This window comes from Enoplosus armatus, chromosome 1, assembly GCF_043641665.1.
Source record: "Enoplosus armatus isolate fEnoArm2 chromosome 1, fEnoArm2.hap1, whole genome shotgun sequence".
In the NCBI taxonomy this organism is placed as follows: Eukaryota; Metazoa; Chordata; class Actinopteri; order Centrarchiformes; family Enoplosidae; genus Enoplosus; species Enoplosus armatus.
Genome location: NC_092180.1, coordinates 5,635,897 through 5,780,075, shown reverse-complemented (window position 1 = coordinate 5,780,075; position 144,179 = coordinate 5,635,897). Strand labels below are relative to the sequence as shown.

Below are 144,179 nucleotides of genomic sequence, written 5' to 3'. Positions count from 1 at the left end.
ACTAATGTACTTAAACACAACATTCCTGCAATAAATCCTCCGTTCATGCAGCTTATAACGTTCTGTGTTAAAGAGGTGTTGATTCACTTTTTATGGTCAGCGTTTCTAATATTTTGTCCACCATGTTTATGTCAATAAGTATAGAATAATAGAAACACCTGTCAGTATAATGCATTATACTTCATCAGCACCATAAACTACATCCTCCTAAATGACCATAAAATCAATATCTCTCTAACAAGTGTACCCAATAAACTGGCATCTGAGTGTATATGTAGCATTTTCAAACTGACCTTATCGCCTCTGCCTAAAGGTACAGTGAGTTTCATGGATATCAAAGTGAAACCCGAGTTACTGACTTTCACCGACTCCAGACTCCCACACAGAGTTTTGATTTTGAGTTCTTAGAAAAAGAAAAAAAGAAGACACAAGATTTGTGGTTCTTCAAAGAGATTAAAGTGTTTCTGAAATCTGAAGAATATACAGAAAGTGCAGAAAGTCATAATTAACCCGGCAGGGTAGCCATCGCGGTGCCAAAATGTCCATGTGAGCACACAAGGCTGTCATGAAACAAAAAAGGGAAAGCTGGTCTGTTGACAGGGGCGAGTTTTCATGTGTGGAGGCCTCATCTGGTGACACTGACAACAAGAGCTGAGTGCTTTATTTTCTGAAGGTAGAATTACGCTGCTGGCTAGAAGTGGGTGTTCACATCACACATTGCTGCACATAATGTTGGCCTGTAGGCCCATCTCTCCAATGATTGAGCTTTTTTACTCCGAGGCCTAAAGTTTGAAATGACAGGCGGAGGAAAACCAACGATGAAGGCAGATCCTAAAACTGTGATAAGACTGTCATGGACAGGGCAGATGTATTAATGGAAGCATATCAGGAGAAAAATAGCTTGTGGCCATTAGAGAGATGATTTGGAGTTCAGGACAGTGAGTGGCAGGATGGGGAGAAATTACCTTGAAACTTGAAATTGCACTAATTTTTATTCTTATTTCACACGAGGTCTCATTATGCCCTGCTGCAAAAACATTTTCCCCTGAAGTACGTATTATCTTTGCCTTGTCCAATTGTGACTTGCAGCTACCACCTTTATTTATTTTCCATTCAGCGGCAGCACAAAAATGCTCATTCAAAAGCAACTCATTTGAACAACAAATATGGGCCTGATTTGCTACTTGCTAAAGCATATTTCATCCCCCCTCTGTGTGGGAAAATGCAACCCTAGAGAGGCTCCTTTGGAGAGAGAAACTTTCGTTCTTGTTATTTCTAGTCATGTGTAGTTCAATATTCCAATCATTACACATTATGCTACTCTGCTGTGCCGAGCCAGGACTGCACACAAAGCAGGAAGCGCCTAAACCTGCTGTGGGATTAAAAGCAAGCTTTGCATAGCTAAACAGTGAGATCCCTTGAAGCTGCCAGTCTTTTCAGTGTGCCATCCTCATAAATCAATACTGACATCAAATGTGACAGCTATAGATTTAACAACTTCGCCTGGATCTCAAAGAAGAAAGTTGACTTCAATGTAGTTGCCTTACTTTCCTCTTTAGTGCCTCACCCCAGTGAGGAGCTATTGACTGTGTCGACTCAGTGTGAACTGGAATTGCTATTCTTTCCTTAATCTTTGCTCTCTCTTGCTTTTTGAAATCATCAGCACTTCTGGCACCTGCAGCTCCTCATCTTAGGCTACGGGGCTCTTCGTTAATATTATAAACACGTTATCTATTGGAAATATCTTTCACACGCTCTTTCTCTCACTCCCCCTTTCCCCAAACTTGAATCATCCTGTAATAAATATGGTGTGAGGGAACAGAGTCCAGCGGGAGGAGAGGGAGGAGAGTGGGAAGAGATTACTAGAGCTGCTTGTAGAATTTTAAAGATCCATTATCTCAAACTGACCTGATTTAATAAGCACTAGGAGACATTGGAGCATTGAATCTATCTGTGCTTTAATGAAAAATTCACCTAAATTATGTCGTTTTCAACTGAAAGTCTTCTCTGGTTCCACAGGATACAGCCTGAATAACTTGTAGTTAATCAGGCTACAGGAGGCACAGAGACATGAGAAATTTCCACTTCTGAGAAAAATGACGGATTTTCTTTGCTGATTCAGCCGAGTTGATGCAGAGATGATTCTATAAGGATGTGTTTTCCATGTGCCTGTGTCAGCAAAGGTGGGGACCATAAAATAATTGTTCCAATCTTTTATGGTCGTCTGTGTGGAAACTTTAATTTTCTTGCATCATTGACAAATCGTACATCTTTTCGACTGTGAAACATTTAAATCATACACTAGTCAAACAAGCACTTCCTTGCTGGCTCGTGTGCTGTCACATCTTTTTCTTGCCTATTCTTCCTCGGCCTTCAAATCCACAATATTGCTGCAGAGGAGTGGACTGTATGCCCACACTCCTTTACATAAATGAAATGGTCCTGTCTTCAAGCCCTGTAGCTGACAAGCCATCAGCTCATGAATTTACATTGCCAAGCTGCAAGTAAAGAGGGTAGCCTGCCATTTGAGCAGTTACTTAAATGTCGCCGTTTAAAGTTGTAATAAAAAATAATTTATCATGAAAACAGATTTAATGCAAAGGAGTTCACTACTTCTGTCCCTTGCAACATAAATTGAAATGTAACAAGATACCTTCACTATTAATATCAGTGGGGTATGGAAGTCTAGGGGTGCCAATATTCAAATGGCATCATGTAATCAAAATGAAATAAAACATTTTCTGTTTGTGTGTGTGTGAGCTTTGACCTTTTGGACTGGATGTGATACGGACCTGTGGAAACGTTTTTTCTGAAGTAATTATGCATTTTTAACTTGCAAACGCACAACAGCGAGGTCTAAACCAGTGTGAGCTTCACTGAAGGTGAATCAAAATTAAAGCACATTGCATAACTATGATCTATGACTACATATGGACATTTCATCTTTGTATGTCTTTCTGTGCATGTTCATGATGTGTAAATAGTCCACCCTCTTTTTTTCTTTTCCTTTCATTTAGTTTTCTTTTTTTTTTCTTGCAGGTGTCATTGCCTTGAGCTTTGAGGAGGGAACTGGTCCATTGCAGGTCATTCCAAGTTTCTCACATTGGGCTGCCCCCAGACCCTCTGGGAGGGAGCCAGTACATTGGGAGTGAGTTATTATATTGCTGTTATTTTTCTTTTCTTTCTAGTTGTTCTATCATTTGAGTGGGTCCAGCCTTCACCCATGTCGCCCCATGCCAGTCTGCCCCAAAAAAGTAAAAATGAAATAAAATATAACAGAAAAGTACATTAGAAGACACTAAGACGAGTAAAATTTTGACAATAAATAATAAAAAACGACCGAAAAGGATTTGTGCATGTGTGTGGATATGGTTTGTGTAAAGTCACAGTAATACTGATATTTATGTTGTAGAAAGGCAGTTGATCTAATGAATATAAATGAATAACTGAATAGTCGATGGCAACAAATCAACAAATCTCACTATGATTGATCCAGATAGATATTACAATATTAAGTGGTGTCTGTAACAGAAGGACGTAACGAAACAAGTGTGAAAAAGTATGCTTATGTGCAGGAACCAAAAAATACCCATTCAAATCATACTCTTTATATACTTGGTAACATCTACTTTGTCCCGTGAGAACAGTATGTTCAGTGTCATTTGTATTTCAGTGTAACTTTACATTTTGTTCTGATACATTCAGAGTTCTGCGTCTCTTCCTCACAGAGCTAAAATAAGATGTGATTTTCTATTTATTATCTTCAAACCTGCTGTGGGCTCTCTGTCTCCTTTACCTGCCAGTAAAGTGAGTCTGTTTGTGAGTGTGTTTCAGCCTGTAATGGCTTCAGAGAACATCCTAACAGTGTATCCTATAGCTGCATCACACACTTTCGAACATCTAATAAAAAACATCCAGTAGTCTTTAACCTTGAGACCTGCTTCTCTGGAGTGAGCTAGCTCTGTCTCTTAATGTGCAGGGTTACATACAATGCACAACAAAGGAGAAATGTATCACATCTATTTTTTGTCCTGAGTGGGTTTTTTCGTCCTAAAACTTCCTGAATCATCCTGTATTTTCCTGTTTTTCTCTGTTGGACGGAGTCTTAACCATTCCTGAGACATTCAAAGTATGTTTCACTCTGCCAGTTGAATACTGATGCTTCATCTGCCCAATAAGCTGTGAATGAAACGAAAGTGACACTCCATCCTCCAGCACATGTACTCCCTCTATTCTTTTTATCTGTTCATGATTCCACATGCAGTCCTTTTATGATGGTAATGGAGGACTGTACAGCTGAGCTCCCTTCACCTCAATTCATCTCTCAACTAGACAAAATTACCACAACACATTTTATCAGGTTGGTGTCAGTTATTCACATGCTCTGATAGTGTATGCTAAGCCGAATAGCCAGGGGTTTTAGCACCACAACTACATTTAATTCAACAGCTGTAATGTTATTCGTCTGCTGTGATTGCTGACGTGCCCTCAAACCACCAAATTAAACTCTTGATACGGATAAGTCAAAACAGCAAAAAAAGAACTCAAGTACAAGACAATATTCTGCACTTGTTGTCTGTTCTTTGGGTGCAATTTTTTATCTGTGTGATTATCACATGTATGCACGCACTTTATTATAAAGCTAATTCAAGTTGGATAATGTTCCAGATAATTCAAATGTTAATAGAAAACTTTTAGTGAGGAATAGACCAACTGTAAGATGCATAAATTGACAAGGGAAATAAAAATGTATTTAAAAAAAAAAAAGGTCCTACGGTGTGGGGTGGTATTTGAGTGAGAGAACGAGAAAGATACACAGACTATGTGCAAACACTGTGACAAGGAGGGAAAGCGAGATGTGCCATGATGAGTTACTTACTCTAATACTCACATACCGCTTTGGTTGAATAGTTGGATCTCAAGTCCGTAATTTAAAACGATTAAAACATCTCAGAGGACATGAAGGGCAGCGAGTAAAATTTTGAAAGTTGCATAACTAAAATAAAACCGCTATGCTAGAGGCTCTTGGATTCTTACTACTGGTGGTGAACAAAGTGAACTGTAGCCAGAGGAAAGGCCACAAACGCCCTCCGCAAATCTTGTCTTTGTTGACCTCTAGTGGTTTAACTTCAGGTGCACACACAGGTGCAAAAGAACAAATTTCTGACCACACCCAACCACACCCATCAGTGAAGGATCCTGCTGGGAGAACTAATCACCCCTAACGTATTCTGGTACACGATCAGCACACACGTGAACATTAGATCTTAGCAAGTCACCAATATCAAGCCTCACACGGGGGGTGGTGTGGTGGAGGGAGACGCAGCAGTAAACAGTGTTGGCATTAGGAGTAAGAGAAATAGTGAGAGCTGACAGGCCGTCAAGTACTGTACACTCTTTAGTCAGCTGGGGGCTGAACAAATGATGCAACAATGAGGCAATGCTTCTTTCGCTTTTTAATTTTGATTTGTTGAGCTATGTTGGTCTTGTCACTGCTAACCCTCCTGTTGGCCTGGGGAGGTTGTACACAGTCATGTGCTACCTCCGTGTAGCTTCAGAGCATCACCGGGGGGGCAATCATCATGAATCAATCATAATCAATCATAGAGTGACCTTGCGGAACAATCTCCACTCACGGCCCACTTCCTTGTTTGCTCTGGAGCTTTTGATTGTATCGCGCAGTCTTTGTCAGCTGGGGAAGTTTGCTCGGTTGTAATGGAACTGTAAATGTTCAAACTTTCCATTATTCTGAGCACCTTCAGGAAGGCTTGTTTCAGTACAATAGGCCTTTATTGCAGCTTGACCAGTGTTACTAAAACAGTGGTTCTATTTTATCTAGGAGTACCAGTAAGCCATGGCAGTGTGACGGTGAGCCAGCATGCACATTACCAGGACCATGAAACTGAAGCAGCTAAATGTAATTCAGCCATCATTAATTGTATTATTCTCACCTGTGATTTTCCTACCTTGAAATGTTAAAATTCCTTTCATGAAAAAGGTCTATGTTTCTTTGAATAGTTTTAATTTCCTAAACCTTTGGAGAGATAACAAACAACTTTAAAACAGTGGTCAATGGAATAATGTATTTATGTTTTGATTAGCAATGGCAAAGAGCTCAGCTTACACTGCGCCTTCACGCGCCGATGAAAATATATTCACCTCTCATCGTGTCAGACAAGCTGTTTGTGACGTGGCTTATGCTCAACATGCTGAAGTCATAAGCTCAGTTTAAGGCTGATGGAAATGTATATTCATTTATCAAGTGGTTCCATTCGAGCAACATGATCGGCTGAGAGGCTTTCCACTGAGTGACAAAAACCTCACGACAATGGCGCTTGTAGCCTAGCAACGCCTCGCTGCAAAAATATGAGTCTACTTTGTGTATATTGTCAGAGATATCAGACACCCGTAACCTAGCAACATGTCAAAATCACTTGAATGTCACAGGAACGTCTGAAAGAAACGGAGGGATCCGAGAGCAAAACTTTTGATATTTTCCACGTGATGACCTTTGAAGAAAAGATAAAGATACAGGGCCTGACCCTGATCTCGCTGTGATGGAAGAGAGAAATGAAACACAGACAGTGAAACAAGCGGCCAGGGTAGCATGTAGGAGGAGAACTGCTGAAAAATACTGTAAAACAATTTCTGCATCACTTTAATGGCTGATGAGGATTGGACAGGAGAACTATTAGCATCTTGGGCTGGTTTGTACTCAGAAGGAATCAGAGATCAATGCTACCTGCCATGTTTTCATACTGTAGGTGTGTTGAAGAAAATAAAAACATGACAAGACCTCCGCGGGGTCACCAGAGGAGGTGAGCAGACTCAATATCAGCCCGAGTCACCAAATGTTATGAATCCACAAGTGCTTCTGACTGAATTTCCAGCTGGGCATTACTATCAGTTCAACTTTACACAATCTCTCCTTGACTTTTCTCCTCCCCTGTCATGTATGTCAATAGGCAGTGAACAATTTCATGATAATAAAACTCAGAGGTCATGGCCGAATCAGGGTTGCACAGAAAATGCAGTTTCCTACAGCAAGTGACAAAGTCTATATGAAAATACTGTTTATTTACCACAGCTAAAGCGGTTTTCATGATATGATATTATAGGTACAAACTGCTGATTGAAAATATGTAAATAGACATTTTTACATTCAAAGTCTAAATTTCATGACAGCAGATGAAACATCTCTGGAATGAATTTGCTCTTTTGTAATTGTTGTATTTTTTATGTGATGTTTGTAATCAATTTAGATAGATCTTTTTATAGAGTATGTTTTCACCTTGACATTGAATTGTTTTTTTCTGTTGATCGACGTCAATAAAGCCACATCAAATCTACTTTGATTCAATGTTGTAAAACAATAAAACATGAAACCGGGGGGAGGGGGATTGAATACTTTTTCACTGTATCTATTGTTAGTGTGAGTGTTTTATAGGGTCTTTGTATACCTTTGTAAAATTTACTCTACTTAACTACACATAGTTTTGTTATGTTTGAGGCAGGAACTGTTGTTGTGTGTTGGTGGAGAGAGATAAGTGGCTTTCATATTGAAGACTGGAGAAACACTTTTTATTTTTATTATTCTATTTTTATTCCTCCTCCTTATAATTTCCTAATAATTCCAGATACCTGAGAAGAAGAAAAGCTCCATTTAAGCACAAATAAATATTATTTCATCATTGATTTATTTCTGAAACTTTATTCCACACATACTGCAAATTGATAATAAGCTTGATTGTTGACAAATTCAATATTTTTGCATGTTCAAGTGTTTTGGCCTGCGACCCTTTTAAAACAAGGCAATGTCTACTTGTGACGCCCTGTCATCAGCTGCATATGCGTCATGGGTTGCATTATGCTGCAAAGGATCCAGAAACTCCCAAGAAAAAAAGATTAATGTTGGAAAAAATGGACATAATTTTGTGTAGCAGAAATGGCTTCTTGGAAATTAATTGAAAATTGCAGACCTTTAAAAGCATTGCCTAGACTGATTGTTCAGTGGTAAAAACCATCTATAACTATTAGGTAGGGTTTTTGTGCTGATTGTGCTGCTGACATTCAATGAAACACGGAGGAAGTTGTTGACCAAAGTGTTGCAATAATGCAGCAAAGGTCGAGGATGTGACGGCGGCACACCGGTGTCAGCACCTCGTTGTAAAGCACTCTCTCAGGTATTATTGTATAATTAGTTTGGGAGTTAATTGAGTGTATCTGCTGTAGATTCTGCTGTTACTAGCAGGTACTCTGGTATAATGGCATGTGGGAGAAATGATTCAGATGCACTTTGAAAATGCCTTGAAGGACATTTTCTGCTTCCTGCTCTTGACAAGGACACAAATGTGTATCAGGATTAAAATAAGAATGTTAAAATGTTTTTTTTTTTCAGGAGAGGCTGAACATTTGTCATTTTGAAATAGGCCGAAACTCAATTAGGGAGAGTTATTCACAACAAGGATGTAGCCAGGACCTGTCCCCACAATGTCTTTGAGGAGTTTGGTAGGAGGGATATCTGGGGGATTGGAAATCAGCTTTGTATATAAAACAGGATCCTCCAGGGAAAATGGTGAGGACTGGAGAAAGGGGCAGTCCTTGGCCCAGACCCTCGTCATTAATACTCAAAATGGGCAATCCATAAAGTGAGGAGTAAAAGATGATACAATGACGGATCTGGTTTTTATCAAAGTCAAGGGCAGAAAAGCAATAACATCAGTTTATGCAGGGTGCATCTTAGATTGTTTTCCAACTTAAGCCCATTGTCCTGGTTGGATTTAAGTCAGATATTTCTGTTCCACAGCACAATATGACCATAATACACCTGCTGGAGATCAGTGACTCAACTGATACTAAAACAGTTGCTGTCATTTTCAACATTTTCATTCTCCAGCCAAAAACCAGATGACAAAGGATTATGTTTTAGCATCATATTATGTATACAGTGTTTTGATAATTGGCCTCTTCACAAGATGTTTCTAATGAAGTCTCTTATTAGCTAAATTACTGTCGCTCTGTCAGTTCAGGCCTGTCACAGTGCCAGACATCCGTGAATGTTGGTGCAATTTGATGCCAACCAAAGCTTTGACTTAAAGGGGCAACAGATAACATACATGCACATATCAGGTTTAGCAACAGCAATATACAAAGTTTTAGGAATAAGAATATTAAAAGTAGAAAATACTTTTTAATAAACCTGAAAGAGCTGAGAACTCATAGACACAAGTACAGTCAAGTACAAAGTTGAGCAATACGAGGGAATTGTAATATTACAATTTACAGCATGACCTACTGAGAAACAATCTGGGTTTTGGGAGGAACTTACACTGTAAGAATTATTAACTACTGGGTACCCATTCTAATATGAGCATGACCACCCTTGAGAGCTGCACACAGGTCAAGTGATTTGTTGTTGCGGCTGTTGTTAAGGGAGGCTTTAGAGATGTTTTGTATTGCCTGTGGTTTGCTCGGTCTTGGATGCAAGTTGAAATTGTCTGAAGTGAATTTACCATTAGAGGAGACGGAAAGTCACATTCTATATATTTAGATTTTGATATTGTGCGATGACTCTCCATTAAGTTTCTCACTGACTGTGGTGTTTGTGTCCTTTACTGTTCACGACACTGTGACAGGACATAAAATCGATTATCGTCTACAACTGCCTCATCATAATAAAGCTTTTCTACTTACTGTACTCCACTGAACTCTGTGTAACAACAGTGTCAATCCATATAAACCTGTACCACCTCAGGCTGCTGGAGTCCCCTGTAAGTCGATGTTGTACCCCTATACTGTAGGGAGGCCTACTTTACATCATACAGGTTATCGGACGACAGTCTGTTCCTGACAATACTCTTTTCCATGGACCTCTGTTTGTTCCTACGCAGAAACACAAATGTACCCCAAAGTTATTCAAGAACTATTTAGCCTATTCTCACTTTGTTATTTAAACATTTATAGATTTAAAAATGCTATGTAAGACTCATTACCCCCCCCCCAAAAACCTCCAGCTTTGTTGCTCAGTAATGGTCGTACTGTACCCTGTAATAACTGAATAGATACCGGCTAGTTTAAAAAAACCTACAGTTTTAATTATTTTTAAGTTCCCACATTGTTCACCATAACTTCCCCCTTATTCCCTTATTCCACACCTTCGTCCCTTGTACCTACATGTATGTAGTGCTATGTACTGTCATGGTACACCTTCAGTACAAAAAAATACACAGCAAATTGGGAAGAATTACCCTGTACATTGTGGGCCGCAATCTCCAGCTTTACCAACACCTGTCCCAATATTGAAAATACAACTCTTAAATAAACAACTCTGAAATAAACCCTTTGGGTGTTTCCCTGCTTCCAGGCTTTGTGAATACACTGTTTTAAGTCACGAAAAGATGAAGTTAAAAAGAACTGTCAGTAAAAAGTAAGATTATCTGCTTACAGTAGTCACCATATTAAAGTAATGTAGTTAAGAGATATATTGTTTAGGGACGTCCATGGTGCCTGAGAAAGATGCACTAACTTTACTGTTGAATCATGGAAGTTGAAAAATGATGTAAGCAACATAAAACGTGTCTTGAGAGAGCAGAGTTTGGTACTGATTGGTTCCCAAGGTTGACATTTTTCACTGAGTCCAGCAGTTTGAGTGAAAGATGCAGTGAATCCATATGATGAAAATGAATGCAACAGTAACTCTCAACTTTAGATGCACCCGAGACAAGGATAAACCATCAAAGAGACTTTAAAAATAGGTGTACTGTCCTTTTCTGTATCCTCTTCTTGCTGGAGAAGTGTTTGAAGCTACTGTAGTAATTCTTCAACTGCAGATGATAAAGTATGAGCATCATCGTGCCCCACTCTGTTTTAATCACTTTGGTTTAAACACTTCTTCACTGTCTTTGAGTGTGTAAACTGTCTCTACCGATCCTCTCTTTGCATGCAGAACAGTCTGAAACTCAACCCGTTCATAGCACAACTCAGTGGCAGAGGTTCACACTGACAGTTTGACATCAGCTGGTTTGGATCCCCAGAGACGTCCCACTGTGCAGTGCATGGGCACGTCATTGTCACTTCAATAGTGATAGCTGCACCTTTACAGATGTGTCCCGATGAGACGCACAGAGCTGCACCTGTGGAAATAAAGAGCTGGCTGTGTTTTCAAAAGGGCACTGATACCAAACCAAATTAATTAAAAACTAAATGAAATAATTAATGTGAATTACACACAAGCTAACTAGCAAATAAACAGAGCTAGTTAGTTAGTGGGCTAAGCTAGCTAGTTAGCTTGTGTCACATTGAGTGGCTGAAGCTCGAGATAGCTTTAGCTGCTCAATGTGAGACTCTCTTCCTGTTATGTGTGGTACTTGACATCAGTAAATTGTTGCAGTCTTTGTTGATAAACAGCAGATCATTATCAGGTAACAATCTTTGCCCTATTGTATGAGATACACCAGGGTTTGCCGACTCTCCAGCTTTCAGGCATTATCTCACGCTACCCAAACAAACACCACACAATGAAGCTGTGAAGAAAAAGATAGCTCACTATAACTGCACTGGCCAGCTCTGAACACTGATGTTTGTTATTGTGCCATGAGCATTTCCACCTGCTCAGACCACCTCCTCTTGCCACTGCAAGTGTTATATTGACGAGCATGTAGCATGGACAAATGCCACAGCAGTATTTATAGCCTCAGATAGTTTGCAATGCTTCATGTGAGTACACAAGTCAACAAGAGAACACAAACAACAAAACAGAACAAAACATCAATATAACATGGGATAGTTCCTCTGACACCTTGGCCTTTTTCCTCCTGGTATATTCAATCTGTCTCCTGCTTTTAAAGGGGATACGAGGAGCCATTATTGAAGCTTGCCCCCAACTCCACCTGCTGATGCTGTATTCCTTTTCCTAATAAGGTTTTCAGCCTCTTTTCCACATTACGCTGTGCTGTGCCAGGGTAGCGTTATACCGCCAGCTGTCACCAAAATTGCAAAAATGTGAACAGTTGTGTACTTACATTTGCAGAAATAGGGCTCTACAACAATTTCTGCAGTGTAGATGATGTGGATGGAGTAAACCTTGGATATGTACAGTACAGTGCCGGATTTCCAGCAGCATTTTAGAGCAGAGGAACTACTGTACACCCTGCTTGATATATCTCCCCAAAACCATCATCAAAATCTCACTGTAGCTAGCTGCCCAAACACACTTCACACTGTCATTTTGTTCTCCGTGCAGCTCACACTGACAGTCCACTCCAGAGGACTCCTAAAAAGGACACTGACTAATTTCCTTAACACGCTGAAGGAAACTCACTAACTGTTGTGGTATTTTCAAAAGGCCTCTCTCCATTTTAAATACATCCTCCAGCATCAGTAGCAAATGTTCAATTACGAGACAGACATATTAATGGTCCTCTGGTGTGACCTTTACGACTAAAGACACTTCTGAGCCCGATCATTCTGTTTGCCCTTACAAACTTTTAATACTTAGTAGTAGTTAAGAAACACGCTGGTGGGTGGAACATAATTAAATATCTTGCTGACACTAAAGCTAAACGCTGACTGAAACAACGTGACACTAATATTCACTGATGCAAGGAACAGCTTCTGCTTTTCACATAGAGCGCATTAATGGACTTTTAGGGTGATTTGGTGATTGCCTGTGACAAAGTCGACCACTGAAAATAATCAGCCACTCCACCTCCAGTTCTGAAATAGTCAACATGTATAAAGCCTCAGTCTTAAGGAGGAGATTAGAGATGAGAGCGGCTCCAAAAAACTGCATAAACTATAAAAGTGCTGATGCTCAAAACATTATTTGGATATCCCTAGTCTTTTTTTCCCTTCCAATAAAAAATATTTTGCCTTTTCTTATTTAAACTGTGAACAGGATGTGTAAGAAGAACATTCATAAAGGCCTTAGATGTGTCATCCTTGATATAAAAGTAACTTTAGAAAGGAAACTTAAGGTAAGTGACTTCCAAGTTCTCGTATCTCGGAGAATATTAATCATGCATGAGCAACATCAAATTGCAGTTTGGGATCTTCTGTTATCCATGTTTAAATGTCAAAAAGACGGAACAAACTGTAGTTTATGAATGAATAATGTTTAAAAAAAGTGATATTTTGCCCACAGCACTGCAGGAAACAAGACTTAAACAAACTACTACCACTAAAATGTCAGTATGGCTCATGTACCAACAGAAAGGAAAGCACACAATTCTCATTTTTGGCTTTTTAATTTCTGTCTTTCTGTGCTCCTCTACAAGACTTTGCTTATTTTGCCTCCAAGGTCAGTTAAGTGAACAATTTTTTTAAGTGTAACTCTTGGTTACATACATTTTTAAAACCATGAAACATGTAAAAGCGGGAGTGTTCAGAGTGTTCACTGAGTTCAATGTAACAATGGATTCTGGTATTTTAGTTTAATGATACTGAACTTTAAGTGGAACATGTTGAAATATGTGCGATCTTGAATTTGTAGAAGTAAACTGCCTGAAAACAATGATTGATTGATGCTGTGTCTTGCTGCTGCTTGTAGAAACTGAAATAAGGGTTGAGGAGAACAGTTTCTGAAAATATCAGAAAATCAGATCAATTTTCACATCTAGAGGAAAACAAGAGTATTTCTTATCCTTCATGCAAAAGATACATTTTGGTGCCAGTTTTAACATTTTTTGGCAGAAAAGCAGAGTTATATAAAAGTAGTAGTAGTAGTATCTCCTACGCCACAAGTTCCCAACCTTGTCCACCTGTGACCCCTTAAAACGAAGCAATGTCCTCTCGCGACCCCTAAACTCTGGTGGCAAATGTGTACCAGAGATGACAAATTCAACCAGAGACAAAAACCACTCCATTGAATGGGCATTATCAGTGGTTATCAGCCTCATAGATGTGGGTTAGCCGACCCCTCCTGCCACAACGTAGGTTACCCTTATCGGGGCCTGCTACACCTACTAGTAGGTCCAGAAGGCTTATTAGGCAACCAAACTACTTGGTTAAGGTTAGAAAAAGATCACGTGACTTACGTAACTCACGTATGTAACATTATTTCACTTTTGGTTTCACACGGGACATGAACCCCCGCCTCCTGAATAAATACAGGACAGTATGTACTGCTGCATGGGTTCTGTATTTCTAGACGCTAGCATGTTGCAAACTGGTGAGAAACACCATTCCCTCACTGAACGTTCACGCCCATTAAGAGAATTGTTAATGATTGACCAGTGGATTGTTAAATTTTTCAACATTTACTGTGTTTTTTGCAATAGAGCATTCACTTTCATTAATTTAAAATAAGATGTTACTCAGTAACAGTGGCCATTGCATTGTGAAAGGTGAATGAATAATTGATTTCCTTGCGTGGCAGAGAGCTTTGGCTGTGTCTTTTTTCATCTTACAGTGTGCTGCCCCCCCCCCCCCCCCAGCAGCTTGGGGACTTATCTTTTGAGACTGTACATACATCTATAGGATGAGTTATGGCCCCTGCTCCTGTGATCAAAACCTCAATTCCCTGTTAAGCCTCCTTGATTTGCTGTTTGCTCTGACCTCAGCTACAGTAATCAAGTGACAGAATCGCATTTCTAAACATTTCTTCCATCAAATCTAATGGCAATCAGGCTGCAAAGAAACGTTTAATTTCAGAAAAGCATTTGAATTCTTCTATGTGCACATTCAGATGGGCTTTCTTCGGCTCTGTGACTTCCAGATCAATAAAAGTCAGCTGCTCTGGGAATCCACAGTCACTATCAAAGACTGTTTGGATTTTTTCAGTCTTGCTATTAATACTTAAAAAGAGATATCACATATTAAAAGTTTGACAAAGAGAAGGAGCTGAGTAAAACAAAGAGAGCGGGATTAGCATACAATAGGAAGACACCGAGCATCTTGAAGAAGGCTGTTTTTCCTTAACCAAGAGGAATATCCTTGTTGTCACTGTGATGACAAAGCGTATTTGAATTTATCCGATGAGTTTTGACAGGATTCAAGACGGCAAAAAGGCTGGTGAGTCATCACTGAGGAACTTATTTGATGTTTGAAATGAAGTGAAAACATGAAAATCATTCAAAAGTGTAGTCTGGAGGTTTTCACACAGCAAAGGCAACCCACCTTGCACATATCATGAAAATGGATTCCAGACTCTTTAATATCATATTTCATTTTTCATTTAATTTCCAAAATGAAAGCAAGCAATTGACTTTAAGCCTGGAAGCTGATTGTTGATAAAACATTAAAGGCGAGGTGTGAGCTGGAGAGAAGAAGGGAGGTTGTGCTTTAAAACAGCCAGAGACACTATTTTTATTTTATGGATTCACAATTTTCAAGCCATCATACCTGAATGGTTCATCATAAGGAAACATAATTGGATGGAACAGACTGTAAACCTGCTGTGGATGTGAGAGTAAACAGAGAAATGTTTTTGTTGTCTGTCTCTCTTCTTTCATCTGACCAGCGAATTCTGAAAGAGAGGCTGACTTTTGCTAATTATTTCATCCAAAACACACTTCAAACCACTCTGCGTGCATGTTCAAGCCACTTGGGAATGTATAGCATATTTATTATTGTAGTGTGCAGCAAAATCAATAAAGTCATGTTTTCCCCTCCACACATTTTACTGTCCAATCAATTTAGGGCTGAAGCGCCTGTGTAGGTGCTTTCATCAAAGCAGAGATGGTCACAGAGCTTCTGTTTTGAACTGCAATTTGCTGCTGTGGTAAAGAGCTGAGACACGATGCTTTTAGAGCAAAAAGAAAACAAACAACAGAAGCAGAAATACATTCAGAAAACTAAAAATCAGATTAGTGTTTTTGATGAGAATTGAGGTTTCTGCTGTGCTCTCGATAAAAACAACACTACACACGATTATGAAGAGACAAAACAACAATAATTGAAGGAAGAATTAGCTGAACAGGGAATGAGATAACATGCTAGGGCTGCCACTAATGACTTTTTTCATTATTGATCTATTTTCCAATTAATCAACTCAAAAGAAAATACAGAAAATTGTCCACCACAGAGTCCAAAACCCAAATATATATAATCTCTATCTCAGTTACAATGATATAAAATCATTATTATGATAATACTTTCAATGAGTTTTTATATGATTGTCTTTTTTCTGTTGGTTTTCTGTGTAGAGCACTTTGAGCTGCATTCATTGTGTAAAATTATTAAACTGGGAAAATCTGCAAGTGAAACTGGAACAAACATTTTCTTGACAATTTGCATCAGCAGTTAATAAAAATGTCGGTGATTCATTCTAATTGTTTCAGCACCACAGCGCTCCTTAACTACATGTGAAGGAGGCAGCTGGCAGAGAATGGTCAGAAGCCTGAATAAGGTGCCACAATATCCCGTTTTTTTAGTTTTTAGAGTACTCAGCTAGGTGCCAGGATAAGTGCTTATCCAGGTTTTAAAAGCAAGATATCATGTTCCCGTGAATAATACAAAACCAGGATAACAACACACACTCACTGGTGTCTGTGAATTATATACAATAAAACCAAGACTTTGTCTGATTTTTGTATTCTGGCCGTGACATTCTCCGTTTATGTCATTTCTTACCCATGAGATGTAAATTAATTTTCATTCATATTGCAGTAATGTTATCACTATTTGTCACTGATGACTTTAGTTTCAGGACATGATTATGATTCTATTAACACATCAGTGCAGACAAATACTGTATATCTGTATTTCTGTGGAGTCAAGTAGGCAGGCAGAACCTGCTCATCACTTATTCTGTTTCATAGTTCATGTGTATGCCGATCTCTCTCTCTCTCTCTCTCTCTCTCACACACACACACACCAACACACACTCTTCACTCCTCCATGGCAGTCATCAAACATGCTCTTTCTCACTTTCTCAGCCATCTTTTCTTCTCTATATTCACTGTCAAGCTACCATGACATTGTCTAGTACAATGCACTTTAAATATGCATTACGCTGGCGTCAAATTGAGTTCATCGTGTGTTTGTGATTTGAGAGCTGCAGTCGAGAGTTTGGGGCTTGAACGGGCACAGTGTGTATGCAGCTACGAACTGACCAACAACCCTCAGCTTTAATGGATGTTGAGGATTCAAAGGAGTGAAGGGACGTGTGTCGCACAGCATTGGTTCCTGTTCACTTTTATTCTGGGATCAACAAGAGACTCTCTTTTTGTGTGAGTCTAGGCTTTGTGTGTCTTTTTGATCAGAGTGCAGGTTCTCATATAATCTGCGGCACCTCTGTGGCTGGGAATAGCAATGGAGCAGGTGTCATGCTCGCCTGACAGCAGGTTAACTCATCTCATCTCTAAAATCCATTCAGCCCTTTTGTGTTTGACATCTAATAAGCCCAGACTTAAATTAAAAGCCCTTTAATGCCACCTAACCGGGCTTTGCCGTGCTGCCTGCACCAATACCCCCATCAAACTTCCTTCATGAGGAATTACACAGGGCTGTAAGGGTGTACCTTACCTCATTGCACAGTTCTGCAGTTCACTCCATTAAAAAAGTTTCAGGACAGGATGGAAGAAAGATAAGACAGTGTTGTAATGGACAGCCACAAAGGGGGAAAGGCAGACTACTCTTTTGCAGCATAATTACTTTCTACTGTATCTTATAATAAAAGACACATGGTCTTTTTGTTGATAATTCTGGCATTATTACCAGATTCACACCTGGTATGAACTCTGTGTCTGGATGTAAAAACACACAGAACGCAATGTGATCAGAATGCAATCGGATTGGCCAGACTAAATACTCCCATCATGTTGAAACTCTGCCTCCTCCCTTCATCTCAAGCAAGCTCGGCAAAAAGCTGCAGGCGACCACTTCTTCAGCAAAGGAAAAATAAGTAGAGCTTATACAGCAGTATCGCTTCAGGAGACTCTTGAGGGACCGCTAAGACATGCAAGAAGAGGTTTGCTGAGCTACAGTAGGACTAGGACTAGCAAGCTTCTCCACTGGCACTGATCTCTAGCACTTCTTATAGAATGAGTAACGTTAGCCTGGTTAGCAAGCTACAAAAAAAGCAGCCTATGGATGACTTTGGCTGTCTCCATATGTCTTGTGTCCCTCGCCTTGCACAGTCAGCCTGAGAGCAGAATGTCGATGTCAGGTGATTCTACAAAACGATGGATAACGTTCAATTACATTTTTTTACGTCCAGTGCAGACACACTATCACACTATCATAGGGCAGTTGCACATGGCAACTAAAGAGTAGGGTTATTGCAACTGTCCAGTGGTTTCTTTCAACCATTACCTTGTCTTGAATGAGAAGTTTTAGCTGCCTAAACTTAAGACAGAGGTGGCAGATCGGAAAACACAGAAAACAAAACTCTTCTCTATTTTCTAGAGGGCATTTAGGTGTGAGTAATTCTTGTATTTGTCACATCTGAGCATCTGAACCCCAAGGACAACAGAAGTCACAAATCTACAGCGACTGATCCTGATATAATGTTCCAAGGATATGCGCTGTATCTCCCATTAAATCATCCTTTAAATTCTTTTTTTTGTATCACAAGTTAAGAGAGGCAGAACTGGTTGAGGACACATCGACTGTTTGTTTTAAGCTGCTTTGATTAAGTAATCTAAAAAGCTAAGGTGAATTTTTTCCCCTGATTATTTACTTCTCTGACTGAGGATGCAAAAATCGAGTGCACCTCAGGACCGTGATTCAGCTTACTCTCCATCAAGTTAGGAGTCTTACTGAGGACATATTTTCCCATGAGTTTCTCTTGGTGCAAGACAGCGATGACAAAGTGCCTCTGAATCTATTGCTTTGAAACACATCAGAGAAAAATAATGCTTTGTGGCACATCTAATTCATCAATGCACCACTACACCCCCTATTTGCCAGCTTCAATGGTGAGTTGCCTCTGCAAGAATCAATCTGCAGAGGAGCAGAGACTCTCAATGTGGTCTGTGACCCAGTTGATTATCTTTCAGCTCAACTTATTAGCAACACTTAAAGGGTAATTCCAGTATTTCTAAACCTGGGCCCTATTTTTTTTTTTACATATTTTGGGGTCTAAATGACTCAATATAAAGATTTGGAATTGGTCCAGTGGACCGCCTCAGCCAGCATCTGCAAACAGGCTGCAATGGCTGCAACGTAATCGTCGGGGGCAACTGCTCGTGTCAAAAGAACGTCCACTAAAAGTGTTTGTTTTTGCCAGCGACAGGCTCAGATTGTTATTCTGAGTGTCTGATAACATTACGGAAAAAATCCCTACATAGATAGACCTTTTTGTTAAAGCTTAAGATCCTTTTGGTTTAACCAGAAACAGATGCCTCACTCTGAAGTCTCGCAAGAGGTGAGCTGTTGCAGGAAGACGACGGCGGAAATGTGAGTCAGCAAGTAATTTCACTCTTTAACAAAAAGGTCTCTGTCCTCTACATTACCTTTTAAACAGACTCCATGCCAGTAACACAGCAGAGAAGTTTACAGAGAGTCTGCAACTTTTTTCATGCCAATTGCCACATCAGCTCACCATTTCACACACCTCTAGCCAGGTGACAGCAACCCATCATTAAAATCAGTCGCTGTACAAAGTTTTTGAAATTAAAGTTGCAGCCAGGGGAGCCACTAGAAATCCTGCAGCCCTGAAAACACCTTGGCACAACAAATATCCTAGAAATACCTTGCTTGTCCGCCTCTCTGCACCTCAAATCATTTAGGGTTTCCACCCTCTCGATGCCCTCAAGCCTGTAATCATTTGACCCTTTATGCCACTTAAATTCAAATCCATCCAATTCAAGTTTTCCATGTTTTATACTGTAAGGGCCAACGTTCTGTGCCAACGCTGAAAGTATATGTCTGACAATAGGGTCGTGTCTGTACAAAAGTGAATAAGTGAATTTAAAAAACATCTAGTAAGTGTGTGTCTAATAGTGTTTTGACAGAAAATACTTTACTTTATAATAATACTTTTCAATCATCTTTGCTGTAAGGCTTTAATGTACTGGGTTACATTATATAGTGCAGGTTTGACTTGTTTTTTTTTATGTCTATCTAAATCAAGTAGTAAGAGTTAGCTAATTCAAACACAAACTCAACATAAATATCAAGTAAAGATGCAAAATATACTCTCACAAAACTTCATTGTTTCTAAAATGAATAAAGGTTGTTGTTCACTGCAGCACTGTCTCCACTGCAGCTGAAATTGAGAGTGGAAGACCGGGAGTGTTGCAGTTAATGTGTTTTTGTTCCAAAGCAGCGTTCAGGCCGGCAAGTGAGTTAGAAAGCCAGAAATACAGGATCTGGCAAAGGAATTGTTTAGTCACTGGTATTGATCAACATGCCTTTCAAACCCTGCCGATGCAATATATTAATGTGCTTTTGTCCGAAGTGGCAGTAAAAACATTATGTCCCATCTGCTAGATGTCAGTATATATTTAGCTGCAGCGTTCAAGAATGTTTCATTTATCAAGGATGTGCTGTAAGTATGTGTGAGAGAGATTTTAATGCCTATATTTGATATATGAAGTTATGAAGATAAATGTGTTTAAGTGAGTATTTACAGCTATAAAGGCTTTAAAGGCTACACGTACATATTGTTTAAAACATGCAATGAATAATTTTAAGAGGCATTAACTGGTGACATATTGAGACAGTTTGGGGCTTTTTTCTTAATTCATCAAGGTATTCATTGGGTTTGGAAGACCTCCTGAGACAACATCAGGGGAGAACGAGCACTTACATACCTGATCTAAGCTTAAAGTACAGTATAACTGAATGGTAATCCAATAAAAAAGCTCAAAGCTGTCAACTATAGAAAATAATTACAACAGCTTTTGTAGTAAAATGATTTATCTCACAAAAGTAAACATTTTGAATAATTCACTGTGAAGAATAACTCCTCTCTTCCGCTCTTTTTTGCACATACTGTACTGTCCATGTTAACAGCAAATCATGTCCTACGTCATCGCAGCTTAAACCGGTCAGAAGTGTTAAAATGTTGTATCTAACCTACCTGCTCCCAATGTGTCACATTTTTGGATATTTTCCCTCTAAAATTTTGTGACACATTACAAGTATAAAGTCTCCAAAAGTAGAAATACCCCAGAACAGTGCACACACTTCATAATGGTAATTTAGTGCAGCACTTGGTTACTTTACATCCCAATATCTCTATGTGCTTCAAATGTAAACATATATATCAGTAAATGAACAGTAAGCTATATATGCTCTTTGTTCTTGAGCAAGTTGATAGCCGGGTTTCTGTTAAAACACCCAAGAGGAGGACGTGTTAGACCCCCCCCTCGCCTTGTGTACTCTTTGAAGCTCTGAGTAGATTGAGTCAACATACATGTGAGTTTCAGGGTTATTTTAAATTATAAGGCTCTCGTGAGTATCAACAGACACATCTCGTCTCCCGTGGCACCGCAGTGCAAGCGCGCTTTACTGCATGGAAACAGCTCTATCTGTTTAATTACCCTCCTCTGAGGCATCAACACATCTCAACTGCCACCCCCACCACTCATGAATTAATGATGCACATCTCTGGTTGTTATTAGTAAGCTGCATTGGGAAACACACTGGTCGAAGTTAATTTGAGATTCAGCTCTAAAAAAACCTGAGGTGGTTGTTGTTTTCCACTGTAGTTACTGTTAAAACAACAAATATACTCCTTCATTTGTTTCAACAAGATGTGCAGCTCTTCAGGGACCGCAGTACATGCCTTGGATACAAGGCCAGCTGGCAGTGACAGTGATCTTTAAAGTTGTCATGTTAAACATACATGTAGTATTAATGAAAAGCTGAATTCATCAATAACACGTTGGAAGTATTGTAGTTCAAAAGTGGTCCTGGGTGAATTGAGGCTTGTCTGTATGTCGGTGTGTGTGTGTGTGTGTGTGTGTGTTTGCATAATGATAATTGCTATAATTAACACCAACAAAGTGTTTGATATTATTAGTTTCCTTTTAGTTTGGTTTGTAAATGACAACGATCAAAGCAAATGATGTCAACATGCAGTGCTGTCTGGCCTTAGTTAGTCAAGTCCATACCAAAACACCTTAGTATTTCATGCTAAACTGCCTGACATTAAAGTTAATACTTGTCTTTATTTCAAAATGCACTTTTCATCCCATTGATGACCAGCATCACTGACGGAGTCCGTCTTTCCCATGCTCAAAGGAAAACAAGGCATGCATGCACTGGATGTGATGCAGATGACTAAAGCTGGTGCATTCACACATTTATCGTCCAATGGATCACAACAATCATTAGTATATCAGTGTTGGACAACATTGTTGACTGTCTTCTTTAGTCTTCTTTATTAAAACAGTTGAGTTGGTGAATCATCAAAGCGATTCTGATGTTGTTTGAAAGGTATTACAGAAAATGTATTATTATCTTTGACCTTCTTGTGTTTATTGATGCTTTCAGCTATTTCCACTGTTATGACTTTCCTAGACTTGAACACTGCTCGCTGTCACGCGCCACCCAGTGCATACATTTTATGCCACATGTGCATGTGAAAATCGATCAAGTATAATTCATTGTTTTTATTTATGTATTTGTTTGTTTCAATTTCAGAAAGCTTTATATTGTTCCATCAAGATCAGGTACAAGTGAGACCAACAACAAAAATGATGCAGCACAGCACTTGTGAGAAAAGCCTTTGGCTGATGAGAAGCTGCGGGGCGATACATTTCTCAGGATTACCTGGTAACTCTTAACACAGGCAGATGGTTTTCATTACAAATCCAGCGCACTTTAATAAAGCAGAAATGACTGAGGAACAGACATCCGTGCTAGTGCACAATTTTTCAATTGACACCCAGATCTGTTTTCAGTACTGGGACATGGAGTTCTTTGAAGTGCTCTGTGTCTGCAGGGTTAAACTGCTCTCACTGTAGTTGTTGTGTATCTCTCAGGAGGTGTCTAATGCATCATAATGACTTACAGGAGAGCACTTAGATTCTATGGCAGTCCAGCTTTGTTTAGTACGTGATGGATGTTTTCTGACTGTGAGTCTAATGTGATTAAAATTAGCAGACAGACAGCTTGCTGAACAGGATGTCATAACATCAAAGACATTGAGTGCTTGTTTATTACACCATGTCTGTTGACCCAGAGTCCATTTGCCGAGTACAAAGCAAACCTTTTAGAAAGATCAAGGAGCACTGTTTTTGCTTGTGGAAAGATCACATTGCAGATACAGTATAGATATAGAAGGTTGGCATTATTCTATATTATTCTTACTGTCAACAGATGCTGAAAAGATTTGCTTTTATTCTGTATAATATATTCATAAATCCAATATTTTCAATCCAATCCAATATAGGCTTGGTTATGTACCCTTAACGATTTGAGCCATCTGCCCCTTTACTAAGTATTAAACATTTGGGAGGACTCATTGCACTGTTAAGTTTGTATGCCACTAAAATGAAGTGATATTTGTGCCCACAAAGATATTGGACCAGTCAAATTACCAGTTCCAATATTGCCAGTCGGCCCCAAGAGAATACAAAATGTAGGGGGCATTGTCATTGCAGAAAATTAAATAAAACGTATCTTCTTTTTGCTAAGTACATTTTTGACCAAATAAGTCCAAACAAACACCCAGAAACACTTCATTTCAGATTGACTTTAAAATAGGCTCAGTATTTCTCGAAGCAGCGGGACTCAAACAGGAATTAATAGTGCATTTGTTTGGGACTATTAATACACTTTTAGTGCTGTAGTGAGGAATTATGGCAGCAGGACAATGTATGTGGGATTGACTCAAAATAAACCACAGTGTTTCATTGTGATGGAGGATGTCACCCAGTGCAACAGTGTGGCTTATTTCTGTATTTTTAACAGTGTTTTGGACGACAGTGGAGCTCTATGGCAGAGAGGAATACATTATATCAGGTTTGTATTCCCAGAAAATGAATCCTTTCATTGCTGGTTTTGGTCTTTTCATGAGATTTACATCCTCAAACCCACATTTACACTAACAATGCCACCCATAATCAGTGAAGATAGATCGGCTACACGAACACTGTTACCAATTAAGTACTTATGTGTTATAAAGTAAAAAAATGAAACGTGACCTGCAAAAATTCTGCAAACATTTTGCTGTGACTGTAGTGACTCTGGGGCAGCGAGACACACACAGTTTTAACAAATTGAAATAAGCACGTCTGGTCTGTGGTATCAAATCAGCTTTGAACTCTCCCTGCTCCAGAGCTTCAAGAAAAGCTTGAGTGACTTGGCATTTTTTTCTCTTTCAATGTAGGAGAATTAGCAGGGAGGAAAAAGGCTAAATTCACTCATGCCTATCTATTTTGCTTTGTGCAAAACACATTACAATTCAAGGTTGAATTGGCAGCCTGTACCCTTGATTACTTGTTCTCATTTAAAACCCCCCGAAAAACCTTACAAATTAAAGCACACAAGAAGCACTTTAATATTAAAAATATGGTGACTTTTCACTTTTGTTGGTCATGAAAGGATAGACATCAATGTCTCACCACTCACAGCTTTGTCTTTGTGACTCTGTCTGGGTCACTTTAATATATTCTTACTTACCTTCCTTTAATTCACGAACAATGAACAAAGACAATGTCACGTTCAACTATGTGAGAGTTAACAAACATGACCCTTAGCCCACAAAGTCTCCAGATGCGGATCATCCAGAGACTGTGAAACGATGGGTAGATAAAAGCAAAGGTCAGAGCTAATATCCTTGCTACAGATTTTAAACTACTCTGTTGCTTGTCGTTATAATGAAATTCACCCAAGTTAACTCCCCACAGTGTAGACTTCTAAAGGGGGAAAAAAAATCCTATTGATCGAGAGGGTTGTGGGTATTCTCCCAAGCATTTTCACAGCACATTTCACCGCATCAGCACTGCCTCAGGGCACCATAGTGAAAGCAGCAGACTAGTGTAGCTCTTGAGGAGCAGGGTGGAGGAACTTGATACAGGTGAAGTGAATATAATGACTTAGCTTTTGACATACCAGGAACACTGGAGCACTTTGGGGCTTGGTAACAACATGCCGATGCCTTGATCCCTTGTTATAGACTATTGATCCGATGTGTTAGCTTCTGTATTTTAAGGGCATGGAGTTTAAAAGATGCCAAAGTACATTGTTAGTTTTCTACTGCCTCATTTTCTCACCATTGAAGCACCATAAGTTATGCTTATTTTATAGCTCTGCCATTTCTTCCTTTATTTTATTGCTCTGAAAAATATGTATTAATTAATTCTCGCATCTTGGTGTTTGCAATAACAGTGGCAGAGATAGTCACAGCTGAAGTCAAAGTAGCAGCAATAATGGCAGTAGTAGCACTAGAAAGGTTGGCACCATAGTAACAGTCCCTTATGCAACAGATGTATATTTTCTATATGGAGATCTGTTTTGGCGTCAGCTGCACCATCTGCCTCTTTGGTTTCAGACTTTCTTTCTCTCTCTAGGCTGTATGGGGAGGCCCCCTGTATTTCTTGTGGAACCATGTCATCCCCCACCGGTCCACCAGTTGCCCTCTGAGAGTTTCCAGCCTTTGCCAAAAACCCGACCCTGCTCCTCCCTGCAGGCTAGTCCCTCATGTTCTCATCAAGCCACACCTGTCCAACATTAAGCCCTCAGTGTATAAATACAAGCCACTTCCACACTTACAATTGCCAGATTGTCCATATGCTTTGCTGACATCGTGTTCCAGCTATTCCTGCTTGTCTGTATTCTTGCCTGTTAGCTGTTACTGATGTTTTTGTGACCAGACTTCCTGCCTCTGCCCTGATTCTCTATTATACTATATCAGAGTTAAACATCGTAAACACTGGGGTTCTGTCCTCTTCCATATTAGATTTGAGAATTTGTACTCATCTTCAAATCCTTTTCTCTGGTAAAAGTGAAGTATGTTATCTGGAAATACTAACAATAAAGCTTAAATATAACCCGTCTAACTTGCATCATTGGTGCTGACTTATCATCATATAAGTAACCATCAAAAGCATTTTAAAGACCCTTTTGCAGTTTTCTGACAAAACTTATCAGCTGGAAACCAACCAACTATAACTATCAAGTACTGTTCTGTGGAAATATACCAAATATTTTCAAATATTTATACAGAATATGAACATTAAATTTCAGCATAAGAAAAACAGAAAGTGTGTGGTTATTTTATTTTGTAATACACGTTATTTTTTATTTAGTTTTGTCATAAATGTTTATTTTTCAATCCCTGTGGGTAATAGCTAGTGGTAGCAGCAGTAATAGGCCTATTATAATATTGGTAGTTGTATCCACAGTAGTAGTTATAGCAGTATTATTAAAAGTAAAAGTGATGGTAGTTGTAATAATATCACTAGTGACCACGGCGTGATAGTGGTTACTGGCATTACTAAAGCCAGCTAGTAATAGCAGTATGTTGTTAGTAGTAGTATCTAGTTACAGAAAGACAGCAGTAGAATTGCCGATATAATTGAATATGTAAGCAACATCATAACTTACTGGGTACTGGGTCAGTCACACTGGCTGCATCCCTGCAGAGAAGCTAAAATAAGCTTCTCACTATACCAGATATGATTAGGCTTAACGCACAGTCTGAAGCCATAACACAGTTTGTTAATAGAGACTGTGAAAACAGGGCATTGTAACAGTTGAGGAGAGATGATGTAAAATAGTGCTTAAAAATACATAAGGCTCTCCATGTTATTAAAGACAAAAACCAGAGTAATCAGTGTGCCTAAGACTGTAAATCCATGTCTGAAATAGATTTGCAGCCTCCTGCTCAGGGTTTAAACATTTATTAAAGAATTCTTTAATATCATTTTGATAAATGGATTTAAAGGGTTTTAAAAGACAATTATATTTTTCTAGAAATAACTTTTGAGCAAATAACAAGATTCTCAATTTTGGAACAATTATCTCTTGACATTAGCCAGACAGTCCTTCACTATTGGCACCTTGCAGCTACAAGTTGGCACTGAGTGCTGCTGGCAAAGAAGTTAAAGGAAATGCTTGCTGACAAATACTAAGAGCCAAAGGTTAAATAAAACAGTTTTGGCCCCACAACGGAGCATGAAGATGCATAATCACCAATGGAGACTAAACATTTTCTGTTTGATGGGTAGAACAAGAACCAGCCCATCGTAGCACTATAAATATCAACCTTATTTCTCAGTCTATAAGTTACAACAACATGATTAATCACATCCCAAGGTGGGCTGAGGTCAAGCAGCACTAACACTGAGCCCTTAGTGGAGTATACATTTATCAGATGATAATTAATAACCGAGAGAATGGTGGTTTCAATGCTATGGGGTTTACAAAAGCCTCCACCTTTGATGCTACAACCTCCAAAGTTTGGAGGTGAAGACCATTTCAAATGAAACCAGAGGCCTCATTTACACTTGTCATTTAAAGTGTTATTTAGAAAATCCAGATGAAATTTAAGACACTTTCATTTACACTTAGCCACATATACCAGTCTTGGCTTTTCATGCTAATCAGGGTCAGCTCAACACCAACACAAAGGGTGGTGTGATGACGCACCTAAGGCTGTAGCTTGATAACTACCAAGAACCCCAGAAGAAGAAGCACTTAAGACAGAGAACAACGGCTAATTCAGTATAAATTAATTGTAACTTTAGCTGCTGTTATCACAGGGGACAGAACCTGCAGACACCATTGTGCTTACTGATGAACTTACTCAAGAGGGGTGAAGCTAAGTATGTTTATTGGAGAGACGGATGCGTTTACCTTTTATTTATTTTCAATATCTGGCTAAAATGCATCTTTTGAATGCATTCACACTTCACTTCATTCTGCTCAAGACAGAATAAAGAAGAAAATGTGGCATGAAACCGACAGTACAAAACGGAGAACAGAGCAAGCAACTGCTTACTCCAGAATATCTCATAACCTAATTCCTCCTAATCTGAGGGAGCTGGTGAGAATAATATCTAAAGGAAGAGTGTCTAGGCCACCCCTTGTCTTTCAGTGAAATTGATGGAAACTGTCTTAACAAATCAGCTCGGAAGTAAATCACAAGTGGCAACAGTGAATTGATGCGCTGATGATTGCACAGCTAATAATTTCTCAGAGTTAACGATCGGAGCAGTAGGAACACCTGTCGGGGCACACAAAGTGATCAACAGAAGTGAATAAAACCTGGAGATTTAGAAAAATGTAATCTATGTCCAGATGATCTGATTGTTGATTGTTTCCTGGATGGAGCAATAATATGCACAGCTGGGTGAAATCATTAACAGATCCAGGAGGAGACGGCGCCATTTGCACTTAAACTGACAAAAAAAGAGACAGTTCTGTGGGACGTTCATTAAAGATATGAGAGCACACAGTGTGCTTATGATGTGTAATGGCTGCTATAAAAAAGGGATAAAATAACAATACACCAGTGATCAAAGAGAGACATTTCTGCTCCCCTTAAGAGTGTTTAGACACAGACCAGAAGCAAGAATTGGGCACTGGTTTTAATTTAGACTATAAATGCGATTGAGAAACATACAACTTATACTCAGGTTTAAAGTAGAAAACATTCTGACTGTAGACTGAAGAAGTAGACAGTAGATAAGGGAGGCAAACAGCTGCACGGGTGACAGTAAATGATTATGCCGTTTAAACTAACAGGATATCAGGATTTCATTCTACATTAAGCCGGGCCAAAGGACTGTCAGCTGTTCACAGCAGCCTTCCAGCCACTTTACTGACCAACAAGCTAAAAGCATTGGGCAAAAGCCCAAACAATGAGTTAGCTGAAAAGAAATGGAAAGTCTATGGTTCCAGTCATTAATGTAGTGAAATCAGTAGTAAGTCAGCACTGAAGGGAAAAGGAGTCAGACTGCTATGCTCACTGCAGAAGAAGAACGACAGCATCAGTTGTTTCAGCAAGTGCCCCCCAAAACCACATCTGTTTATGCTCAGGTCCTCTAGCAGCCATATTATATATGATGGGAGCAAAGAAGAAAGTAAGGTGAGGTAATTATAATACAAGTCACATAGGCAGGAGGTCAGTCATCATCATCTATCACCATAGAGGTGTCAGAAAATACTTCCAGTGGGCATTGACAAACAACACATTTTGTCGTTTAATTTGCTTTTTGCTCAGGAGGCCCAATCCCTGAGCTGTCTACAGATAAAAGCACTGCAGGCGGCCTCACACTGGACAGACCAGAGTGAGTGTCATGCTGTGTGTCAAAACCTTAACATTGACAATAGTTCACCTACACCCAGAGTAGATTAACAATATGAGTGTTTATATCTTGGTGTGCCAAACAGATTACATCACCCTTTTCAAAAAAAGGGTGATTCAGAATATGCCGGTTTACTCAGACTGAGGTGTTAACATGAGGAAGTTTTACTTTGATTAGGTTATTAACGAAATAAAATGTTGCACATAAATTCTGCTTGTGTTTGCTGTATGTGAATATTTAATGAGACCACGGAGAGGGAGTTATACCCTGTTGCACCAACTTTACACATTCCCAGATGTCCAGGGGGCCTCGAAAGCCTCACTGAACCTCACACGGTTAATTGTGTTGCAGTGGGTTTGTGGTAATTTGATTAATTGTTATTTTGTTTGGGAATATGTGAATATGTTCTACGAAACATCAACTAATGCGATAAGGTCCTTAAGGTGGGTCCTGCTTTATTACCCTCTCTTGAAGAGTTGCCCTTTATTAAAATCAAGTTTCAAGACCTTGACAGGAGCTAAGGATATTTGGAAATGGCAAAAGCAATTTGAGTAATTAATTTGGAAAATGAGGATTCTTTGGTTTCACTGGGGTAGAAACACTGGTTGCAGTTTTTGTCTTTTTACTACATTTCACAGCACTCTGTCATATTATAAATACAAGGTAAAATAGCACCCATGAGTCGCAAATGAAATTAAAAAAACATTTTAAAGCTGTAAAGTTATTTGCGAGTGTACTTAAAGGTAACCACATCGTCCTCACATGACTAACAAATAAAATTAAGTTGCAGACATACAATACTTATGTACTTATGTTCATTACTGTGCAGTATAAAGGCTGTGAACATGATATCATTCCAACCTCTGCATATTTCCTGTCGTTGATCACGCTGGAGTGCTCACCAATTTTCTCTCTCCATGACACACTAGTTTGTCTCTGCAGTGTTTTGTGTGTTCTGCCCCAAGCAAGAGTTTTGCAATTCAAGAGGAAAATGAAACCGTGTGTTGAATTTCTCTCTTGTTCCCATAAATTTGTCCCTGTAATTTCCCCGGAACTCATCTTTTGTTTAGTGATATTTTTTATGTGCTTCTATTGTGTTGTTTTACAACACTGTTTAATTGACTTTACTTTCAACCCCTGCTGTAGAGGGAATGTCTTCTTAATTTCATATTTCATATTTGTACTGTCACATACAAGGTCACTCCCCATTCTGCAATCTTATTCTGCACATTCATTATCCTCCTTCGAGTTATGTCATTTAAAGTACATATCTTCTCATAGTCCAGGATTCATCACTGAACAAGGCTTGACTCGTTACCTAACCCAGCTTTGTCTTCATGCACCTTGCAGCACATAGTTTGATCATCGCCACTACTCCTTCTCTACCTCACTTCCTTCACCAAAACACATTTTTTCTGTCCTCCAGTAATATTACAACCAGCCCTAAGAATATCATCCCCTTCCCAACAAAGTCAGGAAGTTTCTCATTGCTTTCAAATCCCTCCCCTTAAATAACCCTCAAATAACACTGCAAGGTCCCATCTCAATCTACAGCTCTTTCCTGTCTTTCGTCCCTGGAAAGTTCGCTCTCAGTGCAACAGTGGCCAAAAATACTATCCTCATAAAATCTGATGCCCAGTGTAATCTATGACTGTGTCACTTTCAGTATCAGTCAGATCAGCCCGGTGAAATCATCCGTCATTACAACCCTATCTCCTCAAAATGACGCTTCTATACTACTAATTTTACTTTGCCAAATAAGTTTTGCAGGAAATGCAGGTTTATATTCATTTGCAATGAGGATGCGCGATGTTTTTGTACCACCCTGAGCCCTGCATCTTCTTACGTCTAGGCAACAAAAGCATGCTTCAAGTCACTGTTGTGTTTTTTCATGTTTGACCAAGACCAAGTTCTTTCTCTAACCTTAACCAAGTGCTGTAAGTGCCAAACACAACCATAAAAAAATCTTGATCAGTTGCGACGTCCTGATATTGTATTCCAAGAGTGAATATTGTCTGGGAATAAGTAGTCTATTCATGTAGTACCTTGCTGCAGATTTGGCTTTATTTGCTAAAAGCGTTATTGTTACATTATAGGTCATGTTTCTAGATCCTAACAGATTATTACCAGTGACCTAGAAAACACATACCACCAGTGATAGGGAATTCTTTGGGTGGCCTCTCGGTGACCTGGGGTAATGCAGCTTCTTACATTAGGATTATATTAGAGAATTAGGCAAGTGAGCCAATTAGAGAGAAAACACATCCAATCAGGATGACAGCGAACTGGCCAACTGCCAAAAAACAAGCGCGATTGCTGCAGAAAAGCCGGGAGGGTGCCTGTAGGACAGCAGATCTAATTTCACTACATTCTAGATAATGCTTGTTCATTTAGAGCTGTCCAATTGAGCCAGTTTTGTTTTGTGCCATATTAGAAGGAAAACTCAAAGGCATTCTGTACAGGCTTCCCAAATACTGCTATAAAATCTTGACATTTCTCCAAAATACCCACTTGACCTTGAAGGGGGGGATCACCTGGAGAGGGTGAAGGTGCTCAACTTTTGGTGCCCTCAGAACAGATGACATCAATTAGGTTTTCATCCACCAGGGGAAAGTGGATGTGTCCCAACTGAAAAAATACTGAAGCTGCTCCTGCCTGACATCAGAAGGAAGCCAATTAGCTAAACAACAAAAGTCCAGTGGATCTCTTTATTTGGACTTTGCTTTACATTACCTGGCACACTGAGATCACTCTGTAAAGACGAGACTCTGGAGCATTAACTGAAACTCATTAAAAAGTGGTGCAGTATTTTCCCAGGTGTTTCAAAAGTACGTGCCAAGTAAGGTCTAGGCTTGGCATTGCTATACGTTTCAAATTTATGCATTTTGCCTACAATCAGCTTCCCAAACATTTGAAATACTGGCATGGTCTGTTCAAAGAGAATGCAGGCCAACACCCAGTTCACTCCTATCCTCATTTTCCCCGGCTATTCAGATTTTAAATTTATTTAAAGGAAAGCCTGATGGTGCACTATTTTCTACTCCTCTTTCCTTTCACTAAATCTGTTGGTTGTGCTCAGCATTTTGCCTCTCTCTGTCACTGTCAACAGTAAATCTGGCATCTAAACCATCTTTATTTGTTTTTCCTTAATGTGACACTTTATCAGTTTGACTAAAAAGTTACAGTCAGCAATTCCTTCAAATGAAGTCAGTCAACAACTTAACTGATGACCTCAACTCAATTTTCTAACATCAGAGCCATTGTTCTGCCCCACAGTGTAAAGTATGCCGTTTATTCACATCCTGTGTATAATTGCCTCAGTGAGATTCATCTAATGACTGCTGTGAATATTGCTGCTGACAGCTGTTGAAAGACCATGCAACAACAATAACTGTAGTAATAGCTGATGGGAGGGAAAAGACCCAACTGAGGATGTAATGGGCCTGCAACCCACGAGAGATGGATTCAAGGCTGGTCCAACATGCTGCTTACCTCCGCTAAAAACTATGTAAAAGTTACAAATGAAGGATTTGTGAGAATCTTTGAGTTTGAGGAGGATTTACGAGGTAAAAAATGGCTTGAATATGAAGTTAGAAAACAGTAGTAGAGAGAAAAAACAAGGCTGCCCTTGACTTTGTTAGAAAATAACTTGAAAACTCCTGAAACGCACTAAGTAAAAAGAGGTGCTTGACAAACATAAAACAGGGAACTCACATTGACCAGTACCTCTTCAAAAGTCAAAGATCCAATCCCTTCAAGTCCAGGCAGTGACTCATAGCAAACCAAGCTGTGGACACAAATTCCAGGTCGGGAGGGTCAAGAGTTCAAGCAGCCAAAGAAGGAAAAGACCAGCGGGCAGAAACATCCAGAGTAAAATGGCCTAGGGCTACTGACAAAAGGGAATGGTGAAACCGGCTCGCAAACAGCACTAGACAGGCTAAAAGGAAGCGCTGAGAGCAGAACAGATAAGCCGGAGCATGTCGAAGGATGTCATGCTATATACGACTCAGGAGAAGAAAGGTGTGGAGTTCACAAAAACAAAGAGGCAACATCAGAACCAAAGTGGTGTAAGCGACAGCAAACTGTTGTAGAGTGGAAGAGAGGCAGCTCAGAAACGCCACAGAGAAAGGCATCGGAAAGAAAGATCAGACGGATCAGAATGGAAGTGTCAATATACTCGTGTAAACAAAGAATCATTTGATAGAACTGACTAGAGAGACTCTTCGAGATGAAATGAAAAAAAGAAAGGACAAAGAAGAAAGGAGTTATGACAGTATTTTACAAGCACCCCTTTAAATATGTAGAGCTACTCTTAAAAGCATAGGACTGGTGTCATTTCTGTCTTTTTATTATTAACAACAATTCCCCTGAAGGGACAAAAACCAACAATGAATTTCTCCTTCTAAAACATATTGTCTGTAAAGCCACAGCTGGATTGTTGCTTATGATTCATTGCTGAATACAGAAACTTTTAAAATGCCCCTGCATTTGGGCGACATATTCCTTTATTACAATCCAGGATATTTTTAAAGGAGGTGACACATTTGCAAAGTCGATTTTTTGAAAATTTTGAAACCACCATTGTTTAAATCTACGTATGTTTACTTGCTAGCAGTCTTCTTCTTCACTGCCTTTGGCATCTTTCCACCACCTGAAGATCAGTAGAATAGTGTGAAACCATTGGCAGGAATATGTATTGTGTCATCCATGTGCTCATGCATGCACAAGAACGCACAAAACAGGGGCTCAGTCATAAAGCCATTTCTCCATAGCACTGCTAGCGGCCAAAAGCGCCACGGGGTTCCTTTAAGACATTTTTGAAAGTAGAGAGAGTTATCGTGACATTTCAATGAACTTGCTATATCAGAACCTGTTTCCTGGTAAATGTTTCACTTTTTGATTATCTCTCAGTAACACTGTGTATAAATAAATGAGAAAGTTCCCTGTGGGCTCATGCAATACTGCAAAATCTTGCAAAAATACAGTCAACACAGAGGCACCTTGTTTCAGCACCTTGTTTCAGCTTGGCAGGGGCAACCAGCATGCCACCCTTGAGCTGCCTCTCTGCCACTTTGCTACAGCTTGTCTGCCAAGCCTCCACCACTCTATCACTGCTTCTCTGCCACCCTTTTCTCAGATTCTCTCGTACTTTTCTGCCACTGCTGGACCACCGTGAATCAGTTTCCTGTACCTATTTCTACCCTTCTAAAGTCCAGATGTAAAAAAAGGAAATATTTAATCTGTTCATGATTCTACATTTGACATGTTGACACAACTATCTGCAACGAGGTATGGTTAAGACGACTCCATTATCAGCGGTTATCGCATATTAATTTAAATGATGTGTTCTAAATTTGAATTTGTGTGTTCTTGATTTTTATGTGCATTAGTGAAAATGGTTGTTTATTGAAAATACTGGCTTTTAAAAAGTGCCTTTTCATTCCAATAGAAGACCTGATTCACAATCATTTTGACATTCAAGCACTCCACAATCATAATTTAAAATGGAACCAACATGAAGCTTTCTGTTTTTGGCAACAGTCATGCACTTAGTGATGGCACATACTAGTAATCAAATTGCTTTTCAGCCCATCAGGAAAAAGAGCAATGTGGCCGTAATAGTGATAAAAGACAAATAACAAGAAGCAGAAATGCAACATTCAAGTTTGTCATGTAGTTTTTCTGTAATAACTACAGAGGCAATGCAACACAGCACAGTGTGTGTGTGTGTGTGTGTGTGTGTGTGTGTGTGTGGGTGGTTCTGCGAATGTATGTATTGCAGGTTTGCTTCTGATCACTTTGGTTGTTGATGTCTGCCGCATTATTATCTGCTCATTTTGTTTCATGAAGAAATTTATATCACAGTCACCAACATGTCTGCAAAACAGGTTTATTAGTCATTAAGTAGAATGTGTTCTTGTGCCAATTGCTCGGAGAAGACACAACAATAGCACAGAACGTGACTGTGGCTTGTGCCTTTGTCATTAGTAGGCAGGTGATGAAGTGCGGCACGGTAATGCTTGGTACCAAAAATGTACTGTGTTGTTTGACCGCCATACTGAATCACCTGCCTGTGCCTCTCCTCCCATTTTGGCACGCTTAAGTTCAAGGTGACTTACTAATTCCAAACAGGTGCAGGCAAGATTAAAAAATAAAATTAAAAAGCCCTCAGTGTGATGAATATCCTGTTTTACCGGCACAAATCTCCATCAAGCACCGTGCGTAATCACAAAAACGGAGCCCACTGACTCATGGACACTCACCCACTCACGTAAACTTGGATGGTGACTGCCTTGTATGAAGCTGCCAACGCATGAGAAGTGACAATTGTTTTCCCAAGAGGAGAGATGTGACGCTGAGCTCACCACTGTGCTGTCCTTCCCTCAACCTGTTTGAACTTAGAGCTTGTTTGCAGCTCACCTTTCAAAGTGTGACCATTAAGCTTGTAACATGACATGAGAAGGAGCAGGGAGAAATATAATAGCTCCATGGCAGAAAGTGAGTAAGATCAGGCCTTGTTTAAGAATAAAAACATGATGCTTGGAGCAATGTCACTCTTCACATGGGGCTAACAGGTCCGTAGAGTCAGCTGTAGTTAAAGGTTTTGCTAAAGGTTTAAAGCACGTTTTGGTAATTTCCTGCAGATTTCAAAAACTGTATGAGTTTGTATTTTCTGTATTTTTATATCAACTGCACAATTTATCAGTGGTATTAATATTAAGGACACAGTGAAATAATAATAACAAAAAATCCTGCTATCACATGCCAAATGAAAAAGGTCGATCCGCCGTTAGCTTGTGGATTGCAGTAATTGGCAGAGCAACATCAAGGATTGGAGGTGTGGATTTTAGTTGGTGGTGAAGGAGGTCTGAGTGGAGACCAACAGTCCTCTACAGCTCTGTATCTGATAGTAGGCACACCGCACCAACCAGTCAATCTCTTCACCATCATGACATCATCATTTAATGCTCACCCTGTAACGTGACTACACTATCCCTATAACCTGGCATAGAGGCTGTCAGCACATTGCTGACAAAAATGACAAGATGGTGACAAAGGTCAAACATTGTGGTGGAAGAAAAGACAGAAGTAGCGGGAGCATGATGGAGTGGTAAATGAGACAGTTTTGTGACTTACTGAGAGCAAAAAGGGCAGCAGGGCCACATCTGTCGATTGTTTCTTGTGCTGATTGGCAAAACGCTTCGAAGTCAGATGTCATACAGTTGGTTGCTGCTAGGATACAACTGTGAGTGTGTGCAGTAACTGGTGCACTGTCAGATTAGGGTGGAAAACCTATTATTATGACCGCTGCTATGTTTTTCATAGGGGACTATCAGCTTGCTATTTGCTTTTTAGATGGACTGCTAGGTGCTTGCTATCTGGGACTTTTCCTGGGTGTAGATTACAGTAAAACGTCATGAGCTAAAATTGGTTCCTGGTAAGCATCAGGTCGCTGGTCACTCTGCTGTATCCCTGAAAAAAGATCCATGCCTTAATTTTCCAACTGAATTCCCACTGATGGATATTCTAACATTTCTATTACCTTCCAGTATTCTGGAGGTTAATATTATTTTGCAATTAAAGCATCAATCCTCATTTACAAACTATATTAGGCCATCGGCCTTCGACTTCAGCCTAATGCTGACTCTGCATCTCAGCTAAACACACTGTACTACAGTATGGCTGCTTAACTCTGAACAATGTGCTCTCGTCCATGTGTTTAAACAGACTTTGGGAAAACTTTTGACAGCTTGACTTCTTGGTCAACCACTCATCCATGCTTGGGTACAATTTCTGTTGAAATTTGACATACCTAAGGTCAATTAAAGTGATCAAACCACCACCACACCTGGTACAAACACATACCAAAGATTAATTTTACTCTTTAAATGAAGAAGAATTTCTTGGCAGTACAAATGCAAATGTACAGTAGCTGAACTTTAGCCACTCACAGCAAACAACCATGAAAAAAAAGGAGCGATGAATAAATGTACTCTGACAGTCAAACTAAGTTGAGGTTTCTTGGTTCAGCTGCTTGTCACTTTTAGCTTGCCGAGTACAGGACATTTAACCAAAAAGCCACAGACCAATGAAATACTTACAGTACTGGAGCTAATCGCAGGTTACAGCTTTTCAGTAGAAAATTGCTACTAACTTGGCACATGTGGCACTGTGAATAGTCAGTGGGAAACTCATCTTTTTTCTTCTGGGATGGAGGGTTTCTCAGGAGTTACATTTTTTTTTTTGCAGATCTGCAGCCAAACCTGTATTTAATAATGTCAGAATCTTTGCAGCTTCAAAGACAATTATGTTGCGATTAGAGAGATGATTAAGATTTATTAAAAGATTTAAAACAATGCTGATGTACTTAAAACCTTATGTATGTAAAACCAGTGCAATTCAGTTATAATTAACTTGCACAGATTTATTTAAATGTCAAGCAGATATAATGGATTAACTTAATAATGAACACCACCTTCAAGTTCTCTACTTTAACATCATTTTGTGAAGCATATGAACATCAAAGCTCTGCGCAGGTGTTGGCAGGTACAACAGCTGTAGAAAGAGATGTTGTTCTATTATAGGCCCCTACTTTTTCAGCCCATTTCATTCAATACACACCAACATAAAGACACACAGGTGGTACAATGTTTGAATCGAATTCATTTTGGTTACAGGCAATCTTGGTAAAGAAGTTTCTATGAATGCTTGAAATATTTGTTACTATTGGAATAAGGGGACACCAGCCGCTCTGCTTTCTAAAGCTGTAAACTGCAGACTCTTTACAGCCACCTTTCAAATCTACAGGTGGTGAGTGTTTCAAATAAAATATAGACTTTGAATGGTTTGTCTAACTTGCTATCAAGAAATACATCATACATGTCCTGACATATGAAAATAAAATGGATGAAAATTTGAGGTGATTATAGGTAAGTAGCCATGGTTTAGGCATGGTTATACACTCTGAGGTGTCCTGATACAGAAAGGGAAAAATCAGGCCTTAACCATGGCCACTTAAATATAATCAATTCAAAATTTCATCCATTTTTTCATGGAGTATTTTTGTACACTTATGCACTTTCCTGCCCAGAGTTAGATAGGAAGATTGTTACCACCAACCCAGCAACCCCATCAGCAGCCACGTTACTTAACTTAGCACAAAGATTGGAAACGGGGAAACAGCAAGCCTGGCTCTGTCCAAAGCTAACAAAATCCACCATCTTCAATATTCTCATCTAACGCTAGGTAAGACAGTGAATAAGCGTGTTTCTCAAAATGTCTCTCTTTACCTTTAGAAGTTTGTTTCTAGTAAAGTGAGTGTTTGACCAGTGAGAGTGCTGTGGATAAATGCAGAATGATAGACTCTGCCCACCCATATAGAACAGTGGTTTAACTGTCGACAGGAACTATGTAACACCATTTCGCATGCACATCTGCCAGCAAATAAAACAGACACAGTATAAAGTGTTTTAAAAAGAGGGAAGAATATGACTCTGCTGTTTGCACATCATGGCTGCACACACTGTCAGTACAAAAGTGGCAGAGGACAAATGTGCCAGTGGTAGCCAATTCCTGCCAGATTCTGGATCGCTGCAGGCCCATCTCCACAACACAGACACACACATACACAGTCATGTGTATATCCATCAAAACTTAGACTCTTACAATGGCATTCAATTAGTTTTCAAAGTATGGCACACATGCACTTCGGCCAAATCTCTGTCATGTACCATAGCCTGTCTGGCATCCCCCTAATTTGTCACTTGGCCTTTCAAATAATGGTTCACAGGGACAGAGAGACGAGCAAATCATTTGATTAAAGTTGGGCGTTACAGTGAGTGTGGAAATCAAGCTGACAGGGAAATGTCCCAGATGTTACGTTTTGGACAATGAATATGCAGAGGGGGTGAGAGGGTGGCACAGGTTCATTCCCTGCATTCGGATGGCCTCATTCCTGTCAGAGCCACAGCCACACAATGTCCGTCTGGAGAGCTAAAAATAGAAACAGAGGCAAAGAACAGTGGAGAATTGTGCTCTCTTAAGGCTGCCCTGACCTGAGCACATTCAGCTAAGTTGTACCGTCATACATTGTGATCAGGGCAGAGCATAGAAAACTGTAAAAAAAAAGACCAGACTATACATTGGAAACTACAATATGTCTTCTTCCATAATGACTTTGCTTATTTTACTGTCAAGCCCTCAGCTGTCCCAGATAGAGAAAACACCAGAAATTCCCCTGAGCTCAACTAGTTCGTGTCTGAATCACATGCTTGGTCCACAGATCGCTCCTCCTGATCATTAAAAGGACTCTGCAGCATTTGAGTTTTTGATGGCTCCTCACTTTTGTACTGAAGAAATGACCATCGTGCTGTCAACCATCTGCAGTCAGGACTGCCTGCAGCTCTATTTCTCCAAGTTTTCATAGTTGGCTCGGCTCCCCATTGTTGCCTCCACCATCCCATCTCTCAAGGAACAGCCAGCTCTCAAGTGTGCATATTGCAGACAGCCGTAAAATGTACAGCCTGCCTGAGCATTGTCGCTACAGTGGTTTCTAGGAATTTGTGCTGCTTTCTTAGGTCAACTTAAGATACGCAATTGGTATTCTTGGCTGAGGCAGCAGCTTTCCTTCTGCTTTTCTCCCTCTCTGCAGATGTGTCTGTTTCATCCTTCACTACCCGCTTGAAGAACCTCCTCCAGTCAATGTCAGTTTGTCTTTCATCCAGATAATAAATTGAATAGTTGGGAAGCTGTTAAGTTCTTTCCTCTGCCACTACCTGTCCCAGTTCACCATGGTACAGTTGATCCTGCTGAGCTGCATCCTGTGCCCTTAACTTCCTGTCACTCTTCACTTTTAAGTGAGATTTCCTAAACTTTATCTTTAAAGTTAATCATGGGCAGGAAGGGGTAGCTTGTATTAGCTATAGTCACTCCTGGAAACCTCCTAGCCACCCCTGCTGAGATCAGACAACAATATCACCCTGAGAATGGCACCTTCCGACAGACATGGTGGTGTCGGACAGAAAATGAATGTTGAGTGCGACAACTTTTCCCTGCGTGTCATGGTAGAAGATAATGCATTGATTAGATTTTTTTCTGTCATTAACTCCAATCCAGACTCAATCCAGCACAGGACATGGATTTGCAAGCACAAAAAAATTAAAATCAAATCAAAGCACCTCCAATAAAGCAAACTATAAATAAGGCATAAAAATCAAAGCATGACACAAGATAAAAACACAGACAGAAAGACTGTCTTCTTTGCACGTCATGCAGGGTGTGAAGCGTGGTTGTACTAACACTGGTCAAGGTTTAACATGTAGTCCGATGTGTCTCTGGGCCAAGTCACGCCAGAACCAGGATCTCCTAATCTGACATAGTGGCTATGTGGAAAGATATAAATGTTGTTTAGTCTGATTCTGACATAAGTTAACATTGGAAATCCATTCCAATGAAAGTCAGACCCAGAAGAGAGTCAATACTAAGAAGGCTAAAGTTATTTGATTGGAAATATTCAACTTACGAAACATGAATATTGGCAGAGAATAAAAAACACTAAGCATGTTTTGCATTATTTCCTTTAGATGTGCATATACATAGTCTACTTTATTATAACCAGCTTCTCATTTTCATGGTTTTACAGGGTGTATTTTAATTAGCTGGTTGTATTCACATTAATACTGGATTTATAGGCCTAATTTTCCGTGACGATGGCTTTGCCATTTTGCCACTATTTTATTTGCTTATTTTGTTCTTCTTCAGCCAAGTAGGAGATAATATAACTGACATAAATTTTGATTGTCTTCCGCACTGAGTTACATCTAAGAGGGTGACATTAACCGCTGTTTCCACAGGACTTCTCTAATTAAGGTCGTTCATGAACACAACATGTCATTTCAGGTTTCAGGCTAGTGGAAACAAACAGGTGCCAGAATTGACAAATTAAGAAAATAGTAAGCAAGTTAAGCAACAGAAATATACCACTGAGGAGGATGAGGATGCGAGGCGGTTGAAGAAACGTTGAAGTTACGCAGTTACTGATTCTGGAGCTGATTTTGTTTTGCCGCTAGCTTAACTTAAGTTAGTGCGAACTTCTGTGTGCTCGTTCTGTCTGTCGGGATGTGAGGTTTAAGTAAGAATGAATACCAAGATGAACCTGGTCTTTTATCACATGGAACTTACTATTATGGCGGAAGCTTCTTCACTTTGAAAGGAAAACATTTAACACCTGGTGCACGGTAGGACAACCGGCTCTGTTTCTGCTTGATAATGTTTGTTGGTGGTTTGATGAGCAGCGCAACAGTTTGTTAGACTCTCTGATGAGTGTTTCACTAGTTCAGTGAGTGTGTGCTCCGTGTAAAGTTTCAGTGTGGGACTCGTAGGTGCCAGCTTGGTTGATATAGGTGACAGAGTGATGGATTTGTATGGAGAATAGAGCGTTTTGTTATGATTTATCAGTCAGTTACCAACACCTGCAGTGTGATTTACTGGTGTGCACGTTGCTGTGTTTCCTCTGATGTTCCTCTGCAGCTGGTATCAATTTAATTGATTAAATCCTGTTTTGGCATATAATACAGATGCTAATGGGTGAACCGTATCTACATGCACTGCATAATGCTACAGTATGTGTTTTTGCAGTCTGATATGTGTTCTGTTGGCACACAGCATGAATTTCACAGACCACCAGTATTAGGTTAAGGTTAGGGTGGTGTCTGCTGTGTGTGGGCTCACAGGCCTCTGCCCTAAATCTGTGATTGATGGCAGCCTCATCTTTTATACCTCTGAGAGAAGGACCCTGCAGAGATAAAGCAAACATTAGAGAAGCTGGGGATTGTGTGTGTGTGTGTGCATGTATTCATGGTCTTTACTAATATATATAGCTGTATCTGAAAGTAGACTATTCAGAAGGTTACTTTGCTGCAAAATGAATTCTTATTTTTGGCTAATATATGGTTAAACACTACAGCAATGAATGTTTCCAGCATAGACTATGCATGCAGATGTCTAAGGAGCTTGGGTGGGCTGTCAGTGATTTTATGTAATTTAATTGTTTTTTGGGGGAAAAACTGGAAGATAAAGTAGACCTACTTCTTGTTATGAGTTTAAATTGAGTTACGGCATTTAGTATAAGACTTATGAAGATGATTTAATTTTAATTTGGCTGATTAACAGATACACTGATATTTGTTAAAAGGAGCTTTGTGAACGTTGTGTGTTTTCTGGCAAACTGTAGAATACTTTATCATTTTAATTAATGTGATTTGAGTGTGTGCAAGTCCTCTTTGTCCTGTTTTTGAGGAACATTTGAAATACTAGCTTTTGAGTAAAAATGTTAAATTTGTTAGTTTACACGTTTATTAACTCAGATCTCAGAGTGACTGACTATGTTACAGTGCACTCTCATGCCATTGCCACTGCAGTCAAATAAAATCCTGTATCCACTAGTGACCTAAATTATATCAAAGGTACAGATTTTCTTCATAAAGATTGTGTTCCTCACAGGCTAGAGCCATTCCCATCAAAGCGTAAAACCAATGCTGTCAGAGACAAAACAAAAATTCAGCTGTTATTAAACCTTCTCAAATTAAACACGTGTAGTCTTGCTGCGGTAAGGACTCAGCCTTTACGGTGTGCTTTACGAGGTGAGCTACCGGGGCGCAGTAGTCTTGTACTTCACAATGAATATGTGGATTGTGGTTTTAAAAACGAGGAATTAAGCCTAAAATGGTTTAAGTGTAAGGTTTTGCTTTTTTTTGTTTATCACTAATTACTCTGACTTCATGCATCACTCTGCTGAACTAGAACTGGTTGCAGGTATGACCTCAATAATGTCTCTATCAGTTGTCTGTCTCCCAACGGGGGTACGTTGTTTGCCTCTGTGCCACACTGAGGCACTTGCAGGTTAATATCTGTCCTCAAAATCTCCTTTGTGGCCGCGTTTTTGGCAAAGGACATGTATTTTTGTGGAACATTGTATTCAAAAGAGGGGAAATTGCAACTTCTTTAGTTGAGTCAAAGGAAATGCACTGAATAAGTCAACAGGTACCAACTGGAATGAATAGATAACATCATTAAAGGAATAATTTAACCACAAACCAAAGATATGCAGGTTAGGTTAATTGACAACTATGTGAACGGTTGTCTGTCTGTATGTGTCAGCCAGTCCAGCATTGCTTATTTGTTTTTCTTTTATAAGAATAAGATGACAAGATTGATGTCAATCTCATGTCTTTGTGTCTAGCCTAGCTTAGCATAACGACTGGAGACAGGGTGAAACGGCTTGACTAATTAAACATATTTGTTTAACAGAAGTAGAAATGTAAATGTGGTTTTGGGGGATCACTTGTTGGAGCTTTGTCTTGACAAACAACAGAGCACAGCTTGCTCAAGTTTAACCATCACAGTCAGGTTGCCAGGTTTGGTAACATCGTACCTGTACGGAGATCAAAAGTTTCCTTATTTTTAAATTGTTGTTCAGATCAAATTGCTCAGAGCAGACAAAACCTTCATGTGTAAGTTTGTATCCATGCTCAGAGCATGTAGTCAGTTTCAGTTGGCCCAGCTTCTTGAATGGAAATCTATGAAACACTAATGTAACACCATTTTCTTACATCACATTTACAAACCATGTTGCTAACTGTATGATTAATATATATATATATATATATAGTTTCTAGCCTGAGCTAATAGTTGTATTAGTCCTGTGTTGAGGCCACTGAAAGTTAACAGGAGAAAGACAGTTGATATTTCTGTACATTGCAAATTGTTGGAAATGCAACAATGAACACAGTTGCTGTAAATTCTCAGTGTTTTCCCCCAATGTTTTATTTTGAGTTGAACAAGCAATGAACTATTCCTAACTTATAGTTAAAAGACAGCACAGTATGTGCGATGTTTGTTCTGTAAGTGGGTTCACTCAGACTGCTATCAGTGAGTGAACCTTCATGATTTTATACAAGGCAACTGAATGAACATGAAAGCAAGTCGGAAGCGAAGGGAAACAAATGAACCAGTCCCGGTACATTTGATAACACACGGTAAAGTAAACACAACTCCCAATACCTGATTTCCTCATTCACAACAGATGCAAAGTAGAGACAGAAGCTTTCCACTATACATGAAACCATTCTGTAGCATTAGTATGAATTATTACTCCCTGTGGTAATAACATGCATAAAGCAAATTCTGATGGTCTGATATAAATCTAACTGGGCTTTTAAATAAACATCAAAGGCATCAAAATCTTGCATCTATTTCTCATCCATACACACACACTCAACATGCACACACACAATTCATGACACCCTGAGCCACAGTGGGCCTCACACAGGAAAAGCTTTGGGAAGGGCCTAAATATGAGGTGATGCAATCTATCTGACACATCCTTCAATAGGTGTGATTGGAGAAGCCAGCTATTCACTTGCTTGAAACCCTGTGGTTGTGCCTCTTCCCTCTCTCCCACTGCCTGGGTGATGAGGGTACAGCGAGCATTAAAGGGCTGCTTTGAACAAAAAGATTCAATATGAAAAGGAATGGGATATTAGGCACCATGAAGGGATCGTGGAGCCGCGGCTCTCCCTCCCTTGAAGCTGTCATATAATTAGATAAAGGCAGACGCTCTGCTGCGAGTCCATCCCCGTTGAGAATTTCCTGCGACCCACAGGTCAGAACACAGATAGAACGGCAGGGGGAATGCAAGATATTTCTACCTTCATGTCAAGGTGACATCACCTCACAACAATGAGGAAAAGAAAAGACACTCTAAGAATATTGTATGAGGATAATTTGATGGTAAAAGAAAAAAGACGATACAAGGACACACCTGTAAGGTAAAAGCAGACACATTGAAGTTGTCTCACTCTTTTCCCCCATGCAGACAGCCTGCTGTCACAGGGCACACTTTAAAAAGAAATCCAGGGGTTATGCTAACCTCTATGGCATGTATTTTTTTTATCAACCTCTCCTAACAATAAAGTGAGAATTTATTCATAAAAGCCATGTGGTGAGGCAATGTGAATGAGGAATATTTGGTTAAATGTTTTTTTGCCATCTGCAATCTCTCACATCTCGGCAACTGCTGTTCTCTGAGAGCAATCGATGTAATGCTCACTGAAATATCTTTATCTAAAAATCTCAAAACATAAATGTTCTTTGCCTCAAGTTAGACACCCCGTGTAGTTCAATCAATCCGGGAGCCTGACATGCTTTAATAAGCATAGGTGCACATTTTCCACTTTCAAATCTTTTTCCTCATTCTGACCCAGTTTTCACAAATCGTGTGTGATATACTGACAGGCAAGCCCCTCTGCTGCACACAAAAATGCTCTGAAACTTGTAGAATTGCAGGCAATGCAGGCCTTTGGGCGATTATTTTCTTTGGGTAAGTGATATAAAGTCCTGGATATTCAGTACGGCAAACCTTGGAAATAAATTACAATCTAAAAGGCAGTCTTTCATATCACTTTTATGAGTGAGTTGATATGTGAACAAAACCCGAAACAGACAGAAAATTAACTCTAATAACTCTAAACTCTAATCTAATCCATGATGATGTGAGGGTGCTTTGGGTCACTGTGTAGGAGGCTGAATCTGTGAAATGGAGCATTTATTTAAAAGTTTACCCTTGAATGAGCTTAATTTCCACTTTCATTTCTATCCACTTCCCCAGTGCCCAAAAAATGATCTCTTATTTAGTGGTTTTCTCCAAAAAGTTTTACTTAATGATATTGTGATGTAGGTTTTAGTTTTTGTTTTCTTGTTTTTACGATTGAGAGTGCATTAATTAAAAATCATCCCTCCAAAATCATAAGAATATCTGGATTATGAAACGATTCTTGTATTAATTTACTTCATAATTAAGTTTGAGGGAAATCTTTATCACAAGTCAAAATAATATGAATGAAATATAACACACAGTATGTGGTAAATGATCTGAAATGATCAGAATTTGTGAAAATGAAATGAGTGTGTTGACTAAACAAATACACATTTGGTCAGAAACATCAAAAGTTAAACTACAGGTGTAGATGATGAAAAATGTGTTGTATCTGTTTTACTAATTTAGTGAAGCATATGGCCTGAAATATTGTATTGATCCCCAAATGTGACTGATCAATGTGCCAACTACCAAATTGACCCGTAGGGTTTATAGACCATTATATCAGACAAAGCACAGGTGAAACTAATAACACTAGCAATGGCTCCGTTGCATTTATTTGCCCCATTAAGCTATGCCAGTTAGCAAACATGCATCATAGCAGGGCACTGGAACTGCACCACCACCTAAATTGAATGCAGTCCTCATTCATTTTAATAATTGCATCCAAGACATGCCAGAATGTCTTCTGTGAAGAGTGTGGTGTGGTGTTAGACATAAATATGCACAAGAAGCAACCAAAAGACTTCTGTGGGTCGTGTTTTCACACAGCCCTGCAAAAGTGGATCTGCTGCCTCTATGTTAAGTTGTGGTTTAGTTTAGGACACTAAAGTTACTTGGTTAAGATTAAGGAAAGTTTGTGGTCGAGGTTAAAACCCTTACACACCCAAAGCTGTTTTCACTTAATTTGCCTGATTAGACTCCTGCTTTGTGGGCCTGAAGAGACTTTCACTTTCCTGTGCACTGTTTAACCTTTATCACAGGCTATGCTCCATCCAGCTGTCCTGGTGTACGATGGTTGGCTGAACCAGTTTTGAATATAGTGGAAAATCTGCCTTAAATTGGCACAGACCAGTATTGTGCTGGTTGTGTTTTGTGAGCGCACCCATTGAAATTAGTACATGGTGGTGACATAATCCCCAGCATGCATCGCTCCAACCGACCTCAATCTGAGCACAGGTCAAATCAGCCAGAATAACAGGAGATATGTGTGTTCTTTGGCAATGTATATAACTTCAACCTAGATAATAATGCAATCACATAAAACAGTTGTATGGGCTGTACCTCTTTTGACAGAATGTTAAAGATAAATTAGCACAGAACAGTTTTCAATGTAGACCTTTCAGCCTGCACTGAATTAGATGGGACAAAGACAAGCTTAGTACTGTCTTCTGAAAAACAACTTTATTGAAAAACGTAATTAAGTTAATCCGTTTGTTCAAGGAGTTAAAAATGTGTTTATAATGTTTGTAAAACAATTACTAAGAATGATTTAAATATGCAATGATAGTAAACAAAGAATATTCTATTACAGTTTATTCTGATAATGATATCTCAGAATGGTTAAAGAAGTGTAATTAAGTGAATACATAAAAGAATACACCAGTAATGAGTAAAAACTGGTCCTCTGTGTCAGGAACCATATTAATCAATGCGAACTCGTCTTATGAGGCAGGTTTCACCTCATTTACTCTGCAGCTTTGTTCTCCCTCACTTATATTGTATTGTCTCAGAATTGAGCTCTGCTTACCGAGCTCCCCTAATGGGAAATGTATGTGTGTATGTAAGCTAAGATACACTATATCAGCAGCCGAGGCTCAACTGCAACTCTGGAATGCTGGCAGATCCCTGGTGGATATTTGGTGCTGTGTATCCCCACCCACTAACAGTGTGCTCAGTAAGTCAGACAATCGGAGGGGGGGGGGGGGGGGGGGGGGTTATGTCAACCCTCCCTGGTAGTTTCAGAAGTGAAAAAAAAACAGCTGGTGGCTCCGGCTGGAGAAAGTAAGAAAATCTATCTAATAATAACCAAGATAGATGCTTCAATTTATCATTTGAAGGTACTGTTGTAAAAGCTGAATTAGGTAGCCACTCGGTGTCTGCAGGTCCTGGTGTATTTATGTATTTTACATAATTGGAGCTACTGTTTGCCGATACAGCGTGGTTCACTAAATGCTGAATGGGCTGTTTCAAGGCAACAAGTTCAGTTGTTCCATTAGTGTCCGATTGCCAGTACAAAGCCCATTGTTACCAAGATTGATGTTGCACTTGGATGTTATTTTCCATAGATGGGGGCAGGGTGTGAACCTAGGATTAGGTGCAGTGTCAGAATGGTGGTGTGTGTATTAGAGTTCAGGTCACTATTTGGAGAATGTGTATGGATAAACTGTACAGCATGTAACTCTGTGTGATCAAGATCTACACTGGGCCTTAGATTAACAGCAAATGCTGCTATTAAATTCCAAGCTCTTTACAGTGAATATGTGGTCATGAAATGAGTGGGGGCTCTTTCTAGGAGTGTGAACATGGGCGTATCTTTCAGTGCAACGAGAAAGCAAAGCAGTTCTTCCAATAAAGTTGAATAAATAACTCAAAATAGATGATGTGTTTAGTAGAAAAATATATGAATGCCAAAGGGTTTTTGATAGTACTTTTTATGCCATGTCCTCTCCATTCTGTTACTACTGGACACACTAATTTAAGAGGACATGCTTTGGGATTTTTATTTAAAAAAAAAAGGCAACTTTTTGTTCCAAACTTGGCTTCAAATAAAGAAGCGCCTCAACCAGAATAGATTTGTGCTTTGCTGATCGCCTTTCAACTGAACAGACATGAGGAGGAGGAGGAGGACTGCACGCAGGCTTGACTCTTTCTATATTGTCTTCTTCATCAAGGTTTTGGCTGATTCCTTTTGTCAGGGTTTAACAGAAGTGATGGGTTGGAAACTACTACTTTTTTCAAAATATGTACAAGTCATCCTATTGGATAATTACATAATTTAGTAATCAGGCAATCATCTGCAGCGTCTGTATCTCTACTTATCTTCAGTTTTTCCATATGAGCACCATCTGTTGTCCATTTCATAGCTACACAGTAATGTCACACATCATACGAAATCATAATAGAAGAGATATATAGATAATAAATTAATCTGTGTATCAATAAACCAAAATAGAACTTAACACAATCTTATTAAAAAAAACACACCTGAAGTTTACCTCTTTGTTGAGTCCATGTGGCAATAATAAAATCCTTGTTTTCTTCTTTCTTCTCATGCTGTAGACTGTGGGCTCTGAGTCCTTCATTGTGGTCACTTAGTCACTTACAGTCTCTAGCCGGATGGTCAGTGCTTAGTCAATCACCGATTTGAACGCAAATTACACTTTGTGGTTACCCAGTCGCAGATTACAAAATGAGTTCTCCCAGTGTTGGCAGGGCCTTGTTTAATTGCATACTTTTATGCAAATCAAGTTCAGCCGCAACCTCTTGGGTCAACAATGATATTGCTGTAAAACGTACAGCCCCTGAATACAGACACGAGGCCACTTGTAGCCTATGTTTAACATGATGACACAGAATGGCAAAGCTTTAGTTCTACTTTTTTGTCAGGAATACAATATGTTTTGTTTTAAATGAAAAATAATGAACAACCCATTTTGTGACTGTGAAATATAAAATCGGTGTAGAACACGTTTAGTTACACTGAGTGTGTATATGTGTCATATTTATTTAGGCTTAAAAATAAAACAGGGCTGTAGAATAATTTAGACTCCCAAGCCAATATGTTTCTTTAATGCTGTATCTGCTGTAATAACCCATGCATGGACATGCTGTCCCATTTATCGTCAAATTAATAATGAATCTTTTTGAGGCTTCTCTGTTCTCCTGCATTCTGTTTTCTTTTCAAGTCAAAACAAAATAGTCGTAAGAAAATATTTTCAACATCTCTATATTCATCCTCTTATTTTTTCCTTGATCCTTGTTTCCTTTCTCTTCAATCAAGTCATCTTTCTGTGCAATGCAAAGTTTCAGAGAATGCCACTCTGACTCAACTAAGGGCTAATTTAGCACAGGGTGGGACGTTAAGACATGCTTTCAGTGGGCCTTAAATAATGAGTGCCAAACCTTTCCACATTTTCTGGCTTAGTAAATCACACAGTTGAAGTGATTAGATTTGATCTCATCACCCATTTTTGTGATTTACAACTGACACGTCTTAAGTGTAATATTAATCAGGAAAAATGAGCCTATTCCTCATCCATCTACCTTCCAGACTTACAATATGCTGGAGCACCTGGTCAGCAGATTATTTCTCCATATGTAGAGCAATAAAAAGATTATCACTTAACAAGATCTGACTTTGGTTTATCGGTAAGTAGTCTGAAGCCTTAAAGTGCTCTTTCAAATGTAAGTAAATACCAAGTGAATGTCAGAGACACTGCACCACCAACACAAGACATATTCATCTATATTTTGTTCTTGTTGAGAAAAAAAAGTTTCTAACTAGCATTTCACAAATGTTTTTCAAAAGTGACAAAAGACATGACATGTTTAAGGAAAGTACGTTCTTTTTTATTGATTGAGCCCTGAATGTAATAACAAGCAAGATTAAGAAAAAGATCTGATCGCACGATGCTGTGCCTTCTGTGCTTTGCTAGGTTAATTTCCCAAACGGGATCGACTTTTCCCTTCAAAATCTTTTCTGAAAGGTTTTGCAGGGCATAGTTCGGCATGCTGTAACTCAGGAATAGGAGTTAAATACATTTGGATGGATGAGTACAGTTGGACTTATTATGGCTTGTTCTAGGACTGGATACTGATGCTACTATAGAAACCCGGCCTCCTCTTGCAGCAGGCTTTAACAGAGTAACATCCTGTTAATAATCCCTTTGTGTGGTCTTTTCAGACATCAAACGATAAAACACCATAGGCGTATCCTAGTTTTTTTTTGGGGGGGGGGGGGGGGGGGTTTCATCCAGGGACTGTAAACAGTCACTTTTGGGACATGAGTATGTAATTGGTATTCAAGGATTTTTTTTTTTTTTACAGTATGTTATTTATTGTATACTAAAAATATCCACTCCGAGATTCTGCTAAAACATGAACTTGTCTGCAGCTGGTTTAGACATATTGCTGCATTCCTGGAACGTTGTGACAAAGGGGGTTTGGTCTGCTATAAGGCTGCAGCACTTTGTAAGGAGGCTAGAACAGTAGATTCCTTGTTTCCATGGTAACCCCACGAGTGTGTGAGTGGAAAGGAGGGTGCCACGGTGAAGATGGTTGAGGTGAGTTCATGATGCAAAATGATCTGACCACGTACTATTCTTCCCTAAATATCTGGTGTAGTGGCATCTCTCAAATGTCTGCACTGAACCCCAGTTGTTTTTTTATTTTGACTTCCAGCTCGGCATGTGGTCCCCACTTACTGTAGTTTTTCTCCTAAAATAATACTGGTTGCTGATGGTACATTCAAGGTGGGAGACTGACATGTCTGATGAGGATATATATTCACTTTTTTCCCTCCCTCATTATTTCAGAAAGAGGAAGTGCTTTGATCTGTAAGAAAAACCTCCAGAGAGTTGCGAAGTACGCGTATGATGCATAATATATTTAAACTTACAGTAGCTTCTGAATCTCTAAAGACCTCCTTAGAAACTCTTTATATCCTTTGACCTCTATAAAACAACATGCTTATTCCATAGTTAAGTGATTTGTGGCATATCAAACATTCACTATAAACAGATCACATGTACAGGGTGAAAAAAAAGTTGTAAATGTGAACAACGTGTGACCCGGGCGCAGGCACATTTTATTCCTGAAACTTGTGTATAGAACAGGAAGTATTGCTCTTGCCATTGTATTTGAGTTGCTGAGTATATTATTAAAGTAAATGTGAAGAAAGATGCGGTTATTTTGTGAATAGTTGAAGCAAATACACATTATTCTGTGGTATTTATACATTAAATGTTTTGTCTCAGTTTTTGGAGACGAGGTTAAAAAAATCATGGGTACAACGACGGGAAATGGGGAAACTTATCACTTGAATGCAGGTATTGCTCCAGACGTTCAGTGTTTCCCATACATAGGCTCTACTTGGGCGGCCCACCCAGGTAGATTAAGACCCACCCAGGTAGATAAAATCCGAATAGCATTTTTTGTCATTTCATAATGTACACAGACCCGCAGAGCACTACAGCGCGAGTTTTACCCGGGACGTTTTTGGCAGCGCACCAGTTGTTGTCTATCAGCTGTGGCAGCCACAGCAGCAACTGGTTAGATACAGAGAAAATGGGTAATGATAAGTGTCAAACCGCATGACGACATCGATCAGCTGAAGTTGCGCATGTCTGTGGAAACAAAACATTTTTACGACAGCGTCACCTGAAAATGTTGATTAGTGAAACAAAACAAAACCAGACTGGAAGGCGAGTCCTCCTCCCCTACTGAACCCCGCCGCCACGAAGCTGTGCGTCACATGCCGTGTCACCCACCACCACAAGTAAATTCTCAGCCTGTGGGAAACAAGTTTAATCAAATATTTAATATTCACAGAGTATGAAATTTAAATGCAAATGAGGACAAATATTTTCAGTTGTTTCCTGAATATTTCCGTCTTGATAAAAAAACTAAAAAAATCACACTTTTAACAGTGCATTTGAAATTGGTGAAATATATAATCCTCACAAGCTAAAAGGTTGAAAACCACTGGAGAATTACCCTCATGTCAATCAGCTGTCAGATACTAACAGCTCGTCCTCCAAGGTCCACTAAAGTGCTGCTGTTTCATCCTTCTAGCTTTTGGAGAATAATTTAGCTGTCCCTTCCCTTTTAAATAAGAGCATGGTAAATTAGGTACGATTCACTCGTATCCACTCCTGTTGCTGCTTTTGCTCATGCAACACAGCAAATGCCGTTCTCATTTGGCACCACTGCTGCAGAGCAATAAAACTTGCTTTCTAGACATAAATAGGTGGCTTGATGCACCATCACCAGGCTTTGTAGATGGAGTTGTCTTAAAAAGCTTCTGGATTTTCCGCGGGAAAGAAACCAAAGTACTTCAAAAGTCCATCTGGAGGCAAATATAGCAGATGGGAATGTTTTGCAGTGCCATTTACAAATGAAAATGCTTTAACGAAGGCCAGATTCAGCCATCATCTGGGCACCATTTCTCTATAAATGATTATTGTTCTGAGTGTGCGCGCTAAGATCAAAGAATTGAGCTTGAGATAACACAGTGGGTTGTGTTAGTAACTGCCACCCAGCAGTAGGAAAACGTTAGATGGATTAGGAAAATAATAGATGATAGGGTAAAACAAACACTTTTTTCATTCTGGCCTTTCTATCCCTGTGTCTTTCTTTGTTCTCTCTCGAGTAACAGGAATATTGCTGCTTTCTCACGCTCCCACCCACTCCCATTACAAGATGTGTGTTATGTTGTTGTTGATGTTTATTGCTCTAGCTGCTGGCTATGTAGCGCTGAAAACTGCAGCTCATCCCTCACCGACACAAAAACCCTACTTGGAGTTTCCACTAACGTGCACCCATAGGACCAAACCACATCAGTACTGATACACCATGAGGCATTTTACCAAAGGTGATGCTGAGCTGGTGGTGGCGGCAGAGGGAATTTTATTTAGGATCATGGCAAGGACAATCTTTTGGCACGCCATTAAATGTTAAAATCATTATGGATTATGGAGTGACTTCATTACCCTTGAAGCCAATAAACAGCCATAGCATTCTGAACTGGAAACAAACAGTTTTCCCCCAAGCAGCTCTGCAACAACTACTCCTTCCTGGCCTCATTATGGAGAAAACACTACTCCAAGGCTCCTCAGATAATAACATAAGTCAGATGAGACTTTATACTCATTGGTTCGATGCTGAGGGCTTATTTTGTCGTTCCACATTGTCCTTGGTCTTCATTACAGAAAAACAGTAAAGATGTATTTGACAGTATATGACGAACCATGCAGTCTCTTCTCTGCTTCGACTGTAATTTCTGCAAGAAACTAGACACCTCTCTCTTTGTCACCATCTTGTTCAGTTAGATCTCACGTCTGATTACAGTACACTGTGCTGCTTATGCCAACACAAGCAGATAATTATCATAGTGTGGAGTGTAAATATTGGGGGCGGCTCTGGTTTCATTATATTCTGTTTGTCATTTCCCTACACATTAACCTCTATCAGAACTTCACTGCTTTTACACCAAACAACATTGTCACTTTACCGATGAGTCAACTTGTTCTTTGACACATTAATGATCTTGCTGTGGCTGAGGCTGAACATAATGCATTTCCACTGCTCTTTGGTGTAAGTGCAACCGTGACTTGATTTAGAAACCACTGATGTATTTCGATACGCTGTAATTGCATGCTGGTTTCATTAAGATCAATTTATCAAATTCGGCTGTCTGTCCTATCAGTGAGAGACATTTCTTTGGTATTCTGTTTGATCTGAGAAATCATCAGTTGTGCAAGGAAATGAAATGTCTCTTGGTAGAAAGATTTTGATGAATGCAAAAAAGTTTAGGTTTGGAGTCGGAGAGGTTCCAGTCAACACAGAATAGTTACTGAATTTCTGACTTAACACAAATGAAAAAAGTTCAGTTGTGCTTAAGTTAGTATGCTTGCTGTGCCTGCTAAAGCTTAAGCCAGTTTATAAGGGATTTGACAGTAGATGACAGACAATGATGTATAACGTGAATTCGATGGTCTTGTTCAACACGTCACTCAGGAAGAGTCCTGTTAGGAGAGATATATTTCCAGAAAGTATAAGCCGCAATGTGCTCTTAAACCTGTATTAACTGAGGATTTTGGCCACTTGGGGTCAACGGAAACAAGCTGTAAACACAACACTGACATATTATGAAATTGTTATGGTGAACTTGTTATCAAACAGTTATCTGTTTACACATCCATTAGATACAGAGCGAAATTATTATTCATATTAAGGCGTGTTTCTGGCCAGATTATAAGTCTCCTATTTGGTCTCTACCAACTCTTGAGGAGAATATCTGGCTTTTAGCAGCTACATGCTCCACTATGTTCTCCAGCTAGTTGCTAACTTTGTCTGTCTGTCTGTTGTTGGGAGCTGGAAAGGTAGCGTACAGTGGATTTTTTTGCTCAAAACAGCTGCCTGCTGCATCTGGAAACAAGGCTGGTGATAGGTGATAGGCTGAGGTATTTGTAGCTCCGTCTTTTTAGCCAAAGCATATCATTTACTTTATGCCAATGCTGTAGCTTTTAAGGTGAAAAAGAGAAACAACCAATTAGTAAGGTTTTGAATCCCAGCGATAAATACACCTGTATTCTCTGTGGATTTGTGTAATTCAGCAGTGCCCATACCCATTAGCTACTTTTGAGCTAATTCTGACATTGAACAGACTTTTTGTCTGACTCTTTTTTCCCCCCCATGTCATTTGGGAAGCCATTATTAAATGATTAAAAATCCAGACGTTTGATCTTGTTTCAAGTCTTTCAGTTGGGAAAGTCGATGTCTAAATGTAATTAATAGCCCACAGTATGTTTATCTCAGGATGCTGAAAGCTGAAACTGGCCGCTATTGGCTGTCTGGCTGAGTTAGACTTACATGAAACATTTAAGAAGAAAACAAGGCCAGAAACACACTAACTTTTGGGTATGTTGGGTGCGTGTACTGGCATTCATTTTGTTCATTTTGTTCTTGCAATACATACATATATACTGTATATATATATATATATTTACACATGCATATACATTGTTATTGTATATATTTTTACTTTTATTTTCACTCAAATACTGTAAATGTGTATATTTTTATTTTTATTTTTTATTTTATATTTCTTATTTTTATATTTTGTACATACTTTAGCTCTAAATTTATGCTACTTTCTAATCTTGAATGGGAGCACCGGTACTGTACAATTTCTCCCCGGGGATCAATAAAGTATTTCTGATTCTGATGGCTCTTTTCATTGTAAATTATGCCTACAGTAGGCAACACATACATGTTATATTTTATATAACGTGAATCTTAAATGTATTTCTATCAGCATGTGAATATACAGTATTAACAGTGAGATACAAACAATAGGTTAGATTGAAGACAAGTAGCACGACAGCACTCGGGTCCTGATTTGGATAATCCCCTTCTCTTCTCCGTCTTCGCCAAATACTTTGAATTGTGTTTGCTTCAGAGTGGGAACAAGCTTCTTCTGTGAATCAAATAGTCTTGACAAATAAGGTTGCATGCAAACAGGAAATCTGAGACATGATACTTGAAACATAACAGCCCTGTCCATCTATACATGAAACATTCTCTCTGTGACTTTTTGTGGGAATTGAGTGTTTTCTGTGTTCAAGAGGCAGCAGTAATGAGACACACAGGACTTCCAGGTACACGAAGGGTTCATTTGAGTGACCACTGAGGCAGACACTCTGTTTCTCTGTAACATTCAGCAGATCATCACATTTTAAAAGGTGGTCTTGCTTAAAAATGATTAATGCATTATCAAAAGATTTGGCTAACTTAATAATAATAAATATAATAAAAAAGCATTGTACAAATCAAAAACTGTCTAACTCAGGTACCATATTATTGTCTGTTTCTGCTTCTGTGTGTGTGTGTGTGTGTGTGTGTATGTGTGTGTGTGTGCATGCGCCTAAAACAAAAATGAAGGCAGGCACTTCCCCTAGCATTTTCAACAAGGTACATACAAATGCTTTACTTGTGGTATGGGTGAGGAACTCTTTTTAGAAGTTTTACTATCCACTAAATGGGCGTGTTTTTGTTCTCAGTCAAAATTTTTATAGTCTTCATCATGTCTTTAATAAATCGCACGTACACAGGCAAAGGTATAAAAAGGCGTTTCATTAAATATCCTACTGAAATGACCGTAGCTGTCTCAGTTTCTCCTCTGAAGAGCAGGTGCAAATCTGACGTTTTCTGATAAGAAGGCTTCTGTTTGCAATGGCTTTAGTCATTTGTGCAAAATGGAGACACGCTGTGTATCACCCATTGATGTGCTGATAGTCACGCTCTGAATCTCATTTCAGCTAACTGAAAAACACATTGTCAGAGGATGTCCATTAAGCAGGGAAGGGCTCAAAGACGATCTAGTGCCTCCCAAAAGCCTTCTCATTCACACTCGTTAATAGTCGAGCTCCCCGCAGGTTGACATTTTCTTCTTCTATCTAGACCAATGCAAACACTACACACTACCCCAGCTGATATTGGACTCTGTGATTCCAGGCCGAGAATCTAAACTCTGAGCTTCAAACAAATTCTGTTTCTGACACAGAGGCGGATGAGATCTGTAAGGCTTTAATGATAATTCAAAGAGAAGTGGGCTGTAGATGGTCTGCTAGCAGGGGAGGTGGACTGGAGTTTCATCAAAAGGCTGATGGCAACAGTTGGGCTTAGGTAGGAGGCTGGTGAACGTTGATACCACAATGTCAGTTTTTTTTGTTGCAACAAACGTGCAGCAGTAGGGCTGGGCGATATGGCCAAAATCTTCTATCCTGGTGTATGTAATTTGGTGCAGTTGGTATCTTCTGAAAATAACATAATTGACATACTCAGCTCCAAATGGCCACTGAGTTGGGAGTTGCTGCCTGAGGCTTTGCCTTTTGGTTTCACCACCCAAAAGTCTCCTAAAGAGAAGTTCCGACATAACAAGAGCACCTGCCTTTTGGTCTGAGGACTGAGAGAAAGAAATTTAGTAGTACTGTGAACTGACTCTATAGTAAAACTACTGCATTTTGGCACATGGCCTTTTGTCATTGTTTTCAGCACCACCTGAGAGCAGGTGGCCACAGTGTCCCACACAGTAACAATCTGTTATACCATGTTTTACGAAATGACAAATGTTCTAGCCTCTGTTAATTTGTGCAAACAACAATTCAAGCGAACAAAGTAATTCAAAATAACAAATGAAGCAATTTAAGAATATGGATTACCATTCATGTGCACACAAGTTATTAATTTGATAGTACAAATTTGTAATTTATATGCAGGAACTCTCAAAAAGTTTACCACTCATACCTGCTGGGCCTCATAATGGCTGACTTTCAGTGAACATTTTAATAAAGCCTGTAAGTCATAGCTGGGGAGTTGGGAGCTCTGCTTTGATATATAGCCTGTATCAAGCTGCCAACTTACTTCCGAACCGGCTCAACAAAACACCAGGTATCTGTCAATTACTGTCTCAGCAGAAGACAACATTTGAGGACATTTTAGCCTCCAGTTAAGCAGTAAACAGTAATGTCTTCAGCAGCTTAAAACGTTGTTTTACAAGGTTGTTGTATATTTGCGAAATCGTCACAGATGGTGCTAAATTGAGTTTATGTTGGAATTTATAGCTAGTGGCGTAATCAAACTTGATCCAATTTATTCTTCTATCATATATATATTAACCCTTTTTCAGACCAGCGATATACTTTAAATTATGGCTACAACTAATGGTTATTTTCTCCATTAATCACCCTGTCTATAAAATTAGATATTCCAAAACGAAAATCTGAAACTATCAAATATTTGGTATTTTTGCTAACTAACAATAACTAAGTTGTTGCCGATTACATTTCTATTGATTGATGAATTGATTAATTGTTGCAGCTCTACTCATGTTCAAACATGCCACAAAACCATGAATGAATATGCTGGCCAGCAACATACCTGACGTCTTTGCTGACATTATAAGCTATCCCAAACAGTTATAATGAAATATAACAATGACAAAGTAGCCCACAAAACAAACTGGGATTTGTGCTCCTCTGTAGACACTCAGTTGGATCAGAAATCATTTGGTTATGTCACAGTCCATGTTACTCATTCAGGAATGGGCTTCATGTGGATTTCTACTGGAAACATGAGATGATTTATATTCATTTTTGCCTCGAGCTGCTACTAAGACTCACTTGCAATTACTGACTGTGCCTCAGAGGTCAAGAAATGAATATGCCCTCGATAAATAGTTTTTAGTGCAGCTTTGAAAACAGGTGTGAAACAAAGGTGTTTAAAAATAGCAAACATAATTTTGCATCATACTTTATCTATTAAGGCCTTATGAAAATGTCTACTTCATGCAAATATTAAGGTATAGTTAAACATTTTAATTGTGTCTAGTCACAATGACTACGTTTTTATTTCAGTTACACACTGATGAAATATAATAGATGGTGTCCACACTTTTTAAAGTACATTTTATCCTAATTAAACATTACATCTTTCATCCATTGTGAAGTTTTAGATGAGGCATTTGATTTATACCAATAAAAACAAACTGATCAAACTTTTTTGATCTTAGCCTGTGGCACTCAGAGGTACTGTCTATAAGGAGGAAAGCACATGGAGCAGCTAGAAATCTGTTTGAAAAACACATATCTTTGTATATATTTTGCATTTTTGTGTCATTTCTGTAAAGCAAAACACATCACTAATGTTCCAAACACGGTTCATTTCGGAGAATATATAGAGTCATTTTATAACATGCAACGTCATACCACTCCTGTGCTCCTCTACACTCTGTAATGCCATCCTCTAAAAGCTCAGCCATCACCCTGGGGGTTTGAGGTGGAGGTAACAGACATTTGGATCTTCTCGGTTGTCTGCTTCAATATCAGATATGGGAGATTATGGAGGAGAGAAGTCCTCCACCTACAGTGACCCCTCAGTAGTAAAAGCATACTGAGACTCAGTGTCCCTCTCTATAGCATAGGCTTAACAAGCGAGAGTGAGCTGTAATGAGGATATGAGGTGAATCCCTCTATCACTGAGACACACAGTTTCTTTGTGGCTTTCCACCTCAATTACTCACATATTTCCAAATGTCTAGTCAGCAGAGACAGACTGAAAACTGTGTCTTAAAAATCTTTGACAAACTGAATCTCACTTCGATGCCAGACGTTAAAAAAAAAGTCAGATTTTTCCGGCTGGTGTGAAAAGTGTCATACCAGAGATGGTTTGAACTTCTTGAGAAGCAACCTGTTTTTACACTTGTGAGTTATCACAAGATAATTGATTTAAAATGTCAGTGACCAGGAAGGTTATAAGACCTTTTGAATGTGATTTGCCCAGTAGTAGTGTCAAAGGTTAAAACATGTCCTTTTGCTCACCATTCTCGGTCTAGATGCATGGCTGCTTACCATCCCAAATGAAATGTGAAAGTTTGTTTCCCCCATTCAGCCAAGTCAATGAGGATGAACAAATTGGAAGAGACACAGAAATCCAAGGGCATTGTTCATTTTAGCCAATTTGATGCAGCTTCCTGTTGATAAGGGTGGGATGTGCGGTCGTGTGGGTCTGAGATCTAATACTTCATCAGAGGTGGGACATTGAGTTTAAAAAGAGGGTCAAGGGACACGAACACCCACATATTTACAACAACAATCCCTCCTCTTGAAGCAGAGGGTGAGTTGTAGTGCACCAAATATGCAGGTATATTTTGAGCAGCAGAATAAACTGAGTAAATTTAGCTTTTCTATGAATTTGGTTTGTACCCATACAACACAATGTTACCAGTTTCCGAAACTGATTGCGCCTTGCAGTGCGTACAACGCAAAGAGGGCACAGAAGGAAGCCTCTGAATAGTATACTGATGTGGGGGGCTAACCAGCTCTGATGTCAAGGGAATAAGATGCTTTTCTTTTTAAGTTGTCTCACATTAAACCTGTTGTATACAAATACCGTAGGGCTGTAACTACCAATTAACAATTATCGATTAATACAGTTGTTTTGGTCCTTAAAATATCAGCAAATAAAACGCTCGTCACAAGTTCTGTACGTGTCTTTTCTAAATGACGAAAAAATGAAATAAGTGAAAGTTTGAATTTCTAATAAAAAGTGACAGACCTAGTCCTCATAGAATTATCTTGTACAGTGACAAAGCTGATTCATGATGTTATAGATGTCCATGCATAATGAATAATGACTCTGTATCTGTGTTTTTAATCTTTAACATTCCTGGGACACTCCATGTTTCATTTTTTCTTTAGCTATCAGTTTACCATGACTGTAAATGGGCTCAAATCATATTGAGAGACCAGCCAGTTTTGAATGTTTTGTGGCATTTTTATGGTAGAACAGAGGAGGAAGTTGGGTCCTCTTATTGTTTTATCTGCTTGCTGTTTGCTCCGACTTGTTCTTTGTGAGCTAGTTATGAAGCATTGGAATTCAATACAGATGAATCTAATTCCTATAACATCCAACTCATAATAAACCATGATAATTTCTTCAGTGAAGGTTTACACCCGTAATAAACATAAATCTCTTCTGCTGGTAATTAATTAATTAATTAATTCATTCATATTAAATAAATGTTTAATTTAGATTGGAACCCTTTACAAATAACAGCTGGAATATATGTCTACAATAATGAGGGGGTGCCAGAGTTAATTATTTTGTTTGTTTGTTTTGTAAATGCTGAGTAACATACAGCAAATGAGGATTAATTCAGCACAATGAACTCTAATCAACATACCTGCTTGTGTCTGCAGAGTAGTAAGGCTCTTGAATTTGTCCACCAGCTATCATTTGAGCCTGTTCTCGTTGAAAAAATTACAGCATTGGTCGCTATAACTAAAACAACCTATTTTTGTTTTCCTGACAATCATCCTCTTGTGGCTCTGATTACTGCAACAATGTAAGAAACGTGATGTTTTTGTACCGCAGCAAAACCACAAAGGGAGGAGGCTGGGGTGGAGGTTGGACCAAGGAGTTTCTTATGATCATGGCCTCAGAATCAGAAATACTTTATTGATCCCCGGGGGGGAAATTACTCTGTTACACAACCTTTCCTTTCTTTTTTAGTTGCCCAAACTTAACCAAATCTCAACCCTAGTGGTGGAAGATCATAAATTGTCGATTTTATTATTAAAGTTAAAGGACTTGTTGATGATAGTCACTGTCATAAAAAAAAGATTTCATTGGCAACATAATTGTGATAGCTCCCATCAGAGTCTCAAAAGATGCATCATTGACATCAAACGTAATGTTTACGCAGTCAAAACTGCCTATTTCACCTTGGCAATTCTGGTCCGACAGCACCTTTAGGCTGTTGGCTGTCAGCCAGTCAACAGCTCGTGTGTTGTGTCCCCTCTTTGTCCTTCCTTGTGCTGGTAATTTACTCCTCTCCTTTCTCCTCTTCTTCTCTGCCTGTCACATCATTCAAACATTTTCTTTGTTATTTGAATACAGCACTGAAATGACTGAAAAAAGAAGTGGTTGTCTCTAACGTGTTCATGCAGTCCTGACTTCCACTCTCCTCTCCCAGAACCAGAGGTGGTAAACAGAAAAAGCACACAAGGAAGATTTCATCCTGGACAGCGTAGGAAATGCTCTTCCCGCCAAGTGAACGAAAAGACACGGAGATGTCATTTGAAAATACACTTTACAAAGACAAGGCTACTTGTTTCCAGAGTCAAAGCTAAAATGACCAAAACTGCTTTCTTATCTTGAAATCCGATTGAGGACAATTTGTTTCACCTTCTTGCTTGAGGTCTCCGTCCTCAAGTCGGACATACACAGCTATGAACAATAAGAAACATTTAGTAATCTTGGCTGACCTGCTCACCTCAAAACGTCTCTTACAGTAGAAAACCTACTGGAGTGTCCAGTTTTCTCTGAAACGCTTGCGAGGCTAACCAGACTGCTCCACAACTTTGCTGTTGCTTCTGGTCAGCTTTATTTGCTATTTCAGTGTCTGTTTTTGTTGTTTTATTCCTTCAATAGTGGAAAACATATGCAGTATTTCTGCCGGTTTTTGTGCACAGAGCATGTTTGTATTTCAAGTCACTGGGTTAATTTAATAAAATATGGGACACCACGCTGTGCAGGTCCACAGTATCTGTGGGTCTTTTGCATATTTTTATTTTCAAATCTTCAATTCCACCAAAAGAAAAACAGATGCATGGCCTCATTATGCATTTTTTATGTGTCTTGCTAACTACATCACTGTGAACAACAGAAAACATTTGATTGGGCCTGAGACTCACATTAAAGGGAAGTGGGTGGGGTTGTTATTGTTTGACTTAGGGTTGACTTCAGGTTGCAGAATCAGTAAAATGCATTTATTTAAATAGTGACCAGCTGGTCAAGAATTTGGAATATCTAGCAGCTAAAAACCCAAATATTTATTTCTTGCAAGTTGGTGGAGACCAAAGCAGAGCTACAAGAAGAGTACAAACATCCATTAGATGGCCATAAACACAACCTCAGGCTGATGATAATCTTGCTTTGCATCTGCTAATTAATTATTTTCAATTTAACGGATTGATTGATTTGTATATAGAATGGTAGAAAATAATGAAAAATGGCCATTAAAATGTTTCACAGCCCAAGGTGATCTATTTAGATAGTTTGATTTAATCGACCAACCGGCCAAAACCCAAAGATATTCAGTTTACTATCATATTCGACATAGAAAAGCTGTAACAATCACAACAATCGATTAATACAAGAGTCATTACAAAGAAAGGGTTTCTTTTACTGAACAATCGATCATTTCATTCCTACCCATTGGTCAGTTCTGTGTGAAGTGGCCTTATACCCTTTTCCATAGGATAACATTTGCATACTAAGAGTTTCTCATCACATAATGCTGATTATCAGTTTTTTAATTGAAACTTAAAAGAGAGTTCTGTTGAGTTGCCAAATATCTTGGATCCTACGGCAACATGAATTCAGCCTTCTTTTAAGAAACAATTATTTTCTGCACCCAGCACTCTGCCCAGTTTTCTCTCCAGACATTTTTACCCAACAAATAGCTTTTTTATGATCTAGCAAAAACATGCAAATTCATTTTCGCACCTGCACAGTGAAGAAAGTACAGTACACAGAAGGCACACAGTGTTGGGGGGGCTGCTGCTTAATAAGACAGAAGTTTCATATAATCTTTATTGGGCTGCACCAAAATGAAATATTAAAATGATATTTCCTTGTTTCTGTGATGATAATGTAGTTATTTAAATACCCATGGTATTGCTTAAAGTGAAAATGAAATCTCTGCTAAATAATGCAGTGTTATTCTCTACCACATATGACATTATATTAAAATTAGGGTGTGTATCCTCACTGAGGAGCTTAATCTGACTTTTTATACAGTGGCATTTGTGTGAAGTATCTTTTGCTCTGTAAGTGCTAACTGGCTTGAGAGAGTAGAAAGATGCATTTGACCATTGCAGTGTTTTGCATTAGGCCAGTGACGGTTACCCAGAGCCATAGATGCAGTAGGAGGTATTTTTATGGCGTTGGCGTTAATGAGAGAGTTGACAGTTGTTATAAGTTTGGGATGGCTGTGGGGCTTAATGAGCATTTTCACAGCATCGAAGAAAAAGGTGCAATTTTTTCAACAAAGGCCTGAATATGTTATTTGTAAATTATTCAAAAAGTGGTGCTTTAGCCGTAGCCTATTTTTAAATCCAGTCTTTGGAGAAGGTCTGCTACTAGTGAAACATGGTATTCATCCAAACTTTAATGGCGCCCAGTTGTTTACTAAAAATGTTCCGACTGCTCTCAGCAAGTGCCTGATTGTAGAACATTTTTACAGAGAGCTGGACCCTTTGCTGCCTTTTCTTTTAACCCACAGAGCACTATCTACTCCAGCAGTTGGTTTGTCCGCATATGAGGAATTGCAGCTGCATCTTGTGGCTGTCTGTACTTAAGGGTGTCAAAGTGAAGGCTGGCTAATTATAGAGCAGAAACATTACGTGGGCAGGTACATATTGTGATGCAAATACTGCAATGATCATAATGCTTTGTCTAGAGCTGAAAAGGTTAGTCGATTTATTGATTAATCAATTGACAGAAAATTAATCAGCAGCTATTTTAATTATCTAAAATTAATTCGCTGGTTCAAGCTTCCAAAATGTGATGATTTCTTACTTTTCTTTATCATATTTGGCAGTAAATTCAATATCTTTGGGTTTTGGACTGTTGGTTGGATAAAACACGCAATTTGAAAATGTCGCTCTGGGAAATTGTGTTTTGTGTTTTTTTAAACAGTTTTCTGACATTTTACAGGCAAAACTATTAATCAGGAAAATCACTGGCAGATGAATCAATAATGAAAACAATCATTAGTTGCAGCCCTGGCTTTGTCGTATTCCTGTCTTTAAAAAATGGTTTGAAAGACCAGTCATTGGCCTTCAGCAACATCTTCTATCTCTATGCCATTGAAATGCAAGTAGGAAGGTAATAGTGAGTTCCAAAACATTATGAAGACCGTAAGATCTGTAAGCTAGAAATCAAACTCACCTCACTGGTATTGATCAACAACCCTACTCACCCTGGGCAGATATATTAAGGTAACTTTATGCTATGAGGCAGTACAACCTTCAAAAAGCTTATTTGATATAAGCTGTGCCAGAAATCTGTCAATGTTGTTGCAATTCCTCGGTCACTAAATGAGGCTGATTATTGTCCTACCTTATGTAATGTCACTGTGGATGTCTTTCATCATGGACAGGCTTATTCAGGGTTTGTCCTCACAATTAAAATTCAGTTTATTTGCCTTGGATTTTTATTCTATCAAGTAACCTTGTCCAAGTAACCTAATCATGTCCTTTATTTATCTTTAATCACATTCAGTCTTCTTTAATTATTTGTCAAAAGTATGAATACAGCAATAGAAGGGCTGATCTCTAATATTTCCCACTGCTGTCTCTAGACCACTTACCTCGTCAGGCAACAGGCAGAGTGAAAAGGTTTTTACAGGCTTCAGGTCTGCGAGCAGGAACATGCTGTTCTCTGAGAAGTCACTGTACGCTCTGCTATAATAAATGAATTACTGTGTTTATATGAATAAATACAAAACACCATCAAAGCTGAGTACTTAACAGTCTGATACATACTGCGAATTAATGTTTTTAAAATTCTGTGAAAATGGTAATTACGACTCTTTTCCCTTTCATAGCTCATTTGAAAAGGATACTTCATTTTGTGACAGCGGACAGGGGAAAGTGCTCATCATTGTTTTCTCAAGGCTGGAAGATTGTGTTTTTACAATACCCGGCCTTGCTTACGGGTCTGTTTTGAAATAAGAGCTTATGTAACTATAAAGCAATTGTAATTGAAAGGGACGTGCAGATGAAAGATTTACATCAAAGTATAAAGGTAGTTTTGTTTGTAGTAGTGTGATCTATCTATCACAGATATTAATCTATGTTATTCAATCTAAATCCCCTTTGTCGCCTTTTACTCTGTGATGAGATACATTTAGCTTCAATATTTTAGCTGGAACTCTCATCTAGACTCACATACAAGTGCAAAAGGCTTTGCAGGTGCAAAGATGAAAAAGGGGCATGTAGGGTCATTTGTGCCCAAAGGTCCAAACCAGACGGCCACTTTAGCTCAGCAGAAGTGCATTTGGACTGACAACATTTACGTAGTTGACCTGAGGGACACTTGGGTGGCTCAGATGGCCCTCTGGTGTGACATTTAGGCAGTGTCTCATTAGGGCACAAACACATCTTGGTTGAACTGAGGTCACAAAACCACCACCCACTCTCTTCATAATAGCCTGACTGATACTGGATTTTTGATGTTGATACAGATATCAATATTTGGGAGTGTAAAAAAACCAGGATCAAGATATATCAGCTGACATGACATAAACAACAATCTTTATACGGATCCTTTTAATTGTTCTTGCTTTTAAAACACGATGTTATGATGGTAGAGGGCTCAGTGGTCGATGACTGTGAGCCAAACAACCCTAATATGTATCATAGAAAAGTCTCACATTTAGCATTCAACACAAAAGAAAATGCTAATGTTTTTGGTTCATCCTGTGACACTGGAGCCGACCTTGCCTCTAGTGGCAGCATCTTTTCATCTGAATTTCATTGTGAGATGAAGTGGATTCTGACCAGTTAAAGGCCACATATAACATGTCGCCTAAAAGCTTGTCAAATCAGAACGGAAAAGAGGATCTTCAGTGTTGCAATAAGTTGAACGGTGATTGACCCTGAAAATCTCTTAACTGTGTTCTCCTTGGCATTAAAGGATGGTGTTAAAAAACATCTTACAGTTGGTCAGGAAGCGTGTGCAGGGAGTGGGAAACTGCTGATATTTGCAAAAACAGGGTAGTAGAGATGGATTGAAATGACATCATACTTAAATAGATATGGGACAAGATCAAAAACCACTCCGGTCAGCAAGTAGAGAGATGGTTGATAGAAAGGTTGGATTTGCTTTGCCAGCCTCTATTTTATATTTCTCAGGGAATCAGAAACTGTTTATTGCCAAGTAACATACATTACAAGGAAGGAGAAGGCTGGGATCTCTGCTTAAAATGATGTTGTGGTTGTCCTCAAAAAACATCTTTTCCCACAGATGCATCTTTTGCTGCCCTTTAAAAAAAACAATTGGGTTGGGTTTCTTTAATTTCTTTACCTTTTAAAGCATTTTTTTTGCTCTAATTTTGAAAAATGAAAACCATAACTACAGCCCATGTCCTGGTAATAATTTAGCCTAATTGGTTTTAGCTCTTGATAAATTGAATAAAATCGAGGAAATTAACACATTTTAAACACCTGGGAGTACAAGGGGGTACAAGAAATGTATTTGTAAATACATACTTACTGCTACTACTGCTGCGGTCTAATTAGGTGCCAAGTGAGTGGTGTTTGCCAAATGGGAGTCTTGGCGCCAATGAGGGCTAGACAAGTATGGGAGAATATTAAAAGTCAAAGTCCATTCTAATCTGTGACTGACAACAAGCCACTAGACTTGTGCTTATGTGGTCCTTATTCTGGTACTCGACGCACGTTTAAAATAACTGCTTAAAAAATGTATCTGCGCCGGCTCTCTGACCCAGGTTTGCTTCCCACACTGTTCAGAATTGATGGGAGCTTAAAGCAGCTCTTCCATCACAACCCTCCACCTCATTAAAATCATTTACTCTCTCAGCACATTAGCAAGCTGAGCTTTAAGAGCTGTGGATAAAAGAGCAGATGAAGTGGGCAATCTTGACACACTTGTGCGCGCTCTCTATAAAGATTTTGCAGTCATTCATGTGTGTCTCAATTCAGTATCATCCCCAACAGCAGAAGTTTATAAAGAAGAGGCAGCTCCGGGCTGTGTAACTAGATTGAGTGTTTAATTAGGTTTGTGTGCTTAAGTAGTGAGGGCTATTCACTGTCATAATACAGCTGACCTTTGCTGTCTGGAAACTTGGCCACACACCTATTTCTCCATTTGTAATTGTAAAAGGCTGTTATTCTCTAATGCGTAGCTGGGTAGGCAGGTGTGTGTAGAAGGCTGAAATCATATAAAAACACCTGCTCCTATCCAAACCCTCAATGGTGATGTAATTGATACAGTAAAGCATGATAAATACTTAGGAATACTTTCGTTTAAACAGCAGATTGCCTACAAAACACGTAATCATGAGCTACAAATTCTAATTTGATTCTCATACACAGGAGAAAAGGAGCTTGTTTCTCTTCTCAAGACAGAAAAATCATTATGCAGTTTGCTTTACTATCTACTCTGGATTATGGAAATATCTTGTATGCTCCTGCCGCAGTTCCCTTAAACCAGTTACCACAGTGCCATTGACTTCGTCATCATCCATGAAAGCTATCAATGGACCACCGTAAGTCATATGAAGAAGCTGGATGGTTAACGCTGACATCTAGAAGGCCTCTGTTTTTATTTGTAAGAACTTGCACTTTTTGTCCTAGACTGTGATCATGTTGACGTGAGGGTGCACCGACTACAGAACTGATCTCAGACGAGGTGTACTGATCACAAGATAATTCCACTCAGAGAAACCCAAGATTGGATCAAATGATCTTGATATTCAATGAAAACGCACAAGGAAGGTTGTGGTGGAGAAAATAAACATAAATTAACCCTCACTCTACTGAAATCTCAATGACGTCAGACATAGAGAAATATCACCACAAAAATATCTAGAGAGTAACTTGGTTTTGAGTTAAAATTAATCTGGAAGAAAAAAGACCAAACAATAAAAAGATGAAATGTCCTAGCAGTAAAAGTTCCTCACTCTACCACTGATTTGGTTAAGACTGGTTTCCAGTCCTAAAGGGCTTTTACATGAAAGACAAGACAGGTCGCAGTGAGAAAAGCACAGGTGTAAATGATTCAACCGGGCTGAATTCCTTTAAGCTGCTTCACTTCTGTGGTCCTGGTATTGTGCAGGCTGGCTCATTGTCACACTGTCATGACTTACTGGGACACTTAAATAAAACTGAGACATTGCTATTGTTAGAAGTGACAACTGTGCTTTTCCTACTAATGGAATACATTTTAATGCAACTTGAAGTTTGAATGATTCCCCCCAGGGACTTTTAAAGAAAGTTTGTGACTGAACAATAATAAGGGTGTGTGTTAAGGACTCCATTAAAAAAATCTAGTTAGAATAAATGAGAACATGTAATTCATTGGAATTTAATTTGAATGCAATCCACTAATCATACAGAAAATTGTGTTGTAGAGTTGACGTTCCTTTCATTTGTGGGCCCCCCCCCCGCTTCACCTGCGTGACTCCTGAATTTAGTTGTCACTGTAAGGCAGTAACAACTAAAAACAAACAGATGTAGCCTTCTGAATTTTGCGCTCCTTCTTTTTCACAAGCTGCTTGATCCAAATACTGAAGGTCCTGATTCATTGATCTGTCTTTAACTTGTAGAATGTGACTTCTGAAATTGACTTGAAGCGATGCGCCAGAGAGAAGACGTTATCACCCTGCTGGAGTTGTTGGGACTACAAAAACACTGCACTCGAGGTTGTACAGTGGTGTTATGGAGTGAGGCTTCTTATACCTCATACAGACACCGGCTTGCAGAGTGCACACAAACCCGACATCAGCCAAGACTCTTTTTGGCCTGTCGTCAAGGAATTAATGTTAATTGGCGACAGCCGACCCGCATCTGGTGAAGTTTGTCATTTTAACCAGCGAAAGCGACGGTCTCCACCGGCTAAAAATGAGAAGCAGCTTCCTGAATGTTTTATACTCTGCTCTTTGCTAATGAAAAAAAAAAAGAGGAGAGATAACGGATTCGTTACGGCTGGAGCTTAAAGTGGATTTTGCCAACCCAGGTGTCAGAACAGAGTTAATCACCGGTGCTACCAAATAATTTTTTCACATCCACACACTCTAATTTTCAATCACATATGCAGCGAAATGCTGGCAGTGTAGAGCCCGGCTGTCCTTAAAGAGAGCAGCGCTGCAACACTAGCAGTTGGACAAAACACAGCAGAGTTCAGTAACGAAAGGATCAGATACATATCCATTGAAATGTGCCCTGATCGGCTCGATGCCGATCCTTGGAATCGGCTCGAGACATCTCTAGCTCCCACACATTTCTTCTCAGGTGGTTTGCTGTTGTGATCATCCAATCAGCACTGCTCACTAGTTTCCTCCATTTCGCATTAGGGATGAGAGTAACAATATCCTTTTTTTTACTGATAGAGCAACCGAATTTAAGAGTAGATCAGACTGACCCCTGCTGGACTACGAGGCCTGGCCTGTTGTAGTTATTCTGTCAATTTTCAGTTTGGACAAATCATTACAGATTCAATATTTGATTTTGTTTCACTTCTGAAAGACAGTTTGAGTTCCGATATAAAGTAACTGTCCCACCCTGCGTACATGTGATTTGTTCTCTGGTCTCTGACACTTTCTGACTGAGTAAAGCTTCACAAAGTAAAAAGACGCAAGTGGACTCTTGCACACTGTGCAGGGCAACACTGGCTTCTTTTCATACACATGCCTTATTGTGTAAAGAGAACCCCTCTGCATATGTTGCTGGTTTGAGGGTTTTTATGACCTGTATTATCTTTACAATAGGCAGTGTTTTGAATTCACGTCTGAGTAATTGTCCTCGAAAAATACATCATTTCCACAAGATGTGAATCTTAGGCAGCAAAATGAAGATGGCATACAAAAACCACACTGTCACTTTGATCAATCCCAAGCCTGTTTTCTTCATAGCAAGCCTGAACATCTTTCTCTCCCCTATCGCTTCAGCCACTGGCAGCTCTGAGGTTTAATGGCAGCATTTGCGAGATGTGCCATTGGTCTCCAAATCCTGGCGACAGGCCCTTTTGTTTGCTTCTCAGCAAGACGTTGACCCGACCTGGAGGAGGCTCTGAAACTTGCAAAAAAGATGGATTATGAGCCTTAAAATAGAACCGTGCACCTGTCGCCTAACATTTTCCAGCATGGACACTCTTGGATCCGGTGACCGCACCAAATGTCACGTGAAGGGGATGCTGTGGCCACAAAACCCAGAGAGGAGTTCTTCACAAACAACTATGTACTCCAAACGTATGAGAGTATATGTCTCTCGAGATTTGGGTCAAGTTTTGAAATGGTGACAGCGATATATTTTACTTATTTGTTTATATATATATTTCAAACAGCAAAATCACAAGTTTTCCTGTTTATGTGCGTGTTTTTATTTCACACTTGCTGTGGCAATGTAAACGTCTGTTTCCCATGCCATTAAAGCCCCTTTGAATTAAATTGATATAACATACTCTACATACAATACCCCTCTACAGTGAGACTGGTGGGTGTTTTCGGGTGATTAGACACTGTGAGGGAGTGGCCGTGGCTTTTAAAAACATATATAGTTTTAAGCTTTAGTGCTATTTTTATTGTTTATTTACATACTTTCTATGCACAAATTGGACTGCTGAACTGTTTTTTAATTCCTTGTTTATTCACCAGTGTTTATTGTGTGACTGCTGTGTGACTCTGATTGATCTGCAACTCCCCTGAGAACTGGGGTTCCTTCTGTTTCCTCCAGTTTCTTTTCTCTCCCCTCCTGCTAGACATTCATGAAGTGAAGTCATTCAGCCTCAGCATAAGCACAACTCTTTTGCTCAATTTGAAATCGTTTTAACTCACCCGGTCGAGTCTTTGCCTCAGTTTGTGCCTCACGGGGCTAATTTGCATCCACTTTGCATTGACTTTAAAAGCAATTGGGTCACCTCTAAAATCTGCTTTGTGTTCAGTCTGAACACACCTTTAGAGTCATATTTGTGATCATGATCCCATAAGGGTGTAGCATTTCTTTGCAGCAAACCTCTGATGTTTTTCTTTTGTAAAAATATCCTTGCAGTCAATATGTGTTACATTAATGTGGTTAAAGTTAGGTCACAGTTCCAATCCAAACAGCTGATAAACATGGACACTAGAGCTGCAATGAATAGTCAATTCATCTATTAGTCGATCAACAGAAAATTAATTTCCAACTATTTTAATTATCGATTAATCGTTTAAGTACATTTTCAAGCAATAATCCCGGACATTTATTGTTTTCAGCTTCTGAAAAGTAAGAACTTGATAGTAAAATGAAAAGCACATTTTTTTTGTTGGTGGGACTTAGCAAGACATGTGATGACTGCACATTGGGCTCTGGGATAATGTGATGGGCATTTGTCACGTTTGTGATGAACGATTCATTGATTAATCAAAAAAATAACCATGAGATTAATCGGAAATGAAGATAATTGTCAGTTGCAGCCCTAATGGGCACATTGCGCATGACTGCACATACTCGACATCTAAAGGCTGGTGTCAACCTTTATACAGTAATGTACAGAGGCAGCTAATTTAGACGTGGCTTTCAGTGATGAAATAAGACTTTAATATACCACAAAAATGATACTCTGAGAAATGAACCTTCTTAAATGATTTCTACAACTTGTGTAAGAAGATTCGCAGTCATCCAGGTCACAGAATATCTAGAACTTCTCAGTCAAAGGAAGCTGGATTTACAGTTTGGACAGCTAGGACAAGAAAGGTCACAGGGTGATTTTACTCATTTGTATCAGATAATTATTCAGCAAACTCAACTTTTAAAATTATGTGATGAAAAATACAGATTTGGTTCTGACCCCAGATGTCCGTGCCTCCTATCAACCTCTTCTAGTAGTGTTGGACACGTGATTAATATTCACAAGGCGTATATCCTGATTGCTCTTTGCACTGTGCAACCTTTTCCTCTGTTGATCACAAACATATTCACTCATTTCTTTCCCACAAAGAACAATTTATTCTTCACACATTTACTGAAAATTACAGTTTATTGAAAGGACACAGAAAGGTCAGATAACACAGATACATGTAGCTAGGAGTTACTACTCAGTGCATGGCACATTCTCAGGGAGACGACCCATTGTGAGTCTTTGGCTCTTTACCTCTGGAGTGTTAAAGGCAGAAAGAGTGCTGAAATATTAAATGTTGAACAGTTGGCCAGCCAACTTGAGCCTCTATATTTCAAAATGTGGAGGAGTAAATTAACCTTGCTACAATGAGTGACAAACAATATTCTAAGTTGGGTAGTAGTAGTAGTAATAGTAGTAGTAGGAGCATTTTTTATCTGTCAATTGAAATACTTATCACAGGATACAGTGTCAGACCTCACCAGTGCAAAGGGATTTTTCTAGAAAGATCACACATTTAGAAAGCAGTGTCCTCACTCAGAATAAAACTCAGATAAGTAAACAACAAATGAACAATCATGAAACAAGTTACCAGTGCCATTGCTACCTTTTTAAAAAGAATTTCTAGAATGCATGCCATTTTACTATGGTTTTCAGATGACAGTTTGAAGTTTGTCGACAATTCCAGTGTCTCAGCTTTTGCAAACAATGCTGATATGCATACGTGTAGCTGTGTGTGTGTGTGTGTGTGTGTGTGTGTGTGTGTGGGCGCACGTATGATTTTTTGTGAGAGTGCGCAAGTGTGTGCTCTTAGAAAGATCCTTCAGGCAATGCAGGAGCTCTGCATTTTGGATGATTTGCCGTCCGCTCAGTTGTATTTATGTGGCTTTGTCTTTTTGCTGCTGCCTCCCTCTGCCTCCTCGCTGTTGTCTGAGAGCTTTGTGTTGAATTTTCCGGTCTGCGCTTGGCTCCTTTGCTGTTAGGTTCAGAGGATAAAGATTCATAATGAGCAAGACTGACACAATATTATTCCACAGTAGACATGTGGCGGCTTGTAATCTAAGCAGGAAATTCTCCTAAATATCTGGGATGCAAAGGAAGTAGAAAAACCTTGTTTTGTTATATAGAGATAATATTGATCGTTATGCTTATATTGCCATTACTATTGGGCATTATAATCAGTTTCTGATTCCTACCATTCCTACCAACTTCTGTCCCTGCCTCTTCAGTTGATGGAGCCTAATGAAGGTGTTTCCTTTGAAAGACTGAAAGGTATTGTTCTGAACCCTCTCATCCTCCGAGAACAGGCTGATTGGAAAAGTCAACATAGTGTCGTTGCCAGTTTGCTCCTACTCAGTCACACAGATACCAAAGCTAATAGTGCATTAGGGCAATCGTCTTTGGTTCACATTGGAAATTTCCAACTTGGCCAGAAAGTTAAAACAGTTAGAAACATTGAGAACCAACCGAAACATTTCCTTCCTCCTAAAACATTTGTAAAGCACATTTTAATGTTTTAAATCCTGCTTTGTTTACATCCATGTTTGCTCACTAGCTGTCATTTTTTTCCACCGCCTTTGTTGCCACCACCAACTGTGGATAAATAGAATAGCGTGAAACCAATTGCAGGAAGTGGATCATGCCACCTTCTTGCTTGTACTTGTGCATCTGTTTTACAATGGACAGCCACTCCATGGCATTATTACAGGTCCAAAGTCCAAAGACTAAGTTTAAGTTCAATGACTGCTGAGTTTACAATGTGAGTTTATTTCACAATTATACACAATTTACTAAAGAGGATTGGAACACAGCTACAGAGTCCTTCTGGTTTTTATTCCAGCTATTGAGAACATTTGTTACACTTGGGAATGAATGCAATTAACTACCTGGTGGGACGGAAAACCAGCAGTTCTCTGGGTTTTAAAGACTGACAGCACCAGCAGTCTGTTTACGGTTCAGTGGCACATTGAAACACAGTGTGTGTGTGTGTTCCTGTTATCCTGCTATTTTCACAAATTCCAGCTTCCAGCATTTTAAAGGCAGAATTGTTGGGCTCCAGTGTATTTTATAAATGGAATGCAATTTTCTTTGGTATTTTGAATAATTTCAGTCATTTTTGGAAATGACATGTTTAAGCACTGAACACAGGCACGAGAAACCAATTCCCAGAGCAAAGCATCTGTTTTGTGTTTACCAATGTCACTTTGGAGAATGCCTTAAGGCTTGCTGGCTGCTTGCAAATTATTATAACATCACTCTGCACGGCAGTGGGTTATAGTTCTATCACCTGGCTTGAAGCAAAACAAACAGAAAGAGGCGACATGCACCTCTACATTTATCCCATCACTTTTGGGGGAGCTTGAAAGTAAACTTTTAATTTGACCACACAGTTTGACAGTTGTGGAATTATAAAATACTGAGTAGCACATTTTCAACTTCAGTATGTTCTGTGTGTGATTCAGTGACTGAGACTCGGTATTCAATGACTCTCACTTCCATCTGCAGGCAAACGATCTCTCACTTAATGCACTCTTGTGGCTTCTTGCCAACCTCAGTTGCCGCCCACTTTGATGTGTGTTTGGGATTTTCCTTTTTGGTGTGCATCTTATTTATCACCAGCTAAAACTCCCTTAAGGACATCCAAAAGTTTTTGTGCAAGGGTGGATTTTTGGAAAAACTTGCAGCAGCTTCCTCAGTAGCAGCACTACCAATGTCAGCAGCCTAGTTGATTTAAAACAAATGTACAATACATCTAACTAAACAACAACTTATATGTTTTCAGTACAGCTACATACGATTTTGACTTTTTTGACTTGCTGTTGTGACTGTTTTTGAAAGGCATTGATAGGAAGAAAACTTTCTTTTGTAGTACTATGGGCAGCGTCTACTGCGCTTGGCCTAAATATGTGGTAAAAAGGAAGTAACCCTCTTCCTTGCTCTGTTTTATTGTCAGCGTCAGTAAACATGTAGGTGGACGCCAACTATCTAATTAACTAACTGCCACAGCAGGCAGATGGTTTTTATTTCTTGGAATATATTAGCAACTAAAACAGATGCCATGTATATGAAACACATTTTCTTTAGTGTTCTTGGATATTGAGCCACAGCAGGGTCCTAACATAGTCTCTATTAGAAAATGAGGCAGAATTCAACTATTTAGGAATCCTAAAATGTAAAGAATCAAGAGTTGATAGACTTATTTATTTATTGTTTGTACAAATTTTGAATGATAATGAATAATTGATGATTTTGAACAACTGCATGTCTGGCTCAGTTGATTTTTCTTTTCCCCGTCAAATTCACCCGTTGTGATTTTTATATTCCAGCTGGTGCGCTTCCACTCTCACCCTTTTTTTTAATGAATTCAGGAATGTCAGAAACAAACAACACTGATGCCACTGTGCTTCAGAGATGTGCTCTGTTGTTTAAGGATGCCAGGGCTTGCTGAAGTGTTATGGAGTTATATTTTTGACTTAAGAGGAAACAGTAAAAACTTTACTCTCAAAGAATCTTAATGATGGACTCCAGCAGATACACCTAACATTTTAATAAATGTTATACAGGTTAGATTGCATACTGCTGCTTTTACGCCTACACAGGGTATTTACCAAGCCAGAACCGTATTATTTTCCTCCATGTTGCTGACATTATAGTTAATCTGGCTGAAAACTCCTCTGTGCTGTGGTGTTGGTCTGTCAGACTGTCGATGTTCAGGCCACATCGATGAGAGCCTCATTGATCAGTGTACCAGGGGAGGCTGAGTGTATCTCACCTACAAAAGTGCAGATGTTGCTCTGTTTTTATTTAAACCTTTTCTATTCTTTGTGTTGTACAAAAACAGGTTCAGGACTACAAGAACAGCCTTTTCTTCCAAAAACATTTGAACATAAGTGAAGATGCCACTCAGCTTGGAATGGAACACGAGAACACATAATGAAGGTAGAGTAGTGACAGGAATAGAAGGCACTTTAATGCAGATTGATCCACAGAGACCGAAATGCCAATCATTACTAATCAAATTGTTTACTGCACCATGAATGGCAAGAGCTGCATGAGGGGCACCAATGGACAGCGGGGAAAGAGAGATAATTGTAGATTCAGTGCTGTAACGCAATGTGAAGATTTCTCAACTAATGAGATTTAAAAAAGATGGTTATTAGCCCAGCTGAGACGTTACAAGTCATCTCTTCTTGCTTGTCAACTTTGCTACTGCTCCTAAAAAAAAAAAAAAAGTAATAATGAAAGTAATAATGGAACATCGAAGAAGTCATCTTTTTGGGTTTCAAACGATCTTGTGCAGCACAACTGCCTCTGGGAATGAACTGCTTTTGACATGTAACATATTATGCAGAACTATTTCTCTACATTGAATCTAAAACTGAAAACCATTATCTTGTACTTCTTTGAATAAGCAACACAGTCCACTGTTGAATTACATAAAAACACATTTGTCAGACTCTCACTGAATATCTTTCTGGCACAAAAAAACCCCTCAGTGAAGTCAAATCTGCCCATTTGTCGAGATCTTTTTTGAAATATTCTTGTATTCTTGTGCAAATAGTCTGTGTGTCTAAAAATGGATCGCTGCCACTTGGAATGCAAGACAGTTGCTCAGTTACACAGTATTGCACTGCATTGAAATGAGATGCATTGTTTTGCTGTACCATCTGCCATCGTCAAACAGGTGTGACTCAATTCAATAATATGATGAGGGAGGCAGTTATGCATAGGCTTTGGCAGGGCTTTGAATATCACATACCATAGGTGATGCTGGCAGATTGTATATGAGGTTTTAGTGGATTGGTTGCCTTCTTTTAGGAATGCGATGTAGGTGTTGTGTGCCTTTCCATCCTTTGTTTCACTTCTTTGTGTCGTACTTCGTCACTGCGTAGTCACACTGAGCGAGTTACATTTGTCTAAGCTTTCTTTCCATGAACTCCTTTAAAGCATGCTACATGCTGTTTTTCACATTTTGATAATGACGTTGTGTAATGCAATAATGCTGTTTAATTACTGAGCCTTTTAAAAAATAAAATCACTTTATATTAGTGACCCATATTTAAACATTTCCGTCTTCAGTAGGAATAAATGAGTTTGGGGCTGAGTGACAAGATAGGCGTGTTGGAAAATATTGTGAGGCGGACTAATGCATCTTTTTATGGGATTTGTTGAAAATATATATAGCAAACACCAGGCTTATCCTATAAGACATTTCCCTTGATTAACTGATAATTTCCTGTGTGGCCAAAGGAGAAGAAGAATTTACTGCAGCAACAAGAGTACATTTTGAAATGTCATTATTTCCATATACATTCGAGTGTGGCTCACCTGCTCTGCCTCTGGTAGTGTTTTACTTTCCGGGGCTGATTCCTCCGTCTGATTCTGGAAGCAGTCGCCTCCCGTCTGTAGGAGTAGAGGGGAAATATGGTGGTGCATTGTGGAGAGTACATGAGTATACAGTGTGTATTCAATTACAACACAATAGAATAGACCATAGATAGACCCGTATCAGTGACATTAATATGCCCTTTTTTTATTTTGAGGTTTAATTTACTTCCTCTACAACCATAGAATCATCCAACTAACTTTCTCATTGATTCATGGCAGTAATTTAGGTATTTACATGTGTACTGGACAAAAAACTATTTTCTACAGTTTTCTAGAGATGAACATATTAGACATATTTATGTATTAGTCATTTAACAGTAAATTCATCAACACAAATTGTCAAGTAAATTTTGGCTTTATTGAATTACAATTTCACCTATTTTTCATCTAGTGGAACAGTCTAGATATAGGAAATGATCAGGTTGATAAAACGAATGATTGATTGTTAATTGTGTAATTCAGATAAGCAGAAATGCCTGAAACTCTCTGGTTCTAGTTAAGATCTGCTGCTTTTCTTCATTTTTTATAGTATCATAGAAAACAGGATTTGGGCTGTTAGCTGGAAAAAACAAGCAATTTGAAGATGTCACCTTGGGCTCTCAGAACCTGAGATGGGAATTTTCCAGCATTTTCTGACATTTCATAGACTAAACAATCAATCATGAAATAATCAATACAGAAGATAATCGTTAGTTGCAGCCCTACAGGATGTTATTCTTTTACAGAATTGTACACATGGCTACAAGCAATGTCAATCATTCCCCTGCTGTGATAAACTTGAAGCCATTTTGCGCCCCTGGTAATAATTTGCTTTCATGTAACATTGCTGCAAATTGTTAGGACCAAAACATAATTTTATACTAGGTGAACACTAACAAAGTCCATTAAGCACTCCTCTCTAATCTTATTAGGTAAATTGTGAATGACTTGCTTGAAGCACCTGCTGTACACAAGAATATTTGGATGTATCTAACCATTTACAGAACGAGTGCAGAGTAAAGCTGAACGCCTGGATGCTGCAGACCACCATGAGACAATCCCAAGCTTCATGCGTTTTGTATGAAATATATGTTTCAAACAGTTAAGAATGGCGGTGTGTCTATGGAAAGCAAATCATTCGTTAAGGCTGCAGCAAACCTATCACATTTCATTTTCAAACTGAAGCATAGACTGCAAGCTAACCACGCTCATACAAACTGTCTCTCTTCATTTCCTCCCAGCCTACAGGGAGAGGAGGACAGGGGGAGATGTGGCAGTGTTTCACGAGCAAACACAATATCTGAGTCTCTGTTTCAAATGTCTCCTCTTATCTGTATCAGAATGTTTCTCTCTCTTGCTGCAGGATTTTTACAACCCTGCCAAAATTATATAATCAATTACGGGACACCAGTGAACGGCAAATTTTATTAAAGAACGATCTCTTTGACACGGTTTCCACAGAAGGTAATTTCCTCTGCGGGTGGCATCCCTCCGTACTCCCCTGTCTCCAGTGGTCTATCAACTTATATCTGTAATAGTTCTTGATGGCCACTTGTCAGAAATCCTTATGGACCCTGTTCGCTTCCCCTTCGCTTTCTTCAAATCCTCTTGATTTTGACAGCATTGGAGATGCTCATTCAAAGCCTCCCTGATAACTGACTGCTCACAGTTGCCTGGATTTTTGAGAAGCAAGGCTGTGACTATAAGGTGCCCAAGTCCTTCACAAGAAATCTGAATGGGAGAGGTCAGTGACTGCTTCTCTCTTTCCTCCCTCAATAACTGCTTTCAAAGTGCCAGTGAGGCACTCAGCTCCCTCAAATGTTCCAATGAAGATCTCAGTGTAAATCTATGTTTGCACTGGGAAATTGCAGTTGAGTGAAAAACTCTTTGAAGTGAGTGTAAACTTGCAAATTGTATCTGCAACTGCAGTACTCTGCCTTGCAGTTGCAGTTAAAATGTATGCTGAAATTGTTAGTGAGAGTAAAGTCTGCAACAAACAATTATATTCATTATTGATTGATTTTGTTTTTGGATTAATTGTTTAGCCCAACCCAATCATGTTAGCTTTATAGAGGTTGTAGGAGAGTTTGTCTTTTGTCTAAGCAGTCTAAACCCAAGCAGTATTCAGAAACTAAAATTGTATAAAAAAAGAGAGAGGCAGCAAATCCTCCAATTTGAGAATCTTGGAACGGGAAATGTTTTGCTTTTTTGATCCATAAATGACTTGCTTAATTGAATATCTTTACTTTATTTTAATATCTTAATATCTTAATTGAATACTTTATGTGCATTCATTTACTGTTGATGGATTAACAGATTCATTGTTTTAGCATGAGGGAGATTGTAATCCTCATAAGAACTGATTCAACAAAATGAAAAATGAAGTTACAAGTACAAGTTGAAGTAGATAAAAACTATTAACTAATGAATGTTTCATCAAACTGAAACTAGTTGCAGTTCTTGCATAAAGCTGTCCAATTACTGAACCAAATGAAGACACTTGGAGTAAAAGTTGCTTGTTTGATTTCTGATGAGGGACTTGAGCATGAATTCAGTGAACAGATGAACCTCAGGATATGGGCCCTCAGGTCACAGAGGCCATTACAGTTTAATTACTCCAAAGGCTCACCTTTTCCATCTGGCACTCTTTACCTCCGCCACTCTCTCTCCTCATTACATCGATGTTCATGGGTGATTTACTGGCTGTGACAATTCTCTGAACTTTGGAGATATCCTGTAGAAAAAAAAGAAAAAAGAAAACATTTCAACTTGGGGTTGAAATTAAAATGCGTAACTGGCTTGTTGATGCAGCAGTGGCTCTGGGGTTCTTGAAAAGTAAACAGTTCTGACTTAAATGTTCATAATTTATACTTGTTCATTTAAACTAATTCAGCTTATTTATTTGTAGTAAATCAATTATGGCTGGAATTACTATTTTGTAACAGGCAGCAGGAAGTGCTGACAAACTAAAAAGAGAATTATTGAAATACTAATGCTTAGAGGTGAACCCAGCATTATTAAACCATCACATTTCCAGAACAAAGATCAAAAACATTAATTAATAATAAATATTTTTGCACAAATAGTTTTATAATTTGAAACATTGCAGTGAGAAGCCAGACTCCACATCCACACCACCACACCCGCCGTGTCCAAACTCTGGTTTCCAAAGTAGTCTTAAAATAAGTAAAACTATTCTCAACTGCCACCGTGATTGTGGATTCATGTTTTTATGCTAACATGCCCACAAAGACAATGCTAATAGAAACATAATGCTTACCATGTTCACCATCTTAGTTTAAAGTGTTAACATGTGAAAATTATAGTAGTATGTAGTAAGTATTGGACAAATTGGAATTTTCCCCTGATGATGGTGCTAGATGAAAAGTCTGGGGTTAACCAAAGTGATTACAATTCATCCTGGGGGGGACATGAATGTGTGTAAAAGATTTCATGGCAATCCATCCAATAGTCTGGACTAAAGTGGTGGACTAACATTGCCATCCACTGAGCCAAATGTATTTCCCTCATGTACACTGTGCATGACGTGCCTCCAATGTCAGATAATTATAATAATAAGTTTGAAATGTTTTGTCACCTGCGTTTTTTCCATGTTATGAGACAATGGTGTAGGCCATATTGAGCATTAACCATTCCAATATGGTGGAAAGTGGAAATGTCAAGTTGTCTTTTGGTTCTTGTGGTTGAGGGAACATATACGAACATGCACATTGGTTACATGTCTAGTTAGCAGGGTATTAAAAGGAAAAAGGAAGTAGATCCCATCAACTTTGTTTAGTGTTCGGGTCTGATTTTGTTATGAATTAAAATGTAAATGCACAGTTCTCTGCTAACTGACTTGAACATGTTGGATCTTCAAACCACCATTTGATGTCTGTAAAAACATAAATAGATCAGCTCTGAGTGAAAAGTAAGCTTCGTTCTGGGAGGTAGATTTGGGATTTACGACTGTGAGAGCTGCATGCGATGGCCAATGATGTTTCAGTGAAGTGACCCACTGCAAAAACAGCCAAAGCAATGTCGAGATAGTGGGAGGAAAACAAGATGGACAGTCAGAGATCAAAAGGCTCTCTCTGGAGGTAGTCCAGAGAGAGTAGTCAATCTATATCACCACCACCTGGAACGCGTATGTATGATAAAACATGACTCCTGGGAGGTTGATGTGCTTTGAATCAGTGGTGTAAGAAATGCTCTATTCCAGGGGCCAAAAGATAGTAAACACAAAGTAGAGATTTTAGGGTTCTGTCAATTTTCTTTCCATCACATACTCAACATCGTCATTCAAATTCAAATTCTTTTTATTATTTGCTTGCCGGCAGCAAGATATAATCACTTAGAATATATTTAAAACTGTGACTTCAACAGAAATATCCATTGTAAATAGGGTCATGGTTGTAAATAACGTGAAAATTACATAATTTATCGATGGGGGGGTTCTCTATCATAATACAAGGCAGACGGTATTATATTCTAAACGTATACGGCAGCAGAGTAACTCAGTACCAGTTGTTGTGTTGTCATCATATACAGTAGTTGAGGCTATTTTGTGGAGACCTCGGTAGCGATGTAAATAGGCATAATTGAGAACAGCCCCACTGAACTTCCTTCTATATTATTTCTGTGTATGTATAGTGGATATTCTTTGCCCGCAGTTTCCCTGACCCTGAAGTCCGGAGAAGACTGATGTCAATAACTGAATGTGGTGGAGTGACTTTGCTTGACCCTTTTGAATAGTGAATGTTGACATTATTTCAGGGCAACTCCAGTTTTCTCCCACAATGAGGTACAAACTTGTCACTACTCCAGCAACAGGCTCTCGAAAAGTCAGCTACTTGGAACAATCTGTACAGGCTAACTGTACTGCTGATCTATAGGCCAGTGGCTCACGTAGGCGTTGAGAACACAATTCAACACTGCAAAAGGCCAACCTGTCAATTGACATGTTCTGAAATATCTCGACATTTACAAGCAGTGCAGGAAATGTACATCTTTGACTTTTCCTCCTATAACACAAAAGTAATATAAGGAATTATGCTTGAATCAGACACTATATTTTTTCCTGCTGTCTACCACATATTGTCCAGTAAGCCCCAAACAGTACAAGATAAACTGAGTTTGTACAGCAGCTATTTCTCCAAAAGTAACTGTCTTTCTGCTGCATCCAGTCTTCTGCACAAAGCTAGTACAAAGTACCTTCCTTAACTGGGTCAAAAGTGGTCTCTTGAGAGCATAAAGCAAGACGGTTGCAAGATGAACACAAGCAGTCTTAACCTGTCACTGTCGAACTCCATTCTTACTTTGTCAGCTGAAACAACATCTTTTTAGGCAGCTTCAATGGAATTGGCTTTACTTGTGGAAGTGACCACTTTTGGGCGAGCATTTCATGAATTATTTCTTAAGTTTTGACAGCATCCGTCAGAATCTGCAGAATTTTACAGAACAGCAATGGAAGAAGGGAGGCATTTAACATGCTGTTCTATTTCCATATGGCCATTTAATCCTCCAGTAGAAACATGATAAAGTGCTTAAACTGAGAACACACATCAAGAAATGTTCTGTTTAATTGTTAACTACATTTATAAAAAAAATGTATATAATCAATAAGATAATGTTATTTCCCCTCTTAAAATACAAAGATTTTTCTTCTCTGAAACCCTGCATTGCACCTTTTTAACTGACTGTGAAAGTTTAATATCTAAAAATAATTTAAGAAAGAGCTTTATTAGAAACCAATACTTAAGTCTTAGTTAGAATAACATCTGCATCATGCAACAAATGTGAGAAACTTGGCATCCAAATCCAGCTGACAAATATCTACAAGCTGCATGTTTTTCACTGTCAACAACCTACTAACTCCTCCTTGTGTGGCAGAGATGAATACCCCGTCGATTTATATAGACAAGGAAACAATCATAAAAGTAAATAGTAAATGCTGAGAGCAGGGCAATGAAATGCCTGATTTCTCCTCCGGCACAGTGCTCTGAGCATCTAAGACATCATCTCCCATTACTCTGATGAAAATTGCATGCTATCGGACCACAAGACTTGGCTCTCTCCCTGAGACTGTTAAATATGAAGCAACTTCCACTCCAATCTTGCTGATCTCTGCATCCTCACGCTAATGAATCTTTCACCAGCAAGAAGAGCTTTGTGTATGTGTGTGTGTGTGTGTGTGAGAGGCAAGGTCTGGGAGAGTCTTATCTGTAGCGTCTACCAGAGCTTAAGGCCCATTATGTTAACTCAAACTACGAGTGTGAAGCTCAAAGTGGTGTCAGTGAGTGCTTGAACAAACATCCCTGCACTTACCCACTTTGGATTTCAAAAACACAAAGCGGATTTTAGTCTAAGTGTGCTCAGGAAACTCAAATGTATGTTTTATCACTGAGTTGGTGGATAAAGGCTTCCTCCATATGTTAAAAGCTGGGGAGCATTTTTTTTCTTTCATTGGTGGTAGTGCCATCATACCCTGCTGTGTGCAAAATAATTGCATTTTAATCACCAACAATAATTAGCATATGCTTTGCTCGGCTTTTTCAGAAGTATTAGCATGTCTAACTAAATACATTCAGCTACCATTCATTTATATGTCAAGTTCAAAACTACACAACAGAAACTAGGATAAAGGGTGTAATAATAACACTGCATAGCGCTTTCATGCTGTTAATGAGCGTAATGAGGAACACACATGGTCATCAAAGAGCGAAGTTCTTGACATTTGCCTCTCTGTCAGTGGATTGTTACCTAACTTCTCAGCCTAACTGTTCAGCTCTTTTGTGTGTTGTTTTTTTACTACTTAATTTGAGATAAATTTGGCAGTGATTCATATTAGAGTTGACCCACCTCCACATGCACAGGCAGAGCGGACAGATGGAGCACCCCAGTAATCTTTTACATTGAGGGCACGCTCAGATTTATCAGACAGCCCGTCAAAGTGTACAGCGGCTACAGGAGATAATGGCGCTAGCAGCTACTCACAAGTGGAGTGCTGCTATTTGTATGCTAATGAAGTGGGAAGTATAAACTTCATAGCATAGAAAAATCAACTGACACCTACCTTGAGTTTCCTTTACTTGTCTTTTCTTTTATGAGATACTTATTTTGCCCGTGTGCTTGCATTTATTTAGCTCACAGTAATGAAAGGAAGATGACGGGGAAATGCACACTTGTTATAATGGGATCATCCTGTTTTGCTGAAAACACAGACGGAAGTTTAAATGTGGACAGAAAGTGCCAATTACAGAATATTGTCTTGTACGATGGCACAGGAGAGGGACAGTGGTGACACTGGTGGGGACGGTGGTACTGAAAACAAAAAAAAAATCCTCAAAGTGGCATGTCAAATCTCTTAGGCACCCACGAAAGAGACGCTGGGTAAATTGTGACTGCTTCGAGGAGAGAAAAGCCTCTTAAAGACAGAATTGCTCACCAGGATCACGGCAGATAAGGCACCACGGTGCTGTGGCCGACTTGATGATTTCAAAGTGACTGCAGCGACTGCTTTTCAGAAATCAGAACTAACACAATCTCTGATTGAGGTTGACATGACTGCTTGGTAGAGGGAAAAATAACTGTAGGTACTATTAAGTATATTTTCAAGAAACAAAAGTGATGTGTATATTCTGCTGCCATTCAGTTCTTTTTCATTTAGGTCTATAGAGTCACAGAAGTACACGTAGAAATGTCGTTTTGAATCAGTCAGTATTGGTTGTTTTTGAATTACAACAAGGTATTGGCTGGGTAAAACCTTGACACTTGACATGAGTCCTAAAATGTCAAAGTGTTTCATTAGCAAAACAAGAAGCATTATCTGCACTGAAGGCATAATCCTATTTTTACAATGAATACTCTTGGCAGTCACCTCTTTTTTTTTTTTTACTCCTAAAAGGGATTAAATCCTGAGCCCTTAGTTGAGTCTACTGCGACCTTGACTTTGAGAGGCTCCAAACAAAGACTGTGTCACATTGAGTTAACACTTTCATAGAGAGCAAATTTTAAGTCCAATATACCGAAACTCCTATAATGCCCTAAAGTAATTGGGCTTTACTTCCAAAGCTACAGCACCATAGAACATAAAGACTGACATAAATTACTTGGACTGCTGCTTGATTTAGACATGTTATTATTCTGAACAACCTCTGGAATTGTGTTTGCCCAACTGTTATATTTGGTAGTAATTATTTCCTGGGCTATTTCTCTCTGGAGAGTGATACTCAGGGCATCAGATTGACAAATAGCCACTTGAGAAAGAGGTAATAATCGGCTAACACTTAAATTCATATCGCAGACCGTGCATTATGTGCGCTCTGATGTGTAGTGAGGTGAATATTTTGGCACCAAGTTATATTCCATGATGTCACCTAGCTGGGAGTTACAGTGTGAAATGAATTTCAATTTAAAAGTGTTTACATAGAGAGGAGAGAGGGGGGAAAAAACAGCAGCCTGCTTTATCTTATCTAGAAAGTCGGACGGAAAATTAAACTCCACCATTACAGAGGCGAATCCCAAATCCAGCTCGCTTTCCATTTTCACTTTACAAAACAAACTTATCTCATTTTCATCCAAGACACTGTAGCTGCTGTGTTTAAACTGGGGTCACTGACAATCAAGTTGACCAGATATTGCAAGGTAATGTCAGTGTTACAATATAGGCCTTCTCATTGCCCACACTCTGACATGTCAGAGCAGGTACATCACAGGTGTAATTAAGTGTGATTAATAAGGACTGCACCCCATTTAGCTCTATCTGTTCCAGGGCTGTTTTGCATGTTGGCTGTCTGACATGACCTACTGATACACTTAAATGGAATAGAGCCATCGTTCATGGTATTAATTGCACCGGTGCTTTTCCTGCTATGACAAGTCAGAATGTCTGCTGTGAAAAAGACCCATTGGTCATGCTTCTGGTGATGTCAGAGGGCTGTAGGCATTTTGCATTCAGCCTGCATTGTTCATTCAAGGCCACTCTAAATTAATCCGTCTTGGAAAAAAAAATCAATGCTCCAACACTGCAATCAACCATGATTACCACAATGACATGTATATCTCTGTATAGAAAAGAGAAAGGTATTTCCTTTTACTTTTATGAATAAACATGCTTTCAGAGGTTTTTGAGCCATTTCAAAATCAAGAAATGTAGAAATCAGAGATGCAAAACTGTTGAAATTACAAGAAACGAGAATTGAACTATCCTCAACGTATTTACAAGGCCACTTTACTTCATGAAGAAGAGTGTAAACACTTGAAAGAAATGCTAGATATAAGTACTCTTTCTGACGTCTCTGTTAGTTCAAGGACAGCAGGACCTCATGTACAGTAGATATATGGCAGACTGAACATATCATTCAGCCGATTCATTAAATATAAAAAGGTTGGATTTTTACAACAACCCAGGCCTTCTTTTGGATATACATTAAATCAGATGGAACTGAGTGGAATATTGAATTACCTTGGCATGTGGCTGCTGAAAGGTGACTCTGGAGCTGTTGATGAGTGATGAGTATCTGAACAAGTGGGTGGGGGAGGTGGGAAATCTGTGACTGCTGCTGGGCTGGTTTTGCAGGACAGCTGAGAAGCAGATGTGAACTGTGTCCTTCAGCGCCTTCAGCTGAGACTCCTGTCCCCAAACAAGATTACACACACAAGAAGATTTCTGAATCCCTCCATCCCTCCATCCATCCACATGAGAAATTTACTTAAGCATTAAAGCCACGGGAGGCCATGCTTTTAAAGTGACTGTAGAGCAGCAGTCAGGAGGCATCGTTAGGCGAGACATGAAGCGGAACTCACCAGAGTAACGAGAAATGTTCAAAAGATCATTTACTTTTAATCAATGATAATAACGGACAGAACGATCGGTTTAATTATTTTACAACAACCTCAGATGTCAGTTCGCCTGAGCTGAGCACCAGAATTACCAGTTTTCCTAATCAGCCCTTTTCTCCCCATGCATTTTTATCTCATCTGTCACAGTTTGTCAATAACCACATGTAAAAATAACGCTATACCTCATAAATTAAAGCTGCTGCATGTGTTCTACCTCCTGAAGGTAAACATCCTCAGCAATGAGAAAATGTCAATGAAAATGTTCATTTTGGGAGTTATTTTACCTTTACACTAAACCTCCATCCTCAAAACTCCACTCTCCAAAACAAGGATTTATACAGAATAATATTACTACTACTATTAAGTACTTTATTCATTTAGATGCAATTTTTCTATTCAGTGACATTGCAGGGTTTAATGGGTCAAATGAGAGATACAATATTAGCTAAACACCCTACAAATCATGTAGTATCATAATTACAGCAGGAAGAAATGAAATAAAATCATGAATTATCAGTACTTTTTTTCTCACCTTATCCAGTGCAGTCTTCTCCAGTTCTTCCTTGGCTATAGTTAACTTGTGCTCCAAGTCCATTAGCTGCTGCCCCTGCAGAAAGACATGACTTTTGAATCAGCTGAACCCTCTTTGTTCTGTGCAAACAAAGCATTTCTCCATCCCCATCTCATCTCCCCAGCACTATCAATAACACAAATCTATAGCACAAAGGATTGAGGAGACTCTTTATTATTTTGCAGATCATCACTTTTGTCCTGACTTTTTAAAATCTGTATTATGACACCTCACACACGCACACTCATAGACTTGATCGAGCACTACATCTCATGTACATTATACGCTCTGAGCACTCAATATATCTCTGGTGTATTTAAACAGGAGAGTACCGGGATCTCATACACTTTCATAATCATAGCTGCATTATATTGCAAAATTATTAGTTTGATTTTAGTGCTAAAATGCTTTGCTGAATAATACCTCTGGTCTATTTCATTGAACACAGAAAAGTGCAGAATCCAGGGGGTATAAGGAATCAGATAAGCATAAGTTCATTCAAAGGCACATTAAAAAAGATCACATCGGCCCTTTAGAGAGAAGAAAGGTTTAATCTTGACAGTTATAAGAGCAGACCTCCTGAAACCATCAAACCCCTTAATGAGCATCATTGCTGGAGTTTAATCCCTGAGCTGAGCAACACACACAAAAAGGCTTTTCTTCAGTAAATGAGCCAATATAACTCCATATGAGGTTCAACAGAGCTCCCTCTGAGGAGTCTTTTATTATTGATAAATTCATCAGCAAGAAGAAGAGAAACTTGTGTTGGGATAATTTGCATGCAGTCTGTGTAAAACTGGCCTTGGTGATGAACTTTTATTGGGTGTCTTTTACTGGCCTCTCAAAATGATAAACTGCATGGGCTTAGATTCTCAAACACCCAAGGTCAGCTTACCCAACAAACAGCATCTACAATCTCTGGAAGAAAAAAAAAGTGTATGAAATTTCAGAGATGGCTGATTGATGTTTTTTGGTGAGTTTTATAGACTTATGTGGTACCTCTTTGAGTTTTGTGACACTGTGGGGACTCTTGGCATGTTTGCCAATTTCATTTGATTTTCATCTCAATTTCTGCCAGCAAAGTGGTACTTCTAATGATGAGCCTGTCTGTCACTTCTACCACTCAATGGGGCAGCTGAAACGATGTTTAAGTTTTCCCTGACAGATGAGTCATGCAGTGACAGTCAAGGACAGGGCAAAATTCACTACTCTGGATTTTCAAAGAAGCCAAAGATTTCAGATCCGTCTCAAATAAGGTCTTTTTTTCTATTTACAGGGAGTTTAGGACAATTGCACAGTCATTTGTAGCTGTCGGCTGTGCTCAAGAGGGAATCCAAAGGTAATAAAGTTTGAGGAACAGTTCTTTAATCATGGACACAAAGGCTTGTATATAATCTCTTAGTGGCAAATGGCAAAATCATAAGTATTCACTATTCGTTTGAATAATTTCCAACATAATGGGATACTGAAGGGTACTGATAAAAACAGTCCAATTTCAAAGAGAGCGGCGACATATTGGATATTTGCCATTAAATTACTGGCAGTGGACATTATAATATGATGTAACAATTGGCCAAAAGAATGAACTGAGATAGGCTCCTTCACAACACCAGTATAAAATGCTGCACTTTGAGCTGCCTGAAACCTTTCTGCATCTATATATGTGTTAGGTTCAGGAGAAATATCGCAAAACACCACCAAGTCCTGAGTTTCAGAAAGTGTAGTGCTGCAGCCAGCTCTTAGTTTGTCTTCTAAAGGATCTGAAGACTATGTGTGTTTGTGTGTGCATGCATGCGGGTGTGCAGCATTATAGTAGAGAGCCATTACATCCATTATACAGAACATCATCAGCGGATAGTCCTCCGAGGACTGCGGGCGCATGGCCACTGACCCAGAAACACTGACTTTCAGGGTTAGTGCCTCCAAGTCTAAAGCTCCATATTTCTATGCTGAGTCCATTATATAGGTGTGGGGTCAGTGGGGTTCTAGCCACTCTGCTAGACGAGGCATGCAACTACATCAAGCCGTCATTTTTCTTTTCTGTTTTTTTTTTCTTAGCTGGAGGAGAAACAGCTCTAGGAGTACATTTAAAAGTGGACTGATGGAGAAAAGAAGATGTAAAGGCTCGAATACGAATCCTCTGCCAAAAATATTGTCTCGTAGGGAAACGCAGGGAAGGCACCGTCAGTTCCTCTGAAGGCTTTAATGTTATGGCTGAGCAAGCGAAGGGGAACCTGCCTATGTGTAGTGTTTACAGTGAAGTACTGGGACTGCATGGTTTTTGGATCCACAGAGTTGGCTCTCTTTTTAAGTTGTCCTTCAAATCTGAGGGCTATTATTGGAAAATGATCCTGTGAAGAAAATGCTGGCTTCTTTTCTGGTACTGTAGGTGCAGTTTGTCCTCATTTTGTGAATCTGCATTATTGCATTTTGTCAAAACAGTACCCGTTTCTGTTTTTATAGTTTCACAATTATTTTTCTGTCATGGCCCTACCTTTCAATTCCAAGAAAGACTGAATGGTTCCTAAGATAGAATAATTAGGTTTTGAGGTTTCTTGATTTTGTTCTGTCTCCGGTGTTGTCAGGTTGTTGTGTTTTTGTGTATTGTGACATTGTCCTGCAAAATGCAGTTTGATGTGGTACAACAGCCGTCATAACAATACAATTGCCTCCCGGTCAAGGTGCCTTGACTGACAGCCCCCCCCCCACTGTGCGGCTGATGACATTTCCGTATCTTGAGTAGCTCTTCTCTACATCCTGCTCTCTCGTCTCCCACTGGGATTTTGATCACGACATATGTGGAATACATATGAGTTGTAAGAACAGCCATATTGTGAGGGTCAGAAGGGCATAATGCATTTCCCTCTGACCTGTCTGTCTTCTCCCAAAGATGACTGTTTTACAAGACAAAGAGTATGATCAAATTAGCCTTATCCCTCTGCAACTGCAAATCACTGAATACCATAATGTTTTGAAGGTCCACATGAAATGTTTGGTGACATTGAGCAATAAGGTTGTGTTGTGTGAGTGACTGATGCAATTTAGAGACAACGATTTACGAGCAGTGACACCAAGCAAACAAGTCAATGCATCCATCATTCACAGGCTAGAAATAGAACAAGGAACAGGACATCCAGGGACAATATATTCAGGCGTTGGGCTGGAAGCATAAAATTCAGTCTGTGAGGATTTAGTCCTTTTTATTCATTTAAGTCTGACAAAGCTTTAGGAATGATGGGTCTGAAGGATCAGAACATACATTTCAGAAATGGCATGACAGGGCATTGTGGCAGAAATGTAGACTGACATTTTAACACCGCAAACAAGACCTGAAAGGTCAGTCCATGTACCGGTAAATGCCAATAAATATTACACAAGCACTCACATCTAAGAACATTTAGTCCTTGCAGTACAAGGGGCAGTGGAGGATGTACGGGTGGGCAACAATACAGAACAGTTTCTTGTTTGCTGTTGTTTATATTGTGCTTGCAAAGGAAGTATGTGAGGAAGAGACACATTTCTGATGCCCTATAATATGTGGTACCCACTGAATTGTAGCAATACATGGTGTCATCTGTAATTTGCGTCTTGAAGATCCCCCTTATATGATCTAATGCATAATTCTGTATCAACTTCATCCTCCGCCGTCCACATCATTTATCCAATAGACTTTGCAGGCTACTGACTGGGAGGGACTTTGTAATTGCAGATTGAATTAATTGGAGTACTTCATGTGATGGGATCATCTTTTCAAGGTGGTCTGAAGTACCTGTTTACCCCTGGTCTGAAGCTACTATAAAGCCACCCCCTTCAGTTTGAACTTACCTTAAAAATTAAATCCTTTTTCCCGTACCGCAGTTCTTTCAGTTGAGCCTGGATTTTTTTGGACTGCAAGGGGAAGATAAGGAAATAAGTGTTAGCTTATTCAAATAGCGAAATTGGTTTTAGATCACGTAGCAGGATTCTGCCAGCTGCAGCAGAAGACTCCTTTGTGAGTGTTCCCTGGGCAAAGCTCTGGCTTAAAGGAAGGCTCTACTGAGAGGAAGAAAATATCAAATCTCCCCTTCACTGAACTGCATAGTCCACACAATGATGCAGTCATGCACTGGATTCTTGCCCACTGTCTAAACCTGAATTCTCACTCCCACGACACACATTACCTCCACCATCACCACACACACACACACACACACACACACACACACACAGGTTCCTAGGTTACGACAGGCTCTCACCTATCACCGGTAAGCAGCACACACACACGCAGATCTTTACTGCCGCCCCCAAACCGACAGAGTCACCAGCTCCACCTGACATTCACTCTGCTGCTCCGCATCAGTGGGCACACGCAACACACAGGCTGTCTCCGAGATAGCTTGATACACAGCCATCCTCAAAGCTGCTCGTGATGTGAGCATGAACACTGAAAGCCTCCACACGGGACTCTGCAGCAGTTCAGAGGGTTTCTCTCCGTGTCTTCAGCGAGGCTAGAAGATGTTTTTATACTGCCGGCATTGTGAAGCCTTGCAAGACTAACTGCGATTAATTGGTATCAAATAAAATTGCCTTGACTCGACCTGAACCCCAGCAAAGTTTGTTTTAGAAGAAAAGATCCATATTTCAGTCATTACAAGAGTTTAATGAAGCTCATATGAAAGAATATTATAATTATAAAATAATAATTTTTAATATTCTCTCTTTGTTTTCCAACTTATCTACCTGTCTATATCTCCTTGTCTGCATCTATTTGTAAGTGAGTTTCCATCACCACCTCTTTTTATGTGCAAATTGAAAATGCACTGAACACTGAAGATTGAAAAAAAAGTCAAAATATAATAATAATAATAATAACAACAATAATAATAATAATAAGAAAAGTTAATAATAAATGTTTTTGCGCTTGGCTGAGGTGGAAAGGTTGGTGTATCTATAAAATCAAAATGCAACACTGTAATGGAAACAGACAATAAGTCATGACATAAATTAAGCATGTGACTTAAGCATCACACAAATTTCGGCGACAATGTTCCTGAACTTGGAGGCATGACACAAACATAAATGTCATATTTTTACATTTTCCACATGGCTTTCCATAGTTTGAGGTTCGACTGTTGCTCTTATAATTACGTCATTTCATTCTACAATGGTTTCATGGCAAAAGACTGGAGAATTGGTGCCACCAACTGCATTTTCTGGAAATTGGGTTAGAATTTGCGTTTACTTATATCTCTTTCTTTCTACCTATACCTCTGACTGCCTATCTCTATAAACCTCTCTTGCTCTCTTTCTATATCTTCCTTTATACCTATCTATGCCTATTTCCTTGTATCTATCTACTATATATCTTCTGCTTTCTATCTGACTGTCCATCTCTATAAACCTCTCTTGCTCTCTTTCTATCTATCTGTCTATGTCTATCTCTGTACTTCCTTGACACAGGCAGTAAAAATCTGACATGAGGTCTAATCTTTCAGCAAAGCGCACTGAACACGATGCTGAGGGACAAATTCACTTCAAAGGGTTTTGTGTACTTGACAAGCACCTGTGACTTTTTTTTGTTATGCGATTCTTTATCTTGTTATTCCTCCTCCCAGGGTGCTTCCATGTCCCAAGACACCCGTCTCTGTCATGTGTAACTGGATTCAAAATTGCATCCTGGGGCGCCTCATAAAATGTTTTAAGGTTAAATAAACACGGAGCTAACTTTAAAACTCCAGCTCACAGAGGGCGAGCCATATATTTGTTTTGCGATTGTTAAATCTGTTTTTCTATGGCCCAGGCCATAAAATTAAATGTGAACAAATTAATTTAATTTGTATCAGTTAAGTGGAGTGGCTTTTGAGATACTTGCTAGTCATAGAATGAATCATATAAAGAGGCAACAGAGTGTTAACTTATAAATGCAAATACCTCAATCTCTAACTGTGCTGAGCTCTCAAAATTGCCAAAGCATTGGTCTATTATTTACTCTGAATAAGTCATGTGATCTGTCTCCTCGGCCCAGGAGAATCACAGCAGCATCTCTGCCTTGTTGTTTCTGATGGTTCAAATCCTGCAAGAATGGGACTTGCATTTCAAATAGTTACAAACCAAACAAAATACAGTGACACAGTATTTTATATGCTGGGTGCAGTTTAGCAGCTCTCTAACTTTTTCAAAATGATTCAAGTAATGACTCACAGTGAGTCATCGTCCTTCTGAGAATGATGACATAACTGTTAAAGTTCATCAGTCTGTTCCAAGGACGGACACGTTAATGTGTGGCCAACTATGTCTTTGACACTTATGTTCTGCTAGGTGTATGATTTATTTGTTGTTAATGACAAGATCAGACGAATGGAGGACGCTACAGTCTGCCATATTCTGGAGGGAATTGGTCTTTTGAGGTAATATGTTTGAGATGCTGTTTTTGTGATTCATTCACTTTTGTTTAGTGTCAGTAGAACTCTGCTAACTTACTGCCAGTGACAGTATTGTGTAGATATGCATTATTTTAAGTCAACCTATCTTCAACTCATCTTTTGTCCACTTGTGGACAGTGCAAGAAATTGTAAATACATAATTGTCATATTATTACCTTATAAAGTTAACATGGCAAACTAGTTGCCTATTTACACATCCAGTTGACGCGTAGCGACATTAGCATTTATTTGCAGTCATGTTTGTGTCTACCCGGCAAATCCAATATTCATTCTTCTTTTAGATCTGTTTTTGTCTGCACCAACTCCTGAGAAAAATCTTTGGCTCTCTTTAGCTGCTAAGTGCTCCACCATGTTCACCAGCTAGTCGCTAACTTTGTCTGCCTGTCTTGCAACAAACAAGCCTAACGAGAGCAATAAAGTTGCAGTTGCAACAACAATGAGCTGAAAGACCCTAAACGCTCCGTATAGCTGAGGGGAACTGCAGAGTTGGGTGATTATGGCCTGCGGGTTCATTAGTATGAGCAACACTTTTAGCATTGCACAAAGTCATTTGATCCATTATTAATATATAATACTTATAAATGCAGCTTTAATGCAGTTTTTTCTTTCAATTAAATTGAATTTCCTAAGCAGAAAGTTTAGCACCTGCTTCTGAACCCACTGAAAAGCATGCAGTCCCTTAGTCATTGTTAAATAATGAAAATCACCCAAACGTTTAAACTATTGGTGAAGCTTTAAATGTCCTGTGAAATGTGACAAAGTGAATACATCAGCTGTACATCTTTACGTTTCCTCCCTTCCTGATTTAGACAACCTCCCCTCAACTAACAGGCTACATGCATTTTGTATAATTTACCAGCCCTTTCATTTTCAGACAGTGTCAATAACTTCGAATTAAAGCTGAAGCCGCACCATCCAGTTCTGCATCTGAAGACATAACTCCAGCCTTTAAGGGTTTCTCATTATCCAAGTTCAAATAGCCTACAGTATATATGGCACAGTGTGTGAGCACATCTTGAATTGGAAACATGGAGATCATTAAAAACAAAATCTATGAGAAAAAAAACAGAAGTACAGTCGAGCCAAGACAGACTATTTGGTTGCGAAGCACATTTGTCAGGTAGATGACAAACTGTCAAAACTTATACGAGTATGTGTTCTCAAGTGTTTCTGAATTTCTATTCTTTCATTGTCATTTCACAGTGGCTGTCAAAGCTTTATATCAGGGAGGACAAGTAACAACTGGCTTACATTATTACTGAAAAATACAGAACACAAAACATTGGCTTACTTTTGGCAAAGAATAAAGAATAGATCAGTTTTGTATGTACGGTCTGTGGCCATAACTCAATGTACCATAAATCCTCCCTGTGAGAGGACAGCACAAGTGCACCATGTTACATAAAAGCAGATACAAGCAGGTGACATGACACCACAGGGTGATGGTAGGTGTGGAAAAGTGTTAAGACATCCTCAGCACTTGCAGCAAGAGCACATCAGCATTACAGACCTGCTACGTCTCTTTCCCCGTTTAAACAGATTGCCCTTTTTTGTGAAGTGTGTCTGATTGGCTGAAGCATGCGAGCTGAGGCAGACCAGTGACTGGCTGGCAGCCAAAACTGACTGTAGTATATATTTTATTTCAATCATTTCAGTCAGGGTAATCTGATTTGTTCAATACGGATAGTGAATGAACCAGAACAGCGCAGTAATACATTTGTTTTATTTAAAGGATCTGCTCTCGTATGCTCCCTACACATAACTAATTGTATTGTAGGGTATATCGCTGAAGCTGGGAACACATAACATCTCCCAAGACAATGCCTTATCAAAGCAGGAAAACATCAAGCATTCATATGTGTAGAAACTCTGCTTTGATTTATTTCTGATCACTGGATGAGGCCTGAGCCATTCTAAAATTGCATGGCATTGAACTACATATAGGCCTGCTGTATGTCATCTCTTTGCTGCTTCCTGATAGGACAGAAAAATGAATAAATGTCTTATAGGCTTGGAGATGCACACGGGGAGAGACATCTATAACACATGGTTATATATCTTCTCTGGTTGTCATATCAAACCCACACCTAATCCTACCATCTCCAATCTATTACATACTGTAAATTCAACTAGAGCCGCAAGTAACAGATTTCATTGTTGACCTTTGTAGATTATGTTCTGGATTAATTGTTTTGTCTATAAAATGTAAAAATTAAACAGAAATGCATATATTCTAACTTGAAATGAAATTTTAGACTCACTTTAGATACATTTATTAGTGCAAAAATAAAATTGTTGTTGTTTTCGCCTGTTCAGACAGATAGACATGGTGTTTGAGCACAACGTGGTGTCCAACTCTCTCTTTCTCACTCTCTCTCTCTCTCTCACACACACACATCCAAAGTCTATTAATAAATGGAAGCAAATAACATAAAAATATCTGATGTTATTAAGTACTGTGATCTGTTTCCTAGATAATTTATGGACCCAAAATACACAGGATGATGATGGCATGCTGCACCGTTCAAAAAGCCCTGTGGAATTAATTACATGGGGCCATTCACCTTGAAATCAGTCTTTACAGGAAATCCTCCCAACTCCAGCCATATTATATTCTATCTGCATAAGGTTCAGGTTACTAGATGTTTCCATCAAATACTGATGCAAGAATGAAATGTAATTTTAGCCATAACAGAGCTGAAATACTGAAGTGTAACAGCATCCTTTTTCCAAATGATGACTGTGCAGCAACACTTGGCATTTCTATTTGACAGAATAGAAAATAGGTGATAAATTCATGCTATTAAGGAAAAGATGAGCAACAGATTAAATGGCATCTCTAATGCCACGTGTCGCTCTCCTTCACTGAATAGTGTTAACCTTGACTTTGACTCAGATTTTCTGAGCTATCAGATGTTTCCCCTGAGGACCGTCTGGTTCAGAAAGGTTGCACAGCATTTTTCCAATGAACCGAATAAAGAGCAAAAATAGCCAGATATGTACAGCAGGCAGCAGTAGTAACTTCATTAGTAGCGGTAGCTTCATTAGCAGCAGCAGTAGCTTCACTAGCAATAGCTTCACTAGCAGTAGCTTCACTAGCAGCAGCAGTTGCTCCACAAGCAGCAGTAGCTTCGCTAGCAGCAGTAGTAGCTCCACTAGCAGCAGTAGCTTCGCTAGCAGCAGTAGTAGCTCCACTAGCAGCAGTAGCTTCACTAGCAGCAGTAGTAGCTTCACTAGCAGCAGTAGTAGCTCCACTAGCAGCAGTAGCTTCACTAGCAGCAGTAGCTTCACTAGCAGCAGTAGTAGCTTCACTAGCAGTAGTAGCTTCACTAGCAGCAGTAGCTTCACTAGCAGCAGTAGTAGCTCCACTAGCAGCAGTAGCTTCACTAGCAGCAGTAGCTTCACTAGCAGCAGTAGTAGCTCCACTAGCAGCAGTAGCTTCACTAGCAGCAGTAGCTTCACAAGCAGCAGCAGTAGCTTCACTAGCAGCAGTAGTAGCTTCACTAGCAGCAGTAGCTTCACTAGCAGCAGTAGTAGCTTCACTAGCAGCAGTAGCTTCACTAGCAGTAGTAGCTTCACTAGCAGCAGCAGTAGCTTCACTAGCAGCAGTAGTAGCTCCACTAGCAGCAGTAGCTTCACTAGCAGCAGTAGCTTCACAAGCAGCAGCAGTAGCTTCACTAGCAGCAGTAGTAGCTTCACTAGCAGCAGTAGCTTCACAAGCAGCAGCAGTAGCTTCACAAGCAGCAGTAGTAGCTTCACTAGCAGCAGTAGCTTCACTAGCAGCAGTAGTAGCTTCACTAGCAGCAGTAGTAGCTCCACTAGCAGCAGTAGCTTCACTAGCAGCAGTAGCTTCACAAGCAGCAGTAGTAGCTTCACTAGCAGCAGTAGCTTCACAAGCAGCAGCAGTAGCTTCACTAGCAGCAGTAGCTTCACTAGCAGTAGTAGCTTCACTAGCAGCAGTAGTAGCTCCACTAGCAGTAGAGATCCAGAAAAGAAATTGGCTTGGAAAAGTACTTCCTTCCATTCTACTATGAACACAAAATTCAACCATTCTTAATCATTTGAAATAATTTTAGTGCAAACAATGACACATCCATGAATTGTTTTCAGAGGCTGTGGCGAATGGGATTAACAAGGTCAAGGAGTCTTATTAGCCCTGTTAACCCTCTTGCAGCTAATCGAGTCCAAACTGCTCCCTGTGCCCAAATGGACTAAATGAATTTGAACCAACTGACCGAATGTCTTAGCACCTGCACAACCTGTTTGACAAGGCCCCACACGTCATTAAAAAGGCTAAAAATTTGAAATGATAACCATGATTAATATTATAAAGCAACAATATTAAAACATGAGGCATAGTGCATCTTCAATATTAGACATGGATATGATCCCATTATTTTATGTAATTAAACATATAATATTTGAAGTTGTATAGCCATTATCTCCTTGACAGCAGTGTACGCGTTTTTCTTGCTGCTTTTGTGTGCGAACCCTCATACCTGCAATTCATGTTTTTACCTCATTTGTAGATAACACAGTTCCGCCATGCCAAATATCCCCTGGTTCTAGATTCTCAGATGTGAACATTTGCTATTTTTTGGGATTGTAAACTGAATCACTTTGGGCTGTTGGTCAGACAAAACAAGCAACTTGAGGGTGTCAGGGTCCGGAATAATTGGCATATTAATTGATGTTGCACCCCTGCCCTACACATCTGATGTTCTCATCATAATAATCTACAAACTTTGGTCAAGAGAAAGACTTTTGTATATTTTGAAGATACACTGACAACAGGTATCTCGCTCTTAATCACGCTCCACTGTGTAGTCCAAGAGAATATAATGTATTTTTTGTTGACATTCATTTTAATGTAATTAGTACTGTTTTCTCTCAATAATAGCTAGTTTGTTCTAGTTATCACTTTTACAGTCAGTGAAAATACAGGATCAGTTCATGCATATTACTATAACAGCAACCATACAACCTTCTTTACAGTGTTGTTAACATGTAATTTCATGTTTTTTTTTTTAGCTGAGTAGTTTTCACCACACAACACGGATTAAGAGCACAAAGCTTGATCCTCCACCTCACATAGCAAGCAAAAGCCAAGCACAAGTTAAAGCAGCTTTCTAAAAAACGATTACCACACCAAATGAAATGTATTCCAGTATACAATGCAGGAATTCCCAAAGCCAATTTTCACAAGATGAGAACGCAAATCACACATAAAGGAGAGCTGCAAAATCTTAAAATGTATCATGTGCAACAAAAGGAGCTTGTGCTTAGAAAGTTTATCCAAGGCCAGCTAAAAAAGATCTGGCTTAATCTCAGTTCTTGGCCATGGCTTCAAAGCACCGATTTAAGATTCAAAGATTTTATCACAAGCTGTTTTTTTTTTACTTTGACTCACTCAATGCTCTGAGGAAATCTTAATTGAAAATATCTTTGAAGCATGAAGAGATGATTTCTAGATGACAATTAAGTAAAGGTTCAAGGGTAAACTAGATTCAACTTTGGATATTTTGATTGGGTGTCCACTGTCATGACAGAAGTTAGACCCCATAAACAGAAGTTATGTTTGAGTAAGCATAATTTACTACCTTACCAACAGAGAAACCTATAATAGAATAATGCTGTTCTGGTTGCAATTGTTTTGCAGCTTTAGCATCCATCTTTTTCTGTCATTCTGCAGTAATGACAGTGTGATTACAGGTTCAGTCTGTAACCCTTCCCCTTTAAACATAAATAACTTTCCAGGATGAAAGTAGGGGCATGGAAGAATGTTCCTCTCACTGATTTACTTCAACTTTTATAGCCTCCCAAGGGAATTGAAGACAGTGACCTTCAGTGATCTACCTGTGTTCAAGAAAATTCTTGTAGCTATTTGGTCCCTAAAGACCTTGAAGTCTACTTCCCTTGATAACAGTTTTGCAGAAGTAATCAGGCAGACAAAGAAGCACTGGACAAGAACACATCTCAGTATTAAAGAGTCCTGAGAGTAAGATATCATCTACAAGCACACAGCAAACCAGTAATTTTTTATCACCATTTAGATAAATTCCTTTTGTGGTTGCAAGGAAAATTCTGACATAGTGAAGACTGACCGACAACTTCAATCAGGACCTCTTCATAGCCTTTGTACTTCTTCTCCTGAAGTGTTATAATCAGGCTGCATGTGCCATCATCATCTCTGGCTGCATAGTCAAATGTGCCATCATCATCTCAGAGTTTGAATATGTGATGATGGCTTGGATGAGCTTAGCTGGTGAAATGTCTGGGGATGTTCAGCTGGAGGATTTGTAGAAGGAAAGAGGCCTGTAATTTTCAGCACCGATTTCCTGTGTCTCAATATGAACTGAAGAATAGCCTTAATGTTGGAGAATACTTCGGGGTCCATGAAAAGCTCTTCAACATCAAGAGCTTCCAAACATTGAATTGTCTTTGTGGACCTTTTGAGCTGTGGTGTACATGTGACTGTGGTCAACTCAAAGCTTTAGTCCATCATTGCTGTTAGACCGATAGCATTATGGGCTCACGACAGAAGTGATTTTAAATTAGTAATTTATGTCCTCTGATTACTTTATTCAGGAAGTCAAAATAATAGTCATTTATTGTAACAATGGAATCAATCCATGAATCAAACTGAAATCAAAGGTTGTGGCTAGCCAGCTCAGTTAGGAGAAGCAGCCATGCTAAGTGGCGAGTTAGCGTCTCAGTGCTTAGGTGCCAACTAATTATTAAACTGATTCCCTTAAGGCCATCCTTTTCTTTCCATTTGTCCTTGTCCCTTTAGCTACTTGAGGATGCATGCAACTATGTAATGGCTGTGTAAAATAAACAATGAAAGTTGACCAGTCATATAACTGACTGACTTCAGATTATAGTGGAATTAGATATTAAAAACTGGAATAAATAATGTCTGGCAATAGTAAACTGTTTTGAACAGCACTTAGTTTAAAATTAAGAGTTATAATGCACTGTTAAATATTGGCATGTGTCATGCTTCAGGTTTTCAGAAAAAGTGATGAAAGAAACAGTCAGTGGGAAACTACACTGGGAGCCGAAAGCTGGTGAAAGAAAGGCTAACCTCCATAATGGGCAGGTATGGAGGTAAGCTGTGTGCTTGATCGAGAGAAGGGACAAGCAAATTAAATAATTTGAGAGCATGGGTTAGTAATTCAAGGGCACACATATTTTTTGAGGGATCATGGTTTCCCCTCTGATACATGCCAAGCTGCATAATTTCTTGTTCTGTCATTCAAAAACCTTGGTAATATCCTCTGTAGCATTGATCAAACAAGCCTCAGCTGCCTCAGGGGAGGTCTAGCCCAGGGTCCTTTTAAAGAAAAATAATCATCTCCACACCAAGGTTGCCATCTATCAATCTGTCTGCATCGCCACACTGCTCTATGTTGTAAAAAGTTATTCCACGTACTTTAGTTTGGATATAGGGAATGCTTGGAATCACCAACTGCACAACTGCATAACTATTGAGCCCCCGATTACACAGTACCAGCTGCACTCACTTGGGCATGTCATCAGCATGCCTGCAGGACCCGCTTCCTTGTAAGATCCTGCATGGCTAAATTCCAGCATGAGCATTGGTCAGCAGGAAGGCAAAAGCAGCAGTTCAAAGCTCAGCTCAAGGCTTCACTAAGGATGTGAACCTGGTGGATGCTGCTGACCGTAACAACTGGCAGCAGAGCTGAAGTAGAAAAAGAGGAAAAGTAGGTGACAGCAAAAATGACAGACAAAATGTACTCAAGCTGTTCTCACTACAACCTGAGTTCCCCAGATTGCACTGTACAGCCATCAAAGAGCTGGCTGTTAGAGACAAGTTGTTCTGAGATTTATGGACAGCCAAAACCAAGAAAGTCTGTGTGTTTGTGTGTGAGAGAGTGAGAGAGACAGGAGTTTTGTGAATATTTCAAGTACCACCAAGAGTTTTCTGATTACAATTACAATTGAAAATAATAGTGAATAACATGCTTTAATTTTAAGGAATAAGAAAAAAATGTCAATCCTCATATTATTCTAAATGCAGTATTACTTCACAGCCCATTAATGATAATCAGTTAGATGTTATAATTTGTAATTGGTTAGCACAACAACAAGAGAGCAAAATTTATGTATAATATCTCATCATGAATTGCACCTATTCCATGAACAATGAGCAATTAAGTAGTCGGGGCTGAGAATTAATTATGTATGAGATAAAACAGAATGTACTAATTGAAAATCCTTACCTCTTCAGCATAGGCGTCGCAAAGTTTGTGTCCCGAGAGCAGTTTATTTTTCAAGCTCTTGTTCTGAAAGAGAATAGAAAAAAAGAAGTGATGGTTGCTGTTTGGCCTGTGTTCTGCACTGCATGCTCCCTTGAAATTGTTGGCTGCCTTCTAAAAAGTGCTATTGACTCAGTGGGCCCCAGTTTCTCCGACAGGGCATTTGGCTGTTGAGGAGCTCTGACCGAAAGTGCTTGGTTGCCTCTCGATTTCAGACTAGACTGAGGAGCAGTCAGGAGTGTCCTGTCTGAGGATCTGAAAGTGCACTCAGGCTCATAGGCATCGAAAAAGGTCAGTAATGTAGCTCAGGGCCAGACCCCCACTGAACTTTCAACATGATCAGTAAAGCAACTCAAATACCCATGATGAAACAAGTACAGTACAGTCCCTGTTTCTAAAAGGAAACGATACCACAATCTTTCTCTCTAAATTGAGTCTGAGTAAAATGCACTGCCATATATTTAAAAGGAAGTCAGCCAATGACACAATCAAGAGGGATCATTGAAAGACACAAGAGAATGGGACCTGAAGGTAATAACAGCATTTGAAGGCAAGGAATTTCCCTTTTTAATTGACAATGATCCTTTAGAAAGATTGGCCCTAAACCAACTTAATGCTTAACCCAAAGTACCCATCCAGATCACAAGATGATCCAATAAAACAGTGCAATCAACCATGACGAAAGCTTCACTAAGGTCTAAAATAACTGAAATTGTACAGTCTCCAGCTCTGCAGTTAAGCCTAGGTCATTCGAGGCAGTCTCTACTGTGATGTAAAACTAGATTGACTGTCTCAGAAATGTTATTACAGTGGGGAAAAAGAAAACTACTTGGTAAAAGCTGTATAATGCATTGAACGTAACATACTGCAGCATACAACAGTGTGTGGTTGTGTTTCTGTAAGACATCTTGGAAGACAACAGGAAAAAAGAAAAGACAACGTACAACTGTGAAATTCATATCACGCTTACACCTCTATCCATGCCTTTTTTTTGGTTTGTACTGCAGAAAGTCTCAAGCTTACAGTATGTTTAAACTGCTACTGAGAATATGCCTTGTCAAAGTTAAGTTGTAGCTGCAAAAATAAAGGAGGACCTATATGTGTTAACACCTCTCAGTGGTTACATCTTTGCAATCACTTGATTGATCACCATTCAAAATCTGTATTTTTAGTTGTGTTAAGTAAAGGGATCACAGAGCCTTTAAATGGGCTGAGGGAATATGGGTCCTAAAATGATCCTGATGGCTGAGGAAACCTAAATGCGATCCCATAACATTGGATATTGACAGGAACTCACCGCCACTGTTGCGTAACTAAGCTTGTACTACTTCTCTTTTATCTAAAGAAACAAGTGTAATTAGATGCAACTTCATCTTAGTAACCGGTGGGGATTTATTAACCCTTTTCATTGGACTCAACAACACATTTAAAATTCTTAATGAATTTATCAATGAGCTAATTACCTTTAGCCAAGGGTCTATTCTTCAAACCCATCCAGCAGAACTCAAGTGAGAGCAATGAATATTCATTCACCAGCTTTAATTCAAGAAAACTAAACCACCGGCCTGCAGCAGAAGTTGGCCCTCGCTCTTCTTATACAGTACATGCAGTATGTTATGCTACATAAACAAGTGCATGCAACAGAAACTCCTTTTCCACACTTGTTTTGCATGTGAATGGTTTACATTGTATGGGCTTAGCGTGTGATCTAGCAGACTTTGAAACAGCATGATGGTGGATGCCAGGAGGGTGGTCCTTAGCATCGCTAAGCCTGTAGTGTTGCTGGGCTTTACGAACGCAGTAATCTCCAAACTGTACAACGAATGAACTAGAAAACCTCGTCACAATGTTTGCAATGTGGGAGGAAACCCTGGGAAGATCCACATGGGAGATGATGGGTGGCTCGGGCTATAAACAATTCATCGCTACGCCACAGTATGACAGTCAACACCGTGAGACGATTGTGGGAAAGAACAGCCAGCTTTGGAACATTCAGTGCACTTCATTAAAATGACAAATCTCAAACAAACCAAGTTAAATCAATTATGATCTGTTATGTACACTTTGTTCTAGTTAGATGTTTTCATCATACCCAAAATTAGCAAAAAATATTGCTTTGAACTGTCAAATAAAACTTGAGATGGCTAAAACTTGTAGAATTAATGACTACAATAGAGGATGAACAATATGATTTAAATTTCTTTTGGGATTGTGGAAGATGTTTTAAAAATAAATCTCCAATAAGCTGTTCCTCTGTTTTCATTAGTCAAAACTACAAAAAAAAGCAACACAGATTGGGGAATACTCACAAGGGCCAACAGCTTCCTCCTTTTTGCGTTATGTTTAACAGATAATATAATTTATTGCATCACATTTCAGATACTGTCTGTCTGTCAGCATCAGCCCCAGTCAGGGATTTTTTGGCTCCAGTGCAAGTGAGGCAAGTGTGTTTTCGTCCCCATTTAGCACCCCTAGTAGCAGGTATTTTTGAAAATACAATATTGCCATAAGCAATTATGGCTTATAGATGGCACATTAAATTAATTTAGGTGGAGATAGCACATTTGACTATTACATTACTGTGCTCTGATGATAGATTTACTGCTTGATGTTGGAGACAGCTCAATGTTATTAGGTGACAAGTTGGCTGTGAACCACAGGGACAGTTTGGATGCAGAAGGGGAGGGGGGATGTGCATCCACCAGCTGGCCCTTGACATCTACTTATAAATGACGTTGCCACCTCCACAATTCTCACTCTGTGTCATGGCACAAACTGACTGCATTGTCAATTTAATGCTTGATGGCAATCATTAACAACACAGCTGCATCTGTATATAGTTGGGATGGCAATGTTGGCCTGTCGGCCTGTTGGTTCAGACTAAAATATCTCAAGAATTTGATGGACTGCCACGAAATTTTGTACAAACATTTAGAGTTCTCAGAGGATCGATCCTATTGACTTTGGTGATCCCTGGCTTTTCCTCTAGCGGCACCATGAGGTTGGCATTTGTGTTTTTAGTGAAATGTCTCATCAATTATTTCCGTACATTGCTTTGGTATTTGGTACAGACAATCCCAATCGCTAGTTAGCAAATGCTAGCAAGCCAAACATTATAACAAGCATCAGCATTCTAGTGTTGTCATTGTGAGCATGTTAGCATGCTGACTTTAGCATTTAGTTCAAAACACTGCTAGTATAGTATAGCCTTAGAGAGCTGCTAGCATGGCTGTAGATTCTTTTTTTCCATTTAATGGAAATATATCAAAGTCAAATTGGCCAATTATCATCATCAGTTTGTACTTTGGAATTGTTTATAATCATATGACTGCACCTGGATGTCATGACATGCTGGTCCGGGCTGGCTGCTATCAAAACCTAAATCAAAACTGTAACGTGCCACTTAATTATGACTAAAAAACAAAGCGCCAGGGATGATTAGGCCAATCTAACACCATAGAGGCCATAGAAAGGACATTTGCTTCTGCTGCATTACATGATTATTAGCTGAAAAACAGGAACCAGAACTGAAGGTTCATGCTTACAGTTCTGTAATTTGGCAGGCAGCAAAAAGCTACATTCAGTTCAAAAAGTGGTAGTTTCTCACATACGGTACATTCTGGCCTCTGTCTTCAATTCTCACTCCCACACACACCTGTACAGTGTACTGTGTACTCCAACACATACAGTACACGCACACTGAGCGGAGTTAATGAGCTGGGATGGCAGTTATTTTGCGATTCAGTGATGCAAAATTGGCCGAGGAGCAATTCCTCTCGCCCCTACAGAAGGACCACCTTTGGAGGACATGTAGAACTGGCATCTGTCATAAAATGTGACGTAGTTTAGCCCCAGGACATAGTAAGAGTGAAAATGAGATCCTCTGGAGCTTATATGTCACAGTGCATTATGCACGCCACACGCGTGTAACGTGTTATTCCTGCAGTGCTGTCATTCTACAGACCTGAAAATAAAGGAACATTTTTACATTAACATGTTGCTCATATTTTCCACTGACAGAGATGTAGATTATGTTCTCTTTCGTAAAATAATTGCATGGTTGAAGAATTAAGTAAAGATATATTAAATTAAATATAAAGTCAAATGTCTGACTGAACTCACCAGAGTTATTTTCACACATTATAAAGTGCTGATATCTCGGCAGCCCGCGAGTGTTGATATTTACTGTCCATCTAGGTCAACTTTCACACATCTCGACACACATCACTGTTGGAACCTTTTAGCCTTAGTGTGAAGTGTCAGAAACCAACTGTCCGTGTAAAATATTTTTTAATTTAATTCTGGTCGAGTTTTTCCCACATTAACACCATGGAGTGTGAATGTAGTGGTGTGCAATGAACTCTGCCATATTACATATGTATGTGTTAAGCTAATTCAATTTCCACTATTAAACTGGAGAGATAAACCCCCTCACGTGCAGCCCTGTCCCTCCTACGACTACAAAGTTTAAATAAACCATCAAAAGTACGAGGCATTTAGAGTTGACGTTTTTATTTTCAACAAGTAGAGTCACACTAGCCATGTCGTGCACATCGCCTGACACTACTCAGGGGTGGTGCATGCGAGGGACTGTTGTCACAACATATTTCAGCTTAAAAGGTCAATAAGCTTCATTGTAATGACAGAGAAAACAAAATGACGAGATGTTTCATTTGCATCACTGCTTCGGTAGCTTAGTCTCAATTGTGAAAATATGACTTCATTATTCATGTCAATTAAAGGCCAAAATGAACTGCACCCACACATCCAAACGGAGCCACCGTTTCCAGTGAAGGTCAATGAAAGCCACAGAAAATATTACTAAAATAGATAAAGTTTTCTCAGTGAAACGTTGCCACCAAAGGTTCAGTTTAGTTTGAACGAAAGCTGTGGGTGAGGGGCGTCATTGGAAACTCGCTACTCTACTAATCTCTTTGGTGTAAATACATTTTGATAGTACATATGTACAGATACTTTGGATGGGACCCGTATGAAGGAGCTTGCTACACCAGCTTTAACAGTTCACCCAGCTTCCCCCATGCCTGTAAACTCTTACTACCTGTTCAGCCCTCAGGCAGCAATCTGAATTTTGTGAGACCTTGAGAGTGCCACATCATTTTTGGCTTTGTAGAAATTGGTGTGAGAAATGGCTTTGAACCTAAGTCTACTAACTAATAATTCTCTTATTCACTTGTTGGGTAGCAGTGATTGCCTCCCACGGCATCATTTCCATAATTATGAACTAGAAAATATTCATGGTAATGGAGTTAATTAAGCACCAAAGTCTTTTAAACACCAGAAAGCATTGTACATTTTGCCTATGTCAGAGTTCTGCATGTAGTTTATTTAGACTAAAAGTCTTGGGGTCATCCATAGTAAAGACTACAACAAACTGTAGCACCACACAATAGAAACTATTTGAATCTAAACAGACCCATGAAACTGTTTCAGAAAAAAACTGAAATGATTAAAAAAATATTTAAGTTTTGACATCTTCTATGTTCCAAAAAAAGGGCTGCTGATCAAGCAGCCTTTAGAAAAGAAACGGAAACTTGGTTTGTCGTTCAATGTCAGCTCAGCTATAAAAATCCCCAAACTCAATAAATACTTAACATTAAATAATGCTCGCCGGACCGTCTTTTTCCCATTTCTCCATTTTCTTTCTGACCACTGAAAACTGCTATTTATAAATAACAGCTTTAGCCATTTTATATCTTATTCAGATGACGTTTCCCCTTGGATCTTGGTATTCCTTATAAGTTAAAACATGCATTTATATAATAAAATAAAAACACATTATAGGGAGTGTCTATTTGACAGCCTCTGTCATATATTAATGAGCAGATTCCTCACATAACATAATCAATTACAGTCTCTGTCAGTACGGTCCAACGGGCTTGTCTTCTTTCTTAAAGCAAAAATAAGAAATTCACATTGCAAGAAGATTGTGGCGGGGCTTGCACAAGTTCTGCAGCTATGTAGCTGTCGAACTCATCTAATATAAATTACTGGCATTAGCAAAGCAAATGTTCACTGTGGATAAGCTATTAAATATGACATACCCCCAGACATTTTACAAGGCATTTGGCAGCTTGAGCTCAACACATCTTGGCAGTTTCTTAAGAACTCCTGAGGTCAAAGGGGGGATTATGCACAAGTGAAAAGATTGCTTTCTTGTCACTGTGTCATTGTTCAGATGCATTATCATATGCATACAGTATGCACACTGTTTATTGGAAACATGGTGGTCTAGAGGTTGTATTTCCCCATACCTGTCAGCCCTCTCAATTTATGTTTGAGAAAGATATTGGAGCCCTTATTTTCTTATCGGATGAACCCAACGAGAGGGCATTTATGTGAACAAAATATTGGAAAATCAAAAATTGTTGTAACTTCTTTTGCCATGATGCCATAATCTCTGGCTAGATACTGTAGATACTGTGCCGAAAGGGAAAATTCTGAAGTGCAAGAAAGGAGCCAAAAATCTGTCAAATTTCCTGTTAGCAGAAGACATTATTTGGCCTTCGGGAGTCACAACCTTCAATAAAGTTAATTTCCGAATTGTTGGGATGCTAGTGACCTCATGCAACGAGTGTTTTTTACTCACTCATTCACGATTCTCCACAAGGGGAAGCTGTTTTGTTATTACTTGACTATATCTGTACATGTCCACCTGCACAAGTCATTGGAAAGAAAAGTAATAGCAGCAGCGATTTAGACCTGCAGATGGAGATATGTCAACATCTCCTACTACAGCCAAAGAAATGCTGCTGCACACATTTGTGCGACATGCAGGCAATTAGTGCTCTAGCTGCATTTTTTTTTTTTGTTGCTATTTGTGTGTTTTTACATGTTAAAATAAAAATACATTCTAAAAATTAAGGGACACTCAGCTAAACCATATATCAAATAAAAAGTTCTTAATTTTGATAATGCTCCTCAGAAGATGTAATTTTAACTTTTAAGGATCAAATTAATTGGTCATTGGGTATTGCTACTTTTACTTAAATAAAGGATCTGAATACATCCTCCACCACTGCCATAGGGTGAACATAATTGACTTTTACAGCATGTACCTTGTGCTGCACAGACCAGAATAACTGAAAGAAGTTATCAGTCTTTTTCAGGTACTTATTTTCAGTCCAGATGCACCACTGTATTATCATCATGCATTCGATTTTGCTTTGATGGAAATATTGTCCACATCCTCATTTGACCTGACCACATGCATCAGTTCAGTGTTTTTTAATATATATTGCCTCTCCCCAGGAAAGAGATAAGATGAACTCTATTGATACCCACAGGGAGATTGGGAAGGCTTGGCGTTTCAAAGAAGAGTCGAAATATTTCATGTGAAGTAGCCTGAATTGCTATCAGCATAATAATAGAGCTGCAGCCCATCTCTGTACTAACCCACCCACCTGAACACTAATCTTTTCTGGTCATTTAATTCATTGACATTCCTTGTCCGGCAGAACAATCTAACAAAGCAGATGAAAACGATGACGGTGAAGCCTCTAATGCTGAGAGTGAATTATCAGATAGATTAATTGAAGCACTACAACTGTAAAATATGAAGAATGCCTTGACAAATTGATATTACTTTAATAAATCAAACCTCGATTGGGATCAAAGTTAATTTTCTGTGATATTTACTCCACGGTGTTAATAGTTTTAACTTTTGATGGTTTTGTCTGTTCCCACTGGCCATTATGTTCCTATTTTAAATTTCTCTCATTAAGGTGTCACAGTGGCCGTAAGGAAAAACTGAACAAAGGTAAGGCACCTAAAACTACTTGGCTAAGGTTAGCGAAGGAGGCAACTGTAGCTCAAGTGCTAGAAGCGGGTTACCCAGTAATCATATGGTTGGTAGTTTGATTGAATTATCCTTGAGCAAGACTCTGAACCCTAAACTGCTCCCAATGTGTATGTGTGGTTAAAAATATGTTCCTTATTTGGACGAAAGCTAAGTAATGAAAGATTAATGACATGGTTAAAACTAGCCAACGTTCATTTGTTGGCCGAAGACACGACGCAAATTGTGGTCTCCATGGTCAAAGCTGAACGTTCAGTTCACCACACCTCTAAAATTGGCACGTAACACCGGCATATGATGAACCTTGTATACTGAATTGTCCAAAATGAGGGTAATCTCGAGGGGGCCAGTGCTGTATACTTTGCCTCAACTGCCCAATGGCAACATCAGCATTTGGAGCCATTTAGGACATTTAGGGACATCTGAGTTATTGGCTTGAGCAGCGTATGGCTGTTTGAAAATGTCCCAAATCAATAAGCTATGAATGTGAGGATTGATTATGCTTTAAAATAAACTTCTGCCCTGATAGGAGGAGCTATTCAGTTCTTTTCTGTTTAATTTGTTCCATTAAGAGAAAAGTTGATCATAATTTGTTGGACGAAGAGCAGCAACATCTGTGAAGTGATACTTTACTTTACTCCAGAGTATTAAGGTAAGAGGGAACAATACTTTCTAACTAATGAATAACAGTCTAATGTATTTGCTTACAAGGATGTCTTGGTTCATCACGTGGAAACTAAACTAATTTAATGTACTAAGCGAGGCACTTGGCTGTTGCTAAGAGATGTGACAACAACGTCTGCAGCTGTACTCATTATGTAAATTATACTGCATCTCATTGAGAACTAAGGTGTTTGTTTGAGTTACACTGAAATATTTGCAAGTCGAAAATAAAGAATAGAAGTCAACACCATTCACTTCAGTGAGCTGTCTAATATTATTAGAATCATCAGCTCGGACTGATAGGTACTTATTTTTTATATCATGTTTGTACTTGTGCTTTTATTGTGTTGCAAGCACACTGTTGAAGTAAGTAAAATAAATGAAAAAAACTATAGAAGAAAATAAAACTAACATATTGTGTTATTTGAAGGCTTACATTACTATTACCACTTGGAATAGTTGCAGAAATAAAAATAAAAAATAAGAATAAATGTTCCACTATGTTCACCAGCTAATAGCTAACTTTGGTGCTAAGGAGGTAGTGTACAGTTGGTTGTTAGAGCTTTTTTGTTGAAAACAGCATTGAGAGTGAACCAAAACAGTAAAGTTGTGGGCCGGACAGCTAAACAATGAGCTGAAATTGGCTATAAAGCTACGTCATGCCGAGAGGACCGCAGATTGAGGTGATAATTCTCCGTAGGTTGATCCCTACGAGACACCTCTTTCACATTGTCATTTGGTGTTGGTTAGTATAAGAATATTGATTATAGCCTCTTTAAGCTCTACACACACCAGACTACTACCTGAGGACCTCATGTATTTACAGTATTTAAGTCCTAAATCTATCATTAGTGTGGGGAATTTACACAGGATGAGCAAATATCTGTTCTATCAAATTATTACTAGTAATACAATTGACTTTCTCTGGATTTGAGGTCTCCATGCTGAGGAGGAAGACAAGCATCCTGAATTTGCAACATGTTACCAAACCTATTAACAGCTTTCATGAAGCATCAGTAATCACCAAACGAGGAGAGGAAAAAAAGTGTGGATAAACCAAGAAAGGTAATTCTTACAGGTAATATTATTAGATGACCTCTGTCTTCAGTGATGTTTTTCAAGTAATTTGCAGTGAAATTTTTACTTTACACATTACCGACATGGTAGATTTGCACAGGATTAGATAAATCTCGGTACATCTTGTAGAGAGGAGCATGGCTAATGTTTTATCACCCATATCTCCCTGGAATGCTAATCTTGTCCGATTGGGGCTTCAGCCTGAGTACACTAGAACGTGCAAACAAAACACTGTGATAAATATTATCATTATTAACCAGTTCTAGCTATTCAAAAGTTGTGAAAAGTCACATTGAACTTTTACTCCAGTCCCTGTAATTGGATTTTCAATTTATTTTGCATGGTTCTGTGTTACATCTACACAGTTTCTCACTTTGGTAAAAGAACATTCCTTCCACAAGCATGTAGGTTAGAATAGGTAGGCAAAGCCACACGATCTGCATGCTTGAACACCTGCTTATGTTGTGCAATTCTGCTTTCTTGCAGCTTTTGAATCTTTCATCTCCTGGTGGTCCAGCTGTCAGTCTCCTCTACAGCCTCCGCAGTGATGTGGGAGGAGAAGAGTTTGTCAAAAGTAAGAATTTGCTCAACTCTTGTTGATTTCGCCAAAGATTCAGTGTCATGCCATTTGAGTGGATTTTAGACGATGCTTCCAGCATTTAATAAATGAATATTTAATACCTTCCAAAGCAGAGTTTAAGACATTTTAAGACTTTTCAAGGTCCCATGGCCTCCCTGTTAATGATATCTACATTTATATGGGATTGGGGTCATCAGATCAATTTCTTTTTTTTAGAAATAATTGACAAGGCACATTGTGATAGGATTAAAGATTATAGAAGCATATTGTTATTCCAACTACAGGACCCTCTTGGGTTAAAACGTTTCATCAGAATAATGCTGTAGGAATACTTGCAATGCTTTCCAAGAAACTGTCCCACCCCCCCAAAGTAAGGCTCTGTTTTTCTTCTGTGAAACTATTTTCTGATGTCTTGATACTGTCTCGTGGTGTCAAGACATTTTGAAATTAAATGTAACAAACACTGTATAGCCACAGTGTTTGTTAACACAACCTCTAGCAACAATAAAGTAAAAAATAAAAAAGAAGAAAAAAGTATTTTTGTGAACATCTCAAAGAAATATCTGCAGTCACAGCCTTCAACAGTGTTGAAGCACTTGGATGTATTTCTGTAAAAAATAGACCACCCACTTCATAGTGTCACAGCTGAATACCACAGAAAACTGGTCACTTGTCTGGAAGCTGAGGGCCAGAAATCAATACCCATGGCAGGCTGTGAGGAATAAAGCAATGTTGCTAAGTGACAGCATGACACCAGCCCTCTGAACACATGCGGCCCGTCTTTACCTTTCTCAAACAAGTTTCTGTGATTTGAGTTCAGCACCAGTATCCATGAAGCCACACAAAGTGAAAATTTAGTTTTAAGTGCAAAACAATGTGGAGAGTGACACAAATGTAATCCCACGTCTAGAAGAAATTCTAAGACTTATGCATAAATGTAGGAGTTGCCAGCAGGTGGCCGAGTTACGCAGACAGAAATCCCACACGCTGCAAATGAGGAAGTATGATCTTTCTCTTCAAGTTGACGCAAAGCTCAGAGAGAGGAGTATCTCCTTGATGGCGGGGGTAACTTTGTGGCTGATTGTTACTTTGCTCTCACTATGGAGTTGAGGGTTGATATGAGTTTTCTGATGCCTTATTAAATGCAACAGTATATATAACTGGATCATCAAAGCCCTCACTTTCTGTGAGGCTAGGCTGTAAGGCAGCATATTGTCAGTCAGAGTTCCTACTGTGTAACATCTACTGTGTAACATCTGACTACACGTCTCAGCAAGCACTGAATTGGTGACTTGCAGGTCAAAAGATGTCTAGACTTTGAGGATAAAGCTAGACTAAATTATTTTGAAAAGCATGGGTCTGTAGATGTCTGATGATGGTTGCATTTAACAGTAATTACAACAGCATTTGAATGACTTTATTTCAACATGTAGTTAGAGCCTGCTTTACAGAGAAGACTTTGGCCATATCGCCGCACCCCATCTCTATCACGGTATGTGTAATTTTATATCACGCTACAATAATTGTTCTTTAAATTCAATTAAGAAATGGTTTAAAACAACCATACCATCATTTCTGCTCTGCGTTTACAATCTCACTCTCCTCCTCCATGTTTTCTTGTCACTCTTCTTCTGCTGCGGTTGGTAAACCAGCTTAGAGGTGTATTACTGCCACCAACGGTCACTCCTTGGAAGGCAGCTGGATTCATAAAATCACGTGAGAATCGTGAGACCATGCGAGAACTCACGTGAGAATCCAGCCCCGAATATATACAGTAGCAGAGTAGAAACGGCAAAATCTCTACTAGTGGGCACATTTCTACCGTTGCACGGTATATACCGTGATTTTGCCCAACCCTGTTGAAACAACAGTTAAATAAGTAACCTGGATGTCTAAAAGAATTAGCTTTTAACCAAATTTGTCCCAGTTTTAATCCTGACTAGGTGTCTATTGTCCAGCTAATCATCAAATCAGGAAAGATTCAAACTTGCTGTGAAGTGCAACTGCATTTATTTTTAGTTACTGCAGTCTTAATATATATTGTAAAGCTGTACAGAGTTACACTATCTTTCATCTAAGAAATCTGTATCTGTAGGGCAGGCTGTGATCGTTCATGTTCAGTGCTAGCCGCCATACACAGCAACAGAAAAAGGAGTTTGTTTCCCTCTGACTGTCAAATATGAAGCTGCACAGAAAATGAATTGCAAAAGATAGAAAACCTGACTGTGACGGCATCCCAAGTGTTTTTATGTACATCAGGGTACATTTTGGAAAAGCATGCTGCTAAATGTGGAGACGCTTTGGATGCAACAATTCATTATAAATGGAGCATCCCTCGGCTGTGCAGTGCGCCAATAGATTAGAGACTTGTTTCTGTAATTTCTAATATTGTTAGAAAATGGTTAACAGTTTCAAACTAATCGGACAATTCCTGGCTATAAGAATAATATATGGGAATTCTGAAAATGAGAAATATTACCTGTAAATAAAAGAAGATTGCTGTATTGGCTGTATCACAGACGGTAACTGCAATTTGTCTTTTTGCATATTAAGGCACTTTGGCAGTGTTGGGAGGAAATGCAGATTTATTACAAGCCGCCCTCTGGCTCCCAGAGGGAACACGCCCTCCTGTTAGTATGAGACACTGAACCCACACGTTCTGCTTCCAGGTTTACCTGCCACTCCAGATTTCATTACAGACAAGCTATGGAGGAATTACTGTACTTCATGATTTGAATAATCTCTAAATAGCCTTTTTTCCTTCCACAGACTGCTGGATTTGCTCACTGTGTTTATGTACAAACTCACTGTCCATAGAAGACCTTATGTTTAGTTCTCGCTCAGGGATTTCATAAGACCTTACCATATTTGCCAGTCACCTAGCTCTGGGTTATCAGTTCTAATTAAAAAAACAAAACAACATTAAAAAAGCGTTCACAAAGTTACTCACCCTGATGTCATCTCTTGCATAAGCAGCCCTGCTGTTAATGAATCAACAAACAGCACAGCAGCCTCCGCTATAGATGACACAGTTTGCTGCCTAACCCAGATCACAAAAACACGGTTTCAAATCCACTGCAGGTATTATCCATACCGCTCATGGCATCTAAATCCCATAGACTTTCACTTTAAACCCTGCCACTGCAAAACTACTCCTGAAACTTGGCCTCTACTTGATACTCTGTCTCTTCTTTCTTGGCTGTTAGAAGAACAATTTCCAAAACAGAATTTTACTAAAATAAAAATGTGTTTTATAGCCAGGAGCTTTTAATTAATTCCACATAATAAAAGCATAGCTCAAGAAATTAGACAGTGAGTGACAAATACATTACTTTCTCTTTGTGCAGGGACAAACCCAGATTACAACAAAACTGCACTCAGGAGATAATAAATCACTCATCAGACTTTGGATTCTGACGCACATTTAACAAAACATTTAGAAAAAATAAAATATCAACAGCTAAGAATTTCTCCTCATTTAATAAACCAGGAGAAATATACCTATGCTTTTGTTTCTTCAGGAATTGATTTCGGCTCTGCTCTTAGTGCTGCAGGAGACAATTGCAGTGCTTCGCCATTTGGAACGAGCTTCCTGTCGATGTCAGGGAAGCAGAGACTGACGCAGTATTTTAGCTTAAACTCAAGACCAATTTATTTAATGTAGCACACGATAAATAATGGCTCCATGATTCCAACACCCTGCTCAACAGTGAAAGAGCAGCAAGGAAAGAGCTGCTTTTAAAGGAAAAAGCTGCTGGTTGGTTGACATCAATTAGCAAACAATAATGTGCATTTATTTCCTCCTGAATACATTTTTGACACTGATTGAGAAGAAGAGACGGGTGCTCAATCTGTTAACCCACCGGCTCACCCCGAGCCACATTCGATTGAACGCTAAGCTGTCCAATGAAATGAGGTGTGTGTGTGTATGTGTGTGTTTTCTACGGCTAAGACAAGGATTCACTGACAAGTTTTCCGAGTTTCCTCCCGATCTCAGCGGAGGGAGAATCAATTCTGCGTGTGGAGAGTGCTGAGATCAGAGCTGTTTTGGTGCTGGAAATTGTGTGAAATGAGCATGATGTCATAAAATGAAAGTACATGCCCACTGTGACTGCATGAAAAGAGAGAGAAATACAAAAGGATTATGTGAAAGAGAAACCACTAGAAACACTAGACACCGAACTAGCAGGGTGCACGGACAATTGGGCATACACATCCGCCTTCAGTTCCAACTAGCCAGGGGCATTTTCAAACAACACATCTGAATACTTAATACTGTAAAGTTTGAACCCAAATCAAAGCTTTATTTACCTGATCATAGCCTCATTCATTACTCTCTTACTTATCTAAAAAAGGTACAAGAAACTCACAAGAATTTGTATCTAAAAAGTTGTTGGTTTTGTTGTGTCCTGTAATCAGCTCTTGATGTTTCTATTCTACTAAATTCTATTCTATGATCCGAATGCATGCTAGATTTTCAAACAGTTTCAGGGACACTGCTCTCATCTGGGTGTTGTCTTTGATGTGTGATTGACAGTCAGGGCTCATCTGGCTCAAACAAAAACAGTGGTGCTGTGAGATTCTTCACTGCAACTTTTACACTGTGTGCTATGTTTGCATATTGCCATAGCAACCTAAGACACATGGATTTGTTGTCCTGATTTTATTTGCATCTAAATGAAATGCCCATACCATCCCAGCGTCTGGATCTCTGTGAGTAAAGTCTGAAAAAAATGGTGATTTTTATTGTTATTTGGTGCTTTGCAAGTCATCATGTGTATACCAACATGTAGGTATGGAAAAAATATAGGTGCTCGTGTACCACCATAACGTTGTACTGCACTTTAATCTATCATTGCCATCTAACTAGACCTTTTTCGTTTACAATAAACACTGTCACTCCCGCTGGATGTCAAGTCCACCATCGCTCTTGCGTAACAAGTCGAGCCTGCTGTCTCCGATACATGAGAGCAATCGATCAGGCTGTACATCACCTGTCTGTTCAGAGCAAAAAGTGACATTGCGTGCTATCGCCCGTCTCACCCCATTTAATTTAAACCTCCATTTTTTTGTCAGTACACTTCTGCAGTTAATGCATGTCAGTGATCATATGTGTGAAATTAGTTCTGATGGAGTCTTGATGGCGCTAAGAGCCTCTTTGTGCTAATGCAGTGGCTATTCAGTTGTTGAGCAATATACTGGTGGAGGAGCGAGGAAGCCGCTTATTCTTCAAGCCAATAATGCCACGTAGCTTGTTGTGTTGTGTGAAGAAATAACAAAAAAATGGGTCATCATTTTCTAAGTTAGTTTCTTCATAAGACATCACATGCAGGTATTTACTGCCCAGATATTAAGAACAGTCACAGACTGAAGGCAACATTGGATTTAATGTCTTATGCACACTTACGCTACACACTACCTTTGGAATATGCAATTTCTTTTCTCATTTTAGCTGTGCTTTGTTTGAAGCACTTTAAATAACAGTAAAACTGACCTGACTTCACTGAAATCTAAAATTAGTCATCACATCTTTTCATTGAGCGCCTTTTATCACTTTCTGAGATCATGAACAAGTAACTTTATTGCATCCATCAGTGGTAATTCTAATAAAATAAATTAGAAAAAGAACTGCATAATTTGCTAGACTAAGTAAAAGCCTCTATTAACTTCAGTGGTTTCATCTGCTTTGTCCTATTCAACACACATAATGATGCGGTTTCCATTTTCTGCCTACTTCAGTTTCTTGTCACTTTTTTTTCCAGTAAGAGTATCACAGAGAGATCCAGTAAATGCACTGATGCTGCCGTTTAGACGGTGAAATTACATCAGGAAGACATGAAAGGAAGAAGACAATGACGGGAAGCCATTTTAGACTAAAAAAACATCAACATCAGCAGCAAGGAGCTGAGTGTGTAGCAAAGCTGTCTATTACAATGCTCTGTGAGAACCTGATGAATCCCAGCAGGATCCAAGTCGGTCTGTAAATCATTCTCCCTCAAAATACTCATAATAAGCCCTGAAAGCAAATCATTGATAATGATTTCACTGTGAATTGCGGCCGTAAAGCTTCCCCGCTGACACCACAGCACAATTCACAGTGATGTGCAACATAAAAACACATTTTAAAAGCTAATGCTGGTGTAAACAAAGGATACGGTTAGCTTTACAGATGTTCATTTCGGCTCTACCGGGCCACAGAGTGTCAATCCTGAATAATGGTATTATATTGGAACAACAAAGCATATATACACAAGTTTAAGCTAAATGTTCCGGTTTATTAGATACACAAAATGAATGCAGTCTAATATGACAGCCCTGCAATAAACCCTCATGAAAGTTATAAAGTTGTAGTTTTTGTCATTTATGTTATACTGAGACATGTTTCTAATATTTAGTCAACCTTCATTTATGGAAACAGAGAACTTCTTCAACCAGAAGAACATGTCTGAGGTTAAAGTATGGTAGTTGATGGTGTTCAATCATATATGACGTATGTCATTATGTGAGAATTTTGTCAGAGACAGAGTGTACTGTAAGCCTGAGGAGAGTGGACTCTGTGGTAGTGAAATGATACTGTAATGCTTAAACACTTTTGACCTTTGAGTTTCTGCACACATCAAATTTTCTGTAACTCACAAAAGTGTAATAGATGCAGGGAAATGTTTCTCATGATTCCCTGCATGTAGCCACGACTTAAATGTCAGAGTGTCACAGATGTCAGACAAGTTCCCAGACTTCTATTGACCACAAATGACCCCTTCATTGTGATTATAAAGGCCCTCGAACCTAGAGAGGCCCTTTTCCAAGATATGTAGATCTGGAAGAGAAAAAGGCAAACCTCAAAATGTCAACAATGAAGCGTTCGTATGACCGGAGAGCTATGGGCCAATGAAAGGTGCTCTCCGTTTGTACTCCTGCTCTTTGCCTCGTCCTCCTGCCTGCAGAGCAGGGGTAGAGTAAATCTCTGAAGGCTATCTGCCACACTGGCCAAAATTGCGTTTTGGTGTCATTCACAGGCGCGCTGCTTCTGTTCTCTGCTGTGTCAGAATTTGACACACACACTAAACTAGTGTCTAAACTGTGCCACAAAACTAACAGTCTGGAGCTACTCCGCTAAACTATCACTTGCTGCCGGTCTGCTGCTAGCTAATCTGCAGGGCTGGTGGATTTTTTTTTCATCAACCAGTCCCTTTGGCCAATGAGTCAAAAACCCAATTTCAGCCACTGCTGCAGAGTAATTCTCAGCTTCCTCAGCTGGTGCGCAAAAACCTACTGTTATTTTTTCTCTTTGTACAGTTAACTGTAATTCAGGTCAAATTGTTGGCAACCCTATTTGCCAGCTCTTTGTTTTGGCAACTTCATTGTGAACACCGGATGATTGACGGAGGTTTAACAGAAAACTGAACTGCGTGTGACAAACAGAGAGAAGATCATTGTCATGCCTCCTTGTCAGTGTCTTGGCACTACTTCCAAATCAAGATGTTGTTTAAGAGTAAAGGAATCCTTAATTGTTCATTACAAAGTCAAATCATGGCCTCCTTTATGGGTCATTTAGTCAGTTAAACCTCCTACTGTGAAAATCACTTGATTGATTATGGAAGTGTCTCTACATTTACCTCTGATTCCCTCCCACAGAGTTAAGCATACAGACAGTCATTTAAATTTAACTACTACCTGAGATATTACTTTTTAAATGCATTAATGAAGAATGTTTAGAGGCTACAGAAACTTTTTTATATCTATTTATTCAGTAAGGTATATTTGTTTTAGATTTTTGGTTACTATATCACTGTCTTTGATGCATGCTCCTTTGGTTTTAAATCTACTCCATTTCTTGTAGTTTGGGAAGAATCAGCTCAATTAAGGAACTGAATTATTCGGTTAACTAAACAGGAGGTTAGGAAGCAAGTTCAGCAAAGCAAGGAGTACGTTCCCAGTCAAAAACATCACAGAACTTTATTTATAAAATGATGTGTGATTACCAAGTGGAATAATTTAATCAGCTGATGAAAATGACTTTTGCAGGAGAGCCAAGGTCGTCGTTCTGGCTGCAAGAAGGTGTGGTGGTAACTATTTCAGACCTCCTAACCTAAAACATGAACATAAAATTGGACAGCTTGTAAAGTTTAAAGGTGCCCTGTAGGGTCTTGTTAACAAACAAAAGTTCTGTTAACATTTGGTTTTACTCAGTAAAACACACGGTGTGTATCTTTGAGGTCTAATAAACGTGTTGAACGCATTTTCTTCACTAAGCCAAGCCAGCTTTTGCTGCATTGTCAAGATCCATGTTTACTAGTTGCCTGTGACGGCACATTGCTGTGCATCTTGGTGCATCACTGCCACCGATAGATCAGTGTAATAGTGTGAAACCACTGACAGGCACGTGCGACTTTATTTTGACCTCAATTTGATAGAAACAATATGGGATACACAACACAGCATCCCCAAGCATGGCACGACTGTGATGTTTACATACATGTCTGATGAATCCACAGAAACCTGAATTCTGGCAGATACCTCTTTAAACAGTTTGATCGCAGTTAATTGATGTCATTATGTCATTGTTTGGTTCTTCATTTGAAGCACTTGATCATGTTACCAAAGCAGAGTTTAGTCAAAATTGGTCTCAAATTAATTTGAACATCTGGCGAAAATCAGTTTTCTCACTGCAGCAGTGAGCAATATGGCATGGCAGTTTTCTCTCCATCATTTGTCATGGTCTGGTAATGTCATTACGTAGCTTGCCTGCAGTTAAACATCGACAGTACTGTGGCCATAGTGTGCCATTGTAGGGAATTATGAGCCTTTGTAACCTATTTTATGTTTCAATTATAAACAGAAGATCTTAATAATTGCTCTTTATGTTTGTATAATACACAGGCTATCATGTGTTCTTGTTCATGAAACAATTTATGTTATGAAAAAAAGTTGCTTATTACAAAATTAACTAACATTTGCATTTGTGAGAACGGACTCAGTTAATATCAGAAAATGGTAAAAAAAAAAAAAAAAAATCTGTCGTTCCATGTTTAAATGGTTAAAGGGTAAAGTCTTCCAAAGCTATAAAATTCAGTAAAAGTTACAGTATTGGTCTGCAGAAGTTTCATTTTGACATTTTTCATGTTACATAGCTGACAGGCCAAACCAAAGATAACAATGGAAACATCCAACTTTAAGCAACCAAACTTCTTTAAAGGCAGCTGTTGCAGATGTAGCTATGTTGCATTTAATGGGCCCTTGGTGTTTTGATGTTTTTTGTTGGTGTATTTTATTTATTTATTTTTATTCCTACAGATATAACAAGCCAAACGGTAATGTGGTGTCACATATTTTCAGTAAAGCTACAATAGTATTTGCCAGTAGAACTTTTTTTTTTTTCCCCCCCAGCTGTCTAAGTCATCAGCAGTAAATGTCAGATTTTGGTGTCAGCCCTTTGGAGTCAAAGAGAAAAAAAACGTCTTTTTAGACGAACTATTTTGCACTGACGTTCAGCAATCATGCAGAGAGAAATCCATCGCGGAAGAGGCAGAAGAAGAGAGACCAATTTCTCAACCGACACAAGCCAAGACAGTCATGATCACAATCATGATCAAAGACTCACTCCACTGTTTACAGGGTAAAGTAGATATATTCATGCCAGCTATGTCCACCTTTGATTGAAAGCAACAAGCTCTCCCCCCCCCAGCCTCTGGGGATTGTCAGAAGGCATTTGGCAAACACAGAAAATCATTAAATGAAATGGAAGCAGACAAGCCAGGGGAAGTGGGCTCCTGATCAGTAAATTAGAGTAAATTCTTCTTTTATGGTTACATATATACCTCATCAAGGCATAAACTGAGAATTAATGATGCTGAATGCAGGATTGTGTTTTTGTGTAGTGAGATCCAAACCAGCCCTAAGTGAAACTTGATGACTCACCTCTTGCTGTAAGTCCTTGATGATTTTGGTTTTTTTCTCCATCTCCACTTTAAGAAATTTGATCTGAAGACAGAAAAGGACAAAACACAGATGATCATAGTGAATGCTGAATACTGTGTGTTTTTCTTCCCATTCAGTGAACATATTTAATGGAGGTTATGGATGTTGAGTGTGCCCCATTTGAGCAGCATACGTGAAATTAAGTGCATTGAATGAAGGCAATTATGGCAATTAACAAAAAAGACATTTCACTATCTGATTTACTTTCCTCCACTATTAAAGGACAAAGCAGGCAATATCTTTCTTTGTTATTGTGAAAATATCCAATTAAAATACCAAAACCAACAAATCATCCCCACAAATACTTCCCCAGCATGTCTGTGGCACTTACCCCAAGACTATTTGTTAGTACTGAAGGCGCAAAACAGACGGGCACTGTGGTTTTTAGCAGATATTAATCAAGCGGCAGTAAATCGTTTTTTAAGGACTGATTTCAACTGCGGATTTATACACATTTGGTGGTCTATTACCTTTTTTTAAAACAGCAGGATGGTTTACGAGGGATTGAAAAATAAAATAAAATACAGTGCTCGCATTCATCGTAATGAAGGAACATGTAACTGTGTGCGCCATTGATGTATTTTTTTAAGTCTTTGGACAACAATGAATCTCTGGCACAGATGAATAGGCTGTATCAGGCTTTGGACAAACAGCACTTGTTTGTTGTATCAGTTCATTGTTGGTTTTGGTCTTTTCATCGGATTTGTTAACAATAACAAAAATAGACTATCACCAGGCTAACCCTTTAACTGATATTACTAATCTTGATTTATATCATATATTAGGCTACTACCAAAAGCAAATGTCTGTGCAGAAACAAAAAAAAATATTTCCCTTTTTTTTGTTGACAAAATTCAAAGTCACATTTTCTTTCACTTCCTAGCGAGGCACCCTGGGGAACTGTGAACCACACCAGTTGACTCACATCCCCAAGCATGGCATGATAACACCAAAGGTCACGTTCAGTCACTGTCATTGCCCCTGACAATAGGGAAAAAAAAAAAAGAAACATATAAATCAGAAAGAAAGACCGTCCTGGTCCAGCGTTTGCTCAGAATGTCACTGAATAAAAAGGAAATTAAAGCAGCCTCTATGCATTAGCAGTTAAGTATACTGAAGGCTTGTTAATATGCCAGTGCGAGTAGCAAAAGCAGGGCTGGCATTTGATTTATTGACTTTAATTTAACCAGTATGAGCAGCATTAGAAAGTTTACATTCAGGCCATATATTGAGGCTCCTCTTAAGTGACAGTAACGCAGAGCCACCCCACTTTTCAGCTGGCCACCCATCAAGGCTTAAAGACTTTTTAACTCTGATTAAAAGAAACCTCCGGCGCATATTATATTTCTCTCGTGTCATACAAAGTTAGTTTAGCATAACAAGTGTCCAGAAAAGTTCCATCCGAGACTGTCCGACTGTGGTACATATGATACACCGAGGCATTTCTTCTTGCAGTGAGCGGCTGCCTATTTTCCACAGTGTGCCTGATTTAATAGCCCGTATGCTTATCATGTCAGAGTGATATCTTTGTTTATCGGCATCCTTTTATCATGAGCTCAGCATGTCTTGGTGGTGCAGGCCTGTGGCTTATGTTTAGCAGCCAGACAGAGGTTCAAACACCAACTGCAGATGGCAAACAGCTGCCAGGGGCTACAGTATATTTAAAAGAACTCCGATAGAAAGAAGAATTCTGTGTGTGTGGGAGAGATACAGGTCAATGTTTCATCCTTCAGCTTTTCATTCTGAAAAGGTGTTTTTTTTTTTAAGCATTGTGTGTCCTTGAGAGAGGTCATCAAGATTATTCTGGAGGACAAATAGGAAAAGATTCATGGGGCTGGTGACCTCATACCAGGTATGTACCCAAGGGAACTCTAAACCAAGCCTGGCCAGTTGACTCACATCCCCAAGCAGGGCATGATAACATCAAGGTTCATGTTTAAGCCTTTTAGTCACCGCCACAGCCCCAGGGAATGGTTAAAAAAAAACACACACACATCCTGGTGCAGCATTTGGGTTTTTAGTTAAAAGGAGAAAAAACTAAGGTCAAAATAATAACAGTATTTAATGTGTATTTAAGCTAGCTCTCGCTCTATATGGATTTTGAAATGTAAATAATTAAAGTGAGAAGGAAAATTAAGCACTGCATGAGGTAGGTGTTGCACTAATGCAGTTGGACTATTGAGCTGGACTAAATGAGATATGGATGCAGAGGTAATTTTAATTGATTAGTCAATCGACAGAAAATGTACTTACAACAGTTTTAATAATCGATTTATCATTAAAGAGTTTACAGCCATGCCAGTGGTTCAGAAAGGCTGTACTTAGGCACAGCAGTGCTTTAAGCTAACATCGGCATGCTAACATGCTTATGTTTGGCAGGTAATATTTACGATGTCCATCATGTTAATTTAGCATGTTATCCTGAAGTAGCACTTAACACAAAGTACAACTGAGGCTGATGGGAATGTCATTAGTAGACCTGATGTAAATGCATGTCTGTACAAAATTTCATGGTAGTCCAAGACATTTTGAGACATTTTACTTAAAACCTAATATATTAAATGTCCTCATAATGGTGTTAGAGGAAAAGTCAGCCTCTGGGCACCATTGATATTTGCATCAAATTTTTACAGTCCACTCGATGGTGGTTGAGATATTTCAGTCTGGATCAAAGTGGTGGACTGAGATAACCATCCATAGAGCCAAGCTGCTAACGTGGCTACAACTGTTAAAATGTTAGTTGTGTATTTACTGCTTTTCTATATCATTGTAATTTTAATATCTTTGGTTGTTTTTGATCAGACAAAACAAGCAATATGAAAACATCAAAGGACAGCTTCTAAACATGTGGTCTGAAGTCTAATTATAAGGTAATGAAAAGAAATGTAAGTGGAAGCCCTACAATTATGTTGTGATTCTCCATATTTGAAGTTAAAGAGGCACCTCGCTTGGAAAATTAAAAGCCTTCTTCATGAAAACATAAATAGAGATTGTCTGGAATCTCTTCCCATTCCTACTTTTTTCATTTCTTTTAATTTCCCTATAATTTTTAACCAATTTTTTTGTGTTCTGCTTCATGTGTGCTTTTGGTGATTTCTGCACAACAGAAGCTGAAACTAAAATCTTACGTGGACACTAATATTTCTAAACCAGATACACTATTTCATTGTTCTGTTGAATGTGTGACATTTGCTTGCTGCAGAGGTGGTCTTTCTTGAATCTCAGCGGGGGTGATTAATACCATTTAAGAGAACATAAATGTCAACTCAAACCATAAAACCCAACAACTGGAATTTGCCACTGGTCTTAGGAAAATGGCAAGAATGTCACTTGAAATGTTACTGTACTACAGTTTATCTCACAGAGTGCAGTTTATTTGATTGTTGATCGTAATGTCATGGCTCACATTAAACTTCGTGACTGTGCAAAAGATGGCAGGAGTATTATAGGACAGGATTTTCATTAGCCTATATTGAAAACCCCAGAATAATTCCAGGCCTGTCAGTGCAGCCAGACGGGCTTCATGCTGATTTGTTGATAAGGAGTTTGGTGGCAGAACAAGAGGTGGTTTCGCTGAATAGTATGAAGATACAAATGTGGGACAATGCAGTAAGATATAGCACATGTATAAACACAACTTTCAATAACACAACACCTCCGTGGACTTGCTACAATGCATTTTAAATGAGTTCGTATTCCAGCAAACTTGGGCTCAAATGCAGCAGTTTGGGTTAAGAAGCTAGTGTAGTTCAGTTTATTCAACAGGCATACAATTTTATGTAAACACTTGTCCTCTGAAGAATTACCATTTGCTTGCAAGGCTACATTTTCTAAATCAAGGTCTTTAAAAGTCATTTCATTTCTCACACTTCAAGTGTAACAGAGTCTTTAAGATAATTTTATATGCTTCTTAAATGTGAAGGCACTGCCGACAACAAAGGACCAGTCTAGCACACTAATTAGAGGTCAAAGTGCCTTTAATTAGCAGAAGATCATGTATGTTGAACAATAGTAATTAATTATTTTTGTCATAATTACAGAGGGAGTAAAGGTAACATTTTCTGTTGACATTGAATGCGTCTTCCCATTTCTTTTCATAATAATGTCAATATGCTGTAACCATGAAAAATGCTGGTCAAGCAGATTCAGTAGTAATTTGATTTGGATTAATTTGTTTCAGCTCAAAGCCTTGTATAGAGACACACAGCCTTTAGGTAATCTTAATATACTCACTAATTGCTGTTGAGTTAAGTGGTGAAATGGATTCACACACGTTTAACTTGAACTATTTGTATGCATTTTGCAACTCAACTCCAAATACCACAATTATTAGCAGAGTATCATCTGCATACATATTTATTTAAGATTGGTGTGTAAAATAAAAGCTTTAGTTCTACAAACCATTACATTTGAAATGACTGGAGCTGAAATGATTAGTTGATTAATTGATTTGTTGCTCAACGGAAAACTAATTAGCAACTATTTCAATAATCAAATGATCCTTTCTCATTAGTCATATTAGTCAAGTAAAAATGCCAAACAGTCATTTGTTCCAGCTCCTTAAATGTGACGATTTGCTCCTTTTCGTTATCTTATATGATAGACTTAATATCTTTGGGTTTTGGACTGCTGGTCAAACAAAATAAGCAATTTCAACACATTGGGCTTCATCATTTCCCTTGGGCTCTGGGAAATGGTGACAGGTATTTTTCACCATGTTCTGAGATTATATAGACCAAGTGATTCATTGAATTTGCCAGATAGTGTTCAAGATACCTGTGTGGAATTTAATTAGAAGCAAAGTGACGGTCCATTGGGCAGCAGAGATGGATGGAAGGAAAGGTAGATACTGTAGATGGAGAGGTGGCTAGATAGATGGATAGATGTTCTTAGGTTATAATGCCTTTGTCCAATCTTATTAATTTCTGTTGGGCGTTTCAGGGGGGGCAAAGCTTTCTCTCACTATTTCATTTAAGTGGTGAGGCAAGGAGGTGAGAAAGCTGGCTGCTGGGTAATGAGCGTGTATCACTGAGGGGGCCCGTGTGACAGGTGACGGGGCTGGTTAGAGGAGACCGGATGTTGATGGTCAGGTCAGCGCTGTCTTACCGTGGCCTGCTGCTTCTCTGCTCTCTCATTTGCCTCATCCAGCTGCTTCTGCAAGGCTGCCTGGAGGGACTTCATCTCCTCTCTGTCAAGTGAGAGGGAAGTGAGAAACACTCTGTTAGCACATCCTCCTCACACTCTCAGAGGCCTCCACAGCTCTGTCACACAATGGCTTTCTTAAATATACCACTGGTGCACAGAAACTGATTTGCTTAAAGCTATTTTCACTTTTTTTGTAGGTTAACTTCTGTTGAGAAAAAGAAAGAAAACAGCAGTTTACTTGTGTTGTCATCTGTTATATTAGTTTAAGTCAAGTTCATGCCGTTTTTTGAGCAGTTAGACAAATGTTGACAAATGTTTTGAGTGTGCACAAAGAAAGCTGTGTGAATGTATTTAAATGTTTTACAAATTACAAACATCTTTGCATGAGTGACATTTGTAATTATGCAAAACAGTTTGAAACTAAATATGTTGAATAAATATTGTGATTTCACAAGTTTCACAAAGAATCAAGAAACACATTTGTGACAGTTTCAGCTTTACCTTTCCACTTCAAGAATGAATGATGCCATAATGCAAACATTAACACCGTATTGACTGTGCAATTAGGGGAGAAGGTATTTGTAGCATATCTGTAGCTAAATTGATCACCAAGAGTTGCTTTTGTTTAATTGTTCAAACTTTGTTTATGCATTCAAACATTTGAACTGCTTTAGTCTTCTACGATATATTTTCCTTAACGCACATAAACAGTTCCACATTTATTTATAATCTTCCCTGTTTGAATTCAAAGGTTCAGCCAATTGTTCTTTAGGTGGACGGCTGGTTATCCCGAAGATAATGCACAGTTTAACAAACACACACCAAGACAAACACCATGAATGGAAAAGGGAACTAGATTGTAGGTCAAAGAGGAGATTTATGAAGAAAGCATAATGTGTAGTATTATGTTGTATTATGTAGGATCCTATAAGCATTTGGAACGCTCCACAATGATTTTATGCATGCTGCATGAAGACTGGTGCTGCATTCAATATGTGTTTAACATAAATGTTAATGCATGAGCATGCAATGGGTATTTCAGTACCGTTTGATGCTCCTGTTCACAGATAACAGCAATGCACACTGAATTATGAATCAAGTGGGAAAGTGATGTGGGTCAGTGGTTTCAAAAATGCTTGTAGAAATCACATCACAAGGCAGCCCAGTTAAATTAGAGGTAACAGTCTATTTACTGTTTCCAAGCATGGCTGTAAGTTTAAAAGTACATGACGCAGTCGTAGTTGGCCGGGGGTGCTGTCAAGCAGCAGTATCTGCGAAGGCAATACAGCAACGCTTAACGTTTGTATGGAAAGCACCTCGCTGCTAAACAGCCATACACTCTTATATTTTATATGCCAGTGGTCTTGTCTCTTGGCATAAGTTCAGCCTAGCAAACATTTTTCTTCACAGCGACCAGCCAACCACCACTGCTTTGGCATTTCATTTATATTCCCACCTCTTGCATCCGAGACTTGGAAACATTTTGTACAAACACGATCAGAACTGCCCAAACTGACATCTGCGATTGATATACTTTAAAAGCACAGAGAAGGGAGCCTATGACAAGTGAGTAAAAACTGGTTGACAGCAGGTTAAATTACACCTGAATTAGTTGTTACTGTTCTGAAACCTTAAAATCTTACATGTTTACTGTGTGAACCTGGTCTGTTGGTAAACATTTTTTTGTTGCATTACAGTTTGTAGCAAAATTATTTTCAGAAAGCAATCAAATGGCTGTTAAGAGTTGTCAAAAATAAATGACTTGCAATGAATCACCTGTCTGCATCTGCCATGATGGAGTCAGCTGGTAATCACACTTGGCAGACATGGAACTCTAAAGGTGGATTAATAACACTTTGAAAAAACTGCAGCTCACAAATGCTAGCTAGGCAACATTGAGCCAAGCTGCTGTTTTATGGTTTTTAGCCTGATGACATGTGAGAGCTGCCATGGACTGGTGATAGGCTATTGATTGGCTATCAAGATACTGCACACAGGAGGGCTGGACTTCAATCAGGCTGACATTTCGGAGAGCATGAAGGCCACAAATGACTCCTAATCATTAAAAGTCTCATTACACACAACATTAATCAGACAATCCTAACTGGTAAAGCACTTTAGATAAACACTTTTCCAGCTCGCTTGCAAAGAGATAAAGCACTAAATCACAAAAGCTTCACGTGCTTTTTCACAAAAGGTGCGTTATTTTCCAATATACAAGAAGGTTTTATGATTGGATTATGCATGATCCACCTGCTTCTGTGTATACTGCCATGTATAAGCAAACTGGGCAACACCTTAAAATAACCAGCATCAATAATAGCCAATGAGCCATTATGAAAAGCTTATTTTCTCCATCAGCTTCTTATTATAAGTGATGTGATCCAATATGAACACACTCTCATTCCAAAGGTAGAACAGTTTTGGTTGTTTCACATTTGAGATTTGTGTGTTTCTTTCTTTCTCTGGCCTTCTCACTGGCATGAAGTGGGCGGGACTCCATTGGATAAAGGACTCAAAATGTGATGACAGATGTGGGATTGTTTGTTTGTTTTGCCGGGCCACTGTCAATCAAATCTGAGCAGACTACCCCCACACAGTCCTGAGGAAGCGGATCAGCTGTTTATTTGAGTGTTAAACTCTCAATAAATAATACCTAAAGATGTCTCTCGGGTAATGTAACAATCCTATAGGTTTATGTTATGACCGCAGTTTTAATTATTTCAACTTAATTTCTGAAAAATCATGTTTTGGCCATTATTTTGACTTTGCAGATGGCTCAATACTACAACACCCACGCTCTTTTACCGCTGTTGCTATGGAGAGGAAGTCAGTCAGAGGCGTGAATAAGAGAGGTAACTCTTTACCATTGAATTTGTCAATAAATCACAGCACCATAGTTACTGAATTCATCCAGGTTTTAACCCATAGACTGTATATAAAGATGGGCGACGCATCTCCACTTCCTCCCACTGTACAAAAATGAAGCCAAAATATTCTGGATACGGGTGCTGCCATCTTGCGCTGGTGATGTCTATGAGAGTCTATGCAGTGGTGATCAGCTAATGGAGCCGTGGTGCGAGGTCCCGCCCATACACCAGCCCGACCCAATCGCCAGAACACCACAGTCAATCTCAGCTGTCAATCATGGCCGATGTTCCATCCGCTAACATGGGGCGATTGAGACGTTTTGGCTTCACTTTTGGGGAGCAGTCATGTCGTGCATCTTTATATACAGTCTATGGTTTAACCCAGAATCCAAAAATGTATTGTTTTATGCTGCAGATTGTAGCTCTGTGATTGGATGTTTCTTGACAAAATGCACCCTTTTTTTGTATTTTTGTTTTTATATATATTCTGACCTTGTTATCGAAGAACCAGATATGGTCTAACACAGTTGTTTTCCTTCGTACTGATGATTTAACCGAGAGTTTCATGAGCCCACACGAGCTGTAGAAGAGCTCCATCTCTGAGTCATGTAACATTGTGTATGGGAAAAATGGAGGGGACTTCATTCGGATCCAGACGTGCCCGAAATAGCTTCCACAGGCTTTAATATGTATTAATTATAATGTACTGCTTACACAACTCTTAATTGATGGTGAAGGTGTTCAGAAAACATCAAGTGCCTTACATTTGATTAATTCATCAGCCGTTACTGATTTTTATTATAAATTCCGAACCTAGATTTGGATGACATGTGGGAGCAGCACGGTGCTGTTGGTAACTCATGGTTAAGTCATTCAAGATGCCTCACTTTACCTCTGTTTGTGGCTGAGCTCCAGAATCCTCTGCACATCCTTCTTGGCCACTGAGTCATCATTTTTCAGCGACTAAAAGAGAACAGAAGACACTCTGTCATGTAATATGCAAAACTGTGTCTTTCCTGAAAAAAACAAACTCCAAAATGTGATTTCAAAGCACCCACAACAGACAGGGCAAAGAAAATATACTGTATATACTTTCCTTGAACTGTATAGTAATGTCTCAAAATGTAACCCAGGTTTTCAAGGTTACAAGTTCCTTCAAGCAACAGTCAAAAGCTTCAGTGTTAACTATGCGAGTCATGGAGGAGCTAAATGCAGAATACTGTAACGAAGTGTCAAAAGCACCAGAATCATAAAATAATTGAGATGAATATTATAAAATGATGCAGCAGATGTTAAATGTTGTTGATGCCCCAAAAAAGGATATAGCCTGTAACAATCTGGTGATCAGTGTCTTCTTAAACATCCTAACGAGGGCACAGGCAGGCGCACAGATTGGGTTCTACTGGCGCCTAAGCACCTGCCTGATGGGTAATTATGGATTAGTCAGGTCTCTGATGGCTCTACAAGCCCTCCAAGATATTTTTTATTTGTTACGAGCTGAACGGAAATTTCCAGACTTCTAAGAAAATGTGGACTCACAGGGAGAGATAGCTTTTCTTTAAACTGTGCTTGAAGGTGATATCTGTGGCAATTAACACCACATTTGCATAAACCCTGTTTCCCCCCGTCACAGAGGAGATGTTTCTCCTCCTCCCCAGTCCCTGACTTCACTTCACGTACATTCATGTTGAAGCGCAAGAACAGCGCGAGGAGCCGACAGCAGCTCTCGACAATAGAGAATGTGTATTCACTTCAGATAAGCTAATGTTAACTCGAAACTGTGCAATTAGAAAAATAAAACAGCTTTGAATTGTTGAAATTACATCAGTTCCTGCTTTCTCTCTCTCTCGTATCCCCTTGAATTGAATGATTTGTATTTTTTGTCATATAGCCACGAGTCAAATGGCTACTTTTCTACTCCCCCCTGCATCCTTGTCCACGAAAAATGGATGATAAAAACTCCTTATTTTGTCATCTGAAAACAGGCTTACTGTCGCAAAGAAGTTAACAGTTTGAATGCACCCCAGTTGGTGCCAGAAATCTTCAAATACCCATTCTGGCCATTTTCAAAAGCAGGCCATATTCATGAATTTTAAAATAAGCGGCGGTAAGAAACAAAGTCTTGAGTTCAGTTTTGAGATACTTTGTGACTTTATTCTCCACTCTACCTCAATTACTTTGTGCCATAAAGCAACCCATTTAATTTCACACCAAACTTGGCCCAGTGTTACGGACTGTAAAATGCAGCGTAGAGGCTTCTGTAGTTACATAAATGTCTTAAAGTGAATATGGAGGTAATTCACAGATCCTACATTTTGTCATGTCTAAAGTAAAAGAAGAAAATGTTCACTGGAATAAGTGACTGTCCTTCACGCATATCACTGAGCTGTTATTATACAACTGTTTTCAAAAACTGAATAAGGATCTACTGCATCACAGGATCACCGACAAGCTTGTGGCCCCTACAGATGGAGTCTACAGTCCTGTATATGCGCAAATCCCTGCAGGTTGTGTGATTATGACAGTGACCGGCTACTTTTAACTTATGTGCAAATGTCTCATGAGGTTATTTTTCAATCCAAATTGTTGCCAAAGCCCACAGTTGGGTGGCACGGCAAAATAACTCCTATTCTTGTGCTAACTGCTCGACAGGATCTCACCCGGGAGCCGCTGCCAAGAGTAAATTCCCCATCACACAAAAGCTTAATTATTAGGGTTTCTGACCTCCACCTATGGGCATCTCGTTAAAACCATAAACACTTGCCCCATCAAATCTTTCCAGAAATACTAAGTGCTTCTCCCTGTTGACTTGATTCTCTTTTAAAAGTTGATGATTTTTATGTAGATGATGTTTTCCCCCCTGAAGAATAGATTTATTCCACAGCACACTATTCTAAATCCAACCAACCTCTGCCCTGCCCAGCGTGCTGGCGCAGGGCCCAGGGCCAAGATAGATGCCAACCTAGCTAGCCTGGAGTGAATAGACATCAAAGCCTGCCCCGGGGATGATGATAGCCAGACTACATGAGCTTTTTCCAGACACATGGGACATCTCTCGCAAACACACACACAAATGCACAAAAAGTGTGCATATCACTTTGTTTGATTATTGATTTTCTCACAATTCTATTGGCCCACAAAAGTCGCCTGAAGCCTAGAAATATCACCTCTATGCAAAGAGGAAAACATCACTTAGACTGCAGCCGTGGGAGTGCTGCACAGAAACCCAGGGCATCTGGCACCCAAGGTCTGAATGTCCAAGAGGGAGGCATGCTTTGCGAGATCATTGTGGCATACGCTAATGCGACTGAAAATACTAAATGATTCAAATATCTGAATGTATAATTGAGTTTCTGTTCATTTCTTGTCATTGCCAAGAGCTGTAATGAAGTTGACCTAAACTGACTGGTGGGAAGTGATGTGTCGTAACTCACTGAGATAATTGTATTTTGTGAAATGCTCACAGAATAATAATATCTACAGTATAATAAGGTACATTACTCGATAAAATGTCCAAGACCAGCATTTGGCGGAACCAACAGAAAAGGGACAATAATCCTCATTATTATCCAAAGTTGTCTTATGAAGCCGTTTTTATTCTCACTTCATGCAAAGTCACCCTCGGCGAAGGAGTTGGAGAATATATTTTTGTATCTTTGTTTTCAGTCCAGATTTAAGTAGGGTAAAAAACTCAAAAACTCCCCAGCACAAACTGGTCTTTAAATAACAATACGTTGCATTTTTGATTTAATCAAAAACAAACATCAGAAACCTGCGTGGACATCTCATGGGAGCCACAGGTTTGTTTATAATCTGGTTTGAAAAGCAGCCATTATTCTTTTGGAATAAATGTGTGCCATTAATTAATGAGGAACACACTTAAAGAAAACTACAGTTTATAACAACTTGGGCTTCATTTTTGTAGGGAAGGCCATCTGTTATGATAACATTGTTTTCTCTAAGCAAACAAGAAACACTAGTGGTCAGACCGTTTTGCCAGTTTAATTTATAGATTTAAAACTGAGAGTTAGTGGAACCAGGTAAACTGTGTCATAGGTCAAAGTTGAACTAAAAAGGTGGTCTGCAATGGATGTTTGGGTTGTAATTTTACAGGTAGCCTTTGTTTTTTCTTCCAAGTAAATGTAACTCACCTGGGTGGTTTCTTTTCAACCTGCATGACCTGCACCTGTTCGTGGTGATGTTGCCGTGTTCCCAGAACTATGCAATTATTTGGCGAGTACAATGTTAACATGACTGATGTAACCAAGGGCTGCAGCTTTGAAAATAAAACTTAAGTTGTAATAAACTGGAGGAAGGAAAACCTTTAAGCAGAGTATTGCTGATTAGAGTTAAAGGCTTTGAAAACTGAACAGAGCAGTGTTGTGAAATGATTGCCGTGTCAGTCTTTCCTATTTTATCTTTGCCTTCTCGCCCTCTCTAAAGCTCTTTGTAACTGCCGTTTTATTTAGTGCTAAAAACGCTTGCTCACTTACTAATTGATCTGCTTTTCCGTCTCTGCATTGCTTATTCAGCAGCTGCATTTCCAGTAACATACCACATACATAACAATGGGTGGGCTCACCAAACTGAAAAACATTTTCACATAAATATTTAATCGCAGCGAGTTGTTACACAGCAGATTGATTGAAAAATAAGGGAAGGAGTCATGGGTTTCCCAGTCATCAGATGGCTGAAAATAGAGGCTGGAAAATTACCTCCGGCCCAGAACTCGCAGCCAACTAGGCCTTCTAACGTTGCTGTATCTTTCAAAAAGAAACGGTAAAATCCAAACCTGAAGGTTGCCTTTTATGCTGTCCAGCTCCTTTGATGTCTTGGAGAGCTGGTGCAGGATGCTGCTTCGTTCACTGAAGACTTCCTTTAGCTTCTTTTCCAGCCCATCGTAGCTTTGTCTGTTGAGAGAGTGAGATTTCACTATTATGTGTCTGCCACTGGTGAGAGAATTCACTCTTTATTGGCACCCTTGGGAGAGAGAGGTGTTTTGAACGGGATTAAAAGCACCATCGTTAAAGCTAAAGGGTAGAGCAATAGGGGAGAAAACTAATATCTACTCGGCCCAGTCCGCAGACGAATAAAAGAGAGAAAAAAAAACTTCTATTCCTTTCAATCAACCAATTTAGTGAAGGCTCGTTTTACAGAGATAGGTCTTTGGACCAGCGGTATGCCCCTGCATCTCCATTTAAATATTGATGTAGTGCATCCAATTGTTAAGGGAGAAATTCTACAGGGCACATTTGTTAAATCCTGTTTTTCTCTGAACTCCTATTGAATGTTCTTCAATGTTCTTGTCATTTATTACTGAACTTCCAGAGAGGCAAATATTACTTCACAACACGTTAGCATGAACTATAGTCGTTATACAGATTTTCTTTTTTATTGTGAATGACAAACTGTAATCCTCACTGAGTGATGTACTGAAGAACTGGGCACAAAGAAGACCTGGGTACAAACCTGGTGTGCAATAAGTGAACAGACACAGGAAATGAAAGATGACCCAACACACCTGGTGTTTGGTGGCTGTTTAACAACTTGATCTCTTTTTTACCCCTTTAATTGACATGATCAGAGATAAAAGAGTTACGAGTTACCATATGTTCCCTTTCACTGCCTGACACAAATCTAAAAACTGAAAAATCTATTTTTCATTTAATCTAACATCCTTGTTTACTGACTCAAGGACAGCAACAACTCTTCTGGGAGGTGTTTAAAATCGAGTCTATCTGAAAGTGGTTACCCTGCTAATAAAAGAGCCTCGAGGCCCCAAATTTCCCCTAAAGCCCATAAATTGGATTACTTTGATGACGCCTCGAGTCTAATTGTAAGTGTTTATAATAGAAAGAAGACAAAAGATCCCATCCACCCTACGTATCTGCAGATAGCAGGGACACGTAAAAAGAAGAGGTCATGTACAAGTGTCTTAATGTAATCATAATGATAACACTGGATCATCAGGAGCAGAGTTGTGGTGTGTTTATCAGGAGACAGGTCATTTAGTGTAATGGCCCTGCCTCACACTGTGATCCTCACTTGCCCCCCTTTATTTTGGCCATTGCTTTGCAACTAGGCTAATGTAGAAAAGAAAATCTGGTTTAACAACAAAATGGTACACTGGGACAGACAAAATAAACACCTTCAACAGGCATCATACCACTATATGTGAAGTAATTTGAGAATGATGTGTTGAGATTAATAATCCACACATAGGGGCTACAGAGTATGACTTGAACAAGCTAAAGTAGAGTCAAATTCAAGATTAAATTCAAATTAGTAATAGATAGGTGCAGTAAGATGGTTGGTAACAATCAAACTAAAGTTTTTCAGAAACTTTTTACATCCATCCTCTGCGAGAATCCCCTCGCTGTAACAGTTTATTCAGAACAGGTTAACAGTTAAAGTAAAAATGATGTAAAACACATTGGTTAAGGCAAGATGGTGGTTTTGCATCTTTAACATTAACTAAGTGCTTTGAGTGGCCAAACATAACCATAAACACTTAGATCCTGCTTTAGGAAATGATTGCAATTGAAACATTTCTGAAGATTTTGCTTGAAACTTCCTGTATAAACATTTTGCAACTTGGCAGATTTGTTAATTAAACAGGTTTTCTCATTACACAGATAAAAAAAACAAAACTAAATTAGGTTGACATTCAGTTTCTTTCAAAAAGTATTTGTTCTTGCAAATGAGTAATATGTACATGTAATTTTTAGGAGACAGAGTTGATCAGGAGGTAAACCCAGTCGAAATTTAAAATCTGGGTTATGGATAAAGAAATAACCCCAGCAAACACCAACACAGCTTGTTAAAGAGATATTTAGTTTTTTTCTCCACAAGAAAATTCTAAAGATCAAAAGAGTTCTCTGCTTACTTCTTTATGTACTCAGAAACTCCAAATGACAGCAACAGCTCCAAGCAAAGCGTATGCACTTGATATAGCTGAATAATTCCTTGCTAAATGCTTGCTGGTAGTCACAGAATCTCTCACTAAAGTCCATCTTCACATTAATCACTTTTTATAGGTGAATTGGATTGACCATTCCTCACTGCCGTCCAAAAAGGGGGAAAAAAAGACAACTGAAATGCTCATGGATGGAGTCGAGTGCTGCCACATTATTCTGAATCCATGGCTTCATTTCAGCCTGGGCTGTCTTCCAAAAACCCTGCACACCCCATGTCATAGATCCCAGCAGCAGATCATACACAATAACACATAAATCACTAATAGAAAAGCAACACCTGGGAAATAAATAAATAACACGGCATACTGAGTCCCACACATGACTTGCCACCATATGGCATTGGCGGGAAATGTATTGCAGGTTCATGCATCGGGGGAAGATTCCTCCCTGTCTGCCATATTATTCATTGCCCAATGGAATAGACCCTTGGGTATCTGTGAAATGAATAAGATGCATAATTTGAGCCCCACTGACGCAGAAACATGTATATCACAAGGTTCTTAGATAAAGTCTGGATGTTTTTCAACCCAATCCACTACAAACAGCTCATTACAACAAACAAATGGTAACAGCTGCACGATTGCACCACAACCTCCTAAGAGCCCAGTGTTCTTGCAGCCTCCTCCCAAACAAAGATCCCCCTTTCTCAAGGCAGAGAAGTGCGATAATGAGGACCAGAATGCCTGACAAAAAGGCTTATGATCAGAAATGGCACCACCAGGCACGTGGCCATAAAGCAGTGGTGATGAGATAATGAAATCTTTCATTTCAGACATCTGCAGTTTTAAAATCAGTCCCTGGCTGTCTTCATCAAACTCATCAAACTCCCAAGACTGACGGGGAGGCGTCATTTATTGGATCTGATTATTGAGGGCAAATATTTCTTTACCCTTGGAGCAGGTCTTTGAGTTATATGAGGCTGACCCTGCAGTGTGAAATAGAACTACTGAGGAAACGCCACTGAACACTACAGTCAACATCTAAGCAATGGCTCAATAAAGGCAGCCAAGGCTGTGGCATTCAGCCTCACAGAGAGAGCTGCAGGAGCTCATGGTCCACTGTTGACAAGGGCTAGTCTGTAAATACTATTGTAAGACATAAGTGCAGCTTTGCTGGACAGCCTCGTGACACATTTGCAACTACTGAAATGTTCTCATATACTTTATACTGAAACACACAGTATGTCCGTCACGTCACTGGTGGTTTGCGTCGGCAAGACCTGGAGCCTTGAATGAGTTCTTTGACGGAGAGACAAGGTTCAGTCTTATGACACTGCTCAATAACATACTGTAGGTCGCACCCAGAATGTGATTGTGTGATGTGTGATTTTCATGAAAAGGGTGTATAGTTAATGTCCAGTCTATTCCCAGTATCCACTGGATGCATGATGGTACAATCTTTCAGTACATGTCTATCTCAACGAGACTGATGTACCCTATTGTAAACTGGTTGTGTTGCTATACCTTCATCCTTTTGTCATCTTTATTTATTTATTTAAGTATATTTCCGTCTCTTTTGTGCTTTGTTATTCTTCTTATTTGCTGTTTATTTTTTTTGCATCTCTTCTGGGCTCTGTTATACTTTTTATTTGCTGTTCGTGAGCGTATGGAACAGGGGAATCAATCCTCTGCCAGTGTTGTTTGTTCTGTTGGTACTAAAAACAAAAACTTAGTTGATAACAATCACAAAAAGATGGCTCCCCATTTGTAGAGACCTATAAAACTTAACACAAGGACATTGAGGATATCATCCACTATCTTCTGCTTAGCAATTAGCTGCAGTAAAATAATCATAGAGGAGCTCAGTGTGTAAGCAGGTTGAGTAATCTGATGCCCCCCCCCTTCCCAACATGAACTCTCACTGCTATTTTTGGAAAATTTGCAGGAGACAGTCGGTGGTTCAGACAAGGACAAATTAAAGGATTCCCTTGGGCTGAGTGTCTTTGGAGGCCCATCCACTACCAGACCTGTTATTTTAATACCCACCCAGAGCTGAAATCTGAACACTATCAATCACTCATTTCACATGTCAACCATACGCATAATCCAATGACCATAATAAATACACAGCCAAGAACCTGTCAGTTTTACATAACGGCATGTCCCCTTGGAAATTAGACATGTTGCTTTCCAACCTGAGGAAGGCGCTGCCTCTCTTGCTTCTCCGTCTTATATCACTGAAACATCTACTATCCATAACAACAAACAATTTAACAAAATCTGAAACTAAACTGGCCACCTATCTCTTTTAGCAACGTCACCTCCCTCTAAATGTTCCTTTTTATTATTTTGGAACAACCACCTCTTGCCCTCTTGCTGCATTGCTCAGTATCTGTTGTGGCTGTGTCAGCAGCAATTTATGTAACTTTACTTAAAATAATTCAAATCACATGCGATTTAACATGATAAATAACTTATTTTCTACTTGACAGGGTCAATTCAGGGCAAGAAAGAGACTCTGTTTCCCTTTAAGTTTACTCCCAAAGTGCTGTTGGGATGCCTTGCGGCCTATTTCTTCCCCTGGGGTTATGTGCTGTCCACAGCACCCTGGTTTATTTATTTATGTACCAGAATCTCCAAATACAGCACACAAAAACAGGATCAGCCATCAGTTATTAAACCAATCTTAAATACAAATTGTGCGATATTTGCTGTTATTTGTTTGTAGATGAGTTGAGATTAAAGATGTGGAAAAACAAAGCTAAGCTGCAGCAACATGTAGTCCTATTCTTCTGTTTTTCTTTTTCAATATAAAGTGGAAGCAGAAAGTTAGCTAGCAGTGGTTAGGGGGTTAAATTTCAACTTTAAGGCATGATTACATTCAAAAATGTTCACGTGATTCTTATTACATGAACATCTGATGGAATTAGATGTAAAGATTGCGTCAGTATTCATCAGAGGGTCCAGTGACCGTTGCTTCCCAGTCTTGGACTTGTAAATGAAAACACATTCCAAGCAGTGAGTGCAGTGCCAGTGTTACGCATTTTAAACACCATCCCATGTCCCTGATTGTAGGATCAAAGCTAAATATTCAATATTTTACAAGGTAACAGCCACAGAAACCAACAGCTACTGAGCATAAAAGGCGTTTAGTTGCCGTCATGCAGATTATATGCAGACAGCGGTTTATGTGGTACTTCCAATTTCAGGCTGGATTAATTATGCCATTAGGAGGGGGCAAATAAATAGTTTTAATAAGGGGGACTGCCCAAGGCCTGTCAGCGAATTAATATATTCCTCTAGCAGAGCATGACCACCATCCAACATCTGCGACAAAAGTCAGTCATGTTTACCAACTGTTGTATAAACATTGCAGACAGCAGGGAATATTAATTGCATGCATGTCAGGGGATGCCTGGCATTAAATCTTCTTTAATTGTTTAGTGGAGGGGTATGATGAAACAATTGGTGGCGAGGAAGCCAATCTCGCTTTGTCAGCAAAGGTCAAAGTAATGCACACCATATCCAGGACATCTATTGGACATATATGTACACATCTCAAAACCAAAACAGTACAAATATAAAAATATCTACATTATTGTTAAGTTTAATGTCATGTTTTGTTTGTATTATTTTGTACTGTAGGTAATATAACTCTGAGAGAGACTTGAGTCTTTGCATTTCATTGAACTAATGCCTTTTTGTCTCAGCCGTGAAGCCAGTGTTGTTGGCAAATATTCAGTGATTAGCCTCTTTTATCTTGTATTTTATCCTACTGAGTGTAGACTACATCAAAGATATCATTTATTTTCTTGTAGTGCCCAAAGCTCCCCCAAACTTCTAAAATTATCTCCAAGCTTGCTGTTGCTAAGTTCTTCTGAGGAAATGTGGGTATTTATGGACGCTGTTGGGCACTAACAAAATAAGGGTGTGTATTTGTAAGGAATATTATTTATTTTCTTTTCATGTATTACTGACTGCTATAATTCTGGGTAATTCTATGTTTTGACAAGCATAATCACACTATGGGATGGCCTTGTGGGTATTATTGGAGTATTGCAGTGGCATACAAAGTTTTCAGCATGTCACTGACACTGCAATTGTTGAGGATTATTTTCTCTTTTCAGCTCTACTCATAAAAGCTGCTGAAAGTAAAGCCAACACATGACCGTATGTAGTGTAAAAAAATTATTAATAGAAGATATATAGAAGTATATATCTTGATAAAGCTGAGCATCAAATTAATAAAGTGTTACAAATTAGTTCAATTAAACTGTCAATCTGATCATATACCTCAAAATAATGACTTGGAGAAATCCAATAATGAGAGCCTGGATGCATGTGTTACAAAATAATCCAGTGCAAAGCAATATATTTTATCATTTAGATTGATGAAATTAAAGAAGTGCAAACCAATTTTGCACATGAGCAATAAATGCAGATATCCCTCATTTTTTCTTGAATCATGGGATTGAAACAGGATGCATGTAAGTAATCCGTCTTCAGATGTGTGTGTGGATGTCAAGTATCACAGGAGATCATTTTGACCTCTGGTTAATCATGTAAACTGCCCCGCGTTCTTCTTTTCAGGCTGCGTTTGAGCAGTTGATAGAAAATTACAGTGGCAGTGAATTGTGATATGAAAATGATATACGATCCCTCCATTTTCACACTCTTGAAAAGTGAGTCCTTCTAATTTGTTCATCACTTAAGTTATGTAATTTTCCACCAAGGGAGGTTTAAGGCATTGAAATAGAAATGCTTAGCATATTAAATGAATAATTCAATGATTACTCGCAGGCATTTTCATGCATAAGTAGATGCCAATTACTTTCCCTCGACATTTAGCACTCTATCATTCTCTACATGTACTTGGAAACAATACTGTTTCTAGACAGATAGGTACTTTATGGCAAACGGAAATGCAATTGTCACAAAAGAAATACAAATGAGACAAAATACACAACAGAAATGTGAAACTTAAGCCTGTAAAACAAATAATAAAGCCAATAAAGCTATTAGAAAATGCCTGAAAAACATGTCCATCCGCTAACATACAGTATAATGCTTACATGATAGAAAAATAGTAAGTAAAATTAAATATGGTAATACTTTCTTTCTTGTCCCTGGCTCAGTTTTACTTTCAGCCATATGTAAAGAGAAAAGTAAATCCTGAGTGTGTTTCTCTATTTTCTGCCTCAGTTGAGCTCATCAGACAATCCACTCTGCTCTCTCCGATGTCATGTACAATCCAAATCATTTCTACAGTGACATGAAACCTTCTCAATCAAACTACGAGCCTGCCTGGCAAAGCTGCATTTGATTTAAAATTAAACAGGTCAAAGCCAAGCCCCCTTTTTTTTCCTGGCTAATTATATATTCACACGGTGTTTGTCGGTTTTTCTATTTTACATAATACACACATTTGGCATCACAGAGACGCTGACGTTCAGTTTCTTTAGCTTGATGTATGATGTTGATGTGACTCATTCTATCTTCCTATGGCAGACTCTCTCATCTGGGGACCTATATCACACAAATTACGGTTTTAAAAGCATCCCAGGAACCTCTTATGGTTGCCAGCTTCAATTAAATCTAGGATTTGAGTGTAGCTAATGCAATTCCGCCCATCCTCGCGTTTCAAAGCTGTGCAACACCGTTTCCAGCTTCAGTAATTGTTGCGCTATAATCAAGCTGGATTGAGCTTGGACTTTTTTTGTTTACTCTGAAAGGAGTCCTCCGCCAGACATCAATGCTTACTGGTACTGCAAGCGATAAAGCGATCCCTTTTGTGTGGGAGAGCCTCACCTTTTCCCTCAGAGATAGTTTATGACAACAACTAATCCAGCTTTGTTTCCAGTGTTGCCGGAGAAAACTACAAGAAATAAGTTGTTTTACACCAGAGGCAACATCCTCAGGACATTAACACTGCAACTTCAAA

At 39.1% G+C, this 144,179-nt stretch overlaps 1 protein-coding gene across 1 annotated transcript; it reads right to left on the bottom strand.

The window, feature by feature from the left end:
• Positions 1 to 73,576: 73,576 nt before the first annotated feature.
• Positions 73,577 to 137,390, bottom strand: luzp2 (leucine zipper protein 2). The gene is made up of 12 exons (XM_070905810.1): positions 137,368 to 137,390; positions 136,115 to 136,271; positions 132,215 to 132,285; positions 128,414 to 128,495; positions 123,248 to 123,310; positions 103,158 to 103,220; positions 92,315 to 92,377; positions 88,451 to 88,525; positions 87,542 to 87,709; positions 80,705 to 80,809; positions 78,037 to 78,111; positions 73,577 to 73,684 (listed from the first exon to the last, which is right to left on the bottom strand). The coding sequence occupies exons 1-12, from the start codon at positions 137,388 to 137,390 to the stop codon at positions 73,577 to 73,579; spliced, it is 1,053 nt and encodes a 350-aa protein (XP_070761911.1).
• Positions 137,391 to 144,179: the final 6,789 nt, after the last annotated feature.

What these genes read in the sequence shown, in the direction of transcription:
- luzp2 (XM_070905810.1), bottom strand. Translation starts at nt 137,390, where the DNA reads ATGGCCAAAATAAAGGGGGGCAA. An exon ending in CAGAGAAGCAGCAGGCCACG is followed by an intron (nt 123,311 to 128,413) that starts GTAAGACAGCGC and finishes TTCTGTCTTCAG; the next exon opens with ATCAAATTTCTTAAAGTGGA. An exon ending in TCAAGGACTTACAGCAAGAG is followed by an intron (nt 103,221 to 123,247) that starts GTGAGTCATCAA and finishes ATTCTCTTTCAG; the next exon opens with AACAAGAGCTTGAAAAATAA.